This window comes from Tachyglossus aculeatus, chromosome 16, assembly GCF_015852505.1.
Source record: "Tachyglossus aculeatus isolate mTacAcu1 chromosome 16, mTacAcu1.pri, whole genome shotgun sequence".
NCBI classification, from domain to species: Eukaryota; Metazoa; Chordata; class Mammalia; order Monotremata; family Tachyglossidae; genus Tachyglossus; species Tachyglossus aculeatus.
Window position 1 is genome coordinate 20,992,417 of NC_052081.1, and position 124,328 is coordinate 21,116,744.

At 48.0% G+C, this 124,328-nt stretch overlaps 3 protein-coding genes and 1 long non-coding RNA gene across 6 annotated transcripts; 1 reads left to right on the top strand and 3 right to left on the bottom strand.

The window, feature by feature from the left end:
* Positions 1-421: 421 nt before the first annotated feature.
* C16H10orf88 (chromosome 16 C10orf88 homolog) lies at positions 422-34,742 on the bottom strand. The gene is made up of 7 exons (XM_038758606.1): positions 34,563-34,742; positions 25,295-25,554; positions 18,168-18,371; positions 13,393-13,465; positions 10,101-10,307; positions 3,542-4,002; positions 422-1,903 (listed from the first exon to the last, which is right to left on the bottom strand). Exons 1-7 carry the CDS (start codon positions 34,740-34,742, stop codon positions 1,669-1,671), a joined length of 1,620 nt encoding a protein of 539 aa, XP_038614534.1. The 3' UTR covers positions 422-1,668.
* Positions 34,743-36,996: 2,254 nt separating this feature from the next.
* On the bottom strand, positions 36,997-43,305 carry LOC119938791. Of its 2 annotated transcripts, none has more exons than XR_005454508.1 (3): positions 39,253-39,843; positions 38,411-38,571; positions 36,997-37,601 (listed from the first exon to the last, which is right to left on the bottom strand). It is a non-coding gene; the product is annotated as an uncharacterized LOC119938791 (long non-coding RNA). The 2 variants fall into 2 exon arrangements; XR_005454507.1 differs by lacking the exon at positions 36,997-37,601 and adding an exon at positions 42,899-43,305 and having other exon boundaries at positions 37,695-38,571; positions 39,253-39,748.
* Positions 43,306-47,617: 4,312 nt separating this feature from the next.
* Positions 47,618-68,266, top strand: PSTK (phosphoseryl-tRNA kinase). Of its 2 annotated transcripts, none has more exons than XM_038757672.1 (6): positions 47,618-47,830; positions 54,263-54,533; positions 56,258-56,456; positions 58,766-58,841; positions 59,704-59,797; positions 68,192-68,266. In XM_038757672.1, the coding sequence occupies exons 1-6, from the start codon at positions 47,618-47,620 to the stop codon at positions 68,215-68,217; spliced, it is 879 nt and encodes a 292-aa protein (XP_038613600.1). In that variant the 3' UTR covers positions 68,218-68,266. The 2 variants fall into 2 exon arrangements, with proteins under 2 accessions (XP_038613600.1, XP_038613599.1); XM_038757671.1 differs by lacking the exon at positions 68,192-68,266 and adding an exon at positions 63,820-64,606.
* On the bottom strand, positions 65,152-111,803 carry IKZF5 (IKAROS family zinc finger 5). Its single transcript, XM_038757670.1, has 5 exons — positions 111,776-111,803; positions 103,038-103,186; positions 79,504-79,667; positions 74,733-74,915; positions 65,152-69,918 (listed from the first exon to the last, which is right to left on the bottom strand). Exons 3-5 carry the CDS (start codon positions 79,634-79,636, stop codon positions 68,990-68,992), a joined length of 1,245 nt encoding a protein of 414 aa, XP_038613598.1. The 5' UTR covers positions 79,637-79,667; positions 103,038-103,186; positions 111,776-111,803; the 3' UTR covers positions 65,152-68,989.
* Positions 111,804-124,328: the final 12,525 nt, after the last annotated feature.

Here is a 124,328-nt window from a genome sequence, read left to right on the forward strand (position 1 = left end):
ACAGAGGCAGAGCCGGGACCAGAACTCAGTCGAGCTGCCTCGCTCTCTTCTGACCGTGCTATCGAGGCACTTATTCCTCTTATCTATAGTCACATTGTATATGTCTTCCCAACTAGATTATAAAATCCTCGAGGGCGGAGATCATTTCTAAATTTAACGTACGCTCGCAAATGCTTCAGACAGGGTTTGTTCGGCACACAGTGGGTCCTGTATAACTGTCCATTGCCAAAAATGGTGAAACGCAGGCTGAAAGCAGCTCAGTACGGCAAACAAACCGCTAAAACAATGAAGCTTCAACATCTGTTACCGGCTATAAAACCCAATGAAACAGCAAGCGCGGTGGGTGCGAACGCGTACACTGAACGCCCGGATATATTCAAACATAGCCTAGCAGATAAAAATTGGGAACAAACAGAGTTAATGGCACTGAACATTTCCATTTTAATACAGAGCACACTGGAAACAAATTCAACCATTTAAACAAACACCTCCAGCCACGTAATCCTCAATGTACTAATTTCAAAGAACAAAACAAATTCACAAAAACCGGGGGTGGGAAAGTTACTTTTACCACAGATTAACACCATGCGGGACAGAAGGAATAGTCGGAGAGGTAAATCCTCCCTTAAATTAACCCCAATGAAACATTCCGTGAATCGACCACTGCGCTATTTAAACCACGAGGGACATTTTAAGGAGGGGGTAGATCATTCCCGGTCGCCCAAAACGGTTTCCAGAATGGATCAAATATATAAATATATCTTAAAGCTCCACATAACATTTCTTTCTGAAAATGCTGAAGGCTACGGAGGAGGCCCAGGCAGCCGTTCCCACTGGCTGTGAGCTCCACCGACCCGTCTTCGGTCTTCCCCGGGACCGATTTAGACAGTTGTCCCCTCCTGTCGTTCTCTTGGCTCAGACTTCATCACTTTTACAAGGACCGAACAAGGGCAAACCAGGGATCTGTTCCCCATCAGGAGACGGCACCGATCCTACCTTGGGAGGCCCACGTCAACCTCTCAAAATATCACCAAGGACGGGGTCAGATTTTGATGTTTCACCGCCCATTGTTGACACAACTATAACTCATTTCCAAAGGGCCCCGACAACGTTACTCACAAATTCGGAGCCCCAGTCAACCCACACCACTTTAAAGTCCCGGTCTAGAAATAAACAAAATTTTAGGATTATCCAATTCTCCATTAGGGGAAAAAAAACTGGTAAAGGCCAAAAAACCTCCCATTCTTTTTTAAAGCACTGTTTTCCCGAACCTAGAAACTACAAAACTGCTAATATCTTTACATAAGTAAAAAAGGACACGGCTCCCTTTAAAGCGCACGTACAGTGGTTCAAATTGGTTTCATGAGAATCTTAAAAGTGGCTTTAATACTTTCCTAAATCACTAGGCCGCAGAAACACACATGAAGTCTTTATAAGAGTGAAAAACGGTGCTTTCAAAAATATCTTCTGACAGTACTTGTTAATCTGTAGCGTACAATCCTGGGCAGAATTACAGGGACAAGTGCAATAAAAATAATGAACACTGAGGTTTTTGTTTGTTTAACCGGGAAATGCCTCCGAAGGCACGGAACTAAATACTTGCCTCCCAAAAGCTGTTTTTTTTAGGGTTTTGATTTTCATGCATCAGGCATCAGATACGACAACTGGTTATCTATCCCCATTTGAGAGTCTTTCTCCGGAGTCGTAACCTCCTTGCGTCAGCCTGGTGGACGTGAAGCTAGGATTTCGAAGCAAATCCATTAGTAGGATAACTTTCTCATCTATGTGTTCCTGAAGTCTGTACATACGCTGATCGATGTAGTCCATTAATTTCTTCTCCATCAGCTCCATATTTTTAGAAATGATCTTTTCCAAGTAGGAGCAAACGGGCTGCTGTTCATCTCTGTATAGGACAGAAACACATATTCATTATCAATTGTAATTATCAGAGAAGCAGCGCGGCTCAGTGGAAAGAGCCCGGGCTTTGGAGTCGGAGGTCATGGGTTCGAACCCCGGCTCCACCGCATGTCTGCTGTGTGACCTTGGGCAAGTCACTTAACTTCTCTGAGCACCAGTTACCTCATCTGTAAAATGGGGATTAAGACTGTGAGCCCCACGTGGGACAACCTGATCACCTTGTAGCCCCCCCCCAGCACTTAGAACAGTGCTCTGCACATAGTAAGCGCTTAACAAATGCCATCATTATTATTATTATTATTATTATCAAGCAGTTCAGAGTGAACAACCTATCACTGAACTAAAGCCCTTTTCCTATCACCCTCAAAGGCTCCTATTCAGATTCAAGCATTTAACCAGTTCAGGCCCCTCCCTTCTTGCAATTTCACATAATTTTATCCTGTTATTTCTGCACGCTCCTCTGACTGAAAATTCATCTTCAATTTCCAGCACCTTGCTCTGCCTTTGGCAGCAAAAGGGACTCCTGTGGCCTGCTTCTGGGATTCATTCATTCACTTGTATTTACTGAGCGCTTACTGTGTGCAGAGCACTGTACTAAGCGCTTGGGAAGTCCAAGTTGGCAACATAGAGAGACGGTCCCTACCCAACAGCGGGCTCACAGGCTAGAAGTCGGCTCACAGTTTAGAAGATGATGGGGTCACTCTCCCCAGGCTGCACTGCTGGGGACCGGAGAGCCCGGAAATTGGCTTCCCTTTTTTTGTAAAATGGCATTTATTAAGCGCTTACTATGTGCCAAGCACTGTCCTAAGCGCTGGGGAGGTCACAAGGTGATCAGGTTGTCCTTCGGGGGGCTCAGTCTTAATCCCCATTTTACAGACGAGGGAACTGAGGCACAGAGAAGTTAAGCGACTTGCCCAAAGTCACCCGGCTGACAGTCGGCAGAGCTTCCTTACACCATCCCTAGCATTCCCGATGGCGCCCTGCATTTCGCTTATCGATGCGGATCAAGAGAGACAACAACCTCTCTAGACGCATACGCGTATTTATGTGCAGGTCACGTGTATGTATCGATCCCCTCCTCTCCCTCCCCCCGGCATTACCTCCTTCCCCTCCCCACAGCACCTGTATATATGTATATATGTTTGCACAGATTTATTACTCTATTTATTGATTGATTTTATTTGTACATATTTATTCTATTTATTTTATTTTGTTACTATGTTTTGTTCTGTTGTCTGTCTCCCCCTTCTAGACCGTGAGCCCGCTGTTGGGTAGGGACCGTCTCTAGATGTTGCCAACTTGGACTTCCCAAGCGCTTAGTCCAGTGCTCTGCACACAGTAAGCTCTCAATAAATAGGACTGAATGAATGAATGAAGCTTTTTGGTATTAACGTTTGCGACTGTGCCTACACGGATCGCGCTGGATCGTCAGCTCGTTGTGTTCCGGGGTGACGTCCACCGTCTGTACTAAACTCTCTCGCGTGAAAAGTACCGTGCTCTGCGTTCGGGAAGCGCTCAATAAATACCACTGATTGCTACAGTGCTCTTCCAGAGACTTGAAGGACCCTTTCCCAATCTATAGTCCTTGTTTTAAAGAAAAAACAAAAAAAACAAAAACACTTACCCCCCATCTACAAAGCCTTCTTTGCTGGGCTTGGGACTAGTTTCCTGAGGCTTAGTCTGGTCTCCTCTCCGGAGATGGTTTACCTGGCTACATATATTTTGGAAAAAAGGAAGTAACTCAGAGCAGGGAATATTTGCATTTGCCTTCTTTTGCAACAAAGAAGATACAACTTTAAAGTCATTTGGGGGGAAAACACTGTTCGGTGGTAGAGTCTCACGTCTTTCAGCGCAGTCGCCGGCAAATTGCTGTGAGTCCCTTTCAAAGTAAGTTTGAAAGGCTTCAGGAACCGTTCCAGCTGTCAAAGTAGATTTAAGAGGAAAGTGTCTGACAGATATCTTATCCGAATCTCCCATCACAGATGACCGATGTTGGAATCCATCTCTCGTCTGCGTGTCTCCAAAGGGATCTGGTTCTTTCTTTCCCAGGACAGACTGAAGTTGCTCTCCCAAAGGAACACAATTCTAACAGAAACAAAAGCACGACACACCAACAAGTCTTTCAGTGAGTGGCCTGCTTCTTACGCGGTTTAGCTCTGTTTGATATTACAAATATCCGACTCACACGGTAGCCTCTCCGATTACCTTACCGTAAAACGTTTTAGTCGCCAGTCTCTTCACACTAAACGTGTGAAGATGCAGAGTGTGGTGCTGCAGATTTAATTTTAGGACCGTTTTCCTCTCTGCCTGTGCCATTTTTCCCCAGGGAGATGAAGTTAAAATTGGATCCTGGGGTATCCTCAGAGTAACAGTTAAGGCTAGCGTCCGCGCCCCACTCTTTCATGACTGTGGGTAGGGACCGTCTCTATATGTTGCCAACTTGGACTTCCCAAGCGCTTAGTACGCACAGTAAGCGCTCAATAAATATGATTGAATGAATCATCCATCCATCGAACTCTGCCCACCACTCAGGGTGGGTTTGGGCAAACATGAATGCCCGCACGGGCCGCAGGAATTTGTAAGTCTAGTAATAAGTCCTCAGGGCCAGACGCTCGTGCGCGGCCCACGCGTCTGGCCCGACGAGACCAAAGATCTTCCGGCCTCCGGAAATCTGGGTAGGAGAAGCTTCTGGGAACCTGCCTTTCCCACAACAACACTCCTCACAAGCGCAGATGGGCACAGAGTAAGCGCTTAAATACCCCAACTATTATCCCCGGGCTTGACGGTTCCCCTGCCAGGGCTGGTACTTCTTCCGCCGCTATCAGTTCCTCTTGGGAAGCAACTATTTTCCTTCGGCTCTGTTCCCTGAGCTCTCGTAACTCCTTTGTGTGTGCCGGAATCGAGGGGAAAATAGAGAGGAAGGTCGCCCTGCCGATGCCAAAGAAGTGGGAAGAGAGGCTCTTCTTTTAGAAATCGGCCCATGTGATGAAGTCCCTCAAGAGCAAAGACCACACTGTGTCTTCTATTTTTATTTTACGCTCCAAAGCACAGCAGGCACCCAGTTCAGGACTCTGCACACTGCCCGCGTCAAATAAATACTGATGATGATGACGATGAAGTCCCTGAACCTGATAACCCTTCTCAGGAAGGAATGAAACCGCTGAAAATGCGCACATTTTCCACTCTGACCTTTCCCTTTAGGCACGCCATACTAATAATAATAATGATGATGGTATTTGTTAAGCGCTTACTATGTGCAAAGCACTGTCCTAAGCGCTGGGGAGGTTACGAGGTGATTGGGTTGTCCCACGGGGGGCTCACAGAAAGACCAGCAATGAACGACATTTAAGTATGTAGCTTTCCTTTTTATCGTATTTGTTAAGTGCTTACTATGTGCCAACGACCAGCAATGAACAACATTTAAATATGTAGTTTTCCTTTTTATTGTATTTAAATGCTTACCATGTGCCAAACATTTTACTAAGCGCTGAGGGTAGAAATGAAATAATCAGGTAGGGGCTAGCCCACGTCCCAAGTGGGCTCGGTCTTTAATCCCCATTTTACAGATGAGGCGCAGAGAATAATAATAATAATGGCATTTATTAAGTGCTTACTATGCGCAAAGCACTGTTCTACGCACTGGGGAGGTTACGAGGTGATCAGGTTGCCCCTTGGGGGGCTCCCAGTCTCCATCCCCATTTTACAGATGAGGGAACTGCGGCCCAGGGAAGTGAAGTGACTTGCCCAAAGTCACCCAGCTGACAATTGGCGGAACCGGGATCTGAACCCATGACCTCTGACTCCGAAGCCCGGGCTCGTTTCCACTGAGCCACGCTGCTTCTCTGTAGCAAGCAGGCAGTACAAGAAGGGAGGAGCCTTTCGGTTGCCTTTGCATCGGCGACCTTCGGACATTCGATATTAGTCCCACCCCAGCCCCACGGCGCTCGTGTACACGTATTTAAATGATTTATTATAAATTATTTATTTATTCATATCCGTCTCCCCCTCTAGACTGTAAGCTCGTTATGGGCAGGAATGTGTCGGCTGATTCTGCGCTCCCAAGCACTTAGTACAGTCTTTGGGACATGGCAGCTGATTGATGAGTTTTCCCAAGCCCCTGGTAGCCCATGAACTAGGTAAACGCTCTAGGTCCGGGAGAGGATTTGGGGGATGTAAACTGAGGCTGTAACTGGAGCGAAGGACGTGATATCAGAGGACAAACATCCAACCCGGATCTGTCCGGGCTGCGACAGGCCTCCCCGCTCCATTGCGATTTGCACGCAACAGCTTGGTTTCTTCTGGTTGCCGCCACAGGTAGCCTGCCTGGAGGGAAGAACGGGGGACTGGAGGTAGTTTAGACACCTCAGTCTGCGACCGAGGCCACGGTAGCGCCGGGTCCTGCTGTCGCGAAAGCAGTTCTCGGGAAAAAATGAGAGCCCGGGCTCCCACGAAGAAGCGAGGGAGCTACTTCACGTTTCTAAAGTTCAAAAGTGGGGACTGAGGACGCTGGGATTTAAAAGGATGATGATGATCCTAATAACGATGAGGGTATTTGTTAAGCGCTTACTATGTGCAAAGCACTGTTCTAAGTGCTGGGGGGGATACAAGGTGATCAGGTGGTCCCACCGTCATCCCCATTTTACAGATGAGGGAACTGAGGCACAGAGAAGTGACTTGCCCAGGGTCACACAGCTGACGGAGCCGGGTGATAAAATTCAGGTGGCAAACAAACGGCTTTATGCTTTTAGACTGTGAGCCCACTGCTGGGTAGGGACTGTCTCTATGTGTTGCCAATTTGTACTTCCCAAGCGCTTAGTACAGTGCTCTGCACATAGTAAGCGCTCAATAAATACGATTGATTGATTGATTGATAAATGAGGAGGCGCAAGACTTGCGATGAACATTCGACCTGGCCCTTCTTCCCGCCCTTGTCCACACTCCTCAACCGTGCACTTTCTAATGGCTGCTTCTCCACGGCTTTCAAACGGGCTCATTACCTCCCCATCCTAATAAAACAACAACAAAACACACCCTCCCTTGATCCACCTCACAGCTCCCTCCACTTTTAATACTAATAATAATGGCATTTATTAAGCGTTTACTATGTGCAAAGCACTGTTCTAAGCGCTGCCCTCCAACCATTCCTTTCCAAACCTCTTGAGCGAGTTGTCTATCCCCCGCTTACTTCCTTGACCCTCTCCAATCTGGTTTCTGCCCCATTCGCTCCACGGAAACTGCCCTTTCTGAGGTCACCAACGGCCTCTACCCCATCCCAATCCTCCACCTCTCGGCTTCCCGCGGCCCTGCCGACCGTCCCCGTCTCCTGGAAACGCGATCCGACTTTGGCTTCACTGACGCTGCCCTCCGCTATCTCTCCGGCCACTCAGTCTCGGTCTCTTCCGTGGGTTCCTCCTCCGCTCTCTCCCCTTAACTGCGGGAGCCCCTCAAGGCTCAGTTCCGGGTCCCCTTCTATTCCTCATCTACTCACTTGTTCCGACGGCTTCAACTACCGTTCCTACATGGACGGCTCCAAAATTTACCTCCCCCGGTCCCAGCCTTCTCTCCTTTTTTAAAAAAAATGGCATTTTGTACCATGTGCCAAGAACTAATTCTAAGTGCTGAGATACGTACAAGTGAATCAGGCTGGACACAGTCCCCATCCCACATGAAGCTTGCAGTCTAAGCAGGAGGAAGTAAAATGTATTCCTGCTCTGCAGTCTCACATCTTCTCCTGCCTTCAGAATTTATTTAACCGAACGTCCCACCGGCACCTTAAACTTAACACATCCCAAACCGAACTCCTCATCTTTCCCCCCAAACCTCATCCTTCCCGTCTGGAAGGCCCTCCCTTTCCACATAGGCGATCACTACCTTCAAATCCTTACTGAAGGGCCATCTCCTCCAAAAGGCCTTCTCCCACTAAGCCCTCATCTCCTCTTCTCCCACGCCCTCCTGCTTTGCCCTGACACTTTTAGTCACCCCTCCCTCAGCAACGGTGACGATGATGGTATTTGTTAAGCGCCTACTATGTGCAAAGCACTGTTCCGAGCGCTGGTGTACATATCTGAAATTTATTTACGTTAATATCCGTCTCCCCCTCCGAACTGTACGCCCACTGGGAGCGGGGATTGTGTCCACCGACTATGTTGCACTGTACTCTCCCAAGTGGAAAGAGCCCGGGCTTTGGAGTCAAATCCCGGCCCCGGCAACTGTCAGCTGGGTGACTTTGGGCAAGTCACTTCACTTCTCTGGGCCTCAGTTACCCCGTCTGGAAAATGGGGATTAAGACTGTGAGCCCCCCGCGGGACAACTGATCACCTTGTAACCTCCCCAGCAGCTTAGAACAGTGCTTTGCACATCATAAGCGCTCGATAAATGCCATTATTATTATTATTATTAAGTACTTAGTACAGTGCTCTGTGCAGAGGAAGCGCTCAGTAGATACAAATGATTATACCCAGTCTGCCTGGGGCCCACGGTCTAAGTGAGAAGACAAACGGACACTGAATCCGCATTTTGTACACGACGAAACTACGGCCCAAAGCAGTTTTTTGTTTTTTCCTTTTTAAATAGGATTTGTTAAGTGCTTACTAGGTGCCAGGGACTGTATGAAGCGCTGGGGTAGATACACGATAACCGTGTGGGACCAGGTCGGAGCCCACACGGGGCTCACAGTCTCAACCCCCATTTTACAGATGAGGGAACTGAGGCACAGAGAAGTGAAGTGACTTGCCCAGGATCAATCAGCGGACAAGTGGCAGAGCCAGGATTGGAACCCGGGTCCTTTGACTTCCACGCCCATACTGTGTCCAATAGGCCACACTGCTTTCCATAATCTATTCTTTCGTTACGAAGAACAGAATGATAAAAATTCATTACGAAGAACAGAATGATAACAAAAATTCATTACGAAGAACAGAATGATAACAAAAATTCTGGAGATATTAAAAAATGAGATTTCACTTCAGGAAAATCAACAGTAACTGCAGACCCAACAGCGAAAAGGAAAATTTACAGATGAATATGTCCCTAGAATTTGTCCATTTCGCATTCATTCATTCAATCGTATTTATTGAGCGCTTACAGTGTGCGGAGCACTGGACTAAGCGCTTGGGAAGTACAAAGTAGAACAGTGCTTTGCCCAGAGTAAGCGCTTAACAAATACCACCGTTATTATTATTATTACAAGTTGGCAACGTACAGCGAGGGGAGTCAGAAGGTCATGGGTTCTAATCCCGGTTCTGCCACGGGCCTGCTGTGTGACCTCGGGCAAGTCACTTCACTTCTCTGAGCCTGAGTTACCTCATCTGTAAAATGGGAATCGAGACCGTGAGCCCCACAAGGGACGGGAACTGCGTCCAACCCAATCTGCTTATATCAACCCCAGCGCTTCGTACATTGCCGGGCACCTAGTAAGCGCTTAGCAAATAGCATAATTTATGATTATTATTAATATTCCCTCTCGCCCCATCCCCTCCTCCGGCTTTTACAGAGGTTCGTACGGGGCATTTACCTCCCTTCCAATGGGGAGAGCCAACAAAGACAATCGACGGGGAGGGAACATCAGATTACCATCGCCTAATTAAGAATAATAATAATGATGATCAATCAATCAATCGCATTTATTGAGCGCTTACTGCGTGCAGAGCACTGGACTAAGCGCTTGGGAAATACAAGCTGGCAACGTATAGAGACGGTCCCTACCCTACAGCGGGCTCACAGGCTAGAAGGGGGAGACAGACAACAAAACATATTAACAAAATAAAATAAATAGAATAAATAAGTACAAGTAAAATAGAGTAATAAATATGTACAAACATATTCATTCATTCATTTAACTGGATTTATGGAGCGCTTATTGGGTGCGGAGCGCTTGGGAAGTGCACGTTGGCAACGTATAGAGACAGTCCCTACCCTACAGTGGGCTCGCAGTCTAGAAGGGGGAGACAGAGAACGAAACCAAACATATTAACAAAATAAAATAAATAGAATAGATATGTACAAGTAAAATAAATAAATAGAGACATATATACATATATATAGGTGCTGTGGGGACGGGAAGGAGGTAAGACGGGGGATGGAGAGGGGGACGAGGGGGAGATCTTTCTGTATCTTTCCGTTCCCCGGAGAACACCTGATGGCATTTCTCAAGCGCCTACTATGTGCGAAGCACTCCGACTTACCCGCTGCTGAAACCGAATCATGTTCATCAACTGCTGGGCCCCCGGAGACAACTTGGTTCCCATGGATTCCATCATGGCTTGAACTCGGTCGAGATCGATTCTCCATCCGAGGGTCGGCGGGCTTGCTGGGGGGTTGGCGGAGACCCTCCTCAGCCGCACCTGAATTTTCCCGATGGCTAGGCTTTGCTTGCCCCCGAAGGACAGCAGCTGTTGCCAAAAGAGAAGCCAAAAAGTTCGGTTCGCCGGCAATCGCTTCGTACCGTGCTCCGCAAGCGCCCAATCAATCGATCGTATTTATTGAGCGCTTACTATGTGCACAGCACCGTACTAAGCCCAAGCCCAAGAAATACGACCGAATGAACGAAGCGTTTCGATCGAGTGCTGCGTGGAAAGCTGCCCGTTCTAGGGGCCGGGCTACAATCATCATCATCATCAATCGTATTTATTGAGCGCTTACTATGTGCAGGGCACTGGACTAAGCGCTTGGGAAGTACAAATTGGCAACAGTCCCTACCCAACAGTGGGCTCACGGTCTAAAAATGCAGACTACAATGCAACAGAGTTAGCAGATCCATTCCCTGCCCACACGGAGCTTACGGTCTTTTTTTTTTTTTTTGCTATTCTACGGGATCACCCTGACGTGGAAACCGCAAGGACGCTTCAAATAAAGGTAACCTCTTCGAGATTTCCTAGACGCCCCCAAAACCGGGCCGGTAAACGCCGGGCCCCCCGGGCCCAACCCGTCCTGACGACGGACGGTCCAGCGGTTAGAGAGGCAGCGTGGCTCGGTGGAAAGAGCCCGGGCTTTGGAGTCCGAGGTCGTGGGTTCAAATCCCGGCTCCGCCAACTGTCAGCTGGGTGACTTTGGGCCAGTCACTTCACTTCTCTGGGCCTCAGTTCCCTCCTCTGGAAAATGGGGAGGAAGACTGGGAGCCCCCCGTGGGACGACCTGATCACCCTGTCACCTCCCCAGCGCTTAGAACAGTGCTTTGCACATAGTAAGCTCTTAATAAATGCTATTATTATTATTATTGTTGTTGTAAAACAGTGCTTTGCATATAGTAATCCCTTAATAAATGCCATTATTATCATTATTATTCTTATTATAGAGCCCAGGCCTGGGAGTCCGAAGGTCACAGGTTCGAATCCCGGCTCCATCAGCTGCCTGCTGTGTGACCTTGGGCCAGCCGCTTTGCTTCTCGGTGCCTCAGTTATCTCATCTGTAAAATGGGGATTGAGACCGTGAGCCCCACGTGGGACAGGGATGTGTCCTAACCCAAGTTGCTTGTAATAATAATAATAATAATGATGATGGCATTTATTAAGCGCTTACTATGTGCCAAGCACTGTTCTAAGCGCTGGGGAGAATACAAGGTGATCAGGTTGTCCCACGGGGGGGCTCACAGTCTCCATCCCCATTTTCCAGACGAGGGAACTGAGGCCCAGAGAAGTGAGCCCACTGTTGGGTAGGGACTGTCTCTATATGTTGCCAATTTGTACTTCCCAAGCGCTTAGTACAGTGCTCTGCACATAGTAAGCGCTCAATAAATACGATTGATGATGATGATGATGAAGTGACTTGCCCCAAGTCACCCAGCTGATAAGTGGCGGAGCCGGGATTGGAACCCGGGACCTCTGACTCCAAAGCCCGGGCTCTTTCCACCGAGCCACGCTGCTTCTCCTACCCACCCCAGCGCTTAGTACAGTGCCCGGCACGTAATAAGTGCTTAACAAATCCTGTCATTATACCCGTCTGGCTGCCAATCTCTGCTGTCCGGTGCTCTGCACATAGTAAGCACTCAACTATCAGGGCCTGACTGACGGGTGGGCGGGCGGCATTGGGTCACGAATATTTTCCCCGGTGATGAGCGCTTAGTACAGCGCTCTGCACGCAGTAAGCGCTCAATAAATCCGACTGATTGATTGATTGATGAACCCAGTCGTTACGGGTTTAAGAAAGAACAAAGAACGCGCGCAGGTTTTCCGATGGTCCGCTTCCCCGGGACTCGGCCGGGGCTGCCTGTTCCTCTCGGGAGTCTTCGCTCTAAAAGAGGCGTCCTAACCACTGACGGTTCCTTCACGAAACTGGAAGAACACCTTGTGGGTCGAGGACATCCGCCCTGTTTCTGCTGAATTTTCCCAGAAATCATCATCATCACCTTTATTACTCTATTTATTATTACTCTATTTATTTATTTATTTATTTTACTTGTACATTTCTATCCTATTTATTTTATTTTGTTGGTATGTTTGGTTCTGTTCTCTGTCTCCCCCTTTTAGACTGTGAGCCCACTGTTGGGTAGGGACCGTCTCTATGTGTTGCCAATTTGTACTTCCCAAGCGCTTAGTCCAGTGCTCTGCACATAGTAAGCGCTCAATAAATACGATTGATTGATTGATCATCATCAATCGTATTTACTGAGCGCTTACCATGTGCAGAGCACTGGACTAAGCGCTTGGGAAGTACAAGAAATATAATAACGCAGAGCTCTGCACTCGGCCGGTGACCGATAACGAGAAGCAGCGTGGCTCGGTGGAAAGAGCACGGGCTTTGGAGTCGCACCTGTATATATGTTTGTACATATTTATTACTCTATTTTCCTCATACATATTTATTCTAATTATTTTATTTCGTTAACATGTCTTGTTTTGTTGTCCGTCTCCCCCTTCTAGACTGTGAGCCCGCTGCTGGGTAGGGACCGTCTCTATACGTTGCCAACTTGGACTTCCCAAGCGCTCAGTACAGTGCCCTGCACCCAGTAAGCGCTCAATGAATATGACTGAATGAATGAATGGTCGTGGGTTCAAATCCCGGCTCCGCCACGGGCAAGTCGCTTCACTTCTCTGGGCCTCAGTTCCCTCATCTGCAAAATGGGGATGAAGATTGTGAGCCCCACATGGGACAACCTGATCACTTTGTATCCCCCCAGCGCTTAGAACAGTGCTTTGCACAGAGTAAGCGCTTAACTAATACCATTATTATTATTATTATTATTATTATTATTATCATTATTATTATTATTCTCTGGGCCTCAGTTCCCTCATCTGGAAAATGGGGATTGACTGTGAGCCCCCCGCGGACAACCTGATCGCCTTGTAACCCCCCCAACGCTTAGAAAGGTGCTTTGCACATAGTAAGCGCTTAATAAATGCCATCATTATTATTATTATTATTATTAAGTACCATAACTACGATGGCTAGCCGACGATGGTCAGTATCCATATCGGGCCGATGCGATATTTTGCAGAGATCAAAATTAATTCTACAAAGGAATTTCAATCAGTTTCTTACCTTAATTTTACAAAAGTCTGTGGGGTCCTCCAATTTTAGATATTTCTTATACAGAGTGATCGTGTCTTTCCCACTACAAAGCAAGGGCAACCAGTGGGTCATTTGAGAGACGAAATTCTTCATCAATAATTAATTCACTCCCCGAACATTCGCACGTTTCTCAGAGATGAACGGAAGAATGAAGAACGCGGACTGTGCGGGCACACAGTACAGTGCTCTGCACACAGTAAGCGCTCAATAAATACGATTGAATGAATGAATGAATATCTACTTGTACTTCCCAAGCGCTTAGTCCAGCGCTCTGCACTCAGTAAGCGCTCAATAAATACGATTGAACGAATGAATGAATATCTACTTGAACATCCCAAGCGCTTAGTACAGTGCTCTGCACTCAGTAAGCACTCAATAAATACGATTGAACGAATGAATGTCTACTTGTACTTCCCAAGCGCTTAGTACAGTGCTCTGCACACAGTAAGCGCTCAATAAATACGTTTGAATGAATGACTGTCTACTTGTACTTCCCAAGCACTTAGTACAGTGCTCTGCACTCAGTAAGCGCTCAATAAATACGATTGAATGAATGAATGAATATCTACTTGTACTTCCCAAGCGCTTAGTACAGTGCTCTGCACTCAGTAAGCGCTCAATAAATACAATTGAATGAATGAATGAATATCTACTTGTACTTCCCAAGCGCTTCGTACAGTGCTCTGCACTCAGTAAGCGCTCAATAAATACGATTGAATGAATGAATGAATATCTACTTGTACTTCCCAAGCGCTTAGTACAGTGCTCTGCACTCAGTAAGCGCTCAATAAATATGATTGAATGAATGAATGAATATCTACTGGTACTTCCCAAGCGCTTAGTACAGTGTTCTGCACACAGTAAGCACTCAATAAATACGATTGAATGAATGAATATCTACTTGTACTTCCCAAGCGCTTAGTACAGTGCTCTGCACTCAGTAAGCGCTCAATAAATACGATTGAATGAATGAATATCTACTTGTACTTCCCAAGCGCTTAGTACAGTGCTCTGCACACAGTAAGCGCTCAATAAATACGTTTGAATGAATGAATGTCTACTTGTACTTCCCAAGCGCTTAGTACAGTGCTCTGCACTCAGTAAGCGCTCAATAAATACGATTGAATGAATGAATGAATATCTACTTGTACTTCCCAAGCGCTTAGTACAGTGCTCTGCACTCAGTAAGCGCTCAATAAATACGATTGAATGAATGAATGAATATCTACTTGTACTTCCCAAGCGCTTAGTACAGTGTTCTGCACACAGTAAGCGCTCAATAAATACAATTGAATGAATGAATGAATATCTACTGGTACTTCCCAAGCGCTTAGTACAGTGCTCTGCACACAGTAAGCGCTCAATAAATACGTTTGAATGAATGAATGTCTACTTGTACTTCCCAAGCACTTAGTACAGTGCTCTGCACTCAGTAAGCGCTCAATAAATACGATTGAATGAATGAATGAATATCTACTTGTACTTCCCAAGCGCTTAGTACAGTGCTCTGCACTCAGTAAGCGCTCAATACGATTGAATGAATGAATGAATATCTACTTGTACTTCCCAAGCGCTTAGTACAGTGTTCTGCACACAGTAAGCGCTCAATAAATACAATTGAATGAATGAATGAATATCTACTTGTACTTCCCAAGCGCTTAGTACAGTGCTCTGCACTCAGTAAGCGCTCAATAAATACGTTTGAATGAATGAATGTCTACTTGTACTTCCCAAGCACTTAGTACAATGCTCTGCACTCAGTAAGCGCTCAATAAATACGATTGAATGAATGAATGAATATCTACTTGTACTTCCCAAGCGCTTAGTACAGTGCTCTGCACTCAGTAAGCGCTCAATAAATACGATTGAATGAATGAATGAATATCTACTGGTACTTCCCAAGCGCCTAGTACAGTGTTCTGCACACAGTAAGCGCTCAATAAATACGATTGAATGAATGAATGAATATCTACTTGTACTTCCCAAGCGCTTAGTACAGTGCTCTGCACTCAGTAAGCGCTCAATAAATACGATTGAATGAATAAATGAATATCTACTTGTACTTCCCAAGCGCTTAGTACAGTGTTCTGCACACAGTAAGCGCTCAATACGATTGAATGAATGAATGAATATCTACTTGTACTTCCCAAGCACTTAGTACAGTGTTCTGCACACAGTAAGCGCTCAATAAATACGATTGAATGAATGAATGAATATCTACTTGTACTTCCCAAGCGCTTAGTACAGTGCTCTGCACTCAGTAAGCGCTCAATAAATACGATTGAATGAATGAATGAATATCTACTTGTACTTCCCAAGCACTTAGTACAGTGCTCTGCACTCAGTAAGCGCTCAATAAATACGATTGAATGAATGAATGAATATCTACTTGTACTTCCCAAGCGCTTAGTACAGTGTTCTGCACTCAGTAAGCGCTCAATAAATACGACTGAATGAATATCTACTTGCACATCCCAAGCGCTTAGTACGGTGCTCTGCACACAGTAAGCTCTCAATAAATACGATTGAATGAATGAATATCTACTTGTACATCCCAAGCGCTTAGTACAGTGCTCTGCACACAGTAAGCGCTCAATAAATACGATTGAATGAATATCTACTTGTACTTCCCAAGCGCTTAGTACAGTGCTCTGCACACAGTAAGTGCTCAATAAATACGATTGAATGAATGAATATCTACTTGTACATCCCAAGCGCTTAGTACAGTGCTCTGCACACAGTAAGCGCTCAATAAATACGTTTGAATGAATGAATGTCTACTTGTACTTCCCAAGCACTTAGTACACTGCTCTGCACTCAGTAAGCGCTCAATAAATACGACCGAATGAATATCTAGGGAGGTAAGGTGACTTGTCTTCATGGCTCAGTGGAAAGAGCCCGGGCTTTGGAGTCAGAGGTGATGGGTTCAAATCCCGGCTCCGCCACTTAGCTGTGTGACTTTGGGCAAGCCACTTCACTTCTCTGTGCCTCAGTTACCTCATCTGGAAAATGGGGGTGAAGACTGTGACCCCCACGTGGGACAACCTGATCACCCTGTAACCTCCCCAGCGCTTCGAAGAGTGCTTCGCACATAGTAAGGAAGCAGGGAAGCGGCGCGGCTCAGTGGGAAGAGCCCGGGCTTTGGAGTCAGAGGTCACGGGTTCAAATCCCAGCTCCGCCACATGTCTGCTGTGGGACCTTGGGCAAGTCACTTCACTTCTCTGAGCCTCAGTTCCCTCGTCTCTAAAATGGGGATTAAGACTGTGAGGCCCACGTGGGACAACCTGATCACTTTGTATCCCCCAGCACTTAGAGCAGGGCTTTGCACATAGTAAGCGCTTAACAAATGCCATCGTTATTATTATTTTATTAGTAAGCGCTTAATAAATGCTATTATTATTATTATTATTATTATTATTAATGTAGAAAGGCAGCACTGATCTCCTACATCTCAGCCCACACACCTCTCTCTCCTAGCGCCAGTTTGCTCCGATCTCGTCTATCCCGCTGCAGACCCCCCGCCCGCATCCTCCTCCGGGCCTGGAAAAGCAGCACGGACTAGTGGAGGGACCAGGGGCTTGGGAGTCGGGTCCTGGGTTCTAATCCTGGCTCTGCCATCGGGTGACCTTGGGCAGATGGCTTCCCTTCTCTGGGCCTCCGTTACCTCATCTGGAAAACGGGGATGAAGACTGTGAGCCCCGTGCGGGACAACCTAATCACCCTGTAACCTCCCCAGCGCTTCGAAGAGTGCTTTGCACATAGTAAGCGCTTAATAAATGCCATCATTATTATTATTATTATTACCCCGGTGCTTAGTACAGTGGCTGGCACAGAGTAAATGCTCAACAAATACCATCTGTTGGGGGGAGAACCTCTCTCGCCATGAGAGGTGACCACTCTCCTGGCTCGCAGCAGGCCTTCTCCGATTAAACGCCCGGACTGGAAACTCCTCGCGGGCAGGGGACATTCGAACAATTCTGGTTTCGTTTCCTAAACTGTAAACGCCTTGTGGGCAGGGAACGTGGTGAACAATTCTGGTTTTGTTTCCTGGCCCTTTAGGGTGGCATTTGCTAAGCGCTTACTATGTGCCAAGCGCCGGTCCGGTTTAGAGCAAATTAATCAGGGTGGACGGAATCCCTTGTCCCGCACGGGGCTCCGAGGAGGGAGAACAGGCACTGAAATCATCATCATCATCAATCGTATTTACTGAGCGCTTACTATGTGCACAGCACTGTACTAAGCGCTTGGGAAGTACGAATTGGCAACATATGGAGACGGTCCCTACCCACCAGTGGGCTCACAGTCTAAAAGGGGGAGACGGAGAACAAAACCAAACATACTAACAAAATAAAATAAATAGAATAGATACGTACAAATAAAATAGAGTAAAAAATATGTCCAAACATATATACATATATACAGGTGCTGCGGGGAAAGGAAGGAGGTAAGGCGGGGGGGATGGAGAGGGGGATGAGGGGGAAGAAATCCCAATCTGCGGCTGAAAAAAGCTGAGGCACGGAGAGGTGAATCAATCGATCGTATTTATCGGGCGCTTACTGTGTGCAGAGCACCGGACTAAGCGCTCGGGAAGTACAGGTTGGCAACGTAATGAAAGTGAGAGTTGCCCAAATGGTCACCCTACCACTCGCCAGGCTCGTATAAAAACATTTTATTTATAACTACAAATCTATACAGTCGTATTTATGAGTCTAAATAAAAACTCAACTCGGCCGAAAGCCACCCACCTGTCACCCGGGAGGGTGCAAAGGCGTTCCCCGCGCCCGGTGGCGCGGTACTCCTCGCCAGCGTACACTTCCATGTTCCTCGCTTCGCTCACGATCCCGAGCGAAACCATCTCTTCACAACCGCGAGGCTCGCACCGCAGGTACAGGAAGCAGGGGCTCTCCCCTTCGCCGGTGGTGTTCCTCTTCAGGGTCACGAGCCCCTCGCTGCAAGACGGCTCAATCATTCAACCGCCCGGCTCGCACTCAGGTCCCGCCCCCCCAAGGGTCGGAGGGCGTGGGTTCTAATTCCGCCCCCTAATCCGGCCTGGGTCTCGGTCACCTCACCATTATTCGAATCCCGGCTCCGCCACATGTCTGCTGTGTGACCTTGGGCAAGTCACTTAACTTCTCTGGGCCTCAGTTCCCTCATCTGTAAAATGGGGATTAAGACTGTGAGCCCCACGTGGGACAACTCGATCACCTTGTATCCCCCCCAGCGCTTAGAACAGTGCTCTGCACGTAGTAAGCGCTTAACAAATGCCATCATTATTATTATTCGTTCATTCGATCGGATTTATTGAGCGCTTCTGTCATCGTCATCAATCGTATTTATTGAGTGCTTACTGTGTGCCGAGCACTGTACTAAGCGCTTGGGAAGTACAAGTTGGCAACATAGATGGTCCCTACCCAACAGTGGGCTCACAGTCTAAAAGATTTAGATCTAAAATTTCTAAATTTAGATGTAAAAAGATCCCAAATTTCCCCCCAAGAGCTCTGCCAGTCAGTCAGTCAGTCGTATTTACCGAGCTTACGGTGTGCAGGGCACTGTACTAAGCGCTTGGGAAGTCCAAGTTGGCAACACACGGAGACAGTCCCTACCCAACAGTGGGCTCACAGTCTACAAATCCTTGAGACCATCGGCCCGTTGTGTGCCGGGAATGTGTCTGCAGAATAATAATAATAATAATAATAACGGTATTTATTAAGCGCTTGCTATGTGCAAAGCACTGTTCTAAGCGCTGGGGAGGTTACAAGGTGATAAAGTTGTCCCACAGGGGGCTCCCAGTCTTCATCCCCATTTTACAGATGAGGAACTGAGGCCCAGAGAAGTGAAGTGACTTGCCCAAAGTCACCCAGCTGACAATTGGGGGAGCCGGGATTCGAACCCACGACCTCTAACTCCAAAGCCCCGGGCTCTCGCCACTGAGCCACGCTGCTTCTCACCAGAAGCAGCGTGGCTCAGTGGCGAGGGCCCGGGCTTGGGAGCCGGAGGCCGTGGGTTCGAATCCCGGCTCCGCCACACGTCTGCTACAGTACAGTACAGTGCTCTGCACACAGTAAGCGCTCAATAAATACCACTGACGATGTCTGCTGTGTAACCTTGGGCAACTCACTTCACTTCTCTGAGCCTCAGTTCCCTCATCTGTAAAATGGGGATAAAGACTGTGAGCCCCACGTGGGACAGCCTGATCACCTCGTATTCCCCAGTGCTTAGAACAGTGCACAGAGTAAGCGCTTAACAAATGCCATCATTATTATTATTATTGTTGTATTGTACCCTCCCAAGCGCTTAGTACAGTGCTCCAGTAAGCGCTCAACAAATACGAGTGAATGAACAGTAATAATAATAATTATGGTGCCTGTTAAGCACTACTTAAAACCCTGGGGTGGCTACAAGGGAAGCAGCGGCGTGGCTCGGTGGAAAGAGCCCGGGCTTTGGAGTCAGAGGGCACGGGTTCAAATCCCAGCTTCGTCAGCTGTGTGACTTTGGGCAAGTCACCTCACTTCTCTGTGCCTCATTTACCTCATCCGGAAAATGGGGATGAAGACTGTGAGCCCCCTTGTTACCTCCCCAAGGGTTTAGAACAGTGCTTTGCACATAGTAAGCGCTTAATAAACGCCATCATTGCTATTATTACAAGGTAATCAGGTTGTCCCATGTGGGGCTCAAGAGTTGTCCGGTACAGCAGTTAGTAGACACGGTTCCCTGCCCATGAGGAGCTTACAGTCTAGAGGGCTACACAACCTACAGCCTGGCACTATTTTTGAGGCTGCATCTTGGTATCCTGATTTTCCCAGAGTCTCCATTCACGGAAACCAACTCCTCTCCCGAAATCCCCAAGCCAGGCCGGTCTCCGTGCTGCTGTTATTAATAATAACAATAAAACTAATAATAATAATAATAATAATAATGATGGCATTTATTAAGCGCTTACTGTGTGCAAAGCACCGTTCTAAGCGCCGGGGAGGTGACAAGATGATCAGGTTGCCCCATGAGGGGTCCATCATCATCATCATCATCAATCGTATTTATTGAGCGCTTACTGTGTGCAGAGCACTGTACTAAGCGCTTGGGAAGTACAAATTGGCAACATATGGAGACGGTCCCTACCCAACAGTGGGCTCACAGTCTAAAAGTTCACAGTTCACAGTCTTCATCCCCATTTTCCAGATGAGGGAACTGAGGCCCAGAGAAGTGAAGTGACTTGCCCAAAGTCACACGGCTGACAAGTGGCAGAGTGGGATTTGAACCCGTGACCTCTGATTAATAATAATAATAATAATAATAATAATTACAGTATTAAGCACTTACTGTGTGCAAAGCACTGTTCTAAGCGCTGGGGAGGTGACAAAGTGATCAGGTTGCCCCCCGGGGGGCTCCCAGTCTTCATCCCCATTTTCCAGATGAAGGAACTGAGGCCCAGAGAAGTGAAGTGACTTGCCCAAAGTCACACGGCTGACGAGTGGCAGAGTGGGATTTGAACCCGTGACCTCTGATTAATAATAATAATAATAATAATGATGGTATTAAGCGCTTACTGTGTGCAAAGCACTATTCTAAGCGCTGGGGAGGTTCCATTTTCCATATGAGGGAGCTGAGGACAAGCGCTTACCACAGCATTCTGCACACAGTAAGCGCTCAATAAATATGACTGAATGAATAAATCTTCCATCTTCTGTCCTGTGAGCCCGCTGCTGGGTAGGGACTGGCTCGAGATGGGGCCAACTTGGGACTTCCCATTTTCCATTTTCCAGATGAGGGAACTGAGGCCCGGAGAAGTGAAGTGACTTGCCCAGAGTCCCACGGCTGACAAGTGGCAGAGTGGGATTTGAACCTGCGACCTCCGATTAATAATAGTAATAATGGTAATGATGGTACTTTGGAGTCAGAGGTCACGGGTTCAAACCCCGGCTCCACCACTTGTCAGCTGGGTGACTTTGGGCAAGTCATTTACCTTCTCCGGGCCTCAGTGACCTCATCTGGAAAATGGGGATGAAGACTGTGAGCCCCCCGTGGGACCGCCTGATCACCTTGTAATCCCCCCAGCGCTTAGAACAGTGCTTCGCACAGAGTAAGCGCTTAATAAATGCCATTATCATCATTACTGTGTGCAAAGCAGTATTCTAAGTGCTGGGGAGGTTCCATTTTCCGGCTGAGGGAACTGAGGCCGAGCGCTCGGCACAGCGCTCTGCACACAGTAAGCGCTCAATAAATACGACTGAATGAATAAATATTCCATCTTCTGTCCTGTGAGCCTGCTGCTGGGGAGGGACTGGCTCGAGATGGGGCCAACTTGGGACTTCCCATTTTCCAGATGAGGGAACTGAGGCCCGGAGAAGTAAAGTGACTTTTGCCCGAAGTCGTCACGTGGCTGACAAGTGGCAGGGTGAAATTTGAACCCGCGACCTCTGATTAATAATACTAACAATAATAATGATGGTATTAAGCGCTTACTGTGCGCAAAGCAGTATTGTAAGCGCTGGGGAGGTTCCATTTTGCAGCTGAGGGAACTGAGGCCGAGCGCTCAGCCCAGCGCTCTGCACACAGTAAGCGCTCAATCAATACGACTGAATGAATAAATCTTCCATCTTCTGTCCTGTGAGCCCGCTGCTGGGTAGGGACTGGCTTGAGATGGGGCCAACTTGGGACTTCCCATTTTCCAGATGAAGGAACTGAGGCCCGGAGAAGTGAAGTGACTTGCCCAGAGTCCCACGGCTGACAAGCGGCAGGGTGGGATTTGAACCCGCGACCTCCGATTAATAATATTAACAATAATAATGATGGCATTAAGCGCTTACTGCGTGCAAAGCACTATTGTAAGTGCTGGGGAGGTTCCATTTTCCAGCTGAGGGAACTGAGGCCGAGCGCTTAGCACAGCGCTGTGCACACAGTAAGCGCTCAATAAATACGACTGAATGAATAAATCTTCCATCTTCTGTCCTGTGAGCCCGCTGCTGGGTAGGGACTGGCTTGAGATGGGGCCAACTTGGGACTTCCCATGTTCCAGATGAAGGAACTGAGGCCCGGAGAAGTGAAGTGACTTGCCCAGAGTCCCACGGCTGACAAGCGGCAGGGTGGGATTTGAACCCGCGACCTCCAATTAATAATATTAACAATAATAATGATGGCATTAAGCGCTTACTGCGTGCAAAGCACTATTGTAAGTGCTGGGGAGGTTCCATTTTCCAGCTGAGGGAACTGAGGCCGAGCGCTTAGCACAGCGCTGTGCACACAGTAAGCGCTCAATAAATACGACTGAATGAATAAATCTTCCATCTTCTGTCCTGTGAGCCTGCTGCTGGGTAGGGACTGGCTCTAGATGGGGCCAACTTGGGCTTCCCATTTTCCAGCTGAGGGAACTGAGGCCAAGCGCTTAGCACAGTGCTCTGCACAGAGTAAGTGCTCAACAAATACCACTGAATGAATAAATATTCAATCTTCTGGCCTGCAAGCCCGTTGTTGAGTAGGGACCAGCTCTAGATGGGGCCAACTTGGGACTTCCCATTTTCCATTTTCCAGATGAGGGAACTGAGGCCCAGAGAAGTGAAGTGACTTGCCCAGAGTCCCACGGCTGACAAGTGGCAGAGTGGGATTTGAACCCGTGACCTCCGATTAATAATAATAATAATAATAATAATAATAATAGTGGTACTTTGGAGTCAGAGGTCATGGGTTCAAACCCCGGCTCCACCACTTGTCAGCTGGGTGACTTTGGGCAAGTCACTTACCTTCTCTGGGCCTCAGTGACCTCAACTATAAAATGGGGATTAAGACTGTGAGTCCCCCGTGGGCCAACCTGATCACCTTGTAACCTCCCCAGCGCTTAGAACAGTGCTTTGCACAGAGTAAGCGCTTAATAAATGCCATTATCATCATTACTGTGTGCAAAACACTATTCTAATAGTTGGGGAGGTTCCATTTTCCGGCTGAGGGAACTGAGGCCGAGCGCTCAGCCCAGCGCTCTGCACACAGTAAGCGCTCAAAAAATATGACTGAGTGAATAAATCTTCCATCTTCTGTCCTGTGAGCCCGCTGCTGGGTAGGGACCGGCTCGAGATGGGGCCAACTTGGGACTTCCCATTTTCCAGATGAGGGAACTGAGGCCCGGAGAAGTGAAGTGACTTGCCCAGAGTCCCACGGCTGACAAGTGGCAGAGTGGGATTTGAACCCGTGACCTCTGATTAATAAAAGTAGTAATAATAATGAGGGTACTTTGGAGTCAGAGGTCCTGGGTTCAAATCCCGGCTCCACCACTTGGCAGCTGGGTGACTTTAGGCAAGTCACTTTGCTCCTCCGGGCCTCAGTGACCTCATCTGGAAAATGGGGATGAAGACTGGGAGCCCCCCGTGGGACCGCCTGGTCACCTTGTAATCCCCCCAGCGCTTAGAACAGTGCTTCGCACAGAGTAAGCGCTTAATAAAAGCCATTATCATCACTACTGTGTGCAAAGCACTATTGTAAGTGCTGGGGAGGTTCCATTTTCCAGCTGAGGGAACTGAGGCCGAGCGCTCAGCACAGCGCTCTGCACACAGTAAGCGCTCAACAAATACGACTGAATGAATAAATCTTCCATCTTCTGTCCTGTGAGCCCGCTGCTGGGGAGGGACCGGCTCGAGATGGGGCCAACTTGGGACTTCCCATTTTCCAGATGAGGGAACTGAGGCCCGGAGAAGTGAAGTGACTTGCCCAGAGTCCCACGGCTGACAAGTGGCAGAGTGGGATTTGAACCCGTGACCTCTGATTAATAAAAGTAGTAATAATAATGAGGGTACTTTGGAGTCAGAGGTCCTGGGTTCAAATCCCGGCTCCACCACTTGGCAGCTGGGTGACTTTAGGCAAGTCACTTTGCTCCTCTGGGCCTCAGTGATCTCATCTGGAAAATGGGGATGAAGACTGGGAGCCCCCCGTGGGACTGCCTGGTCACCTTGTAATCCCCCCAGCGCTTAGAACAGTGCTTCGCACAGAGTAAGCGCTTAATAAAAGCCATTATCATCACTACTGTGTGCAAAGCACTATTGTAAGTGCTGGGGAGGTTCCATTTTCCAGCTGAGGGAACTGAGGCCGAGTGCTCAGCACAGCGCTCTGCACACAGTAAGCGCTCAATAAATACGACTGAATGAATAAATATTCAATCTTCTGTCCTATGAGCCCGTTGTTGGGTTGGGACCGGCTCGAGATGGGGCCAACTTGGGACTTCCCATTTTGCAGATGAGGGAACTGAGGCCCGGAGAAGTGAAGTGACTTTTGCCCAGAGTCCCACGGCTGACAAGTGGCCGACTGGGATTTGAACCCGTGACCTCTGACTCATAATAGTAGTAATAATAATGATGGTACTTTGGAGTCAGAGGTCACGGGTTCAAACCCCGGCTCCACCACTTGTCAGCTGGGTGACTTTGGGCAAGTCACTTCCCTTCTCCGGGCCTCAGTGACCTCATCTGGAAAATGGGGATGAAGACTGGGAGCCCCCCGTGGGACCGCCTGGTCACCTTGTAACCTCCCCAGCGCTTAGAACAGCGCTTTGCACAGAGTAAGCGCTTAATAAAAGCCATTACCATCATCACTGCGTGCCAAGCGGCATTGTAAGCGCTGGGGAGGTTCCATTTTCCGGGTGAGGGAACTGAGGCCGAGCGCTCGGCCCGGCGGTCCGCACACAGTAAGCGCTCCATAAGGACGACCGAATGAAGGGAATGTGGGTTCATTCGTTCGTTCAGTGGCATTTATTGGGCGCTTACTGTGTGCAGGGCACTGTATTAACCGCTTGACTGACTGACTGACTGCCGGGCTGACTGACTGACTGACTGACTGACGGGGCGTCGCTCGTGGCGCCGCGGTGCCCCCGGTTTCACGGTCCCCCCGGGCGCGTTACCCCGCGGCGGCCGGGCCCTCCTCCTCCTCCTCCTCCTCCTCCGCGGCGGTGTCCCGCCGTCCTCCTGCTCCTCGTCCTCCTCCCGCGGACAGCGGCCTGAGGGCCCGTGCGAGCCCCGGCCCCGGAGCCCCGGCCGTCCAGGAGGCGCCCACGGCCAGCCGCCCGGCCCGCTCCATCCCCGCCGCCCGGAACCGCTCGCCACGGGGCACGCGTTCCCGCCCGGGACGCCCGGCTCCCGCCGCGCCCACTTCCGGCGCCCTCTAGGGCGGGCGCATGCGCGCGGAGCCGAGCCGTGCCTCCCCTCCCCTCCCCTCCCCGCGAGGAGCGCTCTCAGGGGCGCATGCGCGCGGAGCCGGGCTTCCCCCTCCCCTCCCCGCGAGGCGCGCTCTCGGGGGCGCATGCGCGCGGGGCTGTGCCTCCCCTCCCCGCGAGGACTGCTCTCAGGGGCGCATGCGCGCGGGGCCTCCCCTCCCCTCCCCTCCCTTCCCCTCCCCTCCCCTCCCTTCCCCTCCCCCTCCCCGCGAGGACTGCTCTCAGGGCCGCATGCGCGCGGGGCCTCCCCTCCCCTCCCCTTGAGGCGCGCTCTCACGGACGCATGCGCGCGGAGCCGTGCTTCCCCCCTCCCTGCCCCGCGAGGCGCGCTCTCAGGAGCGCATGCGCGCGGAGCCGGGCTTCCCCCTCCCTGCCCCGCGAGGACCGCTCTCAGGGGCGCATGCGCGCGGGGCCGTGCTTCCCCCTCCCCTCCCCGCGAGGAGCGCTCTCAGGGGCGCATGCGCGCGAAGCCGTGCCTCCCCTCCCTTCCTCGCGAGGAGCGCTCTCAGGGGCGCATGCGCGCGGAGCCGGGCTTCCCCCTCCCTTCCCCGCGAGGAGCAATCTCGGGGGCGCATGCGCGCGGGGCCGTGCTTCCCCCTCCCCTCCCCGCGAGGCGCGCTCTCGGGGGCGCATGCGCGCGGAGCCGGGCTTCCCCCTCCCTTCCCCGCGAGGCGCGCTCTCGGGGGCGCATGCGCGCGGGGCCGTGCCTCCCCTCCCCTCCCCGCGAAGCGCGCTCTCGGGGACGCATGCGCGCGGGGCCGTGCCTCCCCTCCCTTCCTCGCGTGGCGCGCTCTCAGGGGCGCATGCGCGCGGGGCCGTGCTTCCCTTCCCCTCCCCTCCCCTCGAGGCGCGCTCTCAGAGGCGCATGCGCGCGGAGCCGTGCTCTCCCCTCCCCGCGAGGCGCGCTCTCGGGGGCGCATGCGCGCGGGGCCGGGCTTCCCCCTCCCCTCCCCGCGAGGCGCGCTCTCGGGGGCGCATGCGCGCGGAGCCGGGCTTCCCCCTCCCCTCCCGCGAGGCGCGCTCTCGGGGGCGCATGCGCGCGGATCCGGGCTTCCCCCTCCCCTCCCCGCGAGGCGCGCACTCCGGGGCGCATGCGCGCGGGGCCGTGCCTCCCCTCCCCTCCCTTCCTCGCGTGGCGCGCTCTCAGGGGCGCATGCGCGCGGGGCCGTGCCTCCCCTCCCCTCCCCTCCCCTCCTTTCCCCTCCCCTCCCCTCCCCTCCCCGCGCGGCCCGGGCCCTGGAATAATCATCATAATAATCACGATAATAATAATAATAATAATAATGATGGCTTTTATTAAGCGCTTACTATGTGCAAAGCGCTGTTCTAAGCGCTGGGGAGGTTACACGGTGATCAGTTGTCCCACGGCGGGGGCTCCCAGTCTTCATCCCCATTTTCCAGGTGAGGGAACTGAGGCCCAGGGAAGTGAAGTGACTCGCCCAAAGTCACCCAGCTGACAGTTGGCGGAGCCGGGATTTGAACCCACGACCTCGGACTCCAAAGCCCGGGCTCTTTCCACCGAGCCACGCTGCTTCTCCACTGATGATGATGGCTTTTATTAAGCGCTTACTATGTGCCAAGCACCGTGCTAAGCGCTGGGGAGGTTACAAAGTGATCAGGTTGTCATTCATTCATTCCATCGTATTTATTGAGCGCTTACTGTGTGCAGAGCACTGGACTGAGCGCTTGGGAAGTCCAAGTCGGCAACAGAGACGGTCCCTACCCAACAGCGGGCTCGCAGTCTAGAAGGGGGAGACAGAGAACAAAACATATTAACAAAATAAAATAATTAGAATAAATATGTACACATTCATTCATTCATTCCATCGTATTTATTGAGAGCTTACTGTGTGCAGAGCACTGGACTGAGCGCTTGGGAAGTCCAAGTTGGCAACATGGAGAGACGGGCCCTACCCAACAGCGGGCTCACAGTCTGGAAGGGGAAGACAGAGAACAAAACAAAACATATTAACAAAATAAAATAATTAGAATAAATATGTACACATTCATTCATTCATTCATTCCATCGTATTTATTGAGCGCTTACTGTGTGCAGAGCACTGGACTGAGCGCTTGGGAAGTCCAAGTTGGCAACAGAGACGGTCCCTACCCAACAGCGGGCTCAGTCTGGAAGGGGAAGACACAGAACAAAACCAAACATATTAACAAAATAAAATAATTAGAATAAATATGTACAAATAAAATCAATCAATAAATAGAGTAATAAAGCCGTACAAACATATATACAGGTGCTGTGGGGAGGGGAAGGAGGTAAGGTGGTGGGGATGGGGAGGGGGCACACGCCCAGCCCGGGCCCTGGAAAGGAAAAAAGGGGCCTCGCGCTGGGATAATCATCATAATAATCACTTTAATAATAATAATGATGATGATGGCAGTTATTAAGTGCTTACTAGGTGCCAATCATCACCGTCCTAAGCGCTGGGGAGGTTGCAAGATGATCAGGCTTCGTTCATTCATTCAATCGTATTTCTTGAGCGCTTACTGTGTGCAGAGCACCGGACTGAGCGCTTGGGAAGGACAAGTTGGCAACGGGTAGGGATCGTCTCTCTACGTTGCCAACTTGTCCTTCCCAAGCGCTTAGTCCAGTGCTCTGCACACAGTAAGCGCTCAATAAATACGATTGAATGAACATACGGAGATGGTCCCTATCCAACAGCGGGCTCACAGTCTAGAAGGGGGAGACAGACAACAAAACAGAACATATTAAAAAAATAAAATAAATAGAATAAATATGTACAAATTAAATAAATAGAGTAATAAATCTGTACAAGTATATATACACATTCATTCAATCGTATTTCTTGAGCACTTACTGTGTGCAGAGCACTGGACTAAACGCTTGGGAAGTCCAAGTCGGCGACATAGAGAGACGGTCCCTACCCAACTGCGGGCTCACAAGCTAGAAGGGGGAGACAGGGAACAAAACAAAACATATTAACAAAATAAAATAAATAGAATAAATATGTACAAATGAAATAGAGTAATAAATCTGTACAAACATATTGATTCATTCAATCGTATTTCTTGAGCACTTAACCGTGTGCCGAGCACTGGACTAAGCGCTTGGGAAGTCCAAGTTGGCAACGTACAGAGACGGTCCCTACCCAACAGCGGGCTCACAGTCTAGAAGGGGGAGACAGACAACAAAACAAAACATATTAACAAAATAAAATAATTAGAATAAATATGTACAAGTATAATCAATAAATGAATAGAGTAATAAATACATACAAACATCTATACATATATACAGGTGCTGGGGGGAGGGGAAGGAGGTGCGCGCCCAGCCTGGGCCCTGGAAAGCTAGGGGCCTCGTGCTGGGATAATCATCATAATAATCACGATAATAATAATAATAATAATAATGATGGCATTTATTAAGCGCTTACTGTGTGCCAAGCACTGTTCTAAGCGCTGGGGAGGTTACAAGGCGATCAGGTTGTCCCTTGGGGGGCTCCCAGTCTCCATCCCCATTTGACAGATGAGGTCACTCAGGGTAAGAGAATAATAATAATAATAATAATAATAATAATAGTGGCATTTATTAAGCACTTACTATGTGCCAAGCACTGTTCTAAGCGCTGGGCAGATTACAAGGTGATCAGGTTGTCCCCCGGGGGGCTCCCAGTTTCCACCCCCATTTGACAGATGAGGTCACTGAGGCCCAGAGAATAATAATAATAATAATAATAATAATAATAATAATAATAATAATAATAATGGTGGCATTTGTTAAGGGCTTACTATGTGCCAAACACTGTTCTAAGCGCTGGGGAGGTTACAAGGCGATCAGGTTGTCCCTCGGGGGGCTCCCAGTCTCCATCCCCATTTGACAGATGAGGTCACTCAGGGTAAGAGAATAACAATAATAATAATAATAATAATAATAATAATAATAATAATGGTGGCATTTATTAAGCGCTTACTATGTGCCAAGCACTGTTCTAAGCGCTGGGGAGGTGACAAGGCGATCAGGTTGTCCCCCGGGGGGCTCCCAGTCTCCATCCCCATTTGACAGATGAGGGAACTGAGGCCCAGAGAAGTGAAGTGACTTGCCCAAAATCACACAGCTGACAATTGGCTGGGGTCAGGATTTGAACCCACGACCTCTGACTCTGATGATAGTGATGGTATTTGTTAAGCGCTGAACATGCGCTAAGCGCTGGGGGAGATCCAAGGTGATCGGATTGTCATTCATTCATTCATCCAATCGTATTTATTGAGCGCTTACTGTGTGCGGAGCACTGGACTAAGCGCTTGGGAAGTCCAAGTTGGCAACATGGAGAGACGGTCCCGACCCACCAACGCCCCGCGGGGGGCTCCCAGTCTCCATCCCCGTTCTCCAGATGAGGGAACTGAGGCCCGGAGAAGTGAAGTGAGTTGGCCCAGGTCCCCCAGCTGACAAGGAGGTGGGGTGGGGTGGGGATTCGCACCCACGACTTCTGGCTCCCCAGCCCCCGCGGGCTGTCCTGTTGCCCCTGCGCCCGGCTGCTTCTGAGCGGGCCTAGTGGCCCAATGGCAGGGCCCACGCTGGGGCCTGGGGATGCCTGTTGGGGCGCTTTGAGGCGGTTGAACCTCCTCCTCCTCCTCCTCTTCTCCTCTTCCTCATCTTCCTCCTCCTTCTCTTCTCCTCCTCCTCATCTTCCTCCTCCTCCTTTTCCTTTTCTCCTCCTCTTCCTCCTCCTCTTCCTCCTCCTCATCCAAATCTTCCTCCTCGTCCTCTTCTCCTCCTTCTCATCTTCCTCCTCTTCTCCTCCTCCTCCTCTTCCTCCTCCTTCTCTTCTCCTCTTCTTCTCCTCCTCCTCTTCTCCTCTTCATCTTCCTCCTCCTCTTCCAAATCTCCCTCCTCCTCCTCTTCTCCTCTTCCTCTTCTTCTCCTTCGCATCTTCCTCCTCTTCTCCTCCTCTTCCAAATCTTCCTCCTCCTTCTCTTCTCCTCCTCTCCTCCTCCTCCTCTTCCTCCTCCTTCTCTTCTCCTCTTCATCTTCCTCCTCCTCTTCCAAATCTTCCCCCTCCTCTTCTCCTCCTCTCCCTTTCTCCTCCTTCTCTTCTCTTCCTCCTTTCTCTTCTCTTCTCCTCCTCTTCCAAATCTTCCTCCTCCTTCTATTCCTCTTCTTCTCCTTCTCATCTTCCTCCTCTTCTCATCTTCTTCTCTTCTCCCTCCTTTTCTCCTCCTCTTCCAAATCTTCCTCCTCCTCTTCTCCTCCTCCTCTTCCTTCTCTTCTCATCTTCCTCCTCCTCTTCCAAATCTTCCTCCTCCTCTTCCTCTTCTCCCTCTTCTCCTCCTTCTCTTCCCCTCTTCCTCCTCCTTCTCTTCTTTCTCCTCCTTCTCTTCTCACCTTCCTCCTCCTTCTCCTCTCTTCCTCTTCTCCTCCTCCTCCTCCTCCTGCTCCCCCATGCTGCCAGGCCCGCGTCCGAATGGCCGTCTCCCGAGAAAACAGCCGTTTCCCCGCCATCCCCCCAAACCCTGAATTAGGGAAAGGGATCCGGCCTCATGAGGAAGCCAAGCATTAGCGGCTCCTTGATTTGCGTCTCTTTTGAACCTGACACCGGCACTTTTCCTTATAACAATAATAATTGGGTGATGTGGGATGTGATCAACATTCTGTGATGCATTTCCTGATCGTGATCAATCACTCAGTAAAGTTTTTTGAGTGTTCACTGTGTGTGCAGAGCACTGTACTAAGCACTTAATAATAATTGGGTGATGTGTGATGTGATCAACATTATGTGGTGCATTTCCTGATTGTAATCAATCACTCAGGGAAGTTTTGTGAGTGTTCACTGTGTGTGCAGAGCACTGTACTAAGCACTTAATAATAATAATAATAATTGGGTGATGTGTGATGTGATCAACATGATGTGATGCATTTCCTGAATGTGATCAATCACTCAGTGAAGTTTTTTGTGTTCACTGTGTGTGCAGAGCACTGTACTAAGCACTTAATAATAATTGGGTGATGTGTGATGTGATCAACATTATGTGATGCATTTCCACTGTACTAAGCACTTAATAATAATAATAATAATTGGGTGATGTGATCAACATTATGTGATGCATTTCCTGATTGTAATCACTCAGTGAAGTCCCTTTGAGTGTTTACTGTGTGTGCAGAGCACTGTACTAGGCACATAATAATAATAATTGGGTGATGTGTGAGGTGATCAACATTATGTGACGCACTTCCACTGTACTAAGCACTTAATAATAATAATAATTGGGTGATGTGATGTGATCAACACTATGTGATGCATTTCCTGATTGTAATCACTCAGTGAAGTCTTTTGAGTGTTTACTGTGTGTGCAGAGCACTGTACTAAGCACATAATAATAATAATTGGGTGATGTGTGATGTGATCAACATTATGTGATGCATTTCCTGATTGTAATCAATCGCTCAGTGAAGTTTTTTGAGTGTTTACTGTGTGCAGAGCACTGTACTAAGCACTTAATAATAATAATAATTGGGTGATGTGTGATGTGATCAACATTATGTGATCCATTTCCTGATTGTAATCACTCAGTGAACTTTTTGAGTGTTTACTGTGTGTGCAAAGCACTGTGCTAAGCACTTAATAGTAATAATAATAATAATGGCATTTATTAAGCGCTTACTATGTGCAAAGCACTGTTCTAAGCACTGGGGAGGTTACAGTGGTGATGATGGTATTTGTTAAGCGCTTACTAGGTGCAAAGCACCGTTCTAAGCGCTGGGGAGGTTACAAGGTGATCGGGTTGTCCCACGGGGGGCTCACAGTCTTTAGACTGTGAGCCCACTGTTGGGTAGGGACTGTCTCTATATGTTGCCAATTTGTACTTCCCAAGCGCTTAGTACAGTGCTCTGCACATAGTAAGTGCTCAATAAATACGATTGATGATGATGATGATCCCCATTTTACAGATGACGGAACTGAGGCCCAGAGAAGTGAAGTGACTTGCCCAAAGTCACACAGCTGACAATTGGCGGAGCCGGGATTTGAACTCATGACCTCTGACTCCAGAGCCCGGGCTCCTTCCACTGAGCCCCGCTGCTTCTCTGTCACTATAAATACCACTATCATTATTATTATTAGGAACCGGCAGTATTCAATATCTATTTTAATCTTCTTAATTTGATGGCTTAACTTACCTCCCTTGTTATTCGTAGTTTAGTCATCATTCACTCCTACGGTTTTAGGAGTGGCAGTTTTATTAGATTGTGTTTGAGTTTTATTAGATTATTACGTGTCAGTTTTATTAGATTGTGAGCTCCGTGTGGGCCAGGGACCATAATCCGAGTCTCTCGTCTCATAGACAGTCCTGACTAAATACTGCGGTCAATTCATTTTGGAGAACGTCTCTCCCGCATCATACTGACTGTAGAGTTTCCGCGCTGGTTCGCACCCGTGAGGTGGTGTGTGTGTTAAAGACTAGGGACTTAAGCGCTTAGTACGGTGCTCTGCGCACAGTAAGCGCTCAATAGATACGATTGATTGATTGACCAGAGTTTCACGATCCGGGCAATTGTATCCAGGCAGGTCACTGAAAAGGATTCTGCTTTCCCCTTTACTCCGAAAACGTTCAGGCCATGTTTCCCTGCTCCTCGAGTGATTATATATATTATATATACTGTATATATGTTTGTACATATTTATTACTCTATTTTACTTGTACATATCTATTCTATTTTGTTAGTATGTTTGTTATTATATGTATATGTTTGTACATATTTATTGCTCTATTTATTTTACTTGTACATATCTCCCCCTCGTCCCTCTCCATCCCATCTCACCTCCTTCCCTTCCCCACAGCACCTGTATATATGTATATATGTTTGTACATATTTATTGCTCTATTTATTTTACTTGTACATATCTCCCCCTCGTCCCCCTCTCCATCCCCCCATCTGACCTCCTTCCCTTCCCCACAGCACCTGTATATATGTATATATGGTTGTACATATTTATTACTCTATTTATTTATTTATTTTACTTGTACATAGCTATTCTTATTCTATTTATTTTATTCTGTTACTATGTTAGGTTTTGTTCTCTGTCTCCCCCTTTTAGCCTGTGAGCCCACTGTTGGGTAGGGACTGTCTCTCTATGTTGCCAATTTGTACTTCCCAAGCGCTTAGTACAGTGCTCTGCACACAGTAAGCGTTCAATAGATACGATTGATTGATTGACCAGAGTTTCATGATCCGGGCAATTGTATCCAGGCAGGTCACTGAAAAGGATTCTGCTTTCCTCTTTACTCCGAAAACGTTCAGGCCATGTTTCCCTGCTCCTCGATATATATATGTATATATGTTTGTACATATTTATTACTCTATTTTACTTGTACATATCTATTCTATTTATTTTGTTAGTATGTTTGTTATTATATGTATATATGTTTGTACATATTTATTGCTCTATTTATTTTACTTGTACATATCTCCCCCTCGTCCCCCTCTCCATCCCCCCATCTTACCTCCTTCCCTTCCCCACAGCACCTGTATATATGTATATATGTTTGTACATATTTATTGCTCTATTTATTTTACTTGTACATATCTCCCCCTCGTCCCCCTCTCCATCCCCCCATCTGACCTCCTTCCCTTCCCCACAGCACCTGTATATATGTTTGTACATATTTATTACTCTATTTATTTTACTTGTACATAGCTATTCTATTCTACTTATTCTATATATTTTATTTTGTTAGTATCTTTGGTTTTGTTCTCTGTCTCCCCCTTTTAGCCTGTGAGCCCACTGTTGGGTAGGGACTGTCTCTCTATGTTGCCAACTTGTACTTCCCAAGCGCTTAGTACAGTGCTCTGCACACAGTAAGCGCTCAATAAATACGATTGATGATGATGATGATGATGATACAAGGCAGCAGCCTTAACCATTGCTTCATGGGCAACTCCCAGAAACTGCGCTCGGAGGCGTGAACAGGAGCGGCGTTTTACCAGGGAAGGATTCCTGAGCCGACCGGACTCACTCCAAGTGGCAATCTGGGAAAGGGATGACCCGGAGATGGTCCCGGAGACCACCGTGTTGCACCGCGTGGAAGCCCGGGGCCTTCGGTGCTGCCGTTCTGCTTTGGGTTTCTTTAATTCCACGCGTAGACTGTTGCGTGGTTGTTTCATCTTTGACATCAATTTCAATTAACAGACGAGTCCCTTTTCACTGTTGTTAAACTGCACAAAGACCGCTTATCTGACCCAAAGCCTACTGTTAGTTGTAATAATAATAATAATGATGGAATTTGTTAAGCGCTTACGATGTGCAAAGCACCGTTCTACGCGCTGGGGAGGATACAAGGTGATCGGGTTGTCCCGCGGGGGGCTCCCAGTCGTCACCCCCATTTTCCAGATGAGGGAACTGGCACAGAGGACTTAAGTGACTTGCCCAAAGTCACACAGCTGACAAGTGGCAGAGCCGGGATTTGAACCCATGACCTTTGACTCCCAAGCCCGTGCTCTTTCCACTGAGCCACGCCGCTTCTTATTGTATTAAGGCAGGGTGGTCTCATGGAAAGAGCACGGCATGACGAATTGGGAATCCCCCGTCTAGCTCTGCCACTGGCCGACTGAATCATCACCATCATCATCATCAATCGTACTTATTGAGCGCTTACTATGTGCAGAGCACTGTACTAAGCGCTTGGGAAGTACAAATTGGCAACATATAGAGACAGTCCCTACCCACCAGTGGGCTCACGGTCTAAAAGGGGGAGACAGAGAACAAAACCAAACGTACTAACAAAATAAAATAAATAGGATAGATATGTACAAGTAAAATAAATAAATAAATGACTGAATGACCTTGGACAAGTCACCAGAGCTCTCTGAGCCTCAGTTTTGTCGTACGCAAAATGGGGATAAGACACCTGCCTGCCCTCCCTTCCTCTGGTTGGGAGCCCCAACTGGGACAGACACTGCGACTCGTCGGCTTATCCTGTGTTTATCCCAGTGCTTAGTAAATACCATAAGAAGTTAAAAAAAAATAGGTATTTTAACTGAGAGGTATTACAGTTAACTATTATTTCTCTCAGTACCCTGAGGTATTGATTTGTTAAAAAGTAGGGAGCAAAAAAAGTGGAGGCTTGAATAATATCAGAAAGATGGAGACCCTACAATAAAATATCAAGATTTACATATAAGCCACTGATCTGACATCCTATTGTTGTCACTGAGGCAGAGAAATTGGAGCCTCAGAAATATTCCACTCAAAGTACTGTGTGATCGGAAGCAAGTCACTCAATTCCTCTGCCTCAGTGACAACAATAGGATTTCAGATCAGTGGCATGTATGTAAATTGAGTGGAATATTTCTGAGGTTCCATGAAAGCAGAGACAGAATTCAATCTAAAATAAATAAATAAATAAAAATTTGCTGGTATCTGATTTAACAAAACATTCCAAATGATGTGGATTTTTAAACTTTCTTTTGTACAGCAGGCAGAAGCGGCCTGTGAAATGGAGTATCCTTCAAACGTGAGCAATTATAGCGGTAAGTTTAGGAGATTTAGAAGGTGGGACCTACAGTCCCAGTTATAAAAAGGCCGTCTCTTGTTCATTCAGTCATTGTCGTATTTATTGAGCGCCTACTGTGTGCGGAGCACTGTGCTAAGCGCTTGGGAAGTCCAAGTCGGCGACATATAGAGATGGTCCCTACCCAACAACCGGCTCCCAGTCTAGAAGGGGGAGACGGACAACAAAACACGGAGACGGGTGTCAGAATCGCCAGAACAGAGTTGTAGCTGTATGCACATCATTAACAAAATAGAATAGTAAATATGTATGCGTAAAATAGAGTAATGAATCTGTACAAAAATATATACAAGTGCTGTGGGGAGGGGAAGGAGGAAGGGCGGAGGGGATGGGGAGGAGGAGAGGAAAAAGGGGGCTCCGTCTGGGAAGGCCTCTTGGAGGAGGTGAGCTCTCCCTTTGAAGGGAGGAAGAGAGACGATCCGGGCAGCGGCGTGAAGTGTGGATTGAAGTGGGGAGAGACAGGAGGATGGGAGATCGGAGAGGAGGCCGAGGCAGTAATCCAGTCGGGATAAGATGGGAGATTGAACCGGCAAGGGAGCGGTTTGGATGGAGAGGAAAGGGTGGATCTTGGCGATGTTGTGGAGGTGAGCCTGGCTACCCCAGTCCTTGATACGGTACCTGGCACATAGTAAGCGCTTAACGAATACCGTTAAAATAATACCACGAAAAAGATGCGACGTCAGAACGGCCTTGAAGGTGGGGAAAGAAGGCTGTGAAAGGGAAGGGAGCAATTAGCCGGCAGCGGGAGAGATGAACAGGCGGCACGGGGAAGTTTTCCTTTACAAAAGCTGCTGTATTTTGGGGGTTCCGTTCTAATTCTGAAAGGAGACTTATCAGCCTTGGAGATGTTAGTTGGGGCGCATATTTAATCTCTCATTTAATTTCCACTTTAAAGGACAAATAAAGAATACTGCGAACCTTAACCTGAAAACTCCGGCCTGACTCTTTCTGTTTGTAGAGGGGTCCGGGGCATCTGTTTCCAGGTCTGATCTCCGGTGAGCACCCAAGACCGGCATACTGATCGCCAATACCACGTTGTGAGCTGGTTCACTTGGCCTAAGTGTCCCCAAATTGGAGCCACGCGTGGCTTTAACCCCGTTCGGCAGTAATAGTGTTTCTTAAGGCTTTACTACACGTAGAGCACCGTACTACACATTGGGAGAGAATCCCCGGGTGGGAATTGGGGGTCCCTCGCAGCCTTAACTGGGGAGAAGGGACCGGAGCTAGACGCATCAGGAATGACGAAACGGTAAAACGCAACACAAACATTAAAATGCCGGGTTTGGAGAAGAGGCCTATTCTCCGATGCCTTTCGGGTAGTCCGTCTTCAGCAGATGTCTCCACCAGAAAGCTCTGCAAAAACGGTGCAACACCGGTAACTTCAGACGGGGAAGATGATGGAACAGCAGCTTGCGAGAAAACGATTCTGCTTCAGCAAACAAAAAACCTGAAACTGGAAGGGGAAAAACTATTGCCGGAGATTGAGAAGCTTCGATTAGAAATTAAAAGATAAAAAAGAGATGACTTTCTCAATTCTGTTGATCCCTAAAGTGTTATCACTTCATTTCCTCGGTTGTAGTATCTAAAGTGATGGGCAGCTATATGCTCTCCCCCACAGTATTTATCTGTAATTTGTTGCAATAATACGGGTGACATTTACAAACACCTTCTGTCTTGAAATAATTTACTTTTTATATTGTAAACACTCTAAAACCCTAGTACGATATTGTACATTTTCTAGGTCAGTATCAGTGTGCTGTTACAGCATTTAGTGACAAGAATGTAAATATTCATTCATTTCATTCATTCAATCGTATTTATTGAGCGCTTACTGTGTGCAGAGCACTGTACTAGGCGCTTGGGATCGCCCTTTAGTTCACAATTGAAAAGACTTACGCTCTCGCATTATAAGGTAATGTAGATTTTTGTTCTGTTTCTTCACAGTTTTTTTTTTTAACTACCCATTCTTTGGCTTTTGGATGTGAAACTGCGGCACAAATTCTCGTCAATTAGATGCGTTGTCAGGAAGCGCTAGGATTGCTATTGAATTAAAGGCAGTTGGCAAATGCTCTTTAAATCTTATTATTTTATTATTCTTCTACCTGTTCTTTGCTCTGATATTCTATCTGTACAGTAGGTCTCCCATCCAGATCCCTTTTTTTTCCTAGTCACTGTTTTGGCGTTGATTCGATTCTCCTCTAACCCAAGACTTCTGTTGCCCTTAATCCCATATTGAGAAAAACCACAAAACAGTAGACACACCGTGACAGGCGTGTACACTACGGTTTCTTCCGTCGTTGCGATCGCATCCATCAACCCAGTGGTGTTAATGTTGAGTCTTCGCCTGTGCAGAGCGCTGAACTAAGCGCTTGGGAGAATACAGAGTGGGTAAACACGGTCTCTCTCCACAGAAAATTTGCAGTCTAGAGGAGGAAAAATTAAAACAAATTAACAGAGGTGGGGTGAATATCGAGGGTACGGATCCACCTGCCTATGTGACACAGAAGGGAGGAAGGGGTGGGGGAAATGAGGTCTTAGAGCCCACTGTTGGGTAGGGACTGTCTCTATATGTTGCCAACTTGTACTTTCCAAGCGCTTAGTACAGTGCTCTGCACACACTAAGCACTCAACAAATACGATTGATGATGACTTAGTTGAGGAATGCTTTCATTCATTCAATCGTATTCATCGAGCACTTAACGGTGTGCAGAAGCAGCGTACTAAGCCCTTGGGACGGGACAATTCTTTCAATTCATTCGATCGTATTTATCGAGCACTTACTGCGCGCAGGGCAGAGTGCTAAGCGCTTGGGAAAGTACAATACAACAATAAACAGTGCCGTTCCCCGCCCGCGACGACCTCGCAGGATAGAGCGGGGGACATCAATACAGATAAAATTCCAAGCGTGAGAACTGTGGGGCTGGAAGGGGAAGAGGAGCAAAGGGACAAATAAAATCGCTCTGAGGCCGGGAGGGAGAGCAAAGAGAGCAAATCGGGGTGACAAGGAAGGGAGTGGGAGGGGAGGAAAATCGAGGCTCACTCGGGAGAGTTTCCAGTCCTCTACCAGTCGCGACTACGGGAGGAAGAGTCAAGCAGAGGCCTACCCGTTCCATTCCTAGCTTGGCCAGTGGCTAGAAAGTGGAAGACGATCCGCTACAAGTCGAAGCTCACCCGTGCTGCGCAGCGGCGGCACGGGAGAGACTCAAGTTGCCCGCGCGGAAGAAGATGACGGTGAACCACTTCCCTATTTTTACCACAAAGCCTCTACGGATACGCTCCCAGGACCGTCGCAGATGGAAGCAGTTGGGCCCGGGAGAGAGGCGTCCCCGGCGTCGCTACGGGTCGGAGACGACCCGACGGCGTGAGAGGAGACTCTTGGAAGGCCTCTCGGAGGGCGGGCGGTTTTGATGGGACTCTGAACGTGGGGAGAGTGGTGGCTGGTCGCACCTGAAGGAGGAAGGAGTTCCCAGCCACGGGGAGGATGAGGACTGCACACAGTAAGCGCTCAATAAATACGACTGATGACAAGGGGTCGTCGGCGAGATGGACGGAATCAAGGTACAATGAGTAGATCGGCATTAGGGGAGCGACGTATCCGGGCTGGGTTGTAATACGAAATCAGCAACGTAAGGTAGGAGCGGGGCAGATGGGTTGTTTTAAAGCTACCCTCTGGCCTCCCTTTCTCAGTCTCTTTTGCAGGCTCCTCATTCATTCAGTCGTATTTATTGAGCGCTTACTGTGTGCAGAGCGCTGTACTAAGCGCTCGTCTCTGACAGACCACCACTCTCCCCATCTTCAAAGCCCTGGTAAAAACATACATCCACCAGGAAGTCTTCCCTGATTAAACTTTCATTGCCCCACTCTATCCTCCTCCTCTTCTTCTGCTTAGTCCAGTGCTCTGCACACAGTAAGCGCTCATTCATTCATTCATTCATTGTACTTCCCAAGCGCTTAGTACAGTGCTCTGCACATAGTAAGCACTCAATAAATACGATTGATGATGATGATGATGATTCATTCATTCAATCATATTTATTGAGCACTTACTGTGTGCAGAGCACTGTACTAAGCGCTTGGGAAGTCCAAGTTGGCAACATATAGAGACGGTCCCTACCCAACAGTGGGCTCACAGTCTAGAAGGGGGGAGACAGAGAACAAAACATATTAACAAAATAAATAGAATAAATATGTACAAATAAAATAGAGTAATAAATATGTACAAACATATATACATATATACAGGTAACATTGTATACATATATACAATAAATAAGATTGATTGAATGAATGAATGAATGAGTGCTTCACCTGTGCTTTTGTGTCTTTAAACCTTAAGTACTCCGATACTCACCTCACTCCCACAGCACATATGTACATATCATTATCATCATCATCAATCATATTTATTGAGCGCTTACTATGTGCAGAGCACTGTACTAAGTGCTTGGGAAGTACAAATTGGCAACATATAGAGACAGTCCCTACCCGACAGTGGGCTCACAGTCTAAAAGGGGGGAGACAGAGAACAAAACCAAACATACTAACAAAATAAAATAAATAGAATAGGTATGTACAAGTAAAATAAATAAATAAATAAATAGAGTAATAAACATGTACAAACATTGCTCCTTTATCCGGACATTATTTTTACAACTGTCTCCTCGGCCTCCCATCCCCTAAGCGTGGGGGTCCCTCGTGGTTCAGTTCAGGGTCCCCTTCTATTCTCCATCTCCACCCACTCCCTCGGAGAACCATGGCTTCAGCCATCACCTCTAGGCCGACGACACCCAAATCTACATCTCCAGCCCTGACCTCTCTCCTGCCTCCAGCTTTTCCCCATCTCGAGTCCACACTTCACTCTGCCGCCCAGATCGTTTTTCTAAAAAATCATTCCGCACGCAGGCCGCCATTCCCCGAGAACTTCCGATCCAGGCCCGCGTCAAACGGAGACTCACTATTGCGTTAAGGCACTCTCCTTCTCCCCGTCCCCATCACCCCCCCGCCTTACCTCCTTCCCCTCCCCACAGCACCTGTATATATGTATATATGTTTGTACGTGTTTATTACTCTATTTATTTGTACATATTTATTCTATTTTATTTTGTTCATATGTTTTGTTTTGTTGTCTGTCTCCCCCTTCTAGCCTGTGAGCCTGCTGTTGGGTAAGGACCGTCTCTCTCTATTGCCAACTTGGATTTCCCAAGCGCTTAGTCCAGTGCTCTGCATGCAGCAAGCGCTCAGTAAATACGATTGATTGATTGATTGATTAGTACAGTGCTCTGCACGCAGTAAGCGCTCAATAAATACGATTGAATGAATGAATCAGGTCTCTCCCTCCTACCTAAACCTCACTTCTCTCCCACTCCAACCTTGTGGCTCAGAGAAGCGGCGTGGCCCAGTGGAAAGAGCCCGGGCTTTGGAGTCAGAGGTCACGGGTTCAAATCCCAGCTCTGCCGACTGTCAGCTGTGTGACTTTGGGCAAGTCACTTCACTTCTCTGGTCCTCAGTTACCTCATCTGGAAAATGGGGATTAAAACTGCGAGCCCCCCTGGGACAACCCGATCCACCTTGTAACCTCCCCAGCGCTTAGAACAGTGCTTTGCACACAGTAAGCACTTTACAAATACCATCATCATCATTATTATTAAAAAGCAACCAACTTACTGTGCCTCAATCTCGTTTCTCTGTCGAGCTTTTCTTCCTGCATGGAACTCCCTCCCCTTTTCACTCAGACAGACCACCACTCTCCCCATCTTCAAAGCCTTATTAAAATCATATATCCACCAGGAAGCCTTCCCTGATTAAACTTTCATTTCCCCCCCTCTATCCTCCTCCTCCTCTTCTGCTTCGTCTGTGCATTTCTGTCCTTAAACTTTAAGTACTCTGATTCTCACCCCACACCCACAGCACATGTACATATGCCGGTACTTGGTTGCTCCTTTATCGGGATGTTATTTTTACAACTGTCTTCCCCACTAAACCGAAAGCTCCTTGAAGGGAAGAATAGTGTTTCCTGCCTTGACTGTACTCACCTTAGTGCTTAATAATAATAATAATAATAATAATAATAATAATAGCATTTATTAAGCGCTTACTATGTGCAGAGCACTGTTCTAAGCGCTGAAAAGAATACTCTGCAAAAAGTGAGCACTTAATACATGCCATTGATTGACTGACTGATTGAAAGTTTCTTAATAACAACTTAGCACTGGGATAAATACAAGTTAATTAGTCAGAAACAGGTCCTGTCTCCCTTAGGATCAGAGTCTAAGTAAGAGGGAAAACAGGTACTGAACCCCCAATTTATGGATGGAGTAAATCAATCAATCAATCAATCGTATTTATTGAGCGCTTACTGTGTGCAGAGCACTGTACTAAGCGCTTGGGAAGTACAAGTTGGCAACATATAGAGACAGTCCCTACCCAACAGTGGGCTCACAGTCTAGAAACAGTGGGCTGGCCCAAGTTCACACGGGAGATACGTGGCAGACTCGGTCTCTTAGGCCTGTGCTCTCAAGCGCTCAGTACAGTGCTCTGCACACAGTAAGCGCTCAATAAATACGACTGATTGATTGATTGATTATCATTAGACTGAACTACCTCTCTGGGGCTTCTTGAGAACCTTCTTCCGCATCAACCCCCTTCCATGTGCGGCATCCGAAAACTTAAGTCTGAACCCTCCCTACCTCGAGCGCGAAGACGCGACCAATCACTTGGATGCTTTTCCAGGGGAAAAAGGAGGAACTTAACATAATGGTGTTCTTGTGACTTTATAGTGCTGTATCACCATCTATAACCCACCAATTCAAATTTCGGAGATAAAGGAGCGATGACAAAACTGACATCTTACTTCAGGTAGCTCTCTTATATGACTTGGCTCTGGCCTTAGAATCGTTATATGCCACAGCAATTAATCCCGTTAGCCGTCGAGAACGACTGTGCTGAACTCGTTCCAGAAATATCAGAGGTCAGGATGCCAAATGTCACTTCCATATTCATCTGAGCAGAACGAGCTGCACGGTGCTAAATATCCGCACACCCAGTGTTACTGAAAATGAGGTTGTATAAACTAGGAAGAGTTGAAGGCCCAAGAGCAAAGTATCATTTCTATTAGTTTCCCTCTCAGTTCTCATTCATTCATTCCATCGTTTACTACCGATTTTTACTATAGAATAGTAAATGCAATTTACTGTTCTATTTATTTTATTTTGTTAATATGTTTTGTCGTCTGTCTCCCCCTTCTACACTGTGAGCCGGTTGTTGGGTAGGGACCGTCTCTATATAATAATAATAATGATAATGATGATGATGGCATTTATTAAGCGCTTACTATGTGCACTGTTCTAAGCGCTGGGGGGGTTACAAGGTGATCGGGTTGTCCCACGTGGGGCTCACAGTCTCCATCCCCAGTTTGCAGATGAGGGAACTGAGGCACGGAGGAGTTAAGTGACTCGCCCAGGGTCATGCAGCAGACAAACGGCGGCAAACCTTGTGACTCCCAGGGCCCGTGCTCTATCCCTAGGCCATACTGCTTATCTATCGACGGTTATCGATCGATCTCTGGTATGTACTGAGCGCTCGCTTGCTTAGGGGAGAGCCCCGTACAAAACGCTCGGGAGTGTCCACTCCAACAGAGTTGGTAGATGGGACCCCCGCCCACAGGGAGTTTAGAGGAGGAGTTGGGCGGTAAAAACAGATTATTGGATTGGTTTCATCACACCCCACGGACAAACGATTGAAGTCAATGCCTGCCGATGACAAAGGAAGAAATCATCTTTAGGAGGCGTGAAGATGGAGCCATCTAGTCTGGCTTGCTACCGCTTCAGCAGAACCCTTTAATTTGTGCCCCATGATGGCTTCGGCTTAGTTACTCGGTTTTGTGAAGAAAAATTGGATCTGGCGCCTGCAGTATTGGGGAACATCCAGCTCCTCAATTTTACTCGCTTTTGGCCCGCTACACATCCGCCATACACCCCCTGGCCCGGAATGGCCTCCCTCCGCCCATCCGCCAAGCTAGCTCTCTTCCTCCCTTCAAGGCCCTACTGAGAGCTCACCTCCTCCAGGAGGCCTTCCCACACTGAGCCCCCTCCTTCCTCTCCCCCTCGTCCCCCTCTCCATCCCCCCATCTTACCTCCTTCCCCTCCCCCCAACACCTGTATAAATGTATATATGTTTGTACGTATTTATTACTCTATTTATTTATTTTACTTGTACATATCTATTCTATTTATTTTATTTTGTTAATATGTTTGGTTTTGTTCTCTGTCTCCCCCTTCTAGACTGTGAGCCCACTGTTGGGTAGGGACCGTCTCTGTATGTTGCCAACTTGTACTTCCCAAGCGCTCAGTACAGTGCTCTGCACACAGTAAGCGCTCAATAAATACGATTGATTGATTGATCGATTAACAAATACCACTATTATTATTATTACCTCAGCGCTCAGAACAGCACTTGGCACATAGTAAACGCCTAACAAAACACCATCATTACACCATTACCCCAGCGCTTGGAACATTCATTCATTCATTCAATCGTATTTATTGAGCGCTTACTGTGTGCAGAGCACTGTACTAAGCACCTGGGAAGTCCAAGTCAGCGACATATAGAGACGGTCCCTCCCCAACAACGGGCTCACAGTCTAGAAGGGGGAGACAGACAACGCTTAACAAATACCACTATTATTATTATTACTACCTCAGCGCTCAGAACAGCGCTTGGCACATAGTAAACGCCTAACACCATCATGACTCTATTACCCCAGCGCTTAGGACAGTAAGAGCTTAACAAGTACCACTATTACTATTATTACTACCTCAGCGCTCAGAACAGCCCTTGGCACATAGTAAATGCTTAGCAAACACCATCATTACTCTATTACCCCAGCGCTTAGGACAGTAAGCGCTTAACAAATACCACTATTATTATTACTACCTCAACGCTCAGAACAGCGCTTGGCACATAGTAAACACCTAACACCATCATTACTCTATTACCCCAACGCTTAGGACAGTAAGCGCTTAACAAATACCACTAATATTATTATCATTATCACAGTTATCCCAGCGCTCAGAACAGCGCTTGGCACATAGTAAACGCCTAACAAAACACCATCATTACACTATTACCCCAGCGCTTGGGACAGTAAGCGCTTAACAAATACCACTATTATCATTATTACTACCTCAATGCTCAGAACAGCGCTTGGCACACAGTAAACGCCTAACACCATCATTACTCTATTACCCCAGCGCTTAGGACAGTAAGCGCTTAACAAATACCACTAATATTATTATTATTATTACCTCAGCGCTCAGAACAGCCCCTGGCACATAGTAAACGCTTAACAAACACCATCATTACTCTATTACCCCAGCGCTTAGGACAGTAAGAGCTTAACAAGTACCATTATTATTATTATTATTACCTCAGCTTTCAGAACAGCCCTTGGCACATAGTAAACGCCTAACAAACACCATCATTACTCTATGACCCCAGCGCTTAGGACAGTAAGCGCTTAACAAATACTATCATTACTATTATTATTACCCCAGAGCTTAGGACGGTAAGCGCTTAACAAATACCACTATTATTATTATTACCTCAGCGCTCAGAACAGCCCTTGGCACATAGTAAACGCCTCACAAACACCATCGTTACTCTATTACCCCAGCGCTTAGGACGGTAAGCGCTTAACAAATACCATCATTACTATTATTATTACCCCAGAGCTTAGGACGGTAAGCGCTTAACAAATACCATCATTATCATTATTACCTCAGCGCTCAGAACAGCGCTTGGCACATAGTAAACGCCTAACAAACACCATCATTACTCTATTACCCCAACACTTAGGACAGTACGCGCTTAACAAATACCTTATTATTATTATTATTACCTCAGCGCTCAGAACAGCCCTTGGCACATAGTAAACGCCTAACAAAACATCATCATTACTCTATTACCCCAGTGCTTAGGACAGTAAGAGCTTAACAAATACCATTATTATTATTATTAATATCTCAGCGCTCAGAACAGCGCTTGGCACATAGTAAACGCCTAACAAACACCATCATTACTCTATTACCCCAACATTCAGGACAGTACACGCTTAACAAATACCTTATTATTATTATTATTACCTCATTGCTCAGAACAGCCCTTGGCACATAGTAAACGCCTCACAAACACCATCATTACTCTGTTACCCCAACGCTTAGGACGGTAAGCGCTTAACAAATACCATCATTATTATTATTACCTCAGCGCTCAGAACAGCGCTTGGCACACAGTAAACGCCTCACAAAACACCATCATTACTCTATTACCCCAACGCTTAGGACAGTAAGTGCTTAACAAATACCACTATTATTATTATTACTACCTCAGCGCTCAGAACAGCGCTTGGCACACAGTAAACGCCTCACAAAACACCATCATTACTCTATTACCCCAACGCTTAGGACAGTAAGTGCTTAACAAATACCACTATTATTATTATTACTACCTCAGCGCTCAGAACAGCGCTTGGCACATAGTAAACGCCTCACAAACACCATCATTACTCTATTACCCCAACGCTTAGGACAGTAAGCGCTTAACAAATACCACTATTATTATTATCATTATTACCTCAGCGCTCAGAACAGCGCTTGGCACATAGTAAACGCCTCACAAAACACCATCATTACACTATGACCCCAGCGCTTAGGACAGTAAGCGCCTAACAAACACCACTATTATTATTATTATTATTATTATTATTATTATTATTATTACCTCAGCGCTCAGAACTGCGCTTGGCACATAGTAAACGCTCAGCACTATCATTACCCTATTACCCCAGCGCATAACAAATACCATCATCACTATTATTATCATTTAATAATAAATAATCATTATTTAATTATTAAATTATCATTAATTTCGATATAATTAATTATTAATAATTATTTATTATCAGTTAGATATAATTATCTAACCCCAGCGGTTAGAACAGCGCTTGGCACATAGTAAGCGCTTAACAAATACCGTCATCGTTATTATTATTATTATTATTATCAATGAATACGATTGACTGACTGACGGACGGACGGCGCGAGGGAGGCCCCGCCTCTTCACCGCCTCGGCGGCTGGTGCGCATGCGCAGGTCCGCCCCATCCACTTGCCACGGCCCAGTAGGGGGGGCCACGGCGCCGGGGGCAACGATTGTCCCGCTGCAGGCCCCACAATCAGCACAAACTAAAACAATACCCTTAGTTTTAATAGAAAATTGGAGCTAGCAAAGTCCAGAACGTACCCGCTGTGAAGGAGGGCTCTGCCGGCGGGCCCGAAGCGCCTCACACCCCCCCCGCCGAACTTGGTAGCGCCCGTCGGCCCTCCCGTCGCGGCGCCGCGCACGCGCGCGGGGCTCGTCATCGCGCACGCGCGCGGGGCTCGGGCCGCCCCGCTGCCGGGGACCCCGCCGGCCGGATGTCGCTCCGCGGGACCCCGGAGGAGGCCGGAGGGGCGTCCGTGCAGGGTGCGCTGTGCCTCCTGTGCGGCTTGCCGGCCGCCGGAAAATCCACCCTGGCGCGATCCCTCCGGGACGGGCTGCGCCGCGGGCGGGGCTGGAGCTGCGTCGTCATCACGTACGATGACGTCATCCCGGAAGACTTCCTGCAGGGAGGTGCCGCGCGCTCATTGGTTAGTGCGGCCGGCGGCTGGGCGGGGCCCCAGCTGCGCGCCTGCGCGCTCTGCCCGTCGCTGGCGCGCCTGCGCGCTCTGCCCGTCGCTGGCGCGCCTGCGCGCTCTGCCCGTCGCTGGCGCGCCTGCGCCCTCTGCCCGTCGCTGGCGCGCCTGCGCGCTCTGCCCGTCGCTGGCGCGCCTGCGCGCTCTGCCCGTCGCTGGCGCGCCTGCGCGCTCTGCCCGTCGCTGGCGCGCCTGCGCGCTCTGTCGCCCCCCCCATTTATTATTCATTCATTCACTCATTCATTCAATCCTATTTATTGAGCGCTTCCTGTGTGCAGAGCACTGTACTAAGCGCTTGGGAAGTCCAAGTTGGCAACATCGAGAGACGGTCCACAGGTGTCAAGTCATCAGAATAAATCGAAGTAAAGCTGGATGCACATCACTGACAAAATAAATAGAATAGTATTAAGCGCTTACTCTGTGCCAAGCACTGTTCTAAGCGCTGGGGAGGTTACAAGGTGATCAGGTTGGCCCACGGGGGGCTCACAGTCTTAATCCCCCATTTGACAGATGAGGGGACTGAGGCACAGAGAATAATAATAATGATGGTATTTGTTAAGCACTTACTATAATAATAATAATGATGATGATGGCATTTATTAAGCGCTTACTATGTGCCAAGCACTGTTCTAAGCGCTGGGGAGGTTACAGGGTGATCAGGTTGGCCCACGGGGGCCTCACAGTCTTAATCCCCCATTTGACAGATGAGGGGACTGAGGCACAGAGAATAATAATAATGATGGCATTTATTAAGCGTTTACTATGTGCAAAGCACTGTTCTAAGCGCTGGGGAGGTTACAAGGCGATCAGGTTGGCCCAGGGGGGCTCACAGTCTTAATCCCCCATTCGACAGATGAGGGGACTGAGGCACAGAGAATAATAATAATGATGGTATTTGTTAAGCACTTACTATAATAATAATGGCATTTATTAAGCACTTACTCTGTGCAAAGCACTGTTCTAAGCGCCGGGGAGGTTACAAGGTGATCAGGTTGTCCCCCGGGGGGTTCACAGTCTTAATCCCCCATTTTACAGATGAGGGAACTGAGGCACAGAGAATAATAATAGTGATGGTCTTTGTTAAGCGCTTACTATAATAAATAATAATAATAATAATAATGGCATTTATTAAGCGCTTACTATGTGCAAAGCACTGTTCTAAGCGCCGGGGAGGTTACAAGGTGATCAGGTTGGCCCAGGGGGGCTCACAGTCTTAATCCCCCATTTGACAGATGAGGGGACTGAGGCACAGAGAATAATAATAATGATGGTATTTGTTAAGCGCTTACTATAATAATAACAATGGCATTTATTAAGCGCTTACTATGTGCAAAGCACTGTTCTAAGCGCCGGGGAGGTTACAAGGTGATCAGGTTGTCCCCCGGGGGGTTCACAGTCTTAATCCCCCATTTTACAGATGAGGGAACTGAGGCACAGAGAATAATAATAGTGATAGTCTTTGTTAAGCGCTTACTATAATAATAATAATAATAATAATAATAATAAAGGCATTTATTAAGCGCTTCCTCTGTGCCAAGCACTGTTCTAAGCACTGGGGAGGTTACAAGGCGATCAGGTTGGCCCAGGGGGGACTCACAGTCTTAATCCCCCATTTGACAGATGAGGGAACTGAGGCACAGACAATAATAACGATGATGGTATTTGTTAAGCGCTTACTATAATAATAATAATAATGATGGCATTTATTAAGCGCTTACTATGTGCAAGGCACTGTTCTAAGCGCTGGGGAGGTTACAAGGCGATCAGGTTGTCCCACGGGGGGCTCACGGTCTTAATCCCCATTTTCCAGATGAGGGAACTGAGGCACAGAGAATAATAACGATGATGGTATTTGTTAAGCACTTACTATAACAATAATAATAATAATGGCATTTATTAAGCGCTTACTATGTGCAAAGCACTGTTCTAAGCGCTGGGGAGGTTACAAGGTGATCAGGTTGGCCCACGGGGGTTCACAGTCTTAATCCCCCATTTGACAGATGAGGGAACTGAGGCACAGAGAATAATAACGATGATGGTATTTGTTAAGCGCTTACTATAATAATAATAATAATGATGATGGCATTTATTAAGCGCTTACTATGTGCAAGGCACTGTTCTAAGCGCTGGGGAGGTTACAAGGCGATCAGGTTGTCCCACGGGGGGCTCACATTCTTAATCCCCATTTTCCAGATGAGGGAACTGAGGCACAGAGAATAATAATAATGATGGTATTTGTTAAGCGCTTACTATAATAATAATAATAATAATGATGGCATTTATTAAGCGCTTACTATGTGCAAAGCAGTGTTCTAAGCGCTGGGGAGGTTACAAGGTGATCAGGTTGTCCCACGGGGGGCTCACAGTCTTAATCCCCATTGTACAGATGAGGGAACTGAGGCCCAGAGAAGTGAAGTGACTTGCCCAAAGTCACCCAGCTGACAGTTGGCAGAGTTGGGATTTGAACCCATGACCTCGGACTCCAAAGCCCGGGCGCTTTCCACTGAGCCAAGCTGCTTGTCTATTTATCAGTATTTATCAATCGGTGGTATTTATTGAGCGCTTACTATGTGCAGAGCACTGTACTGAGTCCTTGGGAGTGTACAATACAACAGAATTTGTAGACCAGTTCCCAGTCCGTAACGAAGTAGGGTTTGGCACGTAGTAATAATAATAATAATAATAATAATAATAATAATAATAATGACATTTGTTAAGCACTTACTATGTGCAGAGCACTGTTGAGTGTACAATACAACAGAATTTGTAGACAAGTTCCCAGTCCGTAACGAAGGAGGGTTTGGCACGTAGTAATAATAATAATAATAATAATAATAATAATAATAATAATAATGGCATTTGTTAAGCGCTTACTATGTGCAGAGCACTGTTCCAAGTCCTTGGGAGTGTACAATACAACAGAATTTGTAGACAAGTTCCCAGTCCTTAACAAAGTAGGGTTTGGCACATAGTAACAATAATAATAATAATAATGATGGCATTTGTTAAGCGCTATGTGCAGAGCACTGTTCCAAGTCCTTGGGAGTGTACAATACAACAGAATTTGTAGACAAGTTCCCAGTCCGTAATGAAGTAGGGTTTGGCACGTCGTAATGATAATAATAATAATAATAATAATAATAATAATAATAATAATAATAATAATGGCATTTGTTAATCACTTACTATGTGCAGAGCACTGTTCCAAGTCCTTGGGAGTGGACAATACAACAGAATTTGTAGACAAGTTCCCAGTCCTTAACAAAGTAGGGTTTGGCACGTAGTAATAATAATAATAATGGCATTTGTTAAGCGCTTACTATGTGCAGAGCACTGTTCTAAGCGCTGGGAGCATGGAACAAATACCGCTATTATTATTCTTTCCACGAGCCCTCACCTTAGCGTGTATCATCTAGGCCAGCCGTGAGCGTCCTGGCAAAATACGGGAACAAGAGGCAGATGCGACAATCTCCCATTCCTGCCCGAACACCTCCAACTGGAGAAATCAACGTTTATTTTCACTTCCTGTCCCCTGGGCCTATTAAAGTCGTGTTTCCGGGCCTATTAAAGTCAATCAATCAATCGATCATATTTATTGAGCGCTTACTGTGTGCAGAGCACTGTACTAAGCACTTGGGAAGTACAAATCGGCAACATATAGAGACAGTCCCTACCCAACAGTGGGCTCACAGTCTAAAAAGTCATGTTTCTGGGCCTATTAAGTTTCTGATACATAATGATAATGATAATAATAATAATAATAATGGCATTTATTACTTAAAATGAGAGTTGGTCAAGAGTTGTAACTAATTTATGCCTTCCTGTCCCCTCCGTTCGGACGTAAGCAACCTCAAGGCAGGGTTTGCTGCTGGAGTCGCCCAAATGCCTCGTTCGGTGCGCTGCACACAGTGGGGTTTTGTGTGTGTGTGTTTTTAATGATATTAAGCGCTTACTAAGTGCTGGGCACTGTACTAAACGCTGGAGCAGATACAGGCTAACGTTTGGACGCAGCCCGTGTCTCACAGGAGGCTCGTTGTGTTAATCCCCGTTTTTACAGATGAGAAAACCGAGGCACAGAGAAGTTAAGCGGCGGAACAGGCCCGGGCTGTATCCACGAGGCCGTGCCGCTGCCCGTTTGTAGATAAAAATTGATTTAATCAACGCTTCCCGGCGCCGATGGGATTTTTGGGGAGTTCCGGACAGGAGGCAAGACGTTATCAAAGGGCAGGAGAATAGCTTGGGAGGAGGGAAGGATGCGGGCCGGGGGCGGGAAGAGGGTTAGCGGAGAAATAAGACGGAAAGAGGCGGTGGCGGCCGTTAAAATCCGTAGTCGGAGGTTCGGCTGGACGCTGACCGTGTGTTGGGTTTTGAGGAGGGGAGAAAAGTTTCTGGAAGCTGATCGGGGAAGGAGCGCGGAGTCCGGACGGCAGAGGACAATTGCTGGAAAAGTACAGTCGGGATGAGATCCCGAACCCGGGCCCAGCCGATCGCGGGGAGAGGGAGGAGGGCGTCGGGGGAATGTCGTGGAGGAACCGTCAGCGACATTTAGCAGCAGCAAGAAAGCGGCTGTGTTAAAAGACAGAGAGTAGCCAAGGATGCGCCCAAAGTTGCGGGCAACTTGAACATCATCATCATCGATCGTATTTATTGAGCGCTTACTGTGTGCAGAGCACTGGACTAAGTGCTTGGGAAGTCCAAGTTGGCAACATATGGAGACGGTCCCTACCCAACAGTGGGCTCACAGTCTAAAAGGGGGAGGCGGAGAACAAAGCCAAACATACTAACAAAATAAAATAAATAGAATAGATATGTACAAATAAATTAAATAAAATAAATAAATACATAGAGTAAAAAAATATGTACAAACATATACATATATACAGTACATATCTATACTATCTATTTATTTTATTTTGTTAGTTTGGTTTTGTTCTCTGTCTCCCCCTTTTAGACTGTGAGCCCACCGTTGGGTAGGGACCGTCTCTCTATGTCGCCGACTTGTACTTCCCAAGCGCTTAGTCCAGTGCTCTGCACATAGTAAGCGCTCAATAAATACGATTGATGATGATGATGATGTACAAGTAAAATAAATAAATAAATAGAGTAACAAATATGTACAAACAGAAAGGATGATGGCAGTGCCGACCGCGGCTGGGTTTGCGAAGAAAGTCGGCCTGCCACATTCCTTTGGTCGTATTTATTGAGCGCTTACTGTGTGCGGAGCACTGCACTAAGCGCTTGGGAAGTCCAAGTCGGTGACATAGAGAGACGGTCCCTACCCAACATCATCATCATCAATCATATTTATTGAGTGCTTACTATGTGCAGAGCACTGTACTAAGCGCTTCGGAAGTACAAATTGGCAACATATAGAGACAGTCCCTACCCAACAGTGGGCTCACAGTCTAAAAGGGGGAGACAGAGAACAAAACCAAACATACTAACAGAATAAAATAAATAGAATAGATATGTACAAATAAAATAAATAAATAAATAGAGTAATAAATATGTACAAACATATATACAGGTATATAGCGGGCTCACGGTCTGGAAGGGCGAGACGGACGACAAAACAAAACATGTGGACAGTGCTTAGTACAGTGCTCTGCGCATAGTAAGCGCTCAATAAATACGATTGATTGATGTGGACGGGTGTCAGGTCGTCAGAATAAATAAAAGTAAAGCTATCTATATCTATAGAAGTGAAGCTTCTATAAATAGAAGTAAAGGACATCATTAACAAAATAAATAGAATAGTAAATATGTTCAGGTAAAATGAATAGAGTGATAAATCTGCACAAACATATGTGCAAGTGCTGTGGGGAGAGGAAGGAGGTAGGGTGGGGTGTGATGGGGAGGAGGAGAGGAAAAAGGGGGTTCAGTGTGGGAAGGCTTCTTGGAGGAGGTGAGCGCTCAGTAGGGCTTTGAAAGGAGGAAGAGAGTGGTGGATCATCATCATCATCAGTCGTATTTATTGAGCGCTTACTGTGTGCAGACCACTGAACTAAGCGCTTGGGAAGTACAAATTGGCAACATATAGAGACGGTCCCTACCCAACGGTGGGCTGGTGGATGTGAGGAGGGAGGGGATTCCGGGCCGGGGGTCGACGGCGGGCCGGGCGAGGACGAGGCCCGGCGAGGAGGCGAGCGGCGGCGGAGGAGCGGAGGGCGCGGGCCGCGACGGAGAAGGACAGAAGGGAGGTGAGGTCGGAGGGGGCGACGGGATGGACGGCCTGGAAGCCGAGAGCGAGGAGTTTTGGTCTGACGCGTGGGTTGTCGGGGTGCCCCAAGCTTCCGGGGCACCGGGACGGGTGCTCATTTCACGCCACCTGAGCCCTCGCCCGCGCCGGCCCCTCGCCACCGTGGTCCCTCTTGTCCCTGTTGGCAGTCGCCCTGGAAGCGATACCGGCGCGAGCTGCTCTCCTACCTGGAGCTCCTGGTGGCCTCCCTCGCCGGCGGACGGCAGCGGCGGCGGCTCCGCGGGCCGGCCCCGCGCACCGACCCCACGTGGGGCCGTTTCGTGGCCTGCCTGCGAGGCCAGGGCCTCGGGGACCCCACGGAGGCCGGGCCCGCTGAACCCGGGCCCTTCTGCTTGGTGCTGGACGACAACTTCTACTACCGCAGCATGCGCCACGAGGTCTACCAGCTTGCTCGGAGATGTAAGGAAGCGCGCGCCGTCCATTCGGTCGTATTGATCGAGCGGTTACGGTGGGCAGAGCGCTTGGGGAGTTGGCGACGTGTAGAGACGGCGGGCTCGCGGGCGAGACGTGTCGGACCCACTCCCCGTTAGCGTCTCCTTCCCAGGCGGGCTGGGAAGACCGTGTGGAGCAGAAATTCCCGCCCGCTGCGTTGAGCAGGCCGGAGTCTGCCCCAAACTGGGAGAGGGAAACGCTCGGCCCCCCACAGAGCTGGCACCTCCATTTTCGGCCCACTGGGAAGTGGGTTCCGGGCCAAATCATTTCAGATCGACTGGAGAGTTCTTTTAAAAAAATCAAACAACCACATTTAATCGTCATCGGCCACTCCGGCCCGGACGGCACGTGGATCCTTGCCGTTATTTTACTCCGGGAGCTTTAGCGTTTCGTCATCATCATCAATCGTATTTATTGAGCGCTTACTATGTGCAGAGCACTGTACTAAGCGCTTGGGAAGTACAAATTGGCAACATATAGAGGCGGTCCCTACCCAACAGTGGGCTCACAGTCCTTACTGTGTGCCCAGCGCTGTTGCAAGCGCTGGGGTGGCTACGAGGTGATCAGGTTGTACCGCGGGGCTCAGGGGCTTAATCCCCATTTTCCGGATGAGGTCACCGAGGCCCAGGGAAGGGAAGCGACTCGCCCGAGATCCCGCAGCGGACAAGTGGCGGGACCGGGATTAGAACCCCCGCCCTCTGACTCCCGAGCCCCGTACCTGTATATATATATATATACCATATTCATTCATTCATTCATTCAATCGTATTTATTGAGCGCTTACTGTGTGCAGAGCACTGTACTAAGCGCTTGGGAAGTCCAAGTCGGCAACATATTCAGACGGTTCCTACCCAACAATGGGCTCACAGTCTAGAAGGGGGAGACAGACAACAAAACAAAACATGCGGACAAGTGTCAAGTCATCAGGATAAATAGAAGTAAAGCTAGCTGCACATCATTAACAAAATAAATAGAATAGCAAATATGTACAGGTAAAATAAATCTGTACAAACATATATACGGGTGCTGTGGGGAGGGAAAGGAGGTAGGGCTGGGGGGATTGGGAGGGGGAGAGGAAAGAGGGGGCTCAGTCTTTTTAGCAATTCACTTGAATGGCAGGATAAAAGACCCTCTTGTTTTAATAATAATTTTGGTACGCATTGAGCGCTTACTATGTGTCAAATAGTGTTCTAAGCACTGGGGTAGATGCAAGTTAATCAGGGTGGACGCAGTCCTTGTCCCACCTGAGGCTCACACTCTTGCACCTCAGTACTTTTTAAACTATCCGATGAAACTTCCAACAGAAAGAGGAAGAAGGCAAGGAGAACTGAGGAGGTTTTCCTCCTCAGGTAAATTGGATCTGGAGAACTATCAGCTCGCTTGGTACAGTGCTCTGCACACAGTAAGCGCTCAATAAATACGATATTTATACATATATATACCTGTATATATGTTTGTACGTATTTATTACTCTAGTTTACTTGTACCTATCTATTCTATTTATTTTATTTTGTTAGTGTGTTTGGTTTTGTTCTCAGTCTCCCCCTTCTAGACGGTGAACCCGCTGTTGCCAACTTGGACTTCCCAAGCGCTTAGTCCAGTGCTCTGCACACAGTAAGCGCTCAATAAATGCGATTGATTGATTGATTGATTGATTGATTGACGCAGGGCTCTCTCCTCTCCTCTTTTAGATTCGTTAGGCTTTTGCCAGCTATTTGTAGATTGCCCGCTCGAGTCCTGTCTGCAGCGGAATCGCCGGAGGAGCAGGCCGGTACCGGACGAGACCCTCCGTCTGATGACGGAAAAGCTGGAGATACCAAACCCGGAGAAAAACGCCTGGGAACGGAACAGCCTCACGGTTGCGAGCGTCGAAAGCAACCCCGAAGACAAGTACGTTCTCGCTGACGGACGTCGGCCGGCACTTCGATTTTCGTCCTCCTCCGTCCTCTCCGCGAGGCCGCGCGTAACGAGGAGCGCGTCCGTTCATTTCAGGTTTTACGCTCGACACGTCGTCGCTGGCATCGCCTAGGTAGAACGGCGCTCAGAGCAGTGCTCTGCACGTAGTAAGCGCTTAAACAAACGCCGTCATTATCGTTATTATTGTATCGTGCCTAGCGTTTTGTAGGAAATCCATCGCCAACCCCGTTGTGCGTGGAATCCTTCCTCTTTCAGGCCTCCGGTCCTGCCATCCCCCAGTCTTCCTCCGCGTTCTGGAAAATTCCCATTACACAGCTGAGCTCTGGACTGTAGGCGACGGTGAACTGTGGCTTGGGAACGTTTTCTGCCCGTAATAAAAGTAACAAAATAAAAGAGAAATAATTAAAAGAGAAGCAGCGTGGCTCAGGGGAAAGAGCCCGGGCTTTGGAGTCGGAGGTCACGGGTTCAAATCCCGGCTCCGCCAACCGTCAGCTGGGTGACTTTGGGCGAGTCGCTTCACTTCTCCGGGCCTCAGTTCCCTCATCTGTAAAATGGGGATTAAGACCGTGAGCCCCCCCGTGGGACAACCTGATCACCTTGTAACGTCCCCAGCGCTTAGAACAGTGCTTGCACATGGTAAGCGCTTAATAAATGCCATCATTATTATTATTATTGGGAGCCAGAGGTCATGGGTTCTAATCCTGGCTCCGCCAATTGTCAGCTAGTCACTTCACTTCTCCGGGCCTCAGTTCCCTCATCTGTAAAATGGGGATTGACTGTGAGCCCCCCGTGAGACAACCTGATCACCTTGTATCCCCCCAGCGCTTGCACATAGTAAGCGCTTAATAAATGCCATCATTATTATTATTATTATTGGGAGCCAGAGGTCATGGGTTCTAATCCCAGCCCCGCCAATTGTCAGCTGGGTGACTTTGGGCAAGTCACTTCACTTCTCTGGGCCTCAGTTCCCTCATATGTAAAAAGGGGATGAAGACCGTGAGCCCCCCGTGGGACCACCTGATCACCTTGTATCCCCCCAGTGCTTAGAACAGTGCTTGCACATAGTAAGCGCTTAATAAATGCCATCATTATTATTATTATTGGGAGCCAGAGGTCATGGGTTCTAATCCCGACTCCGCCAATTGTCAGCTGGGTGACTTTGGGCAAATCACTTCACTTCTTTGGGCCTCAGTTCCCTCATCTGTAAAAAGGGGATTAAGACTGTGAGCCCCCCATGGGACAACCTGATCATTTTGTATCCCCCCAGCGCTTACACATAGTAAGCGCTTAATAAATGCCATCATTATTATCATTATTACTATTGGGAGCCAGAGGTCATGGGTTCTAATCCCGGCTCCGCCAATTGTCAGCTGGGTGACTTTGGGCAAGTCACTTCACTTCTCCGGGCCTCAGTTCCCTCGTCTGTAAAATGGGGATGAAGACCGTGAGCCCCCGGTGGGACCACCTGATCACCTTGTATCCCCCCAGCACTTAGAACAGTGCTTGCACATATTAAGCGCTTAATAAATGCCATCATTATTATTATTATCATCATCATCATCAATCGTATTTATTGAGCGCTTACTGTGTGCAGAGCACTGTACTAAGCACTTGGGAAGTACAAATTGGAACAGTGGAACAGTGCTTTGCACATAGTAAGCGCTTAACAAGTCCCATCATTAATTATTACAAACGGCAGTCACGGAATGGATCGGCCGGCCGCCCCTCCTCGGGATCCTGGGGATTAGACCCGGGTGAAGGGGTGATGGGGTGGAAAATATAGTTATTTAGCGAGCTAGTCATTTGTAGCAGCCCTCTCGGCGTCGCGCCCGGAGACTTTCCAGTCTCGACTACGGGAGGAAGGCGGTCGGCTACACGTCCAAACTCCCCTGTGCCGAGCAGCAGAAGCATCGGAGTCGAGGGCGGAGACTCGGGATTACCCACGGAAGGAGGCGGTGATAACCACTTCCGTATTTTTACCGGGAAAACCCTACGGATACACTTCCAGAAGGACTGCAGACGGAGGTGGGGCGTTCCGGGAGAGCGCATCGCTATGGGTCGGAGGCGACTCGACCCATAAAGATCATTTTTCGCGTGGGGGCTTAAAAGTGCCAAGTTAGCAGACGTGATTACCGATCCATTCAGTTTGGAGGCTTTGAATTTTTGTTTATCCATTTAGACCCTCGGATCGCTTCCTCTCTCGTTTCTCGGAATTTCACTCTTCAAACGGCGCTTTCCGAAGTATTTAACGTTCTGTATTTTGCCCGTAAATCCCTTTACAGCGCAGAGGTGACTCGTCTATTGCTTACGGCGTTGGAAAACCCAGTGAAATATTCTGAAGAAAACTTGGAGCAAAAGGTAGAACTTTTCTTTCCTTCATGTGAGCACTGTTTTGAGAGCTGGGGTAGATACAAAATAATAATAATAATAATGGTGCTTACTATGTGCACTGTTCTAAGCGCTGGGGAGGTTACACGGTGATCAGGTTGTCCCACGGGGGGCTCACACTCTTAATCCCCATTCTGCAGATGAGGTAACTGAGGCCCAGAGAAGTGAAGTGACTTGCCCAGAGTCACGCAGCTGACAATCGGATTTGAACCCGTGTCCTCGGACTCCAAACCCGGGCCCTAATGTGGTTGGATCCCCATGGGACTCCACTCTAAGCGGGAGGGAGAACTGGTATTGAATTCCCATTTCACAGACAAGGAATCTGAGCCACAGGGAAGGAAAGTGACTTGCCCAAGGTCACACAGCAGGCGAATGCTGGCGCCGGGATTAGAACCCAGGTCTTCCGAATCCCGGGCTCGTGCTCTTTCCACCAAGCCCCAGTGCTTCCGTGTGCTTTCCGCTGGGTATTTATTTAGCGTGGAAGATTGTTAGAGAGCTAGGGAATGTGAACAGTGCTCAGCACATAGTAAGCGCTTAATAAATGCCATTATTATTATTACTAATAATAATAATCAGATGACATGAGCCCATTTCAATCCAGCAGGCTGTGGTGATGGAATAAAAATATACTATAGTGCGATTTTTCTTAAACAAGGGTTTTTTCAACCCCCATGTTATCATCCAAGAACGAGGGGAACGGGACTGATTTAGTACTTTCTCAAACCAAGTGACTCTCGGTGTGAAAAAGTTACATTAATGGACGTTTTACGTTTAAACACGCACCGGTGTTTTGCGTGTAGCTCGACAATGCTGTAATGTTTCTGTTCTGCAGGAAACGGATAGAATTATTTGTTCAACTAATGTCCTCCATCAAGCTGATAAGACATTCAGAGGAATCATCTCCCAAACCATGAAGGACGCTAAAGGTACGTCGTGCGCCCGTCCGCCGTTTAATTTACACATCGTGTATGAGGGGTTTTTTAGCAGGCGTGGAGCATTGAAGCTGACTGCCCCGGTTGCTTTTAGTTGAAAATAAGAAAACTAATTTGGGTTCCAATAATGTCCATAATTATGGTATTTATTAAGCATCTACTATATACCAAAGGACGGTGCAAAACCGTGGGGTGATCAGATCGGACACATAGGATCACCCGGGGTTCACCAGACATGAAGGGGAAGGGAATTCCAGGCTTGGCTGGGGAGCAGGGGGAGTGGAGGGGCGAATAGTACGGAGCTTAGTACAGTGCCCGGCACATAGTAAGCGCTTAGCAAATGCCGTAAATAAAGAATCATAATAAGGTGAGCAAAAGGCCCGAAAGACGACCGAGCTAAGGTGTAGCGGGAGAAAAAACTGGATGAAAAGGGCTGATTGAGTGCTCTTTGAGAGGGCGGCGGCAGATTTTGCAGATTGGGGAATCAATCAATCGATCAATCGTATTTATTGAGCGCTTACTGTGTGCAGAGCCCTGTACTACTACTAATAATAATGATGGTATTTGTTAAGCGCTTACTATGTGCAAACCACTGTTCTAAGCGCTGGGGAGGTTACAGAGTGATCAGGGTTGTCCCACAGGGGGTTCACAGGTTTAATCCCCATTTTACAGATGAGGTCACCGAGGCACGGAGAAGTGACTTGCCCAAAGTCACACAGCTGATGGAGCCGGGATTCGAACCCATGACCTCTGACTCCAAAGCTCGTGCTCTTTCCACTGAGCCACGCTGCTTCTCAGCGCGCACAACACGTAGAGACGGTCCCTACCCAACAGCGGGCTCACAGTCTAGAAGGGGGAGACAGAGAACAAAACCAAACATATTAACAAAATAAAATAAATAGAATAGACATGTACAAGTAAAATAAATAGAGTAATAAATATGTACAAACATATATACAGGTGCTGTGGGGAAGGGAAGGAGGTAAGGCGGGGAATGTGGCTTGGGTGGCCTGACTCCCAGCCCAATCTTTAATTTTAATTTTAATTTTAATTTCTTATCCAGAATTCAAAAGTTTGATTTTTTTTTACCCTACAGAAATCCAAAACATTTGGTCCTACTGTAATAATAATAATAATAATAATGATGATGGCATTTGTTAAGCGCTCACTATGTGCAAAGCACTGTTTTAAGCGCTGGGAGGGATACGAGATGATCAGGTTGTCCCACATGAGGCTAACAGTCAATCCCCATTTTCCAGATGAGGGAACTGAGGCTCAGAGAAGTGAAGTGACTTGCCCAAGGTCATCATCATCATCATCAATATTGAGCGCTATGTGCAGAGCACTGTACTAAGCGCTTGGGAAGTACAAATTGGCAACATATAGAGACAGTCCCTACCCAACGGTGGGCTCACAGTCTAAAAGGGGGAGACAGAGAACAAAACCAAACAAAGCAGACATGTGGGGGAGCCAGGATTCGAACCCATGGCCCCGGACCCCAAAGCCCGGGCTCTTTCCACCGAGCCACGCTGCTCCTCAGTAAGCGTTCAGTAAATCCCTTCAATCGTATTTATTTATTGCAGACGGTAAACACCCCCCGGCGTAGCCTGCTCCTCGAATAACTTTTCACGCCTCTTCCCGTCCGTCCGTTCTCCGCAGCGGTCCAGATCCCTGATTTCCCAAAGGGATTCCCAGCCACCCAGCTAGGGAGAAGGGGAGATTGTGAAGGTTACCGGAGAACGAATAGCAGCAGGTCAGAAGAGGGAGAGCACCGAGTCAGCGGCGGGCGTATTTATTGAGCACTTACTGTGGGCCGAGCACTGTGCCAACTGCTTGGGAGTACGATCTACCGGAATCGCTGGACACGTTCCCTCCCTAAAGGGAGTTTTATAGTCTAGAGAGGGAGACAGACATTAATATAATTTATGGCTAGGTACCTAATGCTAAAATGGATCAGCAAGTGTTATTCATTCATTCATTCAATCGTATTTATTATAAATAATAATAATAATGATAATATAAAATAAATAATAATAATAAATAAAATAATAAATAAATAAATAAATATAAAATAATAATAATGGCATTTATTGAGCGCTTACTATGTTCAAGAAATACGATCGAATGAATTTATTAAGCGCTTACTACGTGCAAAGCACCGTTCTAAGCGCTGGGAAGGTTCCAAGGCGATCAGGTTGTCCCTCGGGGGGCTCCCAGTCTTCCTCCCCATTTTCCAGATGAGGGGACTGAGGCCCAGAGAAGTGAGGCGACTTGCCCCAAGTCACCCAGCTGACAAGCGGAGGAGCCGGGATTTGACTCCCAAGCCCGGGCTCTTTCCACCGAGCCACGCTGCTTCTCTGTTGAGCGCTTACTGTGTGCAGAGCACTGTACTAAGCGCTTGGGAGGCCCAGGTCGGCCCCGTACAGAGACGGTCCCTCCCCAGCAGCGGGCTCACGGGCTAGAAGGGGGAGACGGACAACAAAACACGGGGACGGGTGGCAAGTCGTCAGAAGAAATAGCGGAAAGCTAGATGCACGGCATTAACCAAATAAATAGTAAATATGTACAAGTTCATTCATTCAATCGTATTCATTCATTCAGTCGTATTTATTGAGCGCTTACTGTGTGCAGAGCACTGGACTAAGCGCTTGGGAAGTACAAGTCGGCAACATCTAGAGACGGTCCCTACCCAACAGCGGGCTCACAGTCTAGAAGGGGGAGACAGAGAACAAAACCAAACATATTAACAAAATAAAATAAATAGAATAAAGATGTACAAATAAAATAGAGTAATAAATCCGTACAAACATCTATACATATATACAGGTGCTGTGGGGAGGGGAAGGAGGTAAGGGGGGGGGGGGTGGAGAGGGTAGATAATAATAATAATAATGATGGTATTTGTTAAGTGCCTACTATTCATTCATTCATTCAATCGTATTTATTGAGCGCTTACTGTGTGCAGAGCACTGGACTAAGCGCTTGGGAAGTACAAGTTGGCAACATCTAGAGACGGTCCCTACCCAACAGCGGGCTCACAGTCTAGACAGGGGAGACAGAGAACAAAACAAAACATAGTAACAAAATAAAATAAATAGAATAAATATGTACAAGTAAAATAGAGTAAGAAATCCGTACAAACATATATACATATATACAGGTGCTGTGGGAAAGGGAAGGAGGTAAGGCGGGGGGTTGGAGAGGGTAGATAATAATAATAATAATAATAATGGTATTTGTTAAGCGCCTACTATTCATTCATTCATATTTATTGAGCGCTTACTGTGTGCAGAGCACTGTATTAAGCACTTGGGAAGTACAAGTTGGCAACATATAGAGACAGTCCCTACCCAACAGTGGGCTCACAGCCTAGAAGGGGGAGACAGAGAACAAAACATATTAACGAAATAGAGTAAATATGTACAAAGAAAATAGAGTAATAATAGAGTAATAATAGAGTAATACTATGTGCAAAACACTGTTCTAAGCGCTGGGGAGGTTACAAGGCGATCAGGTTGTCCCCCGGGGGCTCAGTCTTCATCCCCATTTTTCAGATGAGGGAACTGAGGCCCAGAGAAGCAAAGTGACTTGCCCAAAGTCACACAGCTGACAGTTGGTGGAGCCGGGATTTGAACCCGTGACCTCCAACTCCAGAGCCCCGGCTCTTTCCACTGAGCCACGCCGCTTCCCAAGGGCTTAGCTCTGCACACAGTAAATGCTCGATAATAATAATAATAATTATAGTAAGCGCTTAGCACTCTACCAAGCACTGTTTCTGGGCACTGGGGTAGATAAAAGGTAATCGGGCTGTCTCACGTGGGGCTCGGTCCCCATTTTAAGGTGAGGTAACCGAGGCCCAGAGAAGTTAAGTGGCTTGCCCAGGGTCACACAGCAGACAAGCGGGAGAGCCGGGATTAGAACCCACGACCTGCCGAGGCCCAGCCCCGTGCTCTGGCCGCTCCGCCCCGGCAATGGCTACCGCGGACTGATGGTCTTCGAAATTATTTTTCCTTCAGACCGAAAAGCGGCCCCGGGTGCAATGAAGCTGTTGGCGGAAGAACTCAGTCAGCTCAAGACAGATTTTTTGGAAGATCTACGGCAAGGAAGCGGTCCAAACAATCCAGGTCTGCGGCCAAATACGGACATTACAGATGCCATTTCTTTATTTCAACAGGAGAAAGACCACATTGTACGGAAAGTTTGGAATGGGCATTAAACCCTCCTTGCGGTTGCCGGCTGTGGGGAAACTTGCTTTCTGGGCTTTTGACAATTAGATGTCACAGCAGAGCCTTTTTTGACTTTAGGGAGAGGCTGTTGCTCAAAAAGAGCAACAATGTAAAGACTTGCTGGCGCCGAGCGCCAGATTAAAAGCGCAAATTCCCGCAGGCCTTCCGGCCTGGAAGCAACTGATCCACCCGGCAAGTGAGAAATCGGAAAAAATCAACTAGGTTGAGGCTGGGCTTTTGACAATTAGATGCCACGGCAGAGCCTTTTTTGACTTTAGGGAGAGGTTGTTGAGGTTGTTGCTCAAAAAGAGCAACAACGTAAAGACTTGCTGGCACTGAGCGCTAGATTAAAAGCGCAAATTCCCGCAGGCCTTTCGGCCTGGAAGCAACTGATCCACTCGGCAAGTGAGAAATCGGAAAAAATCAACTAGGTTGAGGCTGGGCTTTGGACAATTAGACTGTGAGCCCACTGTTGGGTAGGGACTGTCTCTATATGTTGCCAATTTGTACTTCCCAAGCGCTTAGTACAGTGCTCTGCACATAGTAAGCGCTCAATAAATACGACTGATGATGATGATGTCACAGCAGAGCCTTTTTTGACTTTAGGGAGAGGCTGTTGAGGTTGTTGCTCAAAAAGAGCAACAAGTATAGACTTGCTGGCGCTGAGCGCTAGATTAAAAGCACAAATTCCCGCAGGCCTTTCGGCCTGGAAGTAACTAATCCACTCGGCAAGTGAGAAATCGGAAAAAATCAACTAGGAGCCCATCGTCTGTGAGAATGACTGCTTTGACACTTAATTGAAGCCCTCCCCCCTCCAGCTCACCTGTTGTTGAGAACTTCCTCTACTTGAAGTGGGTCTGTAGGGGGGAAATGGCAGGAAAAGATGGAGCAAAAGAAGATGAAAATCATGCGGGAGAGGAAAAGGGAAGCGGTGGATTGATTTTAATCTGTCCCCCGTTTCCCATTTTTCTACCACAGGCGCTACTAGCCCTCAGGGCTGGGCACCTGCTTTCTCAAGGACTGGGAGGTCGCTTTTATTACTCAGTAATTTTCTTTAATGCCGAAGTGCAAAACTCCGTACGCTCGTTGTCCTCGGTCCAGTTTTCCAAAAAGAGAGAGACGTTAGAAAATGTTATTTTTATTAATAGTTTACAAAAGCAAAGCTTCACAATCAACTACGGTAGATAGAGTGATTTCAGCATTGAACTGTTTTCTGGAAACAGCATCACTACACGATATAATCTATCCTGCAGCTGAAACGCCGGTTTCACCCGCTTATAAACTCTGCTCTTTACATCAAAATACATATTAGCAAAGCAAATACCAGAAGCAGATACACTCGACTCAAGCGATCGGTTCCTCGGCGGGGAACGGTGTTTTCTGCCCCCAGCGCGTCGGGCGGACGCGCTCTCGGCCCCCGTCTACGACGTTTCGTCGGTCGCGTTCCCTCCGTCGGACCCGATCCGCGGCGACGTCGATTTCTGCTCCGGAACGGCATCGGGAAACATCCGGTGGGATTTTTCAACACCCTTCCCTCCCCCCATCCATTTTTTTTTTTAATTTACTTGAATTTCAAGAAGCTGTACCTATACACCGCCTTTGCGAGATCTGAAATAAAAGCATTCTGTTAAGTCTCTTCACAGTTTAAAAAAAATAGAAGCGGAGATAAGTTATCTACCCATTTTTAAAATCTAAGCTGTTAGACTGTTCACTGAACAAAAATAAATTTAGTTTCAGAACATTAAAATATGCCCGTTAAGAGTAAAGTACTATAAATAGTGCACGTACAACATTCCCCAAAATTGTTATCTATAAAATATTTGATTTAAAAATAAAACGGGGGGGAATGCGTATCAGGTAACTCAAGTATCGGAGTTGATGTCTTTTCCAAATATAGATTTTCCAAGTCACACTGTGGACGCGTTTAAATAGAACTGAAGTTTTCCGTGCCAAAGCCGATTTTTCCAAGCTACTAACGCAGATGAGTTCAGTACCCGGCAGCGCCCTTCCAAACGAGCTGAATCCACCTGGCTCTTAAGCAGATCGTTTTAAAATATCGATCGTGCTCTTTGAATTCTAGCAGATATTAGTGTATACTCCTTAGTAGAAAATTACCAGAAAACTTCCTTTCCTTTGAGGTTTTCCAATTGGAAATACCTTCGGGAAAAAATCTAATCCGAGCGACGGGAAGAAGAAGAGTAATCTGCCAGTGTTTAGCTCCAACAGGGTACTATGCTGTTTTTTATGAAGCTTATCTGTAATCCTCTTTTACGATTAAAATCTAGACTTACTCGTCTTTTTGTTTTGGGGGACCGATTCCCCAAATTAAGGAGGAGCGCACCGAACAACACGCTGTTTTCCTCTTCGATCTGGAAACTCTCAGTTCGGCAACCACCGGCACCTTTCGGCTTTTTACACTTTTCCGGATCTGAAATCTGATCCCGGCCACGTTCCGCCAAATTTCCAACGCCAGCAAGAACACGCCAGACCCCGTTTCCGTGCGTTTCCGCTATTGCACGTTTCCAGGTGCGCGTCCGGTCCCCCCCCGTCAGTGACCGGGCTTTCTGCATATAGGCGAAAGCCCGATTTTCCTGGACGTCGGATCGGCACGGCTGTCGTTTCCTCCCCCCTCGGAAAACAGCGTGGAGGCTGAGTTTCGGGCCTTCTTTCGGCCTGCCGACAGCTACGTCGCCACCGCGTCGGTGCCGAATGGAAATCGGGAGAGGCACCAGCTGTCCGAGTGCTTCCGCGGGGGAATGTATGGCTGTGTGTATCCAGATTGCATCGCTCGGAACAAATGATTCGCAAACGGGCTCTCTTGAGATGGCTTCCACGGGTGTTCTTCCGTCCAAGGCCGGCGTTTTGAGATTCCGGCCCAGAGTGACGACGGGACTGAGGAACGGAGCGGAAGACGACCTTTCCAAGCAAAGATCTCAGCTTTTCCACCTTCAGCCCCTAGACCTCTCGGGGGAAAGACACAATCAGAGTTGCTACAGTCGCTATCTGACAAAAAGCAATACTCCGTGAAGCGATCAGAGCTAACTTAATTCACGCATCTAATACTACATCCCAAAAGGGGCACACCGAATGATTTCCCAGGGGGTCAGAAAGCGGAAGAAAACAATTCCACCCGTTTTGAGATACGAGAATTTACTTGACAGATATTTACCGGCGCCTTTTAAAATTCTAAAGTTGGAGGGAATTTTGGTCACCGTGAAACCTTTGATCGGTACCGTTCTTAAAACCGTACGGAGAAATCCCAAGTTAATGCCACTGCCCCTTCTTTTTTTGACCGGGCCATTTTGCTTGTCAAATTTCATATTTTTCCAACCAGAATCTTCCTACTATGGGATAGCACAGCACTATCAGACTGGATTGAATTTGGTCCTGCATTTACCCCTAGTCTCACAACAGGAGAAACACACACACACACAAAAATGCTCTGGATTCTTTTCTCAGAGAGGGCTTACCAATATTTTCGTTACGTTCACGCATGTTTTTCCAAAACTGCCTACTGAGACGACTGGGAAAAAATATCAAATGACGTAATCCAGAATCCCTACGAAATAACAGCGACCGCAGGCATCTAGACGGTGCTGAAATTTGTCAAAAACACGCCTTCCTCTTCCGGACTTGGAAAATCTCGTTAAACGCAACATCAGCCTTGCCACCTGTTCCTGAAATTGGGAGAGGCTATGGGCCTAAGGCCAGAGGAACACAACGATGTAAATCTCAAAGGAAATACTGCCAATCGACTAGATTTCTTTTTTATAGGAGAATCTGAGATCCGGATGCCAACGGCCTTCCTCTCACTCAAAAAGTAAATAGATAGTTTGTTCCTCTCCAACCATCCTTCAGGTTCTCTTCTCAGAAATGACTGATGGATGAGAAGACGCCCGACTCCAAAACTTTTTATACGGAAGACAGTGGGGATAACCGTAAATCATAATCTCGCGATATATAATCTCTCTCTCCCGGCACGAAATGATCAGTACGGAGACACGTTGCTCAGTACCGTCGCCTAGTTTAAGAACACGCTCCTCTCATCACGATAGGGTTAATACAATCGCTTTTCCTTGCAGCATCAGAATGGAAATAAGTTAGAAAAGAAAAAGTGCATGATGAAGGAAAGGTTTTTTGTTTTTTTTTTTTAATTTTTCAGGGACATCACCTCTGCGACACGGCTAACGGTTTCGTCTCAGGGGCCGTTAAGTAACAGTAGTCGATGTGAACCGGCGTATCGCGTTCAAAGCGGGTCGGAACCAGAACGCAGCCCTGTCTCTGTCTAAAGCTAGAAATGAAGAAATGGGTTTTTTCAACATTAAATCCTACTTTCTTCTCTTGCTCCTGGCAATGAAGCGTCATGAAGCGAGATGTTCTGAAAATACTTGCAAATCCTCAAAGATCTAGTTAAGTACTAGTCGGTAAAGCATTTTAGTGTGTTTTTTTTTTACCGTGACGGGCTTGCACGGGGCCTCGTACAAAAATATAGTCTTTACATTCTCTGCTCTATCAGTGACGCTGAACCGGCGTCCGAACCGCGGCAACCACGCGGATTTAAAAAGATTCAGTCCAGAGTTACGGACTTCCCTAGGGGCCGAATGCTCCCACTTGAGCTTTCTATCGGCCGGGACCGGGTTTACCCGGCGTAAAATACGACGCGGGGCGGGGAGAGGAGTCTTTCTGAGAACCGAGTGGCAGAACGGATCTGGAGATCCAGATAACCGGGGCGGCGTTCCCGATCGCCAAGTTCTCACGGGCTCTCGCGTGAGAGGTGTAAATCCGCCCTCCAACCTCCGACGCCGGAGGTCGGAGCCCCCCAGCCTCCCGTCCCGCGTTCCCCCCGCCCCCGGAGAGGGAACGCCCGCCTTTCCCGGTCAGCGGACGCCTCGCCGGGGGGAACCGGGAGCCCGGAGATCCCGTCGGGCGGCCGGAGGGAGCGCGGCGCGCCCGCCGGTCGTCAGTGCTGGTTATGCTGCCCCCGGGCAAAGTGGCACGCGAAATCGTACTTGTTTTTACATTTGCAGCCGCAGATGTTACACTGAAAGGGGTTCTCAAAGCCGTGGCACCCCATGTGAATCGTGTACAGGATGTTGTCCGCAAAGTACATGTCGCAGTGCTGGCAGTGGTGCAGGAGCTGCGGATCCTGGGTCGGCAGGGTCGGGGCCGGGGTGCTCGGCTGGCTGTTGCTTATGCTCGGGGTGCTCGTGCGGGCGCTGCGCTCGCTGCTGGGCCCGGCCACGGGGCTGTAGTTCCGCTGCCCGTGGGCGGGCCGGGGCTCCGGGCTGGCCGGGGAGGAGCCCTGGGGGAGGCCGGCGGGGCCGGCCGGCGGGCCGGTCGGCTGCTGGACGGCGAAGGGCTTCTCGTCGGGGCCCGGCCCGGCCTCGGGGGACGCCGGGGCCTGGGCGTCGGGCGGCAGGCTGGACAGCTGCCCCGCCAGCGTGGACAGCTGATTTAAGGGGTTATCCACCAGGAGATCCTGCGGGTCCCGCGGCAGGGGCGGGGCGGCTTTGGCCATGCTCTCGTAAGCGTCCGGCTGGATGGCGGGGAGCTCGTGGGGGAAGTCGTTCAGGTAGTCCGGCTTCTGAACCACCATGGAGGGGGGGCTCAGGTTGATCAAGGCCCTCCTGCTGTAGGCCAGGTTGCCCGTCTTCTTCTGCAACACCCCCCACATCTTCTTGCTGCTCAGCGAGGACCGGGTCCCCTTGATCGGGACCATCTTGTGCTTGCGCCTCCGGTGATGCGACAGGTTGCTCCGGTCGCTGCAGCGGAAGGAGCACAGCTCGCACTTGTACGGCTTCTCGCCCGTGTGGGACCGCATGTGGGCCTCCAGGTGCCGTTCGTAGGCTGACGCGAACGGGCACAGGTGACACCGGTGAGGCTTCTCTCCTGGGGAAACCGAGGGAGACCGCGCACGCGTTACCGGCGAGGCCGGCGCCCCGGGGCCCCGTACCCGGAAAGCTCCGAGGGGCTCGCTTAATAATAATAAAAATAATGACGATAATGACGATGACGGCTTAGGGATCTAAGCGCTGGGGAGGTTACAGGGTGATCAGGGAGAAGCAGCGTGGCTCAGTAGGAAAGAGCACGGGCTTTGGAGGCGGAGGTCATGGGTTCAAATCCCGGCTCCACCACTTGTCGGCTGTGTGACTTTGGGCGAGTTACTTAACTTCTCCGGGCCTCAGTTCCCTCATCTGGAAAATGGGGATTAAATCTGTGAGCCCCACGAGGGACAACCTGATCACCTTGTAACCTCCCAGCGCTTAGAACAGTGCTTTGCACATAGTAAGCGCTTAATAAATGCCATCATTAGTATTATTATTATTATCAGGTTGTCCCCCGGGGGCCCCCGGTCTTCATCTTTAGACCGTGAGCCCACCGTTGGGTAGGGACCGTCTCTATACGTTGCCAATCTGTACTTCCCAAGCGCTTAGTACAGTGCTCTGCACGTAGTAAGCGCTCAATAAATACGATGGATGATGATGATCCCCATTTTCCAGATGAAGGAACCGAGGCCCCGAAGTGACTCGCCCAAAGTCACCCGGCTGACAACCGGCCGAGCCGGGATTTGAACCCGTGACCTCTGTACATGTTTATTCTATTTATTTTATTCATTTGTTTTGTTGTCTGTCTCCCCCTTCTAGCCTGTGAGCCCGCTGTCGGGTAGGGACCGTCTCTATATGCTGCCAACTTGGACTTCCCAAGCGCTTAGTCCAGTGCTCTGCACACAGTAAGCGCTCGATAAATACGATTGATTGATTGATTGATTGATTGATTGCCACTGAGCCACGCTGCTTCTCCCAGCGAGGACGAACACCCCCGCCTGATGACTTCAGAAATCAGTCTGTCCCCGGGACGTCTGATGTGACGGCCGAGTCCGGTCGGGCGGGAAACTCGAATTCTGCTCCCCCCGCGATCCCACCGCTGACCTGCTGCCCCAGAGCAGGTGTTTTCACACCACATTTTGGTGAAAACAGCACTTCCAATGGTGTTTATTGGGCGCCAACTGCGTGCTTTGCACTGTACCTTCTTCTGGGACGGTGAGAAGCAGCGGCGTGGCTCAGTGGGAAGAGCCCGGGCTTTGGAATCAGAGGTCATGGGTTGGACAACTGTCAGCTGTGTGACTTTGGGCAAGTCATCATCAATCGTTTTTACTGAGCGCTTACTGTGTGCAGAGCACTGTACTAAGCGCTTCTCTGGGCCTCAGGTACCTCAACTGGAAAATGGGGATGAAGACTGTGAGCCCCCAGTGGGACAATCCGACCACCTTGTAACCTCCCCGGCGCTTAGAACGGTGCTTTGCACGTAGTAGGCGCTCACTAAATGCCATCGTTATTTATTTAAGTACTTTTCATTCATTCATTCATTCAATCGTATTTATTGAGCGCTTACTGTGTGCAGAGCACTGGACTAAGCGCTTCTCTGGGCCTCAGGTACCTCAACTGGAAAATGGGGATGAAGACTGTGAGCCCCCCGTGGGACAATCCGACCACCTTGTAACCTCCCCGGCGCTTAGAACGGTGCTTTGCACGTAGTAGGCGCTTACTAAACGCCATCGTTATTTATTTAAGTACTTTTCATTCATTCATTCATTCAATCGTATTTATTGAGCGCTTACTGTGTGCAGAGCACTGTACTAAGCGCTTCTCTGGGCCTCAGGTACCTCAACTGGAAAATGGGGATGAAGACTGTGAGCCCCCCGTGGGACAACCCGATCACCTTGTAACCTCCCCGGCGCTTAGAACGGTGCTTTGCACGTAGTAGGCGCTTACTAAACGCCATCGTTATGTAAGTACTTTTCATTCATTCATTCAATCGTATTTATTGAGCGCTTACTGTGTGCAGAGCACTGGACTAAGCGCTTGGGAAGTCCAAGTCGGCAACAAATAGGGCCGATCCCGACGCTCACAGTCTTTTTTTTTTTTTTAAACGGCATTTGTTAAGCGCTTACTCTGTGCAAAGCACCGTTCTAAGCGCTGGGGGGGATACAAGGTGATCAGGTTGTCCCACGTGGGGCTCCCAGTCTTAATCCCCGTTTTACAGATGAGGGAACTGAGGCTCAGAGAAGTTGAGTGACTTGCCCAAGGTCACACAGCAGACGTGTGGCGGAGGGCGTCTTCTACAGGCACCCGGCGAAACCGGCCCGGGGGAGCGCTACGCCGTGGGTTGTCCGGAACGCGGGTTTTGGGAGAATGCCGTCCCTAAATTAGGAGATGACTGTGTGGAGGTGTCGGAGGCCTACTTTGGGCAATGCCTTCCACTGGAAGCTGAGGATTAGTCCAAGAGAAGAAGGGAAAAGGTCTTGGCCCTCGAGGAGTTTCCAGTCTCTTAAGGCCCGCAGGTACGCGATACCAAATTTACGCACCGGCGGGAATTTACACGAGCGCTACGGTAAATCACGCCACCCGGACGGCAGGGATTTATCAGGGAAGACTTCACGAAGCTGAGTTCTAAAGGGAGAGAGGCGCGACTTGGCGATCGGACTGTCGGCGGGATTTATTGAGCGCTTACTGGGCGCGGGGCAATGGACTAAACACTTAGGAGTGCAACAGAATTGGCCCGAGGAGGGCAGCTGGGCCGGAGGAAGGGACCAACAGCGGAGGGAAGAGAATACGGGAGGGAAAATCCACGGAAACGCCATTCAAATCCATCGTCGTGTTTCTAGTCGGCAGTTCCATGCCAAAACTTATCGGCTAAATTGGGGTTTGGGAATTATCGGTGGATTTAAGGGGATTTACCTACTAGACTGTGAGCCCGCTGTTGGGCAGGGACCGTCTCTATATGTTGCCAATTTGTACTTCCCAAGCGCTTAGTACAGTGCTCTGCACACAGTAAGCGCTCAATAAATACGATTGATTGACTGATTGATCATCGTGTTTCTAGTTGGTAGTTCCATGCCAAAGCTTATCGGCTAAATTGGGGTTTGGGAATTATCAGTGGATTTAACTGGATGTACCTACTAGACTGTGAGCCCGCTGTTGGGTAGGGACCGTCTCTATATGTTGCCAACTTGGACTTCCCAAGCGCTTAGTACAGTGCTCTGCACACAGTAAGCGCTCAATAAATACGACTGACTGATTGACTGATCATCGTGTTTCAAGTTGGTAGTTCCATGCAAAAACTTATCGGCTAAATTGGGGTTTTGGAATTATCAGTGGATTTAAGTGGATTTACCTACTAGACTGTGAGCCCGCTGTTGGGCTGGGACCGTCTCTATATGTTACCAATTTGTACTTCCCAAGCGCTTAGTACAGTGCTCTGCACACAGTAAGCGCTCAATAAATACGACTGACTGATTGACTGATCATCGTGTTTCTAGTTGGTAGTTCCATGCAAAAACTTATCGGCTAAATTGGGGTTTTGGAATTATCAGTGGATTTAAGTGGATTTACCTACTAGACTGTGAGCCCGCTGTTGGGCTGGGACCGTCTCTATATGTTACCAATTTGTACTTCCCAAGCGCTTAGTACAGTGCTCTGCACACAGTAAGCACTCAATATATACGATTGATTGATTGATCATCATGTTTCTAGTTGGTAGTTCCATGCAAAAACTTATCGGCTAAATTGGGGTTTTGGAATTATCAGTGGATTTAACTGGATTTACCTACTAGACTGTGAGCCCGCTGTTGGGCAGGGACCGTTTCTATATGTTGCCAACTTGTACTTCCCAAGCGCTTAGTACAGTGCTCTGCACACAGTAAGCGCTCAATAAATATGACTGATTGATTTATCATCGTGTTTCTAGTTGGTAGTTCCATACAAAAACTTATCGGCTAAACTGGGGTTTTGGAATTATCAGTGGATTTAAATGGATTTACCTACTAGACTGTGAGCCTGCTGTTGGGTAGGGACCGTCTCTATATGGTGCCAACTTGTACTTCCCAAGCGCTTAGTACAGTGCTCTGCACACAGTAAGCGCTCAATAAATACGACTGAATTTAAAGTAGTCTCTCTGCCGCTTATTTACACAAGCAATCGGAATCAGGCTGAAACAGCTAATAAATGATCTACCTTAATGCGACTGTTATTAAATGCAAGAGTGTGATGTCACAGCGAAGAATCAATCAATCAATCGTATTTATTGAGCGCTTACGGTGTGCAGAGCACTGTACTAAGCGCTTGGGAAGTACAAGTTGGCAACACATAGAGACGGTCCCTACCCAACAGTGCGCTCAAGCTACGGCGATGGGAGGCTGCCGACCGCACGGAGCCGCCCAACAGTCCGAAAGATGAGGCGGTCCTAGATTTTAAGCGCTCAGTACAGTGCTCCGCACACCGTAAGCGCTCGATAAATACGATCGCGTGACTCTGGACGGACGTGGAACCCCCCACGTCACGGAGATCATCGAGCTTCCTTGGTTTGTTGCCAAATTCGGCGTTTCCCTCCGTGGAAGAAGACAGCCACCTGCCCAAGTCGGAAGCAGTGGGCCGATTTTAAAGGGCCCGGGGGCATTGGGAGAACGGGACGGCGAGACTTGGGTAACACTATCGCCGATTCGTTATCCCAACACGAGGGGATGATGAGAATGAGGAAGCGGGTGGTAACGGGGGGCTGCGGAGAAGGGAACCGGCTGAATTGGCTCGTGGCCTTCGTTCCGGGGCGCGGAGCTGGATTTCCAACCGGGCCCTCCGTGTCCAACTAGCAGGAGCGATCGCGTTCGACCAAAGCCACGGGTTACCTGAAAACCGGTTCCTCATTACCTGTGTGGATTCGGATGTGCTCTATGAGTCGCGCCGTTCCTTTACTGGCGTAATTGCAGTAGCGACATTTTAGCTTCCCATCGAACGTCCTTTCAAACCCATCCACTAACATTCCTGAGTTTTCATCCAGGGAAACTTCAACGGACGGGTGGTCGAGTCCATTCTGATCGCCATCCGTCCCGGCTGGAAACGAAACATCGCCGTGGCAGTTATACATCCGGGAACGGCCGCGGTTTGATATTCCCGAGTCCACGGTTGCACTTATCTTTTTTAAACGGTTAGTTACGTGCTCACGTTACAATTCCACCGTGTCCTTTAAACCTATCCATTCATTCGTTTGCATTTATTGAGCACTTACTACGTGCAGAGCACTGTCCTTTGCGGTGAAAATATCATTCAACGCAAACAATCACCTTCAAAACACTTCATGGACATTTTTGCAAACTACACAACGTGGATGTTTGTGGAGCAACTAGATAACACACCTTTTTTAAACGGTTGGTTACGTACTCATGTTACAATTCCACCGGGTCCTTTAAACCTATCCGTTCATTCGTTTGCATTTATTGAGCACTTACTACGTGCAGAGCACTGTCCTTTGCGGTGAAAATATCATTCAGCTCAAACAATCACCTTCAAAACACTTCACGGACATTTTTGCAAACTACACAACGTGGACATCTGTGGAGCAACTGGAACCCGGGTGGAATCAATCCTCTCTCATAATAATAATAATGATAGCATTTATTAAGCGCTTACTATGTGCAAAGCACTGTTCTAAGCACCGAAAATAATAATGAGGGCATTTACTAAGTGCTTACTATGTGCAAAGCACTGTTCTAAGTGCTGAAAATAATAATGAGGGCATTTATTAAGCACTTACTATGTGCAAAGCACAAGCACTGTTCTAAGCACTGAAAATAATAATGAGGGCATTTATTAAGCACTTACTATGTGCAAAGCACTTTTCTTAACGCTGAGAATAATAATGAGGGCATTTATTGAGCGCTTACTATGAGCAAAGCACTGTTCTAAGTGCTGAAAATAATAATGAGGGCATTTACTAAGTGCTTACTATGTGCAAAGCACTGTTCTAAACGCTGAAAATAATAATGAGGGCATTTATTAAGCATTTATGATGTGCAAAGCACTGTTCTAAGCGCTGAAAATAATAATGAGGGCACTTATTAAGCACTTACTATGTGCAAAGCACTGTTCTAAGCGCTGAAAATAATACTGAGGGCATTTATTAAGCACTTACTATGTGCAAAGCACTGTTCTAAGTGCTGAAAATAATAATGAGGGCATTTACTAAGCGCTTACTATGTGCAAAGCACTGTTTTAAGCGCTGATAATAATGAGGGCATTTACTAAGCGCTTACTATGTGCAAAGCACTGTTCTAAGCGCTGAAAATAATAATGAGGGCATTTATTAAGCGCTTACTATGTGCAAAGCACTGTTCTAAGCGCTGAAAATAATGAGGGCATTTACTAAGCGCTTACTATGTGCAAAGCACTGTTCTAAGCGCTGAAAATAATAATGTGGGCATTTATTAAGCGCTTACTATGTGCAAAGCACTGTTCTAAGCGCTGAAAATAATAATGAGGGCATTTATTAAGTGCTTACTATGTGCAAAGCACTGTTCTAAGCGCTGAAAATAATAATGAGGGCATTTATTGAGTGCTTACTATGTGCAAAGCACTGTTCTAAGCGCTGAAATTAATAGAGGGCATTTATTAAGCGCTTACTATGTGCAAAGCACTGTTCTAAGAGCTGAAAATAATAATGAGGGCATTTACTAAGCGCTTACTATGTGCAAAGCACTGTTTTAAGCGCTGATAATAATGAGGGCATTTACTAAGCGCTTACTATGTGCAAAGCACTGTTCTAAGCGCTGAAAATAATAATGAGGGCATTTATTAAGCGCTTACTATGTGCAAAGCACTATTCTAAGCGCTGAAAATAATAATGAGGGCATTTACTAAGCGCTTACTATGTGCAAAGCACTGTTCTACGCGCTGAAAATAATAATGAGGGCATTTATTAAGCGCTTACTATGTGCAAAGCACTGTTCTTAGCACTGAAAATAATAATGAGGGCATTTATTAAGGGCTTACTACGTATGTGCAAAGCACTGTTCTAAGCGCTGAAAATAATAATGAGGGCATTTATTAAGCGCTTACTATGTGCAAAGCACAGTTCTAAGCGCTGAAAATAATAATGAGGGCATTTATTAAGCGCTTACTATGTGCAAAGCACAGTTCTAAGCGCTGAAAATAATAATGAGGGTATTTATTAAGCACTTACTATGTGCAAAGCACTGTTCTAAGCGCTGAAAATAATAATGAGGGCATTTATTGAGCACTTACTATGTGCAAAGCACTGTTCTAAGCGCTGAAAATAATAATGAGGGCATTTATTAAGCACTTACTATGTGCAAAGCACTGTTCTAAGTGCTGAAAAAATAATGAGGGCATTTACTAAGCGCTTACTATGTGCAAAGCACTGTTTTAAGCACTGATAATGAGGGCATTTACTAAGCGCTTACTATGTGCAAAGCACTGTTCTAAGCGCTGAAAATAATAATGAGGGCATTTATTAAGCGCTTACTATGTGCAAAGCACTGTTCTAAGCGCTGAAAATAATAATGAGGGCATTTATTAAGGGCTTACTACGTATGTGCAAAGCACTGTTCTAAGCGCTGAAAATAATAATGAGGGCATTTATTAAGTGCTTACTATATGCAAAGCACAGTTCTAAGCACTGAAAATAATAATGAGGGCATTTATTAAGCGCTTACTATGTGCAAAGCACTGTTCTAAGCGCTGAAAATAATAATGTGGGCATTTATTAAGCGCTTACTATGTGCAAAGCACTGTTCTACGTGCTGAAAATAATAATGAGGGTATTTATTAAGCACTTACTATGTGCAAAGCACTGTTCTTAGCACTGAAAATAATAAAGAGGGCATTTATTAAGGGCTTACTACGTATGTGCAAAGCACTGTTCTAAGCGCTGAAAATAATAATGGCATTTATTAAGTGCTTACTATACGCAAAGCACTGTTCTAAGCACTGAAAATAATAATGAGGGCATTTATTAAGCGCTTACTATGTGCAAAGCACTGTTCTAAGCGCTGAAAATAATAATGTGGGCATTTATTAAGCGCTTACTATGTGCAAAGCACTGTTCTACGCGCTGAAAATAATAATGAGGGCATTTATTAAGCGCTTACTATGTGCAAAGCACTGTTCTTAGCACTGAAAATAATAAAGAGGGCATTTATTAAGGGCTTACTACGTATGTGCAAAGCACTGTTCTAAGCACTGAAAATAATAATGGCATTTATTAAGTGCTTACTATACGCAAAGCACTGTTCTAAGAACTGAAAATAATAATGAGGGCATTTATTAAGCGCTTACTATGTGCAAAGCACTGTTCTAGGTGCTGAAAATAATAATGAGGGTATTTACTAAGAGCTTACTATGTGCAAAGCACCTTGGGCAAGTCACTTCACTTCTCCAGGCCTCACCTCCCTCTGTAAAATGGGGATTAAGACCGGGAGTCCCCTACGGGACGGAGACCGTATCCGATCGGATCGGTTTGTACCTACCCCGGCGCTTACAACAGTGTCTGGTACATAGGAAGTGCTTAAATACCAAAAAAAAAAAAAGAAATCCCCAAACAAAATCTACATTTAATCGGCGTGCTCGGTTATTCAACTGAGCGCTCACCGTGTGCTGAGCACTGAACTACGCACTTGGGCGAGTATAATCCAACAGAGTTGTTAGACGCGTTCCCTGTCCGCACCGAGCTTACATTTTTAACCATCAAATGAACGTGTTTTTTGGTGAATTCCACACTTGATGTTGCAACAAAATAAAGCTTAGAAAACCGTCCCCACCAACTGCTTTCTTTACTACTTAAAAGAAACCAAACACCCGCGTATGGCTCACAAAAAATGATAATAATAATTAATAATAATGGTGGTACTTGTTAAGCGCTTATTATGTGCCAAGCACTGTTCTAAGCGCTGGGATAGCTACAAGAGAGCTACAGAGAAGCAGCGTGGCTCAGTGGAAAGAGCCCGGGCTGTGGAGTCCGAGGTCGTGGGTTCAAATTCCGGCTCCGCCAACTGTCAGCTGTGTGACTTTGGGCAAGTCCCTCAGCTTCTCTGGGCCTCAGTGACCTCATCTGGAAAATGGGGGTGAAGACCGGGAGCCCCCCGTGGGACAACCTGATCACCTTGTAACCGCCCCAGCGCTTAGAACAGTGCACATGGTAAGTGCTTATAAATGCCATTATTATTATTATTAGAACAGTGCTTTAATTCATTCAATCGTATTTATTGAGCGCTTACTGTGTGCAGAGCACTGTACTAAGCGCTTGGGAAGTACAAACTGGCAACATACAGAGACGGTTCCTACCCAACAACAGGCTCACACTTTGCACACAGTAAGCGCTTAATAGATGCCTTTATTATTATGATCATTACAAGGTCTGTCCCACGTGGGGCTCACAGTCTTCATCCCCATTTTCCCGATGCGGGAACTGAGGCCCAGAGCCGTTCAGTGGCTCGCCCGGGGTCCCGCGGCAGACCAGTGACGGAGCTGGGATTCGAACCCATGGCCTGTGATTCCCAAGCCCGGGCTCTTCCCACTGAGCGACGCCGCGGCGTCGTTTATACAAAAACAGTAATATGACGGGGCTTATAGGCGACTATCAGCGCGTTTTCCGAAAGGGAAATATTTAGTAAAAAGTGCGGTCTACCTCCCTGAAGAGCTTCTGCTTCCTTGTCGCCGCTCACTGATCCCGAGATCATGTTCACATGGTGGGTCTGTTGAGTGAGATATTCCTGAAAATCTTTCACGAAATCCAGAGGCTCTGGTTTCTTCTCCCCCATATTCACTGCGGGCGTTGACGACTCCTTGTACCTAGGAACAGAAAACTGGGATTATACTTGAGCCACGGAGCGACGCCGAGCCGGCCGTGTGCTTTCCCACCGGAGCCCGGGATTCTCCCAGGACGGCCCCGCGTTCCCGGGCGGCTCACCGTCGATGAACAGACGGGTAGACGCGTTCCCTGCCCGCAACGAGCTTACGTTTTTAACCATCTAATGAACGTGTTTTTCGGTGAATTCCACCCGATGCCGCAACAAAATAAATCTTAGAAAACCATCCCCACCAACGGCTTTCTTTACTACTTAAAAGACACCAAACACCCACATACGGCACTGAACTACACACTTGGGCGAGTATAATACAACAGAGTTGTTAGACGCGTTCCCCGTCCACAATGAGCTTACGTTTTTAACCATCTAATGAACGTGTTTTTCGGTGAATTCCGCACTTGATGCCGCAACAAAATAAACCTTAGAAAACTGTCCCCACCAACGGCTTTCTTTACTACTTAAAAGACACCAAACACCCGCGTACAGCACTGATCTACACACTTGGGCGAGTGTAATACAACAGGGTTGTTAGACGTGTTCCCTGTCCGCAACGAGCTCACATTTTTAACCATCTAATGAACGTGTTTTTCAGTGAATTGCGCACTTGATGCCACAACAAAAGAAACCTTAGAATACCGTCCCCACCAACGGCTTTCTTTACTACTTAAAAGACACCAAACACCCGCGTACGGCACTGAACTACGCACCTGGGCGAGTATAATACTACAGAGTTGTTAGACGCATTCCCTGTCCGCAACAAGCTTACGTTTTTATCCATCTAATGAACGTGTTTTTCTGTGAATTCCGCACTTGATGCCACAATGAAAGAAACCTTAGAAAATCAGCCCCACCAACTGCTATCTTTACTACTTAAAAGACACCAAACACCCACGTATGGCACTGAACTACACACTTGGGCGAGTATAATACAACAGAGTTGTTAGACGCGTTCCCTTTCCGCAACGAGCTTAACATTTTTAGCCATCTAATGAACGTGTTTTTTGGTGAATTCCACAACAAAATAAACCTTAGAAAACCGTCCCCACCAACTGCTTTCTTTACTACTTAAAAGACACCAAACACCCGTGTACGGCACTGAACTACACACTTGGGCGAGTATAATACAACAGAGTTGTTAGACGCGTTCCCTGTCCGCAACGAGCTTAACATTTTTAGCCATCTAATGAACGTGTTTTTTGGTGAATTCCGCACTTGATGCCGCAACAAAACAAAGCTTAGAAAACCGTCCCCACCAACTGCTTTCTTTACTACTTAAAAGACACCAAACACCCGCGTACGGCACTGAACTACACACTTGGGCGAGTATAATACAACAGAGTTGTTAGACGCGTTCCCGTCCGCAACAAGCTTAACATTTTTAGCCACCTAATGAATGTGTTTTTTGGTGAATTCCGCAACAAAATAAACCTTAGAAAACCGTCCCCACCAACGGCTTTCTTTGCTACTTAAAAGACACCAAACACCCGCATACGGCACTGAACTACACACTTGGGCGAGTATAATACAACAGAGTTGTTAGACGCGTTCCCTGTCTGCAACGAGCTTACATTTTTATCTAATGAGCGTGTTTTTCAGTGAATTCCACACTTGATGCCGCAACAAAATAAACCTTAAAAAACTGTCCCCACCAACTGCTTTCTTTACCACTTAAAAGACACCAGACACCCGCGTACGGCTCACAAAAATCATATAATAATTAATAATAACGACGGCATTTGTTAAGCGCTTACTATGTGCCAGGCACTGTTCTAAGAGCTGGGGTAGCTCTGTAAATATAAACTACTATTTATATTCGTATGGGAACGTGGCTACTGATCCGTTCTCAAGGACCTGGGTTCTAATCTCAGCTCTGCCACTTGTCTGCCGTGTGACCCTGGGCAAGTCGCTTTCCTACATTTCCTCCTGATATTCGAAATAATTTCAGCTAATTCCGTTGTACTGTAACAATAATAATAATAATGATGGCATTTAGTAAGCGCTTACTCTGTGCAAAGCACTGTTCTAAGCACTGGGGATGTTACAAGGTGATCAGGTTGCCCCACGTGAGGCTCACAGCCTTAACCCCCATTTTACAGATGAGGTAACTGAGGCACAGAGAAGTGAAGTGACTTGCCCAGAGTACTCTTGTGTGCTCAATAAATACCATTAATTGATTGATTCTCTGGGCCTCAGTTACCTCATCTGTACAACGGGGCTGAGCCCATGAGGGACATGGACTATGTCTTACCTGATTAGTTTGGATCTGCTAAGTGTTTATTACAGTGGCACAGAGTAAGCGCTTAATACCATTAAAAAAAAAAAAGTAACCAAAGTAGCTGGGAAACAACAGCTGCTACCAGAAGTAGCAACAATAATAATAATAATGATGGCATTTATTAAGCGCTTACTATGTGCAAAGCACTATTCTAAGCGCTGGGGAGGTTACAAGGTGATTGGGTTGTCCCACGGGGGGCTCAGAGTCTTCATCCCCATTTTACAGATGAGGGAACTGAGGCCCAGAGAAGTGAAGCGACTTGCCCAAAGTCACACAGCTGACAATGATAATAAATAATAATAATGATGGCATTTATTAAGCGCTTACCATGTGCACTGCACTGTTCTAAGCGCTGGGGAGGTTACAAGGTGATCAGGTTGTCCCACGGGGGGATCACAGTCTTCATCCCCATTTTACAGTTGAGGGAACTGAGGCACAGAGGAAGATCAGAGGCAGGCATCGTCAAGTGGTTGCCACGTGCCAAGCCTAAGAGCAGAACGGTACGGGGTCCGTGTAGCCCATGTGACCTCAGGGTTGTCCTATTTAACCGGCTCCTAAACGTCTAAACATCTAAACGGCCCCGCAACTACCACTTCCCAGTGCTAGGCGCCTTCCATTCATTCATTTCATTCATTCATTCAATCGTATTTACTGAGCGCTCACTGTGTGCAGAGCACTGCACTAAGCGCTTGGGAAGTACAAGTTGGCAACATATAGAGATGGTCCCTACTTGACAACGGGCTCACAGTCTAGAAGGGGGAGACAGACAACAAAACAATACATGTGGAAAGGTGTCAAGTCATCACAATAAACAGAAATAAAGCTAGATGCATATCATTAACAAATAGAATAGTAAATATGTACATATTGAGCGCTTACTGTGTGCAGAGCACTGTACTAAGCACTTGGGAAGTACCAATCTGCAACATATGGAGACGGTCCCTACCCGACAACGGGCTCACAGTCTAGAAGGGGGAGACAAGACAACAAAACAAAACATGGGGACAGGTGTCGTCATCACAATAAATAGAAATAAAGCTAGATGTTGAGCGCTTACTGTGTGCAGAGCACTGTACTAAGCGCTTGCGAAGTACAAATCGGCAACATATAGAGACGGTCCCTACCCGACAACGGGCTCACAGTCTAGAAGGGGGAGACAGACAACAAAACAATACATGTGGACAGGCGTCAATTCGTCACAATAAATAGAAATAAAGCTAGATGCACATCATTAACAAAATAAATAGAATATTAAATAGGTACGTATTGAGCGCTTACTGTGTGCAGAGCACTGTACTAAGCGCTTGGGAAGTACCAATCGGCAACATATAGAGATGGTCCCTACGCGACAACGGGCTCACAGTCTAGAAGGGGGAGACAGACAACAAAACAAAACATGTGGACAGGTGTCGTCATCACAACAAATAGAAATAAAGCTAGAGGTTGAGCGCTTACTGTGTGCAGAGCACTGTACTAAGCGCTTGGGAAGTACAAATCGGCAACATATAGAGACGGTCCCTACCCGACAACGGGCTCACAGTCTAGAAGGGGGAGACAGGCAACAAAACAATACACGTGGACAGGTGTCAAGTCGTCACAATAAGTAGAAATAAAGCTAGATGCACATCATGAACAAAATAAATAGAATGGTAAATATGTACAAGTAAAATAAAAGTGATGGGCTAGTTAATAACGCTTAGCCCGCGCTCTCCCAAGCACTTAGTACAATGCTCAGCACACAGTAAGCGCTCCGTAAAGACCAGTGATTGATTTCTCGACATCCCGCGTGAGCCCTCACTTTCCTGAGCTCCTCTTGTTGATGATGATGATGATGATGATGATAGCATTTATTACGCATTTACTGCGTGCAAAGCACTGTTCTAAGCACCGGGGAGGTTACAAGGTGATCAGGTTGTCCCACGGGGGGCTCACAGTCTTCATCCCCATTTGACAGATGAGGTCACTGAGGCCCAGAGAAGTCAAGTGACTTGCCCAAAGTCACCCAGCTGACAAGTGGCAGAGCCGGGATTTGAACCCATGACCTGTGACTCCAAAGCCCGGGCTCTTTCCGCTGAGAATAGACCGTGTCCAACCTGATTATCTTGTATCTACCCCGGTACTTAGTACAGTGCCTGGCACGTAGTAAGTGCTTAAATACCATTAAAAAGAAAGAAAAAAAAATGCTGGGAGGTTTGGATTAGATGAGAAGCAGCGTGGCTCGGTGGAAAGGGCCTGGGCTTTGGAGTCCGAGGTCATGGGTTCAAATCCCGGATCCGCCAACTGTCAGCTGTGTGACTTTGGGCAAGTCACTTCACTTCTCTGGGCCTCAGTGACCTCGTCTGGAAAATGGAGATTAAGACCCCCATCATCAATCGTATTTATTGAGCGCTTACTGTGTGCAGAGCACTGTACTAAGCGCTTGGGAAGTACAAATTGGCAACATATAGAGACAGTCCCTACCCAACAGTGGGCTCACTTCCAACCTGATCACCTTGTAACCTCTCCAGCACTTAGAACAGAGCTTTGCACGTAGTAAGTGCTTAATAAATGCCATTATTATTATTATTATTATCATTACTTGGGTACTAATAAAGTTGATTAAATTGTTTTTTAACAATTTTTCTCTGTGAAAAATCCATATTTTTGACTAGCCAACGGGCTGTACTTACCGTGATCATCAATAGAAAATTCGAGCCACTTGTACAGACGGATTTCCGGTCACGCGGCCCACTTTTGAAACAGAATAGACCGTGTCCAACCTGATTATCTTGTATCTAAACAGAATAGGCCGTGTCCAACCTGATTATCTTGTATCCACCCTGGTGCTTAGTATAGTGTCTGGCACACAGTAAGTGCTTAAATACCGTTAAAAAGAAAGTTAAAAAAAAAAACCGCTGGGAGGTTTGGATTAGATGAGAAGCAGCGTGGCTCGGTGGAAAAAGCGCGGGCTTTGGAGTCCGAGGTCATGGGTTCAAATCCCGGCCCCGCCAACTGTCAGCTGTGTGACTTCGGGCGAGTCGCGTCACTTCTCTGGGCCTCAGTTCCCTCATCTGTAAAATGGGGATGAAGACTGGGAGCCCCCTGTGGGACAACCTGATCACCTTGTAACCTCCCCAGCGCTTAGAACAGTGCAGTGCACATGGTGAGTGCTTAATAAATGCCATCATTATTATTATTTATTATCATTGTCAGCCGTGTGACTTTGGGCGAGTCGCGTCACTTCTCTGGGCCTCAGTTCCCTCATCTGTAAAATGGGGATGAAGACTGGGAGCCCCCCGTGGGACAACCTGATCACCTTGTATTCCCCCCGGCACTTAGAACACTGCTTTGCACATAGTAAGCGCTTAACAAATGCCATTATTATTATTATTATTATTATCCTGAGAAGCAGTGTGGCTCAGTGGAAAGAGCCCGGGCTTGGGAGTCAGAGGTCCTGGGTTCAAATGCCGGCTCCGCCAACTGTCAGCTGGGTGACTTTGGGCAAGTGACTGAACTTCTCTGGGCCTCAGTTACCTCATCTGGAAAATGGAGATTAAAACTGTGAGCCCCCCGTGGGACAACCTGATCACCCTGTATCCCCTCCGGCGCTTAGAATGGTGCTTGGCACATAGTAAGCGCTTAACAAATGCCATCATTTTTTTTTTTGGTCCCTCCTGACTTGACCACACACTTTACGGAGAAAACTGAAACCATCAGGCGTGATCTCCCTAAAATCTCCCCTGCTCCTCCCCAGGCCCTCCCTCCACCTGCTCCGTCTTTGACGCTCCCATCCGCTGTTGGGTAGGGACCGCCTCTCTACGTTGCCAACTTGTACTTCCCAAGCGCTCTGCACACAGTAAGCGCTCAATAAGTACGATTGAATGAATGAATGAATCTTTCCCAAGAGAGTTTGATGAGATCTCCCATCTCCTCCATCCCTTCAGGCTTTACCCCCGCCAACCGCCATCTTCAACCGGTCAGTTTCCGATGCTTCTTCCCTACTGATTTCAAACACGCGCACGTATCCCCCATCCTGAAAAAGCCCTCCCTTGACACCATTAATCACTCCAGTTATCACCTCATCTCCCTCCTACCATTTCTCTCCGAACCCCCTGAATGAGTTCTCTACACTTCCTCTCCTTCAATTCCTCTCGACTCACTGTGGATGGGGGACATGTCTACCACCTCTGTTGATCTGTCCTCTCCCACGCGTTCAGTGCGGCGCTCCACGCAGAGTAAGCACTCAGTAAATGCCACTGACCTCCTTCTTGCCAAATCCCACGGCCTCTACTCCATCCTGATCCTTCTTGACTTCTCAGCTGCTTTCCATCCCATGGACCATATCCCCCTCCTGAAACGTTACATAACTCTGGCTTCACAGACCCCGTCCTCTCCGAGTTCTCCTCTATCTCTCTGGCTCTGCTTTCTCGGCCTCTTTCGTGGGTTCTTCTTCTGTCTCCCACCGAGTCAAGGCTCAGTCGTGGGTCCCCTTCTATTCTCCGTCTACATCCACCCCCTTGGAGAAGTCATTCACCCCCATGGCTTCGACTACCACCTCTATGCAGGTGGTTAATTCCCAAACCTACCTCTCCGGTCCTGGCCTCTCGGATTGTCTGCCGTCTCGCGCTTCCTCCTGCCATCAGGACATCGCTACTTGGATGTTCCCACCGGCACCTCAGATTTAACACGTCCAAAACAGACCTCGGCATCTTCCCGCCCAGAGCCGGCCCGCCCCGTGACTTTCCCCGTCACTGTAGGTGGCACCTCCTTCCTCCTCGTCTCACAATTCTGCAGCCTCGCCATTATCCTCAGCTCGTCCGTCTTACTCAACCCACATAATCATTTAATCTCGAACAAAAACCTGTCAGTTCGACCTTCATAACGCTGCTAAAATCTACTCTTTTCTCTCTATCCAAACTGCTACGTCGATCCAAGCACTTAATGTATTCTGCCTTGACTATTAATAATAATAATAATAATGGCATTTATTAAGCACTTACTATGTGCAAAGCACTGTTCTAAGCACTGGGGACTGTGAGCCCACTGTTGGGTAGGGACTGTCTCCAAATGTTGCCAACTTGTACTTCCCAAGGGCTTAGTACAGTGCTCTGTACACATTAAGCGCTCAATAAATACGATTGATTGATTGACTGATTGATTGGGGAGGTTACAAGTTGATCAGGCTGTCCCACGGGGGGCTCACAGTCTTCATCCCCATTTTCCAGATGAGGTCACTGAGGCCCAGAGAAGTGAAGTGACTCGCCCAACGTCAGCTGACAGTTGGCGGAGCTGGGCATTTGAACCCATGACTTCGGACTCCAAAGCTCGTGCTCTTTCCATTGAGCCACGCTACATTCGTTCATTCAATCGTATTTACTGAGCGCTTACTGCGTGCAGAGCACTGCACTGAGCGCTTGGAAGGGACAATTCGGCAACAAATAGAGACAATCCCTACCCAACGGGCTCACAGTCTAGAAGGGAGGAGACGGACAACAAAGCAAAACAAGTGGACAGGCATCAATAGCATCAAAGTAAATAGAATTATAAATATATAGACATCATTAATAAAATAAATAGAATAATGAATATGTACATATATACACAAGTGCTGTGGGGCTGGATGGGTAGAGGAGAGGGAGGGAGTCGGGGCGATGGGGCGAGGAGGAGGAGCTCAGTGTGGGAAGGCTTTCTGGAGGAGGTGAGCTCTCAGTAGGGCTTCGAAGGGAGGAAGAGAGCTAGCTTGGCGGATGTACGGAGGGAGGGCATTCCAGGCCCGGGGGATGACGTGGGTCGGGGGTCGATGGCGGGACGGGCGAGAACGAGGCACGGTGAGGAGATTAGTGGGAGAGGAGCGGAGGGTGCGGGCTGGGCTGGAGAAGGAGAGAAGGGAGGTGAGGTCGGAGGGGGCGACGGGATGGACAGCCCTGAAGCCCAGGGTGAGGAGTTTCTGCCTGAGGCGTAGGTTGACAGGCAACCACTGGAGATTTTTGAGGAGGGGAGTGACACGCCCAGAGCGTTTCGGCACAGAGATGATCCGGCCGGCAGCGCGAAGTCTAGACTGAAGCGGGAAGAGACAGGAGGATGGGCGATCGGAGAGGAGGCCGATGCAGTAATCCAGTCGGGACGGGACGAGTGAACGAACCAGCAAGGGAGCGGTTTGGATGGAGAGGAGAGGGCGGATCTTGGCGATGTTGCGGAGGTGAGAGCGGCAGGTTTTGGTGCCGGACTGGACGAGTGGGGTGAGTGAGAGAGCGGAGTCGAGGATGACACCAAGTGGTTCTCCCCACTCATCATCATCATCATCAATCGTATTTATTGAGCGCTTACTATGTGCAGAGCACTGTACTAAGCGCTTGGGAAGTACAAATTGGCAACATATAGAGACAGTCCCTACCCAACAATGGGCTCACAGTCTAAAAGGGGGAGACAGAGAACAAAACCAAACATACTAACAAAATAAAATAAATAGAATAGATATGTACAAGTAAAAAAAATAAATACATAAATAGAGTAATAAATATGTACAAACATATATACATATATACAGGTGCTGTGGGGAAGGGAAGGAGGTAAGATGGGGGGATGGAGAGGGGGACGAGGAGGAGAGGAAGGAAGGGGCTCAGTCTGGGAAGGCCTCCTGGAGGAGGTGAGCTCTCAGCAGGGCCTTGAAGGGAGGAAGAGAGTTAGCTTGGCAGATGGGCAGAGGGAGGCCATTCCAGGCCCGGGGGACGACGTGGGCCGGGGGTCCACTCCAGTCCACGCTCCACTGCTGGCATCTATTTTCCTACGAAAACGCTCAGTCCACGTCTCCCCACTCAATGACCTCCAGTGGTTGCCCGTCCGTCTCTGTATCAAATCTCTGTATGAAACTCCTCAATACCAGCCTTCACCCTCTCAGGGTGGCACCTGGAGAGTTTCCGGTCCTCTACCGGGCCCGACTACGGCAGGGGGAGTCAAGCAGAGACCCACCCACTCCACTCCTGGCTTGGCCAGTGGCTAGCGAGGGGAAGGCAACCGGCTACAAGTCAAGACTCCCCTGTGCCGGGCAGCAGCGATGTGGGAGAGTCAAGGGCGGAGACTCAATTTTACCGCGCGGGAGAAGGCAGTGGTAAACCACTTCCATATTTTTACCAAGAAAACTCTACGGATACACTACCAAACACAACTGCAGATGGAGAGCGGGGCGTTCATTCATTCATTCATTCATTCATTCATTCAATCGTATTTATTGAGCGCTTACTGTGTGCAGATCACTGTACTAAGCGCCTGGGAAGTACGAGTTGGCAACATAGAGAGACGGTCCCTACCCAACAGTGGGCTCACAGTCTAGAAGGCGGGAGACGGAGAACAAAACAAAACATATGAACAAAATAAAATAAATAGAATAAATATGAACAAATAAAAAAATAGAGTAATATTCTATTACTCAAATATTATTACTCTATTATTCGAAGGGAGGAAGAGAGCTAGCTTGGCGGATGTGCGGACGGAGGGCATTCCGGGCCAGGGGAAGGACGTGGGCCGGGGGTCGACGGCGGGACGGGCGGGAGCTGATTTATTGCTCTATTTTACTTGTACCCACTGTTGGGTAGGGACCGTCTCTATATGTTGCCAACTTGTACTTCCCAAGCGCTTAGTCCAGTGCTCTGCACACAGTACGTGCTCAATAAATACGATTGATTGATTGATTGATTGATTGACCCCCAGCCCACGTCCTCCCCCCGGCCCGGAATGTCCTGACTCCGCATAATCTGCCGAGCTCGCTCTCTTCCTCCCTTGAAGCCCTACGGAGCACTCACCTCCTCCAAGAGGCCTTCCCAGACTGAGCCCCCTTTTTCCTCTCCTCCTCCCCATCCTCCCCGCCCTACCTCCTTCTCCTCCCCTCAGAACCTGTACTGATTTAGTACTCTATTTATTTTACTTGCACATATTTACTATTCCATTTATTGTGTTAACAATGTGCAATTTGCTTTAAGTCTTCTTGTTCTGACGACTTGACACCCGTCCACATGTTTGGTTTTGTTGCCTGTCTCCCTCTTCTAGACTGTGAGCCCGCTGTCGGGAAGGCACCGTCTCTATATGTTGCCGACTTGGACTTCCCTCAGCGCTCAGTACAGTGCTCAGCCACACAGTAAGCGCTCAATAAATCTGATCAAATGAATGAACGGATGATTCTGGTCGGTCTCCTCCTATCCAGCCTGCACACTTGGCTCCTCTTAACACCGACCTACTCAGGGTATCTCGCTTTCATCTCTTGCCAGGAACCCCTTCCTTGCTCGTGTCATCCCCCTGCCTGGAATTTCCTCCTCTTTGATATCCAACCCTCCTCATTCATTCATTCGTATTTACTGAGCGCTTCCTGTGTGACGAGCACTGTACTAAGTGCTTGGGAAGTCCAAGTTGGCAACATATAGAGACGGTCCCTACCCGACAGCGGGCTCACAGTCTAGAAGGGGGGGACAGAGAACAAAACAAAACATATTAACGAAATAAAATAAATAGAATAAATTTGTACAAATAACTAAACTATCTTCAAAGCCCTGCTAAAGTCATATACCCTCAAAAAAATCTTCCCTAACGTCTTTTTTCCTCAACCTATTTGCCCTCCTTTCGACATCACCTGTGCATTTTGGTCTGTATTCCTGAAGCACGGCGATTCTCGCCCCATCCCACCCACAGCTCCACAGCACAGGGGTAATGAATAATAATAAATAATAATGGCATTTATTAAGCACTTACTATGTGCAAAGCACCGTTCTAAGCACTGGGGAGGTTACAAGGCGATCAGGTTGTCCCACGGGGGGCTCACAGTTTTCCTCCCCACTTTACAGATGAAGGAACTGAGGCACAGAAAAGTTAAGTGGCTTGCCCAACGTCACACAGCTGACAGTGTGTGGGGCCGGGATTTGAACCCACGACCTCTGACTCCAAAGCCCGGGCTCTTTCCACTGGGCCACGCTGCTTCTCTACATCCCTCTACTCTGCCTTCCCCTATCTGTTATTGCTTTAACGTTGATCTCCCCCAATAGATTTTAATAATAATAATGATAATGATGATGGCATTTATTAAGCGCTGACTATGTGCAAAGCACTGTTCTAAGTGCTGGGGAAGTTACAAGGTGATCAGGTTGTCCCACGGGGGGCTCACAGTCTTCATCCCCGTTTTCCAGATGAGGGAACTGAGGCCCAGAGTAAAGTGACTCGCCCAAAGTCACCCGGCTGATAAGTGGCGGAGCCGAGACTTGAACCCATGACCTCTGACTCCAAAGCCCAGGCTCTTTCCACTGAGCCACGTTTGAATTCCTTGTGGGTAGGGACCATTTTTAGCAACTCTCAAGTGCTTAGTACAGTGCTGGGAACATAGGAAGCACTAAGTAGCTTCTAGACTGTGAGCCCACTGTTGGGTAGGGACCGTCTCTATTTGTTGCCAACTTGGACTTCCCAAGCGCTTAGTACAGTGCTCTGCACACAGTAAGCGCTCAATAAATACGACCGAATGAATGACCACGCCACGGTTCCATTTCATCTCCCCCTCTAGACTGTACGCTCTCTGCGGGCAGGAAACGTGTCTACCGGCTTGGCTCGGTGGAAAGAGCCCGGGCTTGGGAGTCAGAGGTCGCGGGTTCAAATCCCGGCTCCGCCACTCGTCAGCTGGGTGACTTTGGGCGAGTCACTTGACTTCTCTGGGCCTCAGTTCCCTCATCTGTAAAATGGGGATGAAGACTGTGAGCCCCTCGTGGGCCAACCTGATTACCTTGTATCGACCCCAGCGCTTAGAACAGCGCTTGGCACATAGTAAGCGCTTAACAAATACCAACATTATTATTACCGACAACTCTGCTACACCGCACCCTCTCAAGGACTTAGTACGGTACTTTCCACACAGCACGTGCGCTCAATAGGACTCGCTTAGTCTGAATCATTCATTCAATCGTATTTATTGAGCGCTTACTGTTTGCTGAGCGCTGTACTAAGCGCTTGGGAAGTACGAGTTGTCAAAGGATAGGAGAGTAGGAGCGGATTCTTCGGAATGGCGTATCTCTCCGCGTGTCTCCTCCGCTGCCGGTTGCTCGGCCCCTCCGACCGTAGAGCTGCCCACTCACCCATCACTCCAATAAGCGACCCAACCATCTCGGGGAACACGCCACCCTTAACGATGACAACCCCCACCGTCACCACGGCGACACCTCCCTGGAAACTCACGTTAATCAGTGACCACAGATCAGAGCACTCAGCGGCCGACACAACACCCACCCGCCAACCCCCATGAAGATCACCTCCACATCGGGCACGAGCCGCAGGGGGCTGCCGCCGGAAATCTACATAGCGGCCGACTTTGTCCGCTTCCAGGGTACCCTCGCGTGGCGAAGTGATTTCCCCGTCCTTATTGGCATCCGTGCCCGCTGCCCTCACCAGTTGCTTCAAATCCTCCTCAAATCCGCTATCTCCCCACCTTCCCCACCTAACGACCGGGTTACCTACTTTATTGAGAAAATTGAAACTATCAGGGGTGCTCTCCCTAAAATCTCCCCGGCCCTTCCCCTCTTTTGGCCCTTCTTCAACTCTCCCATCGTTCCCAGAAGTATCAAGAGATCTTCTGCCTCCTCTCACAATCCACCCCCTCCAAATGCACCTAGTAAGCGCTTAACAAATGCCATTATTATTATTATTATTATCCCTTCACTCCTTATCAAAACCCTTGCCCCCCTTCTTCCCTCTCTAACAGCCATCTTCAACTTTTCGCTCTCCAATTCCTGTTTTCAAAAACGCCCGTGTCTCCCATCCTAAAAAAAACACTCCCTTGACCCCTCCAGTCAACACCCCATCTCCCTCCCTCCTACCATCCCTCTCCCAACTCCTTGAGTGAGTCGTCTACACCCTCAAGTTCCTCTCCTCCAATTCTCTCCTTGACCCCCCTCCAATCTGGATCCCAACCACTTCATTCCACAGAAACCACCCTCTCAAAGGTCACCGACGACCGCCTTCTTGCCAAATCCAATGGGATCAACTCCATCCTAATCCTCCTCGGCCTCCCGGCTGCCTTCGACACGGCTGACCATCCCCTTCTCCTGGAAACGGTCTCCAATCTCGGCTTCGCCGACACTTGTCTTCTCCTGGTCTGCTCATTCTAAGTCTCTTGGGCGGGCTCCTCCTCCGTCTCCCCCCCCCCGTAACCGTTGGGGTCCCCCGTGGTGCAGCTCTAGGTCCCCATCTAGTCTCCATCTCCACTCCCTTGGAGAACTCATCTGCTCACCCGGCTTCGACAACCATCTCCAGGTGGATGATTCCCAAATCTACATCTCCAGACCTGACCTCTCTCCCCTCTCTGCAGGCTCACATTTCCTCCTCCCTTCGAGACACCACGACTCGGGTGTTCCACCGTCACCTCAAACTTAACTCGTCTAAAACAGAACTCACCTTCCCACCCAAACCCCGTCCTTCCCCTGACTTTATGCGGCAGGCACCACAATCCTTCCTGTCTCACAAGCCCATCACCTCGGCGTTTTCCTTCACTCCTCTCTCTCGTTCAACCCACACGTTCATTCCGTTGCTAAAACTGGCTGGTCCGACTGTCACAAGATCGCTAAAATCCCGTCTTCCCTCTCCAATCAAACTGCTACCACATCCCTTTATCCTATCCCGCCTTGTTTACTGTATCAGCCTCCTCGCCGATCTCCGTCTCTCCCTACTCTAGTCCGTACTTCACTCTGCTGCCCGGATAATTTTTCTACAAAAACATTCAGTCCGCGTTTCCCCTCGAGAACCTCCAGCGGTTGCCCCTCCACCTCCGCATCACAGAAACTCCTTAGCAACGGCTTTAAAGCGTTCACCTTACCGCCTCTTACTTCACGTCAGTATTTTTCTACTATAACCCAGCCTACATATTTCTCTCTTCTAATGTTATCCATCTCACTGTACCTCAATCTAATTTATCTCACTGTTGACCTCTCGCCTATGTTCCTCCTCTGGCCTGGAATACCCTCCCTCTCCAATTACTCTCCCCGCCTTAAAAGCCTCATCGGAAGCCCATCTCTTCCAAGAGGCCTTCCCCGATTAAGCCCTCCCTTCCTCTTCTCCCACTCCTCTGACTTGCCCCCTTTATTCATCACCCCCTTTTCCTCTCCTCCTTCCCCTCCCCATAGCACTCGTATATATTTGTACAGATTTATTACTCTACTTTACTTGTACATATTTACTATTCTATTTATTTTGGTAATGATGTGCATAGAGCTATAGTTCTATTTGTTCTGACGATTCTGACTCCCGTCTACATGTTTTGTTCCATTGTCTGTCTCCCCCTTCTAGACTGCGAGCCCGTTGTTGGGTAGGGACCGTCTCTATATGTTGCCCAAGCGCTTAGTATAGTGCTCTGCACACAGTAAACGCTCAATAAATACGATCAAATGAATGGCTGAATGAATGAATTCCCCCCGCTCCCGGCCCCAAAGCACTTCCGCACATATCGGTAATTTTATATATTTATATTGTCCGTGTCCCCCTCTAGCCCGTAAGCTCACTGTGGGGAATGTCTGTTATACTGCTATACTGTGCTCTCCCAAGGGCTTAGTACAGTGTCCTGCACGTAGTAAGCACTCAACAAATACGACCGACTGACCGACCAAATCGTAATACGGGGGCGCCCCAGGTTACAACGCACCACGATCCGTGCAACTCGGAGATACGACCGTTACGGTGAGCTGCTTTTCACCCCAGATTACGGCTCCGCCGCGCTACACCGACTTTGTCGTTTGACGCCTGGCCAATCCCCCGCATCACTGCAAGATGTCAGGACGGATGTAGTAGTGACCTCTCCGAAGAGAGCAGGTGAGTCGAGACAATGACCGAAGGAGACCCTGAAGGTGAGGGGGGTTCAGAGGTGCGAGGAAGCGTCCAGATGAGGCTGGCCCGCTACGAATGAGAAGGCTGCTGTTCCATCAGAATGAGAAGTCTTCACTATAGCTTGAAAAATCACTACCACCGTCAGCCATGGTACCACTACCATGACTAATAGTCATCCTAAAACTCCACATTCAGTTAATGCGGCGCTATTATGTTCTGAATGACCCTAACGAAGTGGCCGGGTGCCGCTTATCTGAACGGCACACAGCCCAGAAAAGAACTGCCAACCGTTTTTACGGAAGTTTTGGGAGAGATCCCAGTCTATGACATCGTAGACATACCTCACGATAGATCCGCGTTTACAAAAGCCACAGCTCAGCCGCACTGCGACGTATTGCCTATACAGAGACGATTCAACTCAGAGACACTAAAATTGAGATTATTTAACCCGAGGCAGGGTCGAGCAGAAAGTGACCGTGAATTAGGGCGGCCAAAAGAGGAGAGTCATCCTGAAGATTTCCAGAGTTAACACGAGATTAACGGGGGAAGACGGGGGCGGATCAAACAGTGACTCGCAGGTGCTACACTCAAAAATGATGATACATCTACAGATATTGAAAACGCTTACAGAACCGAGAGAAATAGAGAAAATCGGCAGTTTAATACACCCAATAACTGTGATATAATAACTGTGGTATTTGTTCAGCGGTACATCCAGCACTGCACTAAATGCTGTGAGCCCATTGTAGGGTGGGGACCGCCTCTATATATACTTCCCAAGCGCTTAGTACAGTGCTCTGCACACAGAAGCGCTCAATAAATACGACTGAATGAATGAATACTGAAAATGCTTACAGAACCGAAACAGAGAAAATCGGCAGTTTAATACACCCAATAACCGTGATACAATAACTGTGGTATTTGTTCAGCGTCACGTCAAGCACTACACTAAATGCTGTGAGCCCATTGTTGGGTAGGGACTGTCTCTATACGATGCCAACTTGTACTTCCCAAGCGCTCAGTACAGTGCTCAATAAATACGATTGACTGAATGAATGAATAATCCGGTCCCACAGAAATTGACAATGAATTAGGGCGGCCAATAGAGAAGAGTCATCCTGAAGATTTCCAGAATTAACACGAGATTAACGGGGGAAAGCGGGGGCCGATCAAACAGTGACTCGCAGATGCTACACTCAAAAAATGATGATGCATTTACAGATATTGAAAATGCTTACGGAACTGAGAGAAATAGAGAAAATCGGCAGTTTAATACACCCAATAACCGTGATATAATAACTGTGGTATTTGTTCAGCGCTACATCAAGCACTGTACTAAAAGCTGTGAGCCCATTGTTGGGTAGGGACCGCCTCTATATATACTTCCCAAGCGCTTAGTACAGTGCTCCACACACAGTGAGCGCTCAATAAATCCGCTTGAGGGAATAATCCGGTCCCACTTGGGGCTCACAGTCTATGTAGGAGGGGGAGCAGGTATTGGATCCCCATTTTGCAGATGAGGGAACTGAAGGCACAGAGAAGTCAGGGACTCACCTAAGGTCACCCAGCAAACAAGTGGCGGGGCCAGGATTAGAACCTGGGTCCTCTGACTCCCAAATCTGGGCTCTGCCCACTGGGCCACACCGCTTCTAAAGTTCTACCTACCCTGCGAGGGCTGAGTTACAGCACTTTCCTTCCGAAGATACTACCTTAAATACCTGTTGTGAAATTAAGGCTCCAAGCTACAGCGTGATTTACAAAACGAATGTTTTTTTTCAAAATGGCATTTGTTATGCCCTTACCATGTATCCGGCACTAATAATTAAGCGCTGGGGTAAATATAAGATAATTAGGTTGGACCAAATCCCCGTCCCACATGAGGCTCACGGTCTTAATCCTCTTCTCTCCATCTGTTCGGGAAACCCGTCTTTCCCCTAATGGCTTATCATCATCATCATCATCAATCGTATTTATTGAGCGCTTACTATGTGCAGAGCACTGTACTAAGCGCTTGGGAAGTACAAATTGGCAACATATAGAGACAGTCCCTACCCAACAGTGGGCTCACAGTCTAAAAGGGGGAGACAGAGAACAAAACCAAACATACTAACAAAATAAAATAAATAGAATAGATATGTACAAATAAAATAAATAAATAAATAAATAAAGAGTAAAATTTGCTTATTTGCTTTTGAAGCTCTGCTCTCCCCCCTCCTGCCCTCTGCTTTATTAGTAATTTCACAGAGGTAGGGCTTGAAAAACTTTGGCTTAGTTCCCCAGACAAAAGTTTGGCTTCCCATATTTGTTTGAGTCTTATCTCGGCAACTTTCTGCCCACCCTGTGTAATAATAATAATAATGATGATGGTATTTGTTAAGCGCTTACTATGTGCAAAGCACTGTTCTAAGCGCTGGGGACATTACAAGGTGATCAGGTTGTCCCACGGGGAGCTCACAGTTTTAATCTCCATTTTCCAGATGAGGTAACTGAGGCCCAGTGAAGTGACTTGCCCAAAGTCACACAGCTGTGTCCATTTGCATAGGATCACCTCCTTCCCTTCCCCACAGCACCTGTATACATGTATATATGTTTGTACATATTTATTACTCTATTTATTTTACTTGTACATATCTATTCTATTTATTTTATTTTGTTAGTATGTTTGGTTTTGTTCTCTGTCTCCCCCTTCTAGACTGTGAGCCCACTGTTGGGTAGGGACTGTCTCTCTATGTTGCCGGCTTGTACTTCCCAAGCGCTTAGTACAGTGCTCTGCACAAAGTAAGTGCTCAATACGATTGATTGATTGATTCAGAGAGGCGTCTTTACGGAAGGTGACTATTATCTGATGCTGAGAACAGTCGACGGGCGCTGTCTTCAGACTCTGCAAGAAGCAGGATGTGTCTTTTCCAACAGATTTAGGTCTCAAAGCCTGAGAATCACTACCTGATATTGACCCCCGCAAGTAGAAGAGTGTATCAGTCTAGCTCTGTACGCAAGGGTATCGAAATTATCGCTGCCGGCTATTTTCTCACCTTTGCCCGAGTGAAGCTTAACTCTCTGAGTTTGCTGATGTCTCATCTCAGTTACTTTCTGGCTCCCTCACTGTGATTTTCCACTTGTCTCTACAGAGTGGACGTGTGTATCTGTTAGGACCAGCTGGGCAACCTTGATTCTTCACTTATCACTGACGAGTAGATGAATATCTGTTGAGCCCGGGCTATACGCCACATGCCATTCGGGAAAAGGAGGCCAGCCATTAACCCTGCCGTGGAAAAATGTGTTACCTCCCATTGAGAAGCAGTGTGGCCCGTGTGGAAAAAACACGGGCTTTGGAGTCAGAGGTCATGGGTTCAAATCCCGGCTCTGCCAACTGTCAGCTGTGTGACTTTGGGTAAGTCACTTCACTTCTCTGGGCCTCAGTTCCCTCATCCGTACAATGGGGATTAAGACTGCGAGCCCCCCGTGGGACAATCTGATCGCCTTATAACCTCCCCAGTGCTTAGAACAGTGCTTTGCACATAGTAAGTGCTTAATAAATGCCATCATCATCATCTCCCCAACTTTTTCCCTAAAAAAAACGAAATTACTTCAGAAAGTTTCCGATTTAATATAGGCAGAGGACTTAAAATGCGTCAACATAATCATGGCCGCAGAGGTTTGTCCCAAAAAACAACCCCGGGTTCGTTCCGCAAGAGAATTTTAACGGCCTCTTAAGTTTCACCAAAACTTTGATGAAACACCCACCCTTCCGCTACTGGCCACCCGGTAGAGATGACTTAGTTACACCAGAAACAGAAATTTACACCTCAAGTCACCGAGCTGTAAATACCTACACCGGGTCGGTTTCGGTCACTGTACGTTTTGTTTGTTGGCTTTATTCGACGGCACTTATGAAAGCGCTTACTATAAGCCAGGGGCCTTACCAAATGTTGGGGTGGGATACCCCAGAGATTGAGAGGCCGAACACAGTCCCGGTCCCAATCCGGAGGCTTCATCCCACCGCTAGAAAGGCCATGGAAAGACCTACCAGCTGCATATGCAGTGACAAGGCAGTAAGAAGCGGAGAAGGGACAGCTTAACCTCTTACTCTCTGCCACCGCTTCCAGAGCTGAACGGACCCATCGGGACCATCGCTCGTCGTTTCTGGTGCCCTGAGAACGGCGTCTTCCCAGCCGTGCCGGACATTCTCGCGAACAGCAGAGGAAGGGCTCGTTCGGTCAGTGGCTTCGCTTCCGCCCGGATGACGGCGGCGGCGGCTCCGTGAATCGCCCGCCAGCTTTTCCCTTTCTCCTTCTCCCGTTGGCCATTTCTCCCTTCCCCCGACTCGCTGTTGAATTCCCCCACTGCGCTTCAGCCCCACTTCAGGTGGATCAAAAATCTGGCACGGTACTTATTCGGAATAAGGCGAATCAGATAACCAGGGCCAGAGGGAGCACCTTTAGTTCCTCTAAGCCATAAATATGTTTTTTCTCGAGTTCTACATCAGCCGGATCCCGGTGCCTGCCCCTCGGGGCCTAGCCCCTGCAGATCCCCGGGCCTCAGCGGTCCAGGCTTCTCTTCTTGAGGTTGCACGTGAACCATGGCTGTTTCTCAGGCTTCTGGGAATTGGGGTCCCAACATCCCACGGGATTCGATGAATCAATCAATCAGTGGTATTTAGTATCTGCGTATCTGGCTAAAACAAGATCTGTGAACAGCTCTGACTTCCTCCACTAAGTACCCTAAGAGGCTAAGCTTCGGCAACCTCTAATATCCCACATCAAGTGGCTGCTATAACAGCTGATTCAAGTCCCCAGTAAGGACAGAGAGGAAGTGTTTCTGAAATAAGCCTCACTATGGCTTAGTTTCAAGAAGCAGTACGGCCTAATGGAAGAGGCTTGGGGTTCGAGAAGCGGCGTGGCCCAGCGGGAAGAACACGGGCTCGCGAGTCGGAGGACCCGATTATCCCGTATCTGCCCCAGCGCTTAGAAAAGCGTTCGGCACGTAGTGGACGCTTAACAAGTACCATTATTACGACTTATTACTGGTACTGTGAGTCAGGGAACCTGGGTCCTAATCTCATCTCTGCCGCTTGCCTATCTTATGTCCTTAATAATAATAATGGTATTTGTTAAGCGCTTACTATGTGCAAAGCACTGGGGGGATACAAGGTGATTAGGTTGTCCCACATGGGGCTCCCAGTCTTAATCCCCATTTTACAGATGAGGGAACTGAGGCACAGAGAAGTGAAGTGACTTGCCCAAAGTCACACAGCTGACAACTGACGGAGCTGGGATTTGGTCCTTGGGTAAGCCGCTTAACTTCTCCGCCCCTCGGCTTCCTCAACCGTAAAATGGGGATAAAATAAATATCTGGTCTTTCTACCCCTTAGACTGTGAGCCCCGTGCGGGACAGAGAGACCGTATCCAACCTCATTATCTTGTATTCACCCCTGTGCTTAGTACGGTGCCTAGCCCACAACAAGTACAGAAGAAACACCGCTTTTATGAGTTCCGTTTCGGTTATAAAGCTGAGTACTAACGAAGACTAAATAATATCATTCTTCGCATGGTGTTAGACAACGCACTTACGCTTTCCCTTTCCATTTTTTTTTTTAATCTGGTGTTTTCTCTCCGGCATGCAATTCTTTACTCTTTCATCCAGTCACTTCTGTCACCGCACACTTGGCTTAGGTTAATGTTTACGAATGTTTGTTATGACTGTGTTTACGATGGGCAGCCTCCAATGGTTACCCCATCAAGCAGAGGCTCTTTTGACTTTTTTTTAAATGGTATTTCTTAAGCACTCAGTGCGTTGCCAGGCACCGTACTGAGTGCCGGGGCGGAGACGGACAATCAGGTTGGACAGAGTCCGCGTCCAGCGTGGGGCTCAGAGGCTTAATTACAGAGGAGGTAACGGAGGCACAGGCCAGTGAAGTGACTTGCCTCACTTTACACAACGGACAAGTGGTGGAGCCGGGATTAGAACCCGGCTCCTCCGATTCCCAGGCCTGTACGCTTTCCCGGGCCACGTCACTCCTCCGCTCTTCCCCGTCGGCTTGAAGGCACTCAATCTTTCCCTAGTACAGAATTCCCTAATTCAGCACATAAGTGTGCTAAGGCACACTTTCCCTAGTGTGGCATTATAACCCAGTTTGCTCCTCTAACACCAACCTAGTTATTAGGCCATGATCACCTGTCTTGTTGACCCCTCGTTCTTGATCTCCCGCTATTTATTACTATTATTATCACTCTATTTATTTTACTTGTACATATTTACCATTCTATTTATTTTATTTTGTTAATATATTCTGTTTTGTTGTCTGTCTCCCCCTTCTAGACTGTGAGCCCATTGTTGGGTAGGGCCCGTCTTTAAATGTTGGTGACTCGTACTTCCCAAGCGCTTAGTACAGTGCTCTGCACAGAGTAAGCCCTCAATAAATACGATCGAATGAACGAACGAAATCTCCCTCCTGTCTGGAAACTCCTTCCACCCGCTTCATATCCTACACCCCACCACTCTCTCCTTCAGAGCCCTCTCAATTCACATCTCGGCGTGGCTCGGTGGAAAGAGCCCGGGCTTGGGAGTCGGAGGTCGTGGGCTCTAATCCCGGCTCCGCCGTCTGTCAGCTGGGTGACTCTGGGAGGTCACTTCACTTCTCTGGGCCTCGGTTCCCTCATCCGATTAAGACCGTGAGCCTCACGTGGGACAACATGATGATCTTGTATCGCTCCCAGTGCTTAGCACATAGTAAGAGCTTAACAAATACCATCATTATTGGGTAGGGACTATCTCTCTATGTTGCCAACTTGTACTTCCCAAGCGCTCGGTACAGTGCTCTGCACATAGTAAGTGCTCAATAAATACGACTGAATGAAAGAAATAATTATTTTTTATTTATTTTCTCTCCCCTCGGAAGCCTTCCCTGCCGAATCTTTCATTTCCCCAGTCTATTCTCCCTCCCTGACGGCGTCACCTAAGCGTTTAAGTCCGAACTTCTAAAGCACTTTAAAACTCACCCCCCTCCGCCCCCACAGCACTTACGTACGTCTCTTTATACTCCGTTAATTCTCCCATCTATACTTTATTTTAATGTCTGTCTCCCCCACTTGATGTCAGTCCTCTGTGGGCAGGGAACTTGTCTAACAATTCTCCTGACCTCCCCCAAGTGCTTAATTCACTCTTTCATTCACTCAATTGTAACGATTGAGCGCTTACTGTGTACAGAGCACTGTACTAAGCGCTTGGGAAGTCCAAGTCGGCAACATATAGAGGCGGTCCCTACCCAACGACGGGCTCACGGTCTAGAAGGGGGAGATAGCAAAACAAAACACGTAGATGGGTGTCAAGACCGTCAGAATAAACAGAATTATAGCTATATGCATATCATTAATAAAATAGAGTAGTAAATATGTACAATAGTGTAATAAATATGTACAAATATATACAAAGTGCTGTGGGGAGGGAAAGGAGGTAGGGCAGAGGGAGGGGGGGGTCGATGGGGAGGAGAAGGAAAGAAGGGAGGTGAGGTAGGAGGGGGCGAGGGGATGGAGGGCCTTGAAGCCGAGTGAGGAGTTTTTGCTTGATTCGTACGTTGACAGGCAACCGCTGGAGATTTCTGAGGACGGGAGTGACACACCCAGAGCGTTTCTATACAATTCGGCATAAGGTAAGAGAACTTGAACACCAGGCTGAATAAACCATTCTCCAGCAATGGCAGAAAGGAACGTTTGGCCTAAGAGCAACAGATTTGGTCGCCCTCCTGGACTTCCCGCGACACCGTTAAGGCCGAACCTTTCAATCTCCCCAACTGTCCCTTTTAGTGATATTGTCGGCAGAGAGGTAGATCTGGGGGACGAGTGAATTGCTCTTCTGTTTGGTACAGTGGAGCTGCCCACCTCTTTAAACAAGAGAGCATGACACTTGGTTAAGTAACATACACACTTGAAATCCCCATCTCAGTCACTTGACCGTGGGCTAATTTCCTTAAAGTGCAGAATACTTCATCCAGTTAGAGCTGGGGACGTTCATGCCTTCAAAGATACGTCTCGGGTGGGAGGCTGGTCAGCCCGTTGTTGGGTAGGGACCGTCTCTATATGTTGCCAACTTCCCAAGCGCTTAGTACAGTGCTCTGCACACGGTAAGCGCTCAATAAATACGACTGAATGAATGAAAACACACGGCGCTGTCCATTCAGAGCTTCTCAGCGTCCCCGAGGTGATAGTTTTACCCAATATGTGATGAGGAAAAACAAATGTGTCACAGAAAAAACAAGCTTACCTTTTCAACCCAAATCAGTTCCACTTCTTTCTTCCCACTCTAACATTGAGGAATAGCCGAGTATCAGAGATTCACTCCGGCGATGCGCCGATGGACTCCAAAAGGCCATCGAGAGGAATTCAACTAAAATTGAAAAGGCCTACAGGGTTCTGCAAAGAAAGACAACCATAAATTCAGGATCCAACACGGGCCCCAATCTGCTCTCCGGAAGGAATTACGATGAGCGATAGAGCACGGAGTCAAAAACCGTTAGCCAGTAAATGGGTGGCAATGGAAGTTCATTGGACCAGTTCTTCTGAAAAAGTTCTCATGGTATTAAAAAACAGAACAGACTTTCTCCAAACAAGACTGGGATGATGCTCTCTGGGGGAAGAACTTTAAGCTTCTTGTTACGACAGACTGACAGGCTACTGAAAAACCAGAGTTGGTAACGCAACAGGAGACCTTAGCTCAGTGGAATCCCCCTTTGTAGGGCCAAGTCAACTCTCCAGTGATCCATCTGGATAAATCCACCCAGCAGTCTTCCTGAATTAATATGAATTAATATGAATAATACGAACTAATGACCACAGTTCCCCTCTCTTAGTCCACACTCTGCTGCTAAATCAGACCGTGACCTCAAAGTCAAGTACTTGGATGAACAAAAGTGCAGTTGCCCTGTGAGAAAAGCAAATGAGGGGTCCAAGAGGAAGGGCCCTCAGGGTTTCTGCCCGGGTCTAGTAGTAATTATTATTATTATTATTATTATTATGGTATTTGTTAAGTGCTTACTGGGGTGGACACAAGCAAATTGGGTGGAACGCAGTCCCTGTCCCACGTGAGGCTCTCAGTCTCGATCCCCATTTTCCAGATGAGGTAACTGAGGCCTGGGGAAGTGAAGTGACTTGCCCGAGGTCACGCAGCAGACAAGAGGTGGAGTCGGGATTAGAACCCACGACCTTCTGAATCCCATGCCCGCGCTCTATCCACGACACCGCACTGCTCCTCTAGAAAAGCACCTGGATTCTGATCGGCTTCAACGGCCAGCGCAAGCGCAAGCCAAAACTCAGGGCTACCCCAGATAGACGCAAACTTTACAGATCCTGGGATTTACATAAAATATACGTTTATGGGAATAACTATCTTTCCTCTCATCCGCTTTCGGGACACGAGCTCGGGGTACATTCATAACCGAAAGCTCGTACGACCGATCTCCTCTAACCGGGATGCAATCACACACGTATTTCAGCGAGCGTAAGGGTTTTAAATCTGAAAGTACGATTAAAGAAAAAACGCACGCACGCTGATTGTGAATAATATGATATTGTTCACTCGTATTTCAGCGAGCGTAAGGGTTTTAAATCTGAAAGTACGATTAAAGAAAAAACGCACGCACGCCGATTGTGAATAATATGATATTGTTCACTCGTATTTCAGCGAGCGTAAGGGTTTTAAATCTGAAAGTACGATTAAAGAAAAAAAGCATGGGCGCTGATTGTGAATAACATATCGTTCACACGTATTTCAGCGAGCGTAAGGGTTTTAAATCTGAAAGTATGATTAAAGAAAAAACGCACGGGCGCTGATTGTGAATAATATGATATTGTTCACACGTATTTCAGCGAGCGTAAGGGTTTTAAATCTGAAAGTACGATTAAAGAAAAAAAGCACGGGCGCTGATTGTGAATAATATATCGTTCACACATTTCAGCGAGCGTAAGGGTTTTAAATCTGAAAGTACGATTAAAGAAAAAACGCACGGGCGCTGATTGTGAATAATATATCGTTCACACGTATTTCAGCGAGCGTAAGGGTTTTAAATCTGAAAGTACGATTAAAGAAAAAAAGCATGGGCGCTGATTGTGAATAATATATCGTTCACACATATTTCAGCGAGCGTAAGGGTTTTAAATCTGAAAGTACGATTAAAGAAAAAACGCACGGGCGCTGATTGTAATACGATATCGTTCACACGTATTTCAGTGAACGTAAGGGTTTTAAATCTGAAAGTACGATTAAAGAAAAAACGCACGGGCGCTGATTGTGAATAATATGATACTGTTCATTTCTGAATCCAGAGTCCTCTGATGCATTTTCTCGTTCTGATGAGTTTTCTTGTACACTGCCTTACTCAATTACGGCTTTCGTGGGGCTACAGATCACAAGCCAACAACTACTGATTAATTACCCCTTGTACACCAGAGCCTTTGGTGATGTTTTCTCTCAACGCAGTTCTCAGAATCAAGTTTTTGTTAATTTTGTCCTCATATGCAGGGCCGCGTTACATCATTCAAAAGGGAGAGCTTCTTGACCGTTTAGCAGAGGGCATAACGGCAAAAAAAAACGCTCGCCCCGATCCGTTGGCGGCGACAGTGCGGCGGGCTCAAAAAGATGAATTCGTGAAATCGAGGTTGTCCAGTGGAATAAGTAAGAAGGCATTCAGATAAGAGATGATATTTAAAAACTCAGCGACTCGAAGAGCACCCGGCGGGAACGACGGGTTTATCGGCGTAGTAGATAACCGTTGAACCTTGGCAACCGACGTTTTACGCCCAAGTGGATTTTTAACCGACATACCGTTAGCATCATCATCATCATCAATCGTATTTATTGAGCGCTCACTATGTGCAGAGCACTGTACTAAGCGCTTGGGAAGTACAAATTGGCAACATATAGAGACGGGCCCAGTCCCTCTGAATCACATCACGTTTTTCCGTCGGTCACTAGCGAGCGATCAGAGGACGTCGCAATAGTAGGACCCCCCGTGGGCCAACCTGATCACCTTGTGACCTCCCCGGCGTTTAGACCAGTGCTGTGCACAGAGTAAGCGCTTAATAAATGCTACTTCTCTGCTGGGTGACCTTGGACAAGTCACTTCACTTGCCCGGGCCTCGGTTCCCTCAGCTGGAAAATGGGAAGAAGACCGTGAGCCCCGTGTGGGACCGGGACTGTGTCCAATCTGATGACCTTCGTGGCTTTGCGGGAAGAGCCCGGGCTTGGGAGTCAGAGGTCGTGGGTTCTAATCCCGCTTCTGCCGCTTGTCAGCCGTGTGACTCTGGGCAAGTCCCTTCACTTCCCTAGGCCTCAGTTCCCTCATCTGTAAAATGGGGATGAAGTCTGTGAGCCCTACATGGGACAGCCTGATTACCTTGTATCTACCCCAGCGCTTAGAACAGTGCTTTGCACATAGTAAGCACTTAACAATTCCATTATTATTATTATTATTATTAGGAAGGGCAGGGCAGAAATTGAGAGATCTTCATTAAGGCACCTCTCCTCGCACCCAGAAAAATAACTCCTCCGATTCCCACCCCGATGAAGCCGACAGCAAAACCTCTCCGGGTCCAAGTCGGTCTAATTTCAGGGAATCCACGATCCGGACCAGCGGCGGGAATTCCGCCTCCCGAAATTGGGCATTTTCCTGCCAGAGTCCAGGGGGTGGGCCCGGGCTTCTCTGCCACAGTGGGGAACTCGGGAGGAGGGTTGCATGGCTTTTAGCGGCAAGAGGCCGGGCTTGCGAGTCAGAGGTCGTGGGTTCGAATCCCGCCGCCGCCACCTGTCAGCTGGGTGACTCTGGGCAAGCCACTTCACTTCGACTGTGAGCCCGTTGTGGCGTGGGGACCGTCTCTCGATGTTGCCGACTTGTACTTCCCAAGCGCTTAGTCCAGAGCTCTGCGCACAGTAAGCGCTCAATAAATACGACCGAATGAATGAATGAATTCTCTGGGCCTCACATAGGCTTTGGAGCCAGAGGTCATGGGTTCAAATCCCGACTCCGCCAACTGTCAGCTGTGTGACTTTGGGCAAGTCACATCACATCTCTGGGCCTCAGTTACCTCGTCTGGAAAATCGAGATTAAAAACTGGGAGCCCCCCCGCGGGACAACCTGATCAATCAATCAATCGTATTTACTGAGCGCTTACTGTGTGCAGAGCACTGTACTAAGCGCTTGGGAAGTACAAGTTGGCAACATATAGAGACAGTCCCTACCCAACAGTGGGCTCACAGTCTAAAAGACCACCTTGTAACCTCCCCAGCGCTTAGAACAGTGCTTTGCACATAGTAAGTGCTTAACAAATACCATCATCATCATTATTATCATTATTATTCTAATCCCGGTACCGCCACTTGTCAGCTGGGTGACTTTGGGCAAGTCACTTCACTTCTCTGGGCCTCAGTTCCCTCACCTGTAAAACGGGGATGAAGACTGGGAGCCCCCCGTGGGACAACCCGATCACCTTGTAACCTCCCCAGCGCTTAGAACAGTGCTTTGCACATAGTAAGGGCTTAACAAATACCATCACCATTATTATTATTATTCTAATCCTGGCGCCGCCACCTGTCAGCTGGGAGACTCTGGGCAAGTCACTTCACTTCTCTGGGCCTCAGTTTCCTCATCTGTAAAATGGGGATTAAAAACTGGGAGCCCCCCGTGGGACAACCCGATCACCTTGTAACCTCCCCAGCACTCAGAACGGTGCTTTGCACATAGCAAGCGCTTAACAAATACCATCAACATCACTATTATTATTATTATTCTAATCCCGGTACCGCCACCTGTCAGCTGGGTGACTTTGGGCAAGTCACTTCACTTCTCTGGGCCTCAGTTCCCTCATCTGTAAAACGGGGATGAAGACTGGGAGCCCCCCGTGGGACAACCCGATCACCTTGTAACCTCCCCAGCGCTTAGAACAGTGCTTTGCACATAGTAAGGGCTTAACAAATACCATCACCATTATTATTATTATTCTAATCCCGGCGCCGCCACCTGTCAGCTGGGAGACTCTGGGCAAGTCACTTCACTTCTCTGGGCCTCAGTTTCCTCATCTGTAAAATGGGGATTAAAAACTGGGAGCCCCCCGCGGGACAACCTGATCACCTTGTAACCTCCCCAGCGCTCAGAACGGTGCTTTGCACATAGCAAGCGCTTAACAAATACCATCATCATCATTATAATTATTATTATTCTAATCCCGGCACCGCCACCTGTCAGTTGGGTGACTCTGGGCGAGTCACTTGACTTCTCTGGGCCTCAGTTCCCTCATCTGTAAAATGGGGATCAAAAACTGGGAGCCCCCCGTGGGACAACCCGATCACCTTGTAACCTCCCCAGCTCTTAGAACAGTGCTTTGCACATAGTAAGTGCTTAACAAATACCATCACCATTATTATTATTATTATTATTATTATTATTATTATTATTATTATTATTATTCAAATCCTGGCGCCACCACCTGTCAGCTGGGTGACCCTGCGCAAGTCACTTCATTCATTCAATCGTATTTATTGAGCGCTTCCTGTGTGCAGAGCACTGTACTAAGCGCTTGGGAAGTACAAGTTGGCAACATATAGAGACGGTCCTTGCACATAGCAAGTGCTTAACAAATACCATCATTATTATTATTATTCTAATCCGGCGCCGCCACCGGTCAGCTGGGCAGGCCCCTTTATTTCTCTGGGCCTCAGTCACCTCGTCTGTAAAATGGGGATTCATTCATTCATTCAATTGTATTTATTGAGCGCTTACTGTGTGCAGAGCACTGTACTAAGCGCTTGGGAAGTACAAGTTGGCAACATGTAGAGACGGTCCTTGCACATAGCAAGCACTTAAATGCTATTATTATTATTGTTATTATTATTATTATTCTAATCCCGGCACCACCACTGGTCAGCTGGGCAGGCCCCTTTACTTCTCTGGGCCTCAGTCACCTGGTCTGTAAAATGGGGATGAAGATGGCGAGCCCCACATGGGCTGACCCGATGACCCGGCCAGGGCTTGGCACGTAGTGAGCGCTTAACACTATCCTTCGTACTTACTGAGCGCTCGCTGTGTGCAGGGCACCGTACTGAGCACTCGGGGGAGGATAAAGATAAAAGGATAAAGAGAAGCAGCGTGGCTCAGTGGAAAGAGCCCGGGCTTCGGAGTCAGAGGTCATGGGTTCGAATCCTGGCTCCACCACGTCTGCTACGTGACCTTGGGTAAGTCACTTCACTTCTCTGAGCCTCAGTTACCTCATCTGTAAAATGGGGATTAAAACTGTGAGTCCCATGTGGGACAACCTCATCGCCTTGTATCCCCCCCAGCGCTTAGAACAGTGCTTTGCACATGGTAAGGGCTTAACGAATGCCATTATTATTATAACTGTCAGCCCGGTGACTTTGGGCAAGTCACTTCACTTCTCTGAGCCTCAGTGACCTCATCTGTAACATGGGGATTAAAACTGTGAGCCCCACGTGGGACCACCTCATCGCCTTGGATCCCCCCCCAGCGCTTAGAACAGTGCTTTGCACATAGTAAGCGCTTAACAAATGCCATTATTATTATAACTGTCAGCCGGGTGATTTTGGGCAAGTCAATTCACTTCTCTGGGCCTCAGTTCCGTCATCTGGAAAATGGCGATTAAAACTGTGAGCCCCATGTGGGACCACCTCATCGCCTTGTATCCCCCAGCGCTTAGAACAGTGCTTGGCACATAGTAAGCGCTTAACAAATGCCATTATTATTATAACTGTCAGCCGGGTGACTTTGGGCAAGTCACTTCACTTCTCTGGGCCTCAGTTCCCTCATCTGTAAAATGGGGATTAAAACTGTGAGCCCCATGTGGGACAACCTCATCGCCTTGTATCCCCCCAGCGCTTAGAACAGTGCTTGGCACATAGTAAGCGCTTAACAAATGCCATTATTATTATAACTGTCAGCCGGGTGACTTTGGGCAAGTCACTTCACTTCTCTGGGCCTCAGTGACCTCATCTGTAAAATGGGGATTAAAACTGTGAGCCCCCTGTGGAACCACCTCATCGCCTTGTATCCCCCCAGCGCTTAGAATAGTGCTTTGCACACAGTAAGCGCTTAACAAATGCCATTACTATTATAACAACTGTCAGCCGGGTGACTTTGGGCAAGTCACTTCTCTGGGACTCAGTTCCCTCATCTGGAAAATGGGGATGAAAACTGTGAGCCCCATGTGGGACCACCTCATCGCCTTGTATCCCCCCAGCGCTTAGAACAGTGCTTGGCACATAGTAAGCGCTTAACAAATGCCATCATCATCATCACTCTCTGGGCCTCAGTTACCTCATCGGGAAAATGGGGATTAAAAGTGAGCCCCCGAGTGGGACCACCTGATCCCCTTGTAACCTCCCCAGCGCTTAGAACAGTGCTTGGCACATAGTAGGCGCTTAACAAATGCCATCAGCATCATTCTCTGGGCCTCAGTTGCCTCATCGGGAAAATGGGGATTAAAAGTGAGTCCTCAAGTGCGACCACCTGATCACCTTGTGTCCTCCCCAGCGCTTAGAACAGTGCTTGGCACATAGTAAGCGCTTAACAAATGCCGCCATCATCCTCATCATCACTCTCTGGGCCTCAGTTACCTCATCGGGAAAATGGGGATGAAAACTGTGAGCCCCCAAGTGGGACCACCTGATCACCTTGTAGCCTCCCCAGCGCTTGGAACAGTGCTTGGCACATTGTAAGCGCTTAACAAATGCCATCAGCATCATTCTCTGGGCCTCAGTTACCTCATCGGGAAAATGGGGATGAAAACTGTGAGCTCCCAAGTGAGACCACCTGATCCCCTTGTAACCTCCCTAGCGCTTAGAACAGTGCTTGGCACAGAGTAAGCGCTTAACAAATGCCGCCATCATCCTCATCATCACTCTCTGGGCCTCAGTTACCTCATCGGGAAAATGGGGATTAAATGTGAGCCCCCAAGTGGACCCACCTGATCCCCCTGTAACCTCCCCAGCGCTTAGAGCAGTGCTTGGCACAGAGTAGGCGCTTAACAAATGCCGCCATCATCATCATCACCACTCTCTGGGCCTCAGTTACCTCATCGGGAAAATGGGGATGAAAACTGTGAGCCCCCAAGTGGAACCACCTGATCCCCCTGTAACCTCCCCAGCGCTTAGAGCAGTGCTTGGCACATTGTAAGCGCTTAACAAATGCCATCAGCATCATTCTCTGGGCCTCAGTTACCTCATCGGGAAAATGGGGATGAAAACTGTGAGCTCCCAAGTGAGACCACCTGATCCCCTTGTAACCTCCCCAGCGCTTAGAACAGTGCTTGGCACATAGTAGGCGCTTAACAAATGCCATCAGCATCATTCTCTGGGCCTCAGTTGCCTCATCGGGAAAATGGGGATTAAAAGTGAGTCCTCAAGTGCGACCACCTGATCACCTTGTGTCCTCCCCAGCGCTTAGAACAGTGCTTGGCACATAGTAAGCGCTTAACAAATGCCGCCATCATCCTCATCATCACTCTCTGGGCCTCAGTTACCTCATCGGGAAAATGGGGATGAAAACTGTGAGCCCCCAAGTGGGACCACCTGATCCCCCTGTAACCTCCCCAGCGCTTAGAGCAGTGCTTGGCACATTGTAAGCGCTTAACAAATGCCATCAGCATCATTCTCTGGGCCTCAGTTACCTCATCGGGAAAATGGGGATGAAAACTGTGAGCTCCCAAGTGAGACCACCTGATCCCCTTGTAACCTCCCTAGCGCTTAGAACAGTGCTTGGCACATAGTAAGCGCTTAACAAATGCCGCCATCATCCTCATCATCACTCTCTGGGCCTCAGTTACCTCATCGGGAAAATGGGGATGAAACCTGTGAGCCCCCAAGTGAGACCACCTGATCACCTTGTAGCCTCCCCAGCGCTTAGAACAGTGCTTGGCACATAGTAAGCGCTGAACAGATCCCATTATTATTCTAATAAATCGTTTAATCCTGGAGCGGGGCCGCGGCCCGGAGGGTTTTACCTGCGGGCCGCCGCCGCCGCCGCCCCGTCACCCGCCTCCCGGCCGCCTCAGGCCGCCATGTTGGTCCCGCCATGTTTGTTGTGCCCCGCGACTCCCCAAATCTCGCGCGACCGGCCCGGCCCCGCCCCCCCGCGCGTGCGCGTGCGCCCTACCGCACCCTCTGGCCGGCGCTGGGTTTGGGCCTCGCGGGCCCCCGTCCGTCCGCCTGTGGGCCCGTTGGAGGCCGGGGTGATGCAGGGGTTACTGCGGCTCGCAGGCCGCGGCCTGGTGAGTGTCTCGGCCGGGGGCCGCGCGCGTGCGCAAGCGCGAGAGCGGGAGAGCGAGCGCGCGACCGGAAGCAGGGGTGGGCGCGCGGCTCCCCTCCCCCACCCTCCTCGCGCCCTCGGCCACGTGCCCTTTCCCGCGCGACGCGCCTCAGCGCCCGCCGCCATGATGGTGACCAGGATTCCCTCATCCCGTCCTGTACATACATATATATATATATATATTTGCACGTATTTTTCACTCTACTTATTTATTTTACCTGATGATGATGATGATGATGGCATTTATTAAGCGCTTACTATGTGCAAAGCACTGTTCTGAGCGCAGGGGAGGTTACAAGGCAATCAGGTTGTCCCACGGGGGGCTCCCAGTCTTCATTCCCATTTTACAGATGAGGGAACTGAGGCCCAGAGAAGTGAAGTGACTTGCCCAAAGTCACCTAGCTGACAATAGTAATAATAATAACGGCATTTATTAAGCACTTACTATGTGCAAAGCACTGTTCTAAGCGCCAAGGAGATTACAAGGCGATCAGGTTGTCCCACTGGGGGCTCCCAGTCTTCATCCCCATCTTACTAATGAGGGAACTGAGGCACAGACAAGTGAAGTGACTTGCCCAAAGTCACCCAGCTGACAATAGTAATAATAATGATGGCATTTATTAAGCACTTACTATGTGCAAAGCACTGTTCTAAGCGCCGGGGAGATTACAAGGCGATCAGGTTGTCCCACGGGGGGCTACCAGTCTTCATCCCCATTTTACAGATAAAGTAACTGAGGCCCAGAGAAGTGAAGTGATTTGCCCAAGGTCACCCAGCTGACAATAGTAATAATGGCATTTATTAAGCACTTACTCTGTGCCAAGCACTGTTCTAAGCGCCGGGGAGGTTACAAGGCGATCAGGTTGTCCCACGGGGGGCTCCCAGGCTTCATCCTCATTTTACAGATGAGGAAACTGAGGCCTAGAGAAGTGAAGTGATTTGCCCAAGGTCACCCAGCTGACAATAGTAATAATAATAATAATGGCATTTATTAAGCACTTATTACGTGCAAAGCACTGTTCTAAGCGCCGGGGAGGTTACAAGTCAATCAGGTTGTCCCACGGGGGGCTCACAGTCTTCATCCCCATTTTACAGATAAAGTAACTGAGGCCCAGAGAAGTGAAGTGGCTTGCCCAAAGTCACACAGCTAACAGTTGGCAGAGTCAGGATTTGAACCCATGACCTCGGACTCCAAAGCCCGGGCTCTTTCCACTGAGCCACAATGCTTCCCCTACACATTGGCTCGTTATTTGCTATGTGGCAACCTCGACTTCTCTTCCCCCTTCTCAACCCCGTTACCCCATGAGAAGCAGCATGGCTCAGTGGAAAGAGCCCGGGTTTTGGAGCCAGGGGTCATGGGTTCAAATCCCGGCTCTGCCATTTGTCAGCTGTGTGACTTCGGACAAGTCACTTCACTTCTCTGGGCCTCGGTGACCTCATCTGGAAAATGGCAATGAAGACTGGGAGCCCCCCCCGTGGGCTTGTAACCTCCCTATGTGCTTGGCACATAGGAAGCGCTTAGTTATACGTTTGTACAGATTTATTACTCTATTTTACTCGTGCATATTTACTATTCTATTTATTTTATTTTGTTAATGATGCGCATCTAGCTTTACTTCTATTTATTCTGATGACTTGACACCCGTTCACATGTTTTGTTTTGTTGTCCGTCTCCCCCTTCTAGACTGTGAGCCCGTTGTTGGGTAGGGACCGTCTCTAGATGTTGCCAAGTTGTGCTTCCCAAGCGCTTAGTCCAGTGCTCTGCACACAGTAAGCGCTCAATAAATACGATTGAATGAATGAATGCCATCATTATTATTATTATTATTATTATTATTACTCGCTGCAGCGTCCCACAGCTGTCCGCCTTTTTAGGAACTCCCAACTTCATCATCCCTCTTCATCGCAGCTGGCAACCCGAGGCAAGCCCCTTCGCTTCCGTCCCTTTTTTTAAGAAACTGTAAAATCGGGGGAAATGATAGGCCGCGCCTCGGACCCCCATTACTGTAACCAGAAAATCAGGAAAGTGGTACAGGGAAGAGTCGCCAGCTCCTCCAGAGAAGACTGTTGTAATGACTGTTCCCGAATAGTTTTCTTGGGTTGTAAACTTCCTGGAATAACGAAGGTAAAAACGAAACGGTCCCCGAGGTTCGTTATGGATCTGGGACGGTTTTAGTGCAGACCCGTTTGATCTCCCGAAATCCGTCTCCACCCTGTGATTTTGTGGGTCAGTGTAGAAACTAACCCATGAAAAGAGTCAGAAAGAGTTTGTTCTTCTGAAACGGAAGAAATCCTCATGAGAGACTTTCCCTTCGAGCCCTCCATTCTGGAAAGCTGGTACTAATGGAGTGCTCACAAAGGAATTGCTTATCATTAGTGTTGTGATGGTACTAGTTTACTTGCACGTAGCGCTTACTGTGTGTCAAGCACTGTTCTAAATGCTGGGGTAGATTCATTCATTCATTCAGTCAGTCGTATTTATTGAGCGCTTACTGTGTGCAGAGCACTGTACTAAGCGCCAGGGAAGAACAAGTTGGCAACATCTAGAGATGCTCCCTACCCAACAACGGGCTCACAATCTAGAAGGGGGAGACAGACAACGAAACAAAACACGTGAACCGGTGTCAAGTCATCAGAATAAACAGAAGCAAAGCTAGATGCACATCATTAACAAAATAAATAGAAGAGTAAATATGTACAAGTAAAATAGAGTAATAAATCTGCACATATACAAATGCTGTGGGGAGGGGAAGGAGGTAGGGTGGGGGGATGCGGAGGAGGAGAGGGATATTAATTCCCTATTAATTAATGTTAGGATATTAATTCAACTAATAATCAATCAATCTTATTTATTGAGCACTTACTGTGTGCAGAGCATTGTACTGAGCGCTTGGGAAGTACAAGTTGGCAACAGTGATTATTGATTGATTGATAATTTATTAATGATTAGCGATAATCGGTTAATTAGGATATTAGTTCCACTAATATCACCTGGATAATGAGTCAGCTATTATAATAATAATAATGATGGCATTTACTAAGCGCTTCCCCTGTGCAAAGCACTGTTCTCAGCGCTGGGGAGGTTACAAGGCGATCAGGTTGGCCCACGGCGGGGGCGGGCTCACAGTCTTCATCCTCATTTTACAGATGAGGTAACTGAGGCCCAGAGAAGTCAAGTGACATGCCCAGAGTCACCCAGCTGACAATCGGCGGAGCCGGGATTTGAACCCATGACCTGTGACTCCAAAGCCCTGGCTTTTTCCACTGAGCCACGCTGCTTCTCTAATGTTATTAGAGAAGAGGGCTATCGTGTACGCCGTTCAAACAAGGGGGCTTCATTGAAATGTTGCTCGGCGATCTTAGGCTTCCCGTGGGCAGAAAACTCCAGCGCTTAGAATAGTGCTTTGCACATAGTAAGCGCTTAATAAATGTCATTATTATTATTATTATTATTATTATTATTATTACAGGTACTACTGCAGGGAACCCTGGGGTAGAAGGCAGGAGGCCTAAATCCACCCTCAAATTCCTCTCGTCTCACTTTGGAAAAATTCCATAATTTGGGGAGCGAGTAACCTGGATGTCAGGGTGGTGATGTGAGGAAGTGAAAGGCCACAAACTTCCCTCAGATGGGGGAATGTCTACAATCTATCCGAGCCCCAAAGGGAATTTTTACGCAAACGAATCTGAGAGGGCATCCTTCCAAGTCTGGCACACGTTCCGTAAACATCTTGGCGGAAGAGTAAAGCCGTAGAGAAGCAGCGTGGCTCAGTGGAAAGAGCCCGGGCTTTGGAGTCAGTGGTCATGGGTTCAAATCCTGATTCAACCGATTGTCAGCTGGCTGACTTTGAGCAAGTCACTTCACTTCTCTGGGCCTCAGTTCCCTCATCTGGAAAATGGGGATTAAGACTGTGAGCCCCCCCGTGAGGCAACCAGATCACCTTGTAACCTCCCCAGCTCTTAGAACAGTGCTTTGCACCTAATAAGCGCTTAATAAATGCCAACATGAATTAATTAAATTAATAGAGCCCACCAGCCCGTAGTTGGGTAGGGACCGTCTCTATATGTTGCCGATTTGTACTTCCCAGGCGCTTAGTACAGTGCTCTGCACACAGTCAGCGCTCAGTAAGTATGATTGCATGAGTGAATAGAGCCCACCAGCCCAGCTGGGGCATATACTCCTCTGTGGAGTCTCTTATTGCTTTTTGGCTGTTCCAGTGTGTTTGACCTGGCCTCCTTCTCTTCCTCCTCCCTCCCTCTCTCCCTCCTTCCTTTCCCTCTCCCTCCTTCCTTTCTCCCTCCTCCCTTTCTCCCTTCTCCCTCCTCCCTCGCCCCCCTCCCTTTCCCTCTCCCCCCTCCCTTTCCCCCCTCCCTTTCCCTCTCCCCCCTCCCTCTCCCCCCTCCCTTTCCCCCCTCCCTTTCCCTCTCCCTCCTCCCTCTCCCGCCTTCCTTTCCCTCTCCCTCCTTCCTTTCCCTCTTCTTCCTTTCCCTCTCCCTCCTCCCTTTCCCTCTCCCTCCTCCCTTTCCCTCTCCCTCCTCCCTTTCCCTCTCCCTCCTCCCTTTCCCTCTCCCTCCTCCCTTTCCCTCTCCCTCCTTCCTTTCTCCCTCCTTCCTTCCTCTCTCCCTCCTTCCTTTCTCTCTCCCTTCCTTTCCCTCTCCCTCCCTTCCTTTCCCTCTCCCTCCTTCCTTTCCCTCTCCCTCCTCCCTCTCCCGCCTTCCTTTCCCTCTCCCTCCTTCCTTTCCCTCTTCTTCCTTTCCCTCTCCCTCCTCCCTTTCCCTCTCCCTCCTCCCTTTCCCTCTCCCTCCTCCCTTTCCCTCTCCCTCCTCCCTTTCCCTCTCCCTCCTCCCTTTCCCTCTCCCTCCTTCCTTTCTCCCTCCTTCCTTCCTCTCTCCCTCCTTCCTTTCTCTCCCTCCTCCCTTTCTCTCTCCTTCCTCCCTTTCCCTCTCCCCCTTTCCTTTCTCTCTCCCTCCTCCCTTTCTCTCTCCCTCCTCCCTTTCCCTCTCCCTCTTTCCTTTCTCTCTCCCTCCTCCCTTTCCCTCCTCCCTTTCCCTCCTCCCTGCCCCTCCTCCCTTTCCCTCCTCCCTTTCCCTCCTCCCTTTCCCTCTCCCTCCTTCCTTTCCCTTGCCCCTCATCACCGGCTGATCTATTCACTTCATTGCCAGTGATGACACGTGGAAGGCCCGTTCCCCCAGGCAAAACTTGGAAAATGTTTTCCTTTGCACTGGCATGACCGGTAAAAACAGTAGCAGATAACATCCAAGCAGAGGCTTAGAATTATTTACTAAAGGTGGATTGTAACCACAGCATGTAAATACTGTGCTGCTTCCTGGATTTAAACAAATATTTGGGGGATTTAGACTCTGCAGCTATCTGTTGCAGAGTCCAGCTGGAAAAGAATTTAGTGAATCGGTGAACTGGATATTTGAAAATTCTAACCTCCGGAAATAGTGAGGGAATGAAAGTCTAAATACATGTCTAAAGGGCCTATATGCCCTGTATGTTTTTACTTTGAGTATAGGGCCTATATTCATTCATTCAATCGTATTTATTGAGCACTTAGTGTGTGCAGAGCACTGTACTAAGCGCTTGAGCACTATATGCCCTATATGTTTTTACTTTGAGTGGGGGGAGCCAACAGGAGAGTGTCTACTCAGGCAGGAAACCAGTAGGCAACCAGAGACTTGCCCAAAACCGAGCCTCTGGTAAGAGCCCCAAGGCACAAGAACCCGTTGTTGGGTAGGGACCGTCGCTATATGTTGCCGACTTGTACTTCCCGAGCGCTTAGTACAGTGCTCTGCACACAGTAAGCGCTCAATAAATGCGACTGAATTAAGCATTTCATGTCCCATCAAAATCCCACTTCACAGCAGCTTTGTATAGTTCAGAAATTCCATTTAGTTTGAGGGCAGTAACTTCTGAAAAGAAACTTTTGCCAATTATATATGGAGTTGATCCGTAGATTGTATTACCATGTGCTGGAACGGAACTTGTGTTAAAGTTTATTCCAGCGTAAAATGAAGATGAACGTCACCCAAGTGCTTCACCCAAGCAGCAGCTTTTCCACTCAATTGAAGCCAGATATTCTGTTTTCCAGTAGTGTTTCTCCCTCACGTCTGAAAGAGGACTTGCGTGTGTTGATTGAGGGTAAAGGTGTTATGCTGAGAATCTTAAACATTTACAATCCCTCTTAGGTCTCAGAGCTCATCACAAGTTGTGGCTTGAGCTGATAATGGGGATTTTATCCACTTTACAAATGGCTAAATTGAGACTGTGAACATCATAATGTTGTTTTGTACATATTTACTGTTCTATTTATTTTGTTAATGATGAGCATCTAGCTTTACTTCTGTTTATTCTGATGATTTGACACCTGTCCACATGTTTTGTTTTGTTGTCTGTCTCCCCCTTCTAGACTGTGAGCCCGTTGTCGGGTAGGGACCGTCTCTAGATGTTGCCAACTTGGACTTCCCAAGCGCTTAGTCCAGTGCTCTGCACACAGTAAGCGCTCAATAAATACGATTGAAGGAAGTGAATGAGTGACCCCAGAGACCTCAGGCAGAAAGCCAGCCACATCCAGAGGCAAACGAGGGAAGTGATGGAGACAGAGACCCAAGACGGGAGGAGAGAGAGGGAGAGAGATCCAGAAACCTACGCAAATCCTAGAGGCTGTTGATTTCCTTTAAATCACCGTTTTAGAAATTCAGATAAAACGGACGTATCAGAACAGGCGAAAAGAAAAACCGGCACCCAAACAGATATCCCTTGAGTTCAGTTGGCCAGGTAAAAAGGGTTAGCCAAAGGAAAATAATAACGATGATGGTATTACTATGTGCGAAGCACTGTTCTAATCAATCAATCAATCGTATTTATTGAGTGCTTACTGTGTGCAGAGCACTGTACTAAGCGCTTGGGAAATACAAGTCGGCAACATATAGAGACGGTCCCTACCTAGCAGTGGGCTCACAGTCTAGAAGGGGGAGACAGAGAACAAAACAAAACATATTAATAAAATAAATAGAATAGAATAGGGGGATACAAGGTGATCAGGTTGTCCCACGTGGGACTCACGGTCTTCATCCCCGTTTTCCAGATGAGGGAACTGAGGCCCAGAGAAGTGAAGTGACTCGCCCAAAGTCGCACAGCAAACAAGTGGCAGAGGCGGAATTCGAACCCGTGACCTCAGACTCCCAAGCGCGTACTCTTTCCACTGAGCCACGCTGCTTCTCTGGTGTCATCTTTATGTCCTCTTTTTGAAAAGTGGAACGCTACCGCAGAAGAGGGGAATTTGGAAGCTCCCGAAGGAGGAGCAGATCAATCAATCAGTCGTATTTATTGAGCGCTTACTGGGTGCAGAGCACTGTACTAAGCGCTTGGGAAGTACAAGTTGGCAACATATAGAGACAGTCCCTACCCAACAGTGGGCTCACAGTCTAGAAGGTCAGACCCAAACAGGTTAATGGGAGGCCCGAAAAGGAATTTAAAGAAGATTTTGTAGGAGGATGCCAATAACCAAAGGTGCTTCAAATATTCTCGTTTCTCCTGTGGCCTAGGGTGGTGATGATGATGGCATTTATTAAGCGCTTACTATGTGCAAAGCACTGTTCTAAGCGCTGGGGAGGTTACAGGGTGATCGGGTGCTTGCTCGCCCCTGCAAAACCCCTCATTCGGGACAACTCAGCACACTGAGATCCACCATGACCAGTAGAGTGTGTACGCTGGGACCAGTAGCGAGCATCCACCATGACCAGTTCCGAGCGTGTATCGGAACCAGTACGGAGCATCCACCATGACCAGTATGGGGCTTGCACTGGGACCAACAGAGAGTTGTGTGCCCTGGGACCAGTATAGAGAGTGTGCACTGGGACCAATACAGAGCTAACACCAGGACCACCAGTACAGATTGTGTGAACTGGGACCAATACAGAATAATAATAATGATAATAATGGTATTTGTTAAGCGCTTACTATGTGCAAAGCACTGTTCTAAGCGCTGGGGAGGTTACAAGGTGATCAGGTTGTCCCGGGTTTGGGGGGCTCACAGTCTTAATCCTCATTTTCCAGATGAGGGAACTGAGGCACAGAGAAGTGAAGTGACCTGCGCAAAGTCACACAGCTGACAGTAGGCGGAGCCGGGATTTGAACCCGTGACCTCGGACTCCAAAGCCCGGGCTCTTTTCACTGAGCCACGGAGAAGCATCCACAGGGCGTGCACCGGGACCAGTAGAGCACATGGGGACAGTGGAACTGGGAGAGAATGTGTGCGCCGAGACTAGTACAGAGCTTGCACTGGGACCAGTAGAGAGCATCCACCGTGACCAGTACAGGGCATGCACCGGGGCCAGTAGAGAAGCAACGTGGCTCAGTGGAAAGAGCCCGGGCTGGGGAGCCAGAGGTCGTGGGTTCAAATCCCGGCTCCGCCTCTTGTCAGCTGGGTGACTTGGGGCAAGTCTCTGAGCCTCAGTTCCCTCATCTGGAAAATGGGGGTGACGACTGTGAGCCCCACGTGGGACAACCTGATCGCCTTGTATCCCCCCCCCCCCGTGCTTAGAGCAGTGCTTCACCCATAGTAAGCGCTTAGCAAATGCCATTATTATTATTATTATTATTATTATTATTATTATTATTATTATTATTATTATTATTATTATTATGTGTACCAGGGCCAGTACAGAACATCCACCGTGACCAGTAGAGCGCCTGTGCAGTGAGACCGCAGAGAGCGGGTGCCCCGGGACCAGTAGAGTTAGCACACTGGGACCAGTTCAGAGCTTGCAGCGGGCCCAGTAGAGTGGGAGCACTGAGACCAGTACAGAGCACGAACTGGGACCAGTGCCACTCACTTGCGCGAAGCAGCGCTTTCCACCATCATAACACGCTCCATCCGGATAGACACGTGCTGATGTGTTGCCAACTTGTACTTCCCAAGCGCTTAGTACAGCGCTCTGCACACAGTAAGCACTCAATAAATACGATTGATTGATTGATTGATTGATTGATGGAAGACTGCGTCCCTAGTCATTCATTCAATCGTATTTATTGAGCGCTTACTGTGTGCAGAGTGCTGTACTAAGCGCTTGGGAAGCCCAAGTTGGCAACATATAGAGATGGTCCCTACCCGGCAGCAGGCTCACAGTCTAGAAGGGGGAGACTGACAACAAAACAAAACATATTAAAATAAAATAAATAGAATAGTAAATCTGTTCAAGTAAAATAAGTAATCAATCTGTACAAACATATTCATTCATTCAATCGTATTTATTGAGCGCTTACTGTGTGCGGAGCACTGGACTAAGCGCTTGGGAAGTCCAAGTTGGCAACATCTAGAGACGGTCCCTACCCAACAGCGGGCTCACAGGCTAGAAGGGGGAGACGGACAACAAAACAAAACATATTAACAAAATAAAATAAATAGAATAGTAAAGCTGTCCAAGTAAAATAGAGTAATCAATCTGTACAAACATATTCATTCATTCAGTCGTATTTATTGAGCGCTTACTGTGTGCGGAGCACTGGACTAAGCGCTTGGGAAGTACAAGTTGGCAACATTCATTCATTCATTCAATCGTATTTATTGAGCACTTACTGTGTGCGGAGCACTGGACTAAGCGCTTGGGAAGTACAAGTTGGCAACATTCATTCATTGTCATATTTATTGAGCGCTTCCTGTGTGCGGAGCACTGGACTAAGCGCTTGGGAAGTACAAGTTGGCAACGTAGAGAGACGGACCCTTCCCAAGAGCGGGCGTTATGGAGAAGCAGCATGGCTCAGCGGAAGGAGCCCGGGCTTGGGCGTCGGAGGTCGTGGGTTCCAATCCCGGCTCCGCCACTTGTCAGCTGGGTGACTTTGGGCAAGTCACTTAACAATAATAATAATAATAATGGTATTTAAGCGCTTACTATGTGCCAAGCACTGTTCTAAGCACTGGAGGGATACAAGGTGATCAGGTTGTCCCACGTGGGCCTCACGGTCTTCATCCCCATTTGACAGATTCATTCATTCATTCATGCAATCGTATTTATTGCGCACTTACTGTGTGCAGAGCACTGTACTAAGCGCTTGGGAAGTCCAAGAGACGGGCCCTACCCAACAACGGGCTCACGGTCGGGACAGATGAGGTGACTGAGGCCCAGAGAAGTGAAGTGACCTCCCCAGGGTAACACAGCTGACAGGTGGCGGAGCCGGGACTACAGCCCGCGACCTCTGATTCCCAAGCCTGGGCGCTTTCCACCGAGCCATGCTACTTCTCTGTGCCTCAGTTCCCTCATCTGTAAAATGGGGATTAAGACTGTGAGCCCCACGTGGGCCAACCTGATCACCTTGTATCCCCCTCAGTGCTTAGAACAGTGTTTGGCACGTAGTAAGCTCTGTTGGGTAGGGACCGTCTCTAGATATTGCCGACTTGGACTTCCCAAGCGCTTAGCACAGTGCTCTGCACACAGTAAGCGCTCAATAAATACGATTGAATGAATAAATATTCAGTCTTCTAGACTGTGAGCCCGCTGTTGGGGAGGGACCGTCTCTAGATGTTGCCGACTTGGACTTCCCAAGCGCTTAGCACAGTGCTCTGCACACAGTAAGCGCTCAATAAATACGATTGAATGAATGAGTGAATGCCGTCATTATTACAGACTGTTGCCAAATTGTAATAATAATAATAATGATGGCATTTATTAAGCGCTTACTATGTGCAAAGCACTGTTCTAAGCGCTGGGGTAGATACAAGGTGATCAAGTTGTCCCACGTGGGGCTCACAGACTTAATCCCCATTTTCCAGATGAGGGAACTGAGGCCCAGAGAAGTTAAGTGACTTGCCCAAAGTCACACAGCTGACAAGCGGCAGAGCTGGGATTTGAACCCATGACCTCTGACTCCAAAGCCCGAGCTCTTTCCACTGAGCCACGTTGCTTCTCTAATTGTACTTTCCAAGCGCTTAGTCCAGTGCTCTGCACACAGTAAGCGCTCCATAAATACGATTGAATGAATGAATGATTGTCTCTGTTGCCCAGTTGTACTTCCCAAGTGCTTAGTACAGTGCTCTGCCCACAGTAAGCGCTCCATAAATATGAATGAATGAATGATTGTCTCTATTTGTTGCCCAATTGTACTTCCCAAACGCTTAGTCCAGTGCTCTGCACACAGTAAGCGCTCCATAAATACAATTGAATGAATGAATGGTTATATCTATTTGTTGCCCAATTGTACTTCCCAAGCGCTTAGTCCAGTGCTCTGCACACAGTAAGCGCTCCATAAATACGATTGAATGAATGAATGATTGTCTCTATTTGTTGCCCAATTGTACTTTCCAAGCGCTTAATACAGTGCCCTGCACACAGTAAGCGTTCCATAAATAAGATTGAATGAATGAATGAACGAATGATTATATCTATTTGTTGCCCAACTGTACTTCCCAAGCGCTTAGTCCAGTGCTCTGCACACAGTAAGTGCTCCATAAATGCGATTGAATAAATGAATGATTATATCTATTTGTTGCCCGATTGTACTTCCTAAGCACTTAGTACAGTGCTCTGCCCACAGTAAGCGCTCCATAAATATGAATGAATGATTGTCTCTGTTGCCCAATTGTACTTCCCAAGCGCTTAGTCCAGTGCTCTGCACACAGTAAGTGGTCCATAAATACGATTGAATGAATGAATGATTTTGTCTATCTGTTGCCCACTTGTACTTCCCAAGCGCTTAGTACAGTGCTCTGCGCACAGTAAGCGCTCCATAAATACGATTGAATGAATGAATGATTGTCTCTATTTGTTGCCCAATTGTACTTCCCAAGCGCTCAGTACAGTGCCCTGCCCACAGTAAGCGCTCCATAAGTATGAATGAATGAATGATTTTCTCGGTTTGTTGCTTGATTGTACTCCCCAAGCGCTTAGTCCAGTGCTCTGCACACAGTAAGCGCTCCATAAATACAATTGAATGAATGAATGAATGATTATATCTATCTGTTGCCCAATTGTACTTCCCAAGCGCTTAGTACAGTGCTCTGCACACAGCGCTCCATAAATATATTGAATGAATGAATGATTGTCTCTATTTGTTGCCCAATTGTACTTTCCAAGCGCTTAGTACAGTGCCCTGCCCACAGTAAGCGCTCCATAAATATGAATGAATGAATGATTGTCTCTATTTGTTGCTCCATTGTACTCCCCAAGCACTTAGTCCAGTGCTCTGCACACAGTAAGCGCTCCATAAATACGATTGAATGAATGAATGATTGTCTCTATTTGTTGCC

Excerpts from the sequence above, each read along its gene's own strand:
- C16H10orf88 (XM_038758606.1), bottom strand. The coding sequence starts at position 34,742 with ATGAAACAACCACGCAACAGTCTACGCGTGGAATTAAAGAAACCCAAA. Across the intron at positions 18,372-25,294 it reads GAGGGCCCGGCCGCCGCGGG|CGAGGGGCTCGTGACCCTGA; the intron begins GTAACGCGCCCG and ends GCCGTCTTGCAG. Across the intron at positions 10,308-13,392 it reads CAGACTTTTGTAAAATTAAG|CTGCTGTCCTTCGGGGGCAA; the intron begins GTAAGAAACTGA and ends TTTTGGCAACAG.
- PSTK (XM_038757671.1), top strand. The coding sequence starts at position 47,618 with ATGTCGCTCCGCGGGACCCCGGAGGAGGCCGGAGGGGCGTCCGTGCAG. Across the intron at positions 54,534-56,257 it reads CTACCAGCTTGCTCGGAGAT|ATTCGTTAGGCTTTTGCCAG; the intron begins GTAAGGAAGCGC and ends CTCCTCTTTTAG. Across the intron at positions 56,457-58,765 it reads GAAAGCAACCCCGAAGACAA|CGCAGAGGTGACTCGTCTAT; the intron begins GTACGTTCTCGC and ends ATCCCTTTACAG.
- IKZF5 (XM_038757670.1), bottom strand. The coding sequence starts at position 79,636 with ATGGGGGAGAAGAAACCAGAGCCTCTGGATTTCGTGAAAGATTTTCAG. Across the intron at positions 74,916-79,503 it reads AGCAGAAGCTCTTCAGGGAG|CCGGGACGGATGGCGATCAG; the intron begins GTAGACCGCACT and ends TTTCGTTTCCAG. Across the intron at positions 69,919-74,732 it reads GCACATCCGAATCCACACAG|GAGAGAAGCCTCACCGGTGT; the intron begins GTAATGAGGAAC and ends CGGTTTCCCCAG.